The 144,179-nt window shown below is 31.4% G+C and overlaps 11 protein-coding genes, 1 long non-coding RNA gene and 3 other non-coding genes across 18 annotated transcripts; 7 read left to right on the top strand and 8 right to left on the bottom strand.

Moving 5' to 3' along the window:
* Positions 1 to 8,819: 8,819 nt before the first annotated feature.
* LOC114915141 (uncharacterized) lies at positions 8,820 to 9,945 on the bottom strand. The gene is made up of 2 exons (XR_003803047.2): positions 9,311 to 9,945; positions 8,820 to 9,169 (listed from the first exon to the last, which is right to left on the bottom strand). It is a non-coding gene; the product is annotated as an uncharacterized LOC114915141 (long non-coding RNA).
* A 16,577-nt stretch (positions 9,946 to 26,522) lies between these two features.
* LOC109789064 (uncharacterized) lies at positions 26,523 to 27,503 on the top strand. The gene has a single exon (XM_020347930.3). The coding sequence runs from the start codon at positions 26,593 to 26,595 to the stop codon at positions 27,316 to 27,318; it is 726 nt and encodes a 241-aa protein (XP_020203519.1). The 5' UTR covers positions 26,523 to 26,592; the 3' UTR covers positions 27,319 to 27,503.
* Positions 27,504 to 30,195: 2,692 nt separating this feature from the next.
* LOC109789067 (BTB/POZ domain protein, putative (DUF177)) lies at positions 30,196 to 34,328 on the bottom strand. Its single transcript, XM_020347934.3, has 2 exons — positions 33,693 to 34,328; positions 30,196 to 30,880 (listed from the first exon to the last, which is right to left on the bottom strand). Exons 1-2 carry the CDS (start codon positions 34,250 to 34,252, stop codon positions 30,469 to 30,471), a joined length of 972 nt encoding a protein of 323 aa, XP_020203523.1. The 5' UTR covers positions 34,253 to 34,328; the 3' UTR covers positions 30,196 to 30,468.
* An 18,682-nt stretch (positions 34,329 to 53,010) lies between these two features.
* LOC109789059 (WAT1-related protein At3g30340) lies at positions 53,011 to 56,117 on the top strand. The gene is made up of 6 exons (XM_020347924.3): positions 53,011 to 53,346; positions 53,730 to 53,792; positions 53,901 to 54,017; positions 54,382 to 54,808; positions 55,622 to 55,773; positions 55,883 to 56,117. The coding sequence occupies exons 1-6, from the start codon at positions 53,165 to 53,167 to the stop codon at positions 56,016 to 56,018; spliced, it is 1,077 nt and encodes a 358-aa protein (XP_020203513.1). The 5' UTR covers positions 53,011 to 53,164; the 3' UTR covers positions 56,019 to 56,117.
* Positions 56,118 to 61,016: 4,899 nt separating this feature from the next.
* Positions 61,017 to 70,013, top strand: LOC109789062 (Transducin/WD40 repeat-like superfamily protein). Of its 2 annotated transcripts, none has more exons than XM_083068755.1 (11): positions 61,017 to 61,304; positions 61,465 to 61,564; positions 63,858 to 63,919; positions 64,163 to 64,222; positions 66,492 to 66,551; positions 67,446 to 67,502; positions 67,689 to 67,731; positions 68,290 to 68,367; positions 68,754 to 69,078; positions 69,163 to 69,319; positions 69,426 to 70,013. In XM_083068755.1, exons 1-11 carry the CDS (start codon positions 61,194 to 61,196, stop codon positions 69,513 to 69,515), a joined length of 1,143 nt encoding a protein of 380 aa, XP_082924881.1. In that variant the 5' UTR covers positions 61,017 to 61,193; the 3' UTR covers positions 69,516 to 70,013. The 2 variants fall into 2 exon arrangements, with proteins under 2 accessions (XP_082924881.1, XP_082924882.1); XM_083068756.1 differs by lacking the exons at positions 61,017 to 61,304; positions 61,465 to 61,564 and adding exons at positions 64,825 to 65,615; positions 66,023 to 66,118.
* Positions 70,014 to 73,312: 3,299 nt separating this feature from the next.
* Positions 73,313 to 79,860, top strand: LOC145954476 (cellulose synthase A catalytic subunit 8 [UDP-forming]). Its single transcript, XM_083068754.1, has 13 exons — positions 73,313 to 73,814; positions 74,165 to 74,247; positions 74,391 to 74,442; positions 74,526 to 74,691; positions 74,839 to 75,111; positions 75,571 to 75,916; positions 76,031 to 76,168; positions 76,354 to 76,479; positions 76,568 to 76,780; positions 77,105 to 77,327; positions 77,416 to 77,615; positions 77,903 to 78,256; positions 79,084 to 79,860. The coding sequence occupies exons 1-13, from the start codon at positions 73,637 to 73,639 to the stop codon at positions 79,669 to 79,671; spliced, it is 2,940 nt and encodes a 979-aa protein (XP_082924880.1). The 5' UTR covers positions 73,313 to 73,636; the 3' UTR covers positions 79,672 to 79,860.
* A 1,711-nt stretch (positions 79,861 to 81,571) lies between these two features.
* TRNAI-AAU (transfer RNA isoleucine (anticodon AAU)) lies at positions 81,572 to 81,645 on the top strand. The gene has a single exon. It is a non-coding gene; the product is annotated as a tRNA-Ile (tRNA).
* A 1,379-nt stretch (positions 81,646 to 83,024) lies between these two features.
* LOC109789058 (receptor-like protein 51) lies at positions 83,025 to 85,868 on the top strand. The gene has a single exon (XM_020347922.3). It carries the CDS (start codon positions 83,084 to 83,086, stop codon positions 84,146 to 84,148), a length of 1,065 nt encoding a protein of 354 aa, XP_020203511.3. The 5' UTR covers positions 83,025 to 83,083; the 3' UTR covers positions 84,149 to 85,868.
* A 598-nt stretch (positions 85,869 to 86,466) lies between these two features.
* LOC109789061 (pentatricopeptide repeat-containing protein DOT4, chloroplastic) lies at positions 86,467 to 89,589 on the bottom strand. The gene has a single exon (XM_020347927.3). It carries the CDS (start codon positions 89,512 to 89,514, stop codon positions 86,884 to 86,886), a length of 2,631 nt encoding a protein of 876 aa, XP_020203516.1. The 5' UTR covers positions 89,515 to 89,589; the 3' UTR covers positions 86,467 to 86,883.
* A 2,028-nt stretch (positions 89,590 to 91,617) lies between these two features.
* Positions 91,618 to 91,690, bottom strand: TRNAE-CUC (transfer RNA glutamic acid (anticodon CUC)). Its single transcript has one exon. It is a non-coding gene; the product is annotated as a tRNA-Glu (tRNA).
* A 16,814-nt stretch (positions 91,691 to 108,504) lies between these two features.
* LOC145955145 (uncharacterized) lies at positions 108,505 to 110,313 on the top strand. Its single transcript, XM_083069853.1, has 4 exons — positions 108,505 to 108,561; positions 108,802 to 109,004; positions 109,092 to 109,605; positions 110,266 to 110,313. Exons 1-4 carry the CDS (start codon positions 108,505 to 108,507, stop codon positions 110,311 to 110,313), a joined length of 822 nt encoding a protein of 273 aa, XP_082925979.1.
* Positions 110,314 to 112,367: 2,054 nt separating this feature from the next.
* On the bottom strand, positions 112,368 to 112,440 carry TRNAE-CUC (transfer RNA glutamic acid (anticodon CUC)). Its single transcript has one exon. It is a non-coding gene; the product is annotated as a tRNA-Glu (tRNA).
* A 679-nt stretch (positions 112,441 to 113,119) lies between these two features.
* LOC109788248 (uncharacterized) lies at positions 113,120 to 117,233 on the bottom strand. Of its 3 annotated transcripts, none has more exons than XM_029269215.2 (4): positions 117,021 to 117,233; positions 116,000 to 116,746; positions 115,268 to 115,392; positions 113,120 to 113,805 (listed from the first exon to the last, which is right to left on the bottom strand). In XM_029269215.2, exons 2-4 carry the CDS (start codon positions 116,707 to 116,709, stop codon positions 113,645 to 113,647), a joined length of 996 nt encoding a protein of 331 aa, XP_029125048.1. In that variant the 5' UTR covers positions 116,710 to 116,746; positions 117,021 to 117,233; the 3' UTR covers positions 113,120 to 113,644. The 3 variants fall into 3 exon arrangements, with proteins under 3 accessions (XP_029125048.1, XP_082924883.1, XP_020202520.1); XM_083068757.1 differs by having other exon boundaries at positions 115,382 to 115,392; positions 117,021 to 117,231; XM_020346931.3 differs by lacking the exon at positions 115,268 to 115,392 and having other exon boundaries at positions 117,021 to 117,228.
* An 8,863-nt stretch (positions 117,234 to 126,096) lies between these two features.
* LOC109788240 (shaggy-related protein kinase eta) lies at positions 126,097 to 134,289 on the bottom strand. The gene is made up of 12 exons (XM_020346921.3): positions 134,137 to 134,289; positions 133,293 to 133,382; positions 133,039 to 133,098; positions 132,692 to 132,964; positions 132,535 to 132,609; positions 132,377 to 132,433; positions 128,048 to 128,188; positions 127,896 to 127,946; positions 127,732 to 127,803; positions 127,518 to 127,601; positions 127,252 to 127,353; positions 126,097 to 127,056 (listed from the first exon to the last, which is right to left on the bottom strand). The coding sequence occupies exons 1-12, from the start codon at positions 134,146 to 134,148 to the stop codon at positions 126,997 to 126,999; spliced, it is 1,077 nt and encodes a 358-aa protein (XP_020202510.1). The 5' UTR covers positions 134,149 to 134,289; the 3' UTR covers positions 126,097 to 126,996.
* A 1,676-nt stretch (positions 134,290 to 135,965) lies between these two features.
* On the bottom strand, positions 135,966 to 140,376 carry LOC109788241 (nucleobase-ascorbate transporter 2). Its single transcript, XM_020346922.3, has 13 exons — positions 140,017 to 140,376; positions 139,796 to 139,893; positions 139,341 to 139,517; positions 138,892 to 138,992; positions 138,669 to 138,744; positions 138,495 to 138,554; positions 138,131 to 138,315; positions 137,896 to 137,992; positions 137,288 to 137,433; positions 137,106 to 137,197; positions 136,943 to 137,020; positions 136,684 to 136,844; positions 135,966 to 136,378 (listed from the first exon to the last, which is right to left on the bottom strand). The coding sequence occupies exons 1-13, from the start codon at positions 140,105 to 140,107 to the stop codon at positions 136,166 to 136,168; spliced, it is 1,575 nt and encodes a 524-aa protein (XP_020202511.1). The 5' UTR covers positions 140,108 to 140,376; the 3' UTR covers positions 135,966 to 136,165.
* Between the last annotated feature and the right edge of the window lie 3,803 nt (positions 140,377 to 144,179).

Here is a 144,179-nt window from a genome sequence, read left to right on the forward strand (position 1 = left end):
GTATGAACGCAAAATGAAAGGCATTGTTCCATAGGATATGCCCATTCTAGGAAGCCATAAATAATTTGCCCAGTAGTGATCCTCTGGATGCATGTGTGTGTCTTTTCTAGTTGTGGGTGCATTACAGGGCAAGTTCTCTTTGGCAGATAGTAACAACTATGGTATGCATATGAGCCATGCAATACTTTTGAGTGAACAATCTGCCAAAGGAGATTTGCCCAGCAATTCTCCTGCAACTCAATGCAATGTATGGAATTCATCTGATTCTTCAGTAAACATACACTCTAGTGGTTGAAACCAGAAGGTGATGCATGCCACATTCATTTTTTGAGGAATTGAGGTCCTCTCCTTTTTTTTTTTTTTGCTTGTAGTAAGGTCATGAAGGTCATTAGTCGTTACTTTATTATTATTTTTTTATAGTAAAGATTAGTCGTTACTTTAAATGTAAAGTATGTGTGCTTTACATTATCCTGTTTTTAAATTTACTTTCCTTTTTTCTTTGGAATGAATACTTCATCACTATTTAAGTTTCCAAATATCTTAACGGTAGATGCATTTTTATTTTGTTGAGTGTCTCATAATGTTTACACTAATTCATGGCTTGTTTGCTTTTGTGTTTGAATCAATCGTATCCATGTCCATTGCAAGCAAGACATAATAGCTTTTACGTTAGACATTTCAATATGGAGAGAAAAGAAAAAATTACGTTGAAAAATGGATTCCAAATATGCACGTAATACAGCATGCAAATGGGTTAGTTGAACACAAATTTCTTGTATTTAAGGTTGATGGACAAATGTTTGTTTTTATATAATTTAAATTATAATAAATAAATATTTTAAAATATAGATTATATTATAATTAAAATTGTTAATATGAATATGGTATGAGGTAATTTTTAAACATTGTCTATTTTGAAAAAGTACAAAAGTTAATATAAATATAAGAATCAAAGTAGAGGTTTCAAAATAGGTGACCGAACCTGACTTTTGCATGAATCATGTTTATGTTAATTTGACCTAGCCTGACAAATTAAAGCTAATAAACTATATTGGATCACTTTATTTTTTTATTATTAATTTTATATGTATTTTAAAAGGAAAAAAATGTTGGGTCAAATAGGCATGATATTTTTGAATTTGATTTTTACTAGCTCGATTTGATTTATTTGACTCATTAAGTCAAATCAAATAATTAAATTAGTCTTTCAAACCTAAAGTATATAATGAGTTGATGAGTTGAGCTAGTTTTGACATCTTTAAATAAAAGATAGTAATTTGAATGTGATAAACGGTTACGAAAATTAAATATATAATAGAAATATAAGCAATGATTTGAATTGGTTGAAGAAATTCTTTATGCAATTGTGTATTTTGAAGATAACAAGATTACTGGATTTCATTTATAACTTGTACAATACAAGAAGGTATGTGATTATAGTCAATTAGGCCTACTTGAAATTCAGTCGCCTTAGCTAATCTATAAGCAACCAAATTTGCTTGCTTAAGAGAGAAACTAACCTTATAGTTATTAAGTTACTAAGAATCAATAAACAATTCTAAATAATTGAACCAAACTAAGTTAAATTAGTTTGGTGCCCGTTAATGTTGTGGAAAACCCGAACACAATTCGTTTCAAAAGTGATTGAGTTGAGGTTCTTTCTCTCAATCCACTTGGGCAAAAAGGAGACACTAGTACAAAAGAGGTGTACTACGTCAGATATTTTGAGTTTTTTACGTCAGAAAACATACTGACGTAAAAGTGGGAGACGTAAATTTTACGTCGGACCTGCAAAACCGACGTAAATTTACATCGGACATTATGAAATCCGACGTAAAAAAGTAGTAAAAAAACAAAAAAAAACATAAGAATGCAAGCAGAACGACCCGTTCTGCAAGAAGAACGGCCCGTTCTACTTGGAGAACGGGCCATTTTGCTTGGAGAACGGGCCGTTCTGCAAGCAGAACAAGCCATTCTACTTAGAGAACGGGTCGTTCTGCAAGCAGAACAAGCCATTCTGCTTCGTAGAACAACCCAAAAGAAAATGCCCACTACCTATACAAATAGAACAACCAAAAAATCGAATAAAATAGATAGTCACAGTAGCAATGCGAAGTAGAAAAGTGCTAACGAAACCTTGATTCATACCTGAGGAGCAGCAACAATGTGCGAATGAGTAACAAAGAGTTCATCCCTCTGCAAAAGACAAAAAAACGATTCAGTAACAAAGGAGAGGGAGAGGATTTACAGAGAAAAAAACGAAAAGTGATGAAGAGTGAATGCGCGCGGTGTGCCTCGCGCTCTCTTATTCAAATTTGCGTCTTTTTTTACGTCGGATCTGGTAGGGTCCGACGTAAAATGTCAAATCTACGTCGGACACAACATACCTCCGACGTAGATTTGACTTTTTACGTCAGACCCTACCAGGTCCGACGTAAAAAAGTTCACAAAAATTACAAAAAATGCTACCGCATTTTTTTTACGTCGAATTTTCGTATTTTCGACGTAAAAGAGGTGACATAATATGCTGATTTTCCACTAGTGAGATGAAGTTACAAATAAGAGGAGCTTTGAACTTGGGGAGTAGTGCTATCTAAGAAGCTAAGTTATTTTTTTCTTCTTAGCTTAACACTTTAGCTTTGCATTATTTGGTTTTTAGTTTTAGCACCATGCATTGTTCATTTGATTGTGATTGTTGGGTTGTATTTGGATGTTTTATACTGAATAATATTTTATGTGTTAATTAGTAATTAACACCTTATTTAGTAAAAACATATTCTTCTGTGGTAATTATTGAAGTATAAAAACACTATTTAATGTCGTGTTTATTTCTATGAAACTAGTAATTGTGGCATAATGTGTTATGATTTTTCAAAAGTCTAGTTGGATGAGTTGAGAGATCTACTAATAACATGTGGAGTATCCACATTTTCTTTTGTTAAATTGGTTTTGTTTCAATTTTGCAATTATTTTATTTCATCTGTGTGTTAGGACATGATCAAGGTGTTCTTAAATTTTTTGAGCCACAAGCCAAAAAACCTACCTAACCTACTTTTATTACACTTGTTACCTCTTTAAGTCAAATAGTGAATCCTACACCTCCAGAATGTGGAGAACAATTAGTCATGATGAGATAACAAGATTCTAAGTTTGGTATGGGTGTGTATTACACCCACAAGAACAAGTGAGGACTCTAAGATATGACATAAGGGCACAAAAAATAATCTTGGAGCACCGTGAAGGACTCGCTCATGCAAGTCATCTGAGCGTTCTAAGTGAGTAGACATCACAAGTCTAATTGGAAAAAAAGTCCATTTAAAATCTTATAAAATTAGAGTTTGAAGATAATAGAAAAAGACTCCACATATTGTATATTTATAGATTTGTTTAAGAGAATAAAGGACGTCATTGTTGGAAATTGGTGTTTATTCTACTTCATATAATTCTTCCTATTTTTATTTAATTGATATTTTTATTCAATTAATTATTTTTTTTCTTCTCCTAATGCATGTTTTGACTTGATCACCCTCTACACTTATAACACTTATTATTAGGAATAAGATAAGTCTTGTTAGTTAGTATTTTAGAACATCGATCTAAATGTGGATTACTTAACAAATTTCACCAAAGAATTGAGATTTTTCTTAAGGAATCTAGAGTTTTTCACCTAAGATATTAGCAATAAAATATTTTTGTTGGTCGTTGAATTAACTTGTTAATTACTGAAATTTAATAATAATTGAGAATGTTATGTGTGAGGGAGATTAGTGAAATTAATGTCTAAAATCTTTTATTTTAAAATTTTCAATTATATTTTCAATATTTTTATAATTCTAAATCCCTAAAATTATGATTTTTATCTTTATTGTGTTCTTCAAATAAATTTATCTTTTTTATTTTTCTTTATTAATATTAAATTATAGATTAATTAATTGTTACTCAAGTCTATATAGATTTAATACTTGAACTTTTATTTGTCAAAAATCCAATAAACATCTTGGTTAATTAAAAAAAAAGTATTTATAAATTATCTTTGAACTCAACTCTTAAGTGGAATGAGACAGTTTTTAAGCTTGTCGAAACAAAAATCCTAATTGAAAACACTTTTCATGTTCATGCAGTAGTTTTTAAGCCTAAAACCTAGTATTAATAGTAAAAGTGACCGTAATAATTAAAAGGAAACCTCAATCACAAGTTGTAACTTTCAACTTATAATTAAGTAGACCAATGTACGCACGTATCTTGCCGGGCGATTCTCTTTTGGGCGAAAAGCGGATCTCAAGCAAGAATGCAGTAGTGATATATCTTCCAATAAGGAGACTTGCACTGTTATTCATTCTTCTATTCCTTTGAAGCTAGCATACCTGTTAACCATTTTTCTTGCACTGGTATATGCTACGGATTATCCTTGGGGAACCTATTTGACTCTTCTGTTGCTCTCATGGTCCCCCTTTCTGTGATAAATCTCCTCTTTCAACCAACCTTACTGAATTCAAGTTCACCTCTAACAATAAGGGATCTCCTTGAATATCTATCATTATTTAGTTTGTTTTGTATTTTCTTTAAATCGAACTTTCACAACTAAAAGCTGGTGTCATTAGAAACTAATACATCTTCCTTATTGCACCATTTATTCCAAAAGGACACAGTCACACATACCTTCACTTGCATCCTGGATTATTCTAAATTGCTGTCTATAATCACAATTGTGACCACGACATCAAGGATTTTAAATTTACCATAACTGCATAGCGACTAAGGATAATCCTTACTGATCGAAGGACTAGAGTGTAGTTTGAACCGCTACAGTATTTTACTTGAAGGGAGACTTTCCCCTTATCCCATATCCTATCAACCCTCACTGGTATATAGACATAGTAGATAAACCAAAAGATTATATTAATTCTAAGGCTAGTTTAGATAAACTTTTTGATATACATTGTTAGGAGAAGAGAATAAAATAAATTAAAGAGTTTAAGTGAATTAATATTTTTTCAAAGTTAAAATCAACTTATATTATTATATAACCCAATGAAAACATTAAGGAGGGAACTTCTAAAAAAATTTGAGGTGTATCAATTCATTTATTTTTACCTAAATTTATTTTATTTTATTCTCTGAAATGTTTACTAATAAGTTTATTTTATCCAATTTCATATCATTTTAGATTCCTCTTTTTCGCAAATCTATTGTTTTTAAAGGTCTGCTTAATAAAGGATTCTTTTACCCTCTATTTTACCTTACGTATGAATCACAGGAAAGGAATTGGGAACCTTCGGTTAACAAATATTAGCGTGTGCCAGGGATTTCCTCTGGTGATAGTGGAAAATGTCATCCACTCGACCCCATTAGAGACCCCTTTAAAATGTTCTAGTCAACAATAATTGCGGAAAATAAAGTATGAAGTATTAAAAGGACCAATTCTGTACATGCAATATTGTAAAATTCCAAAGAACAAACAATTTTTATTTGGATATACTTAAATAGGAACAGCAAATGCCAAGTTAAATCTAGTAAACTGTAGTCTTTACAGCCAAAAGTTCTGGATATATATATATCACTAGTACACAATACACATTTTACGTCAGTTATTTTAGGGGTTTTTACGTCAGAAAAGCCTCCGACGTAGAAGCGGGAGACGTAAATTTACGTCGGCACAAAAACCGACGTAAATTAACGTCGGACATTCCAAGGTCCGACGTAAAAAGTCATACAAAATTTAAAAAAAAAAAAAGAAAACAAGTGCAGCAGAACGGGCTGTTCTGCTTGGAGAATGGCCCGTTCTGCTTGGAGAATGGCCCGTTCTGCTTGGAGAACGTCCCGTTCTTCATGGAGTACGGGTCGTTCTCCAAGCAGAACGGCCCGTTCTCCAAGCAGAACGGCCCGTTCTGCTTGATAGACCCAGGAGTGCGTTCTGCAAACCCGGGCTTGGTCACTTCCTTCTCCTTCTACAGCTTCAAAAACTCGAAATGCAACACGAACATTATTATGAAAAAAACATCCCAGAAAACACAAACTTGATGGAAGATGCTACCTCATAGAACCTCCCAGAAAAGTCCATGACCACGCGAAGAAGAAACAGAAGAAGGTGTAGATGAACGCCATGAAGGAGGAGGCGCGGGAGAAGGAAGAAAAACAGAAGGAGGAGGAGGAGGTGCGGGAGAAGGAAAAACAATGAACATTTTGAAATTTAGCTAGTGCGCTCACCTTTTAACATGTTTTGGGGGTTATTTACGTCGATCCTAATTGGGTCCGACGTAAATTTTAACATCTACATCGGACACAATGCTTAACCGACGTAGATGTTAAAATTTACGTCGGACCCAATTAGCCAACGTAAATAATTCAACAAAATTATGCTACATGCCACTGCATTTTTATAAGGTCGGGTTTACGTGTTTTCGACGTAAATTAGGTGACGTAAAAGCCTATTTTTGCACTAATGTATATATATATATATATATATATATATATATATATATATATAATGTTCATGGAAATCAAGAATAATTTGGCATTTTTATTAAAAATTTAAATTCACATTTTCCTCCGACAAAAGAAGGTATTGTCAACAAACTGACACGACAGAGCAGAGAAAGTAAGGGAGAGCACAAACCTCTGGATCTTCCTCCTCGGCTAGCTTATTCTCTTTTTCTTTCATGCACCTTTCACGATTGTTATTCTAAACCTTGAAGTACTAAAAAGTTAAATACCTATATAATATGATATATACCACCCTTTCTGCTCTTGGCCAGTTTTTAAAGTTTTATTCTGCTGCTGCTGCTAGTGGCCCTTTAAATTGTGAGGGGCTGCATAATGCAAGGGCAAGATTAAATGCGTTAGATCAATACAAGGTACGAAATTCCAGGCCTTAAAGTTATTTAAAAATGTTCATGATATATGCATGACATTTGCAGAAACAATGAGATATGAAGAAGACTTTAAAAGTTGGATTTAGTTCCTCAAGTAATTAAGAAATTATTATTTGAAGGATAAAGTACAGTTATGATCGTTATTAGAAAATCGCCTGTTGAGTGGTGCGATTACTATGAAACAAGACAAAGATATAAGTGCACCTGTAGTATGAATTTTAAGCAGTGGAAGTGTGCAACAATGATTTTATTTGGATAAATTTTTCTGAAACATCTTTTGGAGAAAAAAATTAATAGAAAAAAAAATGAAATAAGAGTTTTTATAAATTAAAATTAATTTATACATAAGTTAATTTTTAGAGGTTTTATCTTAGTAACTTCTTTAATATCTTATTTTTAACTTTTATATAAGTTAATTTTAATTTATGAAAAATTTCATTTCAATTTTTCTTCTTATTTTTTTTTTTTAAAGTGTTTTTGGAGAAACTTATTCAAACATGTATAATAACACTTTCTTTTACCATATACCTATATAGTACTAATTTGGATATGACATAAAGGCACAACATCAATAAAAATACGAAAATACAATAAAATCAAAAAACATATAACACATAAACATAATATATATATATATATATATATATATATATATAATATAATATGAATAATATAACAAATAAATTATATATCAATATAACAATAACTTAGTAAATATAAAAAATAATTTATTAAGAGGTTCATAGTTCACAACAAACAAATCTAACAAAAGTCATTATAATAAAGAGTCATAAAAAATAAAAGAAATACGGAAAATATTTATTGTTCGATCATCATCATTGAAAACATAATTTATTTATATTTTTATTAAAAAAATTTAAAATTTGGAATCCTCACTCGCTTGTTTCTGTTTCGATTGAGATGTTTTTTAAAAGAAAAATTTTGAATTTGGACGTTGAAGAGTTGGGTGGCGCATTAGAGAGTTGGGTCATGCGCGTTGGGGAGTTAGGTTGTGGCTGTCTGCATGTCCGTTTGGTAGGTATCCGCAACTGAATTCTGTCCAATTTGTACGGATACAGTCTGCAACCCTATCTGATTCTGTGGTGTATCCGCTCTGGAACAGTGCAGATTCTGCGATATGTATCCTGCATCATAGCCCTATACCACTGAGAATAATAGTCTCTTGCTAATTCGGTAGACTCTCTCCGTGTAATTCATAATTGAACAGAAACAAATGTAAAATATATGCAAAATTAGGCCTCGTCACAAGTTGCATAAGGTGTAAGAATGCTTGAACTTCTTATAGTGGTTATAATTTGGGACACTTTTCCTCGTTTTATTTGCTGAGAGTGAGCTCTGGGAATTGGCGATGGGAACTGCTTTTTAACAACTACTGATGAAAAACTAAATAAGGAAAAATCAATCATTGAAACACTTATCAGCCTCTTTCATGTTCTCAAGCTCAAACAATGGAAAATATGTAGCTCGTACTAGCTTGATTCATCCAACTTCTCCTTGAGACGGGAATATGAACTTAGCCGCCATTAATATGAAAAGTGTGCTTGTTTGGTTTACAAGCAAAATCAATTTTACACACCGGGATCCATGTTTGATTTAAACACACATTCAATGGTTAATATCAATTCTACCCAAATCTAAAGCAAATAGGTTATTAGATGTTGTCATGGCTTAGGGCTTGGGCATCATGTCTGGCGGATTTTCTGCATTATCGATCATTTCTATTACAATATATAATACCTTTAGATAGAATCTCTCATAAAGTTGTGTTCAACATCAGGTTGTTTATTCTTGCAAGATACATTTGATTTTTATTGTATGAACCTTTTAGTTTTTATTATCATAACGATTAACGAATAATTTAACGTTAAGCGATAAAAACCTCATTGGCCATGTAATTTGGGGTGTTATGCTAGTAAATGCAAAATATTTGAATGCGAAATAACGCATGGAATTTATTTAAACTGGAATGGTGACTGATAAATTTTGAGATTTAAAGATTTCTCGAGAGTTGAGTAATTAGAAGAGGTAAGATAGGCGCAACATTGCTCTCTAATAAAAGTACATTAGCAGTGCAGAAAACGATGTTGATGTCTGAAGCTTCTCTTTTTGCTAACTTCATCTCAGTATAATATGCATACGCATCTTATTATGGCTTCTCATGACACTAGACGATACTGGAAATGCTGGAAATTGTCTTGATGAATCTCTGATTGTTATATATCTTTATCTCATTTTGATCATCATGTCACATAAAATTGAAACTCCTCCTTATCCATCTGCAACAAATTGAAAGGAAAACCGTTAGTATGAAAGAAAGAAATTACTCAAAAGAGTCATATCATAGACACTACTACAAGAATCCACGCATGTATCCAGCAGAAGATAGAAATAGATAATACAATGTATTAGCCACAAACTGTCAAAAAATGGCAGGGCAAATCTCCTTTGGCAAACCAGAAGCATGCATGTTCAAGCCCTCTACTTCTCTCTGCCAATAGGAGATTTGCCCTATCATTCCTCAACAGCACATATATATATCACATGCATTTCCAGCACCAAATTTGTGTCTGAGTCTATCATCATAAAATGGAAGGCTATATATAGGTAGCTATAAGCATCTAACTTGGATATGCCACGGAAGAGGATTAGGAGCAGACAGCATATGCCGGTACAATTCCAGTGTAAGGTTCTTGTTATTCACTGGTTCCAATTCTTTTGTCATCAATCTCTTTCAAAAACAAGGATTTGTCTACATCGCAATTTCCTCTACTTTGTAAATCAGATTCTTTTTTTTATGGAGGAATTGGTCATAGACACTTTCTGATATATAACATGCTTCAAATGATATCAGTATTTATGCATACGTAGACTTTCTTTCAAACGGTTTAAAGGTGGTAAGTGTTAATCAATCCAAAATAAAATTTCAGGTTAATAGGATTAAAGGTGTAAAGTGTCTATCTGTCACCAACTTTGAATTACTAATTTTTGAATTGGATTAAGCTTAATGAGATTATTGTGTTTGTGGGGATTACAAAAGCATTACAAATTTTACTGATTTTTGACCGAGATGATGTCAAGGCCACAATTCATTGTTCAGATCATACACTAACTAATAATCCATTAAGTCTGAAAATGTTAATGCCACAAACATATTTGATGGTGATGATGGCTTGAAAGTTGAAAATATGTATTTTTAAAACTCCATCTTTAAAGGGAGATCCATTAATTGGAGAAAAGCCTTTTTTGGAGGCAATAGAACCAATCCAACATTAAGCAATAAGCATAAAAGGTGTTCAATATGAAGAATTCAATAGTGGTTGAACTTGTTCTTAAGTTTAACTACACAATGGAAGAGAATTTGTTTTAATATCACGATATTATTGTAAAAATTTAAATGAAGATTCGCTTACATAATTTCTATCAAATTCCAACGGTTCTTTGATATTCGTGCTAGCTTTCTTCTCCTATGAAATTTTCTGTCAGACTGTCACCATAGACAAAAGAAAAGAAATCAAAGATTCTCAATTTACAACAGTATGAGTATGTACATAAGAATAAACCGGTAGCGAACATGACAATTAAGTTGAAAATATCTCATTCTTTCCAAGACCACGGTGATTAAAAGAGGAAAGTGAGATAGACAAATAAAGAAAAAGAAAACAAATCCTCTAGATAACCTCGGTCTTCAATACACAAAGGATTGCCTCAGGCTGTTGAACTTCTCAGTGTTTGAATTAGGGTAATAATTCCCTTAGCCAGAGCATAATTTAACACAACATCTACTGATTTTCTCTAACAGACCAAATTTGCCGAAAAACTCATAGGACTACATACATGCACGCATATGTACATAAGTATATACGTAAATACAAATACATACATATTACGTATGTATTCATAATTTTATTGAGAAAGTATTTCTAACTGAAATTTCAAAGTTTCAACTGTACTGGTTACTCACTATACTGATTCTCTAGTCCCTCTTAAGTGAGAGGAAAAAAAACTTGTATCTATTTGGTAACAGAATTCCATCATAACTAATACATTTAATCACTTGATTGAAAAGATCACAATGATTTTTGAAAGCAGAACAATATCATTAGACTTATCATTTCAGAATTTGGTAATGCACACTACTTGTGAAAAAAGAAGGGGAGGGTTGATTTTTCAACCATTACATTGAGAATGGAAATTCACTACCAGCATATTCTTAAGTAAACAGAAGACACTAAAAAGGAATAGAGAAGATTATGCCTTTCATACGGGTGGCATTTACTTTGATACAGACTTCACTTCATTGCTTGTTCTATTTATTTAAGACATGATAATTAAAATTATTTGCATGGAATTTCAGAAGAAATATATGTGGTACCGATCTCACAGTAAAAGTGCAGTAGCTGTAAGATTAAAGCCACAGGATGGACCACTTTCTTTCTTGTAAGTTGTAATGAGGATGTGCTTGGAATATCCTTTGTCTTGTGCGATGCATGTCCAAGTTTTATATCATAGCCTACATTATATATACACATTGATACCTACAAAATGTTTATCAAGAAAGATCATGGGCAGGTGCATTACTGGGCAATGACTTCTTTGGCAGTTGACCATTCAGCTGCTTGTCATCATGAAGCAGAAAAGCTAAGTTACCGCCAAAGAAGATTTGCCCGGCAATTCACCCTGCTCAACTAATTGCTTTCATATATCAAGAAAGGTGTATATTTATGTGCGTTACTATTTCATGCTACAACGGTTATGTTATGTAATATGTTCGTAAGGTACGCACAATATATAATGTGAAGCATGCTTTTATTTGCAATCTAATGTTGTCAGAATCTATCGGGCAGATTCAGTTCCCACATAAGACTGACCCAAGGGAGACAAAAGTAGGAGTTTTTAAGGGTCAGTTTGGGTGGGTTTGGGTAAGTTAAACTCATATTCAATTCCATCAAAATTTTACATGAGTTTGTGTCATTTTTTTTTGTCAAAGACGAACTAATCTTTTCATGAAGGAATTGGATTTTGTTTGGTCAATCGATCTAATTATTTAGAAATATTTTCGATGTTTTGGAAATTGAACCTTTTTCCTTTCAAAAGTAAACTTATGGTATTATGGGTAACACTCTTAACAGTAAACTTATTTTATTTTATTTTTATACTTTTAGAAGTATTTTTGAAAAAAATTATCCAAACATACTCTTATTCTTATATATACAAACTTTATTTATATCTATATTAGAGATTTTCATTATACACATCAATCAATATAAAAAAAAATTTAAGACTAGGAACTTTAGTATTATTGTAATTTATATATATGTAATAAATTTAATAATATGTATCTATATACGTCTTGAGTTGAGTTTAAAAATCAAAACCTAATACACAACTCATACTTCAGCAGACTCGAATTGATTCAACTAGGTATGATCCAAATGCTCAAAAAAATTAAATCTAAAGTATTTGAGTTGCTTTAAGTTAAAGATATTACTTAGACTCATGAACACTTGGATAATTACATGGCTTTAAATTTAATTATAATTATAATATTTGCAAGTACTCTAAAATTTATTTATTTTTATTTTATATAGAACACATGTATTTTTCATTTAAACAATTTTATTCGAGATTCTAAGAGCATTAAGTACACCTTAACTTTCTATTTGATTATTTGACGTAGTAACATATTTAAAATTAGAACTTAATAGGTAAGTTAGAACAACTTTGTGCTAGTTGATTCAATTTATATTTTTTTAAAAAAATTATTGCATTCATATTTTCTTTCATTAACCTTTAATTCTCTTATCTATCAAAAGAAAGTTCGCAATATATATGTTCAAAGGATTTAATAGTATTACACTAATAATTTAAAATAATTTTATATAGTAATCTAGTTACATATCACTAACTTTTATAATAACCATCTTAAAAATCATATAAATCATGATTTTTAATTGATTAAATATGTAACAAAAAAAAAGTACATTAACAATGTATGATATGATCAACTCATATCTAAAATATAATATGTTAAAAAAAACATCAAAGAATACACTACAAGAAAAATGCTGATTTTCGACAGAAATTTCTGACGGAAATAGGCAAATTTCCGATGGATTTCAATCCGTCGAAAAAAGTGGCGTCGGAAAAAAAAATCGTCGGAATTAATTTTCTGACAGAATTTTCTGTCGAAAAATTCTGAAAATTTCCGACGGAAAAATCTGTCGGAAAATTCCGTTATCCGTCAGAAATTGCTGTCAAAATTTTTGACGAAAAAATCCGTCAGAAATTATAATTTTTTTTTTTAATTTTAATAAATTTATTAATGTAACAACTCTCATATTTAGCCTCTCAAGGGTTCTATTTCACAATATTTCACTGTTTAGCATGTTTTATCCTTACTTGTGCAATTTCTGGGAGACTTCCCAGAAGGTCACCCATCCCAGTACTACTCCAGGTCAAGCACGCTTAACTGTGAAGTTCTGATGAGTAGGCTACCGAAATGTCTATGTATGTTGTCAGTATAACTTGTACAAATTAATTCATTTAAGTCATCCTCAAATATACAATCTTATATTTGTACTATAATAATAATATATAATAATTTTATATTACGAATAATAATAATAATAATAATAATAATAATAATATATTTAATTATTCTTTATTTATATGTACTTACTTTTATAATTAACATCTACTTATTTTTATTTAAAATTATAATTTAAATTATTTAATTTTATAATTTATAATGATAATATAATTTATAAAATTATAAATATTTATTTATTACATACTTATAAATTAAATTTTAATATTTTAAATAAATTATTAATTAATTTAACATATTTATTTACCTTAAATCAAACATATAAAATTCAAAAAATGTATTTATCTTTTTTTTTTCTAATTATCAACCATTAATAAAATACTAACTTAAAATCTTATCTAATTATATATAATCTTTTCATATAAAATTTAAAACCAGATATTAGTTATAAAAAAACATTAAGATCATATAAATTGTCAATAAGATTTTAGTTAAATAATTTAAAATAATTAATGTTTCAATTATATTGTTAATTAGCAAATAATTTATTCTAAAACTAATTAATTTTTTTATATTAATTATTAGTAAAATTTAATAACTTTTAATTTAACAATTAATTGGATCGATGAAATTCAACACACACCATGAGTTATTGAGCGGAATAACTTTACCAAGAGTTATTTTGTAAGTTATCTTAAATCAAACATATAAAATTCAAAAAATGTATTTATCCATGTTTTATTTTTTAATTATCAACCATTAATAAAATACTAACTTAAAATCTTATCTAATTATATCATAATATTTTCATATCAAATTTAAAATCAGTTCTTACATTTTCGACAAATATAAATTTGTCTGAAATATTCTATCAATAATATAATTTTTCCTACAAAAATTTTCTCATCGAAAATATAAATTTTTCGACAGATTTAATTTTGTTTTATAAAAAATCATCTTCGATTAATATAACATTTTGTATATATGATTTAAGAGTAAAAGATTTTCAATTTAACAGTTGAATTTATAAAATTCACATTTAATATAAAGTTATTGAGCGGTATGATACTTAGTAAAATTTATACCATTGTAATTATATATATATATATATATATATATATATATATATATATATGTGTGTGTGTGTGTGTGTGTGTGTGTGTGTGCATGTTTTATGTATATATATATATATTAAATGTGACTTTTACAAAGTATTACACCGCTCAATAACTTTATATTAAATGTGAATTTGGTAAATCCAACTGTTAGATTGAAAGTTCATATCTCTTATAGATTATATATACAAAACTTTATATTAATTCAAGATGATTTTATACTTCATTCTTATAAAATAAAATTGATGTAATATATTCATTTCAAAATACACTAAAATATGAACTCTTGGATTATCTTCCAGTTGTTATTCAATTTTAACAAAATTTGATATACACGTATAAAGTGATATGAACTTTCAATTTAACGATTGGATTTATAAAATTTACATTTAATATAAAGTTATAGAGTGACATAATACTTAGTAAAAGTTACACCGGTATAATTATAACCCCCTATATTATATATATATATATATATATATATATATATATACATACATATATATACATGGACAGCTGCATGTTTGGAATAGTGAGGCACTTGCCCTCACTACTATTTGACATATACATAATTTTTTATGTAAAAAAATAATATATTTTAAAAAATAAAATTATATTCTAATAATAGATTCAGAAAAAATGTTTATTTATTTGATATCTGTCAAATTTTTGAAGGAAATTAATTCTCATGTGATAAAAAAAATTTCTTAATAATGAATTAATTTTTTTTAAAAATTTAATTATAATATATATATGTATATATATATATATATCTTAATATTCACATATATAATGTAATATATTAAAACAAATAATTTTTTGATAAAATAAAATTTGTAGCATGCATGTTTCTCTTTTGTGTTTTTTATTTATTATATACGTTGATTGAAAAAATCAAAATAGTAAAATTGTATACATTAATTAAAAAAATCAAAATAAGAAAAATCATAAGATTTATATTCCATTTAGAATTGTTATTATAAGATATATTTTAAAATAAATTATCATCTAAAAATATATATTAGATATTAAAAACATATTTATATCATAAATAAATTAAACTTTATTTTTATAAATTTAACATATTTATTTTTATATTTTAATAGTGTTAAATTATAATAAAATAAGTCTTTATGATTGTAGTTCTACCCAAACATTTAAAAATTGTTTATGATAGATAAATTAGTCATACTTAAAATATATATTTTTAACGAAATTAGGTTCAAACCAAGTAAATTATAATAAAATATAGTATGACCTAATTTATTTTCATCTTTAATACTAATCGTAGATATAAAAAACTTGTAATAAATAATTATAATATATATTTATACCTTTAAAAGATATATAAAATTTTTAATACTACAAATATATATAAGAAATTAAAAATAAGAAATTAAAAAAAGAAATTAAAAAAAGAAATTAAAAATTAAAATTAAAAATAAGATTTCCGACGGAAAATTCCGTCAGAAATTTCCGACGGAATAAATTCATCGGAAATTTTCGACAGAATATTCTGTCGGAAATTTTCCGTTAAAAATTTCCGACGGAATTACTTTTCCGTCAAAAATTTCTGACAGAATTTTCCGTCAAAAAATTTCTGTCAAAAATTTTCGACGGATTTACATTTTTCTTGTAATGATAATATAAAATATTGAAATAATAAATAAATATATAATAAAAATATAAATATTTAATATTAATTTGAACACAAGGACAAATGACTCATAAGTCGTCAATGTTCAAGAAAATAACAAAAATAATAAGAAATCTCAACGCAAACAAAAATATTATTTAAAATCATATTATAAAGATTACAACCCGCATATATTAATATTTTGTTAAATTGTGTGCCTAATTGATACCAATGCTATCAACTCCGTCTGTTAGACTTTTATTAAGCAAGTTGATCTGTTCAAAGTGTGTAATTCTAAGCATATACGATCTATATGTGAGTTATCATATCACTTTGCAACCACTTCAATTTCTTCAACCTTTATCAATTTGTGTTTTAAAGGGTGTATTATCATTTCTCTTCTAATGCGATTATGGAGCAAGAAACATGGGATAATTATCCTACAGCGGATTTTGATTGCATAAAAGGAATTGACTCTTGTGCATTATCCTTTTACAAACTACAAAATATTTCTATATTACTTATAGTTGAAGACTGATTTGTATTAAACAAAAAAAAAATGATGTCATAGGCAGTTTGTTTTCCTTGTTTTTCATTCATTAAGATGGTATATTTGCCCTATGTAGGTACAACAATTTTTTTTTCTCATTCATATAACAAAAATCCCACAAATAATCAAAACCTAAAAAATAAAGAACTTATCAATTGTAAAACTTATTTTTAAAGAAAATTATTTTAAAAAAAAATCAATACTAAGTAAGACAATATACTTTTTAGTGCATTTAATCTATTTTTACGAGATATACAACATCCATAACAATCTTAAAATCTAAGGAAGGTGTATTGGATTAGGATTTTAAATGACTTTTTTAGTTAAAAAAAATCCTGCGGATATTAAAAGACTTTGCAAGATTTTCATGATTTTTTAGATTTTGCAGGATTTTGCAGGATTTTGCAAGACTTAAAATTAGGATTTTAATGAATTCTGCAAGACTTTTAAATCAGGATTTTAATGGATTCTGTGAGATTTTGTATGATTTTAATGGATTCTACATTTAGTTTGCTAATTGACCCATTAGCATCATGCAGTCTACTTTTTATAGCATTCACTAGGCTTTTTGACCAAAGTGGGGTCGTTGACCAAGTTATTTACGTAAATGAGGTTGTTTTGAATTTATTTACGCCTTTGGGGCTGTTTATAACGGTGTCGCTATAGCCCATAGCGACACCGGTGACACGTGACATTTTTTTTCACTTCAGGGAAGCCATGAAAGCCATATAGATAAAGTCGCTATAACCCATAGCGCCACTAAACGGCTTAAATAAAGTCGCTATAGCCCATAGCGCCACCAAACGGCTTAAAAAAAATAAATTCAAATGTAAAAAATAAATTAAGTTAATAATTTAAAAAAAAAAATTAGTGGCGCTATGGCCTATAGCGACACAGTGTCGCTATAGGCCATAGCGCCACTTTTATAAATATTTAAATAGATAAAAAAGAAAAAAAAATATGTATAAAATAAAGAAATTATAGAAATAATAAATTTATAAATATATATTTATATGAAATTGATAATATAAACTAAAATTTGGAAAAAGAAATTAAGTTAATAATTTATTGGAATTAAGTAAATTTTTGTAAAATAATTTACTAGAATGTTGAGTATATAATAATTTTTAACAGATATATTTTATTTAAAAATTGTATATAGTGCATAATAAAAAATGAAAAAAAAAATTTCTAGGGACAGAATGTATTTATATAAATGGAGATAATAAAAAATACAAAAAAAAATGAGTTACAAAATAATTTTTAGAAAAAAAACTAGTACAATAAATCTGGAGAAAAAAAAAACCCAATAACCTAAAAAAATGAAAATTTTGAAAAAAAAAAAAAAAAGACTAGTGTCGCTGTGGGCCATAGCGACACAGTGTCGCTATGGCCCACAGCGACACTAGCCTTCTTTTTTTTATTTAAAAAATTCATTTTTTTCCTACTTAAAGTCGCTATGGCCCATAGCGACCAGCCTTTTTTTTTTTAGTTTTTTGTTTTTTTTACCTCAATTTTATTTTTAAATTTTTGTTTTTTTTTGTTATTAGGTCATTTTTTCTCCAGATTTATTCTACTAGTTTTTTTTTAAAATTTATTTTGTAATTCATTTTTTTTGTGTTTTTCTACATTTTTTCCCTTCACTTATTTTTTGCCCAGTTTTTTTAAAATTTACATATAAAAAAATTATTAATACACTTAAATAATAAATTTTCTTTAAACTACACAATTAATTATTTTTAATTAAATTTATTAACAAATTACTGAAACTATATTTTTAATTATATTAAACAAAATACTTAAAATATAAATTTAATTAAATTTGTTTATTTCTATACTAATTTAATTAAAAATATAAAAATTAAGTTTTTAAAATAAAATGTTAATATTTAAAAAATAAATAATTTTCCCCAGTTTTTTAAAAATTAACATATTTATAAAATAATTTTCGTTTTTATTTTTTTTACTTATTTTTTCCACAATTTTTTTAAAATTTAACATATTATAATATAATTTTATTTTAATTATTTCATTTATGTACTTTTAAATATAAATATAAAAACGTAAAATTAAAAATAACTCACTTTTATAAATAATTAAATACATATTTTTAAAATTACGTTTTTAAACAATTTATTTTTATTTTTATAAATATATAATAAATATAACTCAGTTTATTATTTTATAAATATATAATAATTTAAAATAAAAAAATACATATAAAGAAAATAAATTAGAGAAAAAATAGGTTTATAAATACAAAATAATATTTAACTGCTAATATAAAATAAAGAAATTTTTAAACAAAATAAGTTAATAATTTAAAAAAAGAAAAATTTAATTAGTGGCGCTGTGGGGCACAGCGACACTAAGAGTCGCTGTAGGCTACAGCGCTTATTTTAAATTATTTAAAGTACAAAAATATATATACAAAAACAATATAAATTACAGAAAAATAAACTTTATAATTACAAATTAATATTTAAGTGCTAAATATAAATTAAACAAATTTTCAAACAAAATAAGTTAATAACTAAAAAAAAAATTAATTAGTGGCGCTGTGGGCCACAGCGACTCTGTGTCGCTATAGGCCACAGCACCACTTACATAAATAATTAAATCTATTTTTTAAAATTACATTTTTAAATAAATATTTTTTATTTTTATAAATATATAATAAGTATACTCAGTTAATTATTTTAAGGTTACATTTAAATTATTTTAGTTTTTTTCTTTTTTTTTCCTTAAATGGTGTCGCTATGGGCTACACCATCTTTGTTGGCTCACAAACTGTGTTGGTCCAGCCCATAGCGACACTGTTGTGGCTCATTCCAGCCATCCCTACGCCAAAAAAAAAAAGCCACGTGGCATGGGTGTCGTTATGGGCCACAGCGACACCGTTGTAAACAGCCCCAAAGGCGTAAATAAATTCAAAACAGCCTCATTTACGTAAATAACTTGATCAACGACTCCACTTTGGTCAAAAAGTCCATTCACTATCAGTTGTAACAATTCATCGGAATCTTCCTTGGTCTAAGCTTCATAATTTTCTTTCTCTTTTCCTTTTCCTTTATTATTCCCTTGTGAATCTCTCATTTGAATTACTAAAACAATATATGTTGAAAACTAGTTATATAAATAATTATGGATAAGAGACAAAATCAATAAAATTATATTATTATTTTTAAAAGCACATCAATCATACAAGATTGAATATATTTTGGCTATCCAAATGAATCAAATACCTCAACCATTATAAAAAAAACATGTAAAAACAGAAATATAGAAACATAAGATAATTTTTTATATAAAAAAAAATTAGTATATTCGATACTGAGAAAATATTTATATATATAATTTTTTTTATATAAACGGAAGTATTTAGATATAGAGAATATATATATATATATATATTATTTTTGTTATATATTATATGATAATTTTTTAACGATATTTATAAATGTAAATTATTCTAACAAATATTTTAACAATATTTCCTTTTTTTAATAAGTTAATGTAGACAGAAACCCTAAACCCTAAAAAATTAGATACTATATGTCTTATGTTCTTTTTTTAAAATATAAAAAAAAATCATAATTTCACAAAATAAAAAAAAAATTAAAAAAAATTCATAGTAAATAAAATAAAATAATTGTTGAGTCATAAAAGGAGGAGGGATAAGAGTAAGAAGGAGAGAGATTGCAGTTTTTATGCTAAGAGGGTTATTCCACCAATTAAATTTTCATCTCATTCTACTCACAGAAACCCTAATTTAAATTCATCTTATATTATATTATATATATATATATATATTGTAGAGATCATGATATCAATTTTATCTATCACCTTTTCTTTTTCTTAACGTGTATTATAAAAAAAATTATCACTTAAAAGTTGAAATTTCAAGCATTTTTTTTGTGTTATATAAAGGAACAAATTCAACTAAATAGAATAAAATAAAGCAAGTCAATTAAAGAGAACGAACAGAAAAATAAGCAAGTCAATAACACTATCATTTACATATCGGAGTTTCACAAAATAAGAAAATGAAATGAGAACAAAATTACAATATTATATATGAACAATGAACAATAGTACAATATTATTAGCAGAGAAAAAATGAAAAATTCACTTGAAAATTCTTGAAGTACTTGAAAAGTCATTTCAAACAATCCTTCAACATTTGATGGGTTTGGATGGGATTGTTTTATGAATTTGGTATCTATAGATAACACTAGAAAGTCCTTCAAAATTCTTCTCACACAACAATCCTTTAAAATTCTTATATTTTTTAATATCAATAGATTGTTTTTAAGTTATAAAAAATATCAAATGAATACCAATGGATTTTAATGGACTCTTTAAAAAATTTTAAAAATTCAGATTGAATACCACTGAATTATTTTTAAGTGACATAAAATCCTGATTGAATATCAATAAACTTTTTTACTTAAAAAAAGTCTTTTAAAATCCTATGAAATCTAAACCAATTAACCCCCTTAAAATTAATCTCTCACATCTATCTATCAAGAAATTTGTTGTTATCTCACATTTCTTGATTTGATATTTAACTGTATAAAAGACATTTGACTTTATGCATATATGCCATATTTAGAACTCCTGAACACTTCTATTGTTTGTAAGAAAAATAGCACGTGTAGCATTGAATTTACTGATCAAATATAAACGAATATTTTTAAGAGTACTATCATTGAAAATATTTTTTTCATCAAAGATGTTTAGTGAATATTTATCATTCTTTGAAATATTTTAAATTTTAATTTAATTTAAAAATAAAATAATTCAAAAAATATAATTAAAAAATTAAGGTAGAATAAGAGAAAAGTGAAAAGTTATGAGAAATAATATTAAAAAAAAAATTATTTCCATGTGAATATAACATTCTCATCTCTTCCCATGAGATATAGAAAGAGAATAAAATATAAGCAATATAAAAAAATAATTTTCATATCTTTTATCAAACAAAGGAATATTACATTTCTAATTAAACTCACATATTTTTAAAACTCGAAACATACACATACTCAGATTGTTTATTGTTTATTTATATAAATAAATGTATATATAATATATCATAAATGCATTAAATAAAAATAATATAAAAAGTATTTGTGTTTATTTTTTCCTAAACCTTCTCTCATATTTTCCTTCGAATAGGTGGGTCTATACAAAAATCTGTCGTTAATGTAACAGAAACACTCCAACCAAAGGATAAGGCTAGAGCTGAATTAAAGCGAAGGGCAATTAGCACGTGATGGCCTTCTTTATTGATTCCCCTTTCAACAATTCCATGCAACTAATCACAGTTTATTAACAGAATATTCTTCATAATTGTACTCTGTCTGTTTAAGATATATGATATATCTAAACTATAATATTTTTTATATAACTAAAACATATAATAAATAAATATTTTAAATATATAAATTATATTATAATTAAAATTTATCATAAATATATATTTTTAAATATATAAATTATATTTTAAATTTATAATAAGTAATATATTTTGATGTAAAATTATTTTAACTGTTGATATTTTCTTTAAAAAATATTAAATTTTAATTTAAAAATTAAAATAAAAGGATAAATTCAAATAGATAAAAGATTTTTAAAAAATCTTAAAATATTCTAGATCGAGATAAGTATTTCAATTTACATACAAAGAAAATTTTAAAATATTAATGATATTATTTATAGAGGAAAAATATTATTTATCAACTGATAATAGTTGCCTGAATGAAAATTATAGATTTAAATTATATAATTATACATGGACGATTAAAATTAAAAATTAGATAATCATCGGATAATTATTAATATTTAAATTTAATTAATTCTATCTTTATTCACAGAGAATCAAAGGTCTAATCCACATGTTTGTTGTTAAATAATAGGTCCGATGAATTTTTATGCTTTGTCTTAATTTATTATGGATGGTTTAACTTCCTCATATTTGTTGTCTTTATATTTCCTTAGTAATTCTATTGTAATTAGTTTTTATATCTAATAGAATAAGTGTTTTAGTACTATTTCTCTATATTCTTCTTCCTCCTCTTATATATTAATTTGCATTTTTAATATGATATCAAAAACAAAAGTTTCTATTAAGAGTATTGCATCTAAGAAAGAATTATCCGAAAATAAGAGAGGAAGAATTATTTCCATTTAACTATTGTGATTACTAAATTCACTATAATAATTTGTATGTGTTGATATATATATATATAGTTTGTGTGTGAACTGTTGGTTCGTATGATAAAAGATCACACTCACTACAATGTTGTGTGAACTGAATGTATTCATTTTCAGATTGTTTCAATTTTTAAAGGAAATTATTCTGCTGCCTAATTTTTATATACCTAAGGACCCTTTTGAACATAGTATTGGAATATGAAAAATATTTTCAATTTGACTACTACCAATAATGCGTGTCCCAAATCCGAACGAATATTTAATTTGTAAAGTATAGATGCACACGTTGTTGCCTTGTTGGGCAACTAACGGTCAACACCCGATGAATATTTTTTTCATTTTCAGATTTACACTAATGTTAACAAGAGAACATATACAATACATAAAATGGTATCTTATACAGGTATATGACATCAGTGTTCCTATTACATTACGTGGAATTATTCTTATAAAGCAATGCAGGCGTGTAACGATTTTTAATAGAAAAAAAACCATATCTTTATATCAATTATTCCCTTCTCTATATGACACATGTCACACATTGTTTTTATATATATGTTATATTCATTGTCGCATTGATTTTGCTAATAGTCAACACATGTCTAAAATTATGAAAACACAAAATTAAGTGTGCTATTATTGTTCACACGTGATCTGAGTAAAAGCTACTATAATATAGTTTGGTTGATCCCTAGTTTATCATAATGTTAAGATTCTTTTTTTTATATTGATCTCGTGCAGGTTATGGGTCAAAAGGCAAACATCGCGTGTAGCTTAATTTAACATAAAAAATTAGCTACTTTGAGGCGACTGATTTTGTATCAGTTAATTACACATAATAAGTAACAGGTTTTTCCTAATCCATCCTCTTATAACACACGTTAAAGAATTTATATGTGAAAAGTGTTCATTAAAAACTATAATAACATTATACGAAAAAATATATGTAAATATAATTTTTAATAAAATTTTATCACTTATTATTTTAGATTTAAATATATTTTTAGTCCTCATAAAATAAGTAAGTTTTGATTTTTATCCTGTAAAATCTTTTCAATACTTTTCATTCTTTTACACTTTTTAAATATTATTTTTTCTTATAAAATATTTTTCATTCTTGTAAAACGAATATATTTTAATTTTGGTCTCAATATAATTTTTTTATCCTTCTAAAATATAAAATTATTATTTTTGGTTCTTAACATAATAATAATTTTAAGATATATAAATTATATTTATTTTAAGAATTTATGAAACTTTTTAAAGGTGTTATACATTAATATAATATCACTAATAGTACTTGAGATTATCATTTAACCTTTTAATAAGTAAATAATTAATTAAAAATAATTACATAATAATGAAAACTAAAAATAATAATTATAAAATTTAGAAGCTGAAAAAAAGAAAAGAAAATTAAAACTTACTCACTTTACACAACTAAAAACATATTTAAATAATTATTTTTTAATAGTGCCTTGAAAATTTATTAGCATTTTTCTAAATATTAATTACACTACAGAGGAATGCAAAAATGGGTAGAATTAAATGCACTATTCTTCTTCAAGTTTTAATTAAGTGAATTAAATATTTTAGTATTATATTTGTAGAATTTTAATCCTTATGTGAATATTGTAGAGGAGACTTGAATCCCTCGTCCTTACTTTCAACAAATTAAAACACTATTTCTTTAATATATAAATAGAAATTCATCCTATATTAAACTAAAAATAAATATTGTAAACCAAAATAATTTTAGATGACATTCTTCTAACTAGAACGTTTTAACTATTTTTATTTTCAATGAAAGTGTTTTTTTGGAAATTTTTATAACCTCTTATGAGTCTTATAATTTAACAATATATATTTTTTCTATATATATAATGATGAAAAAATAATATGTCATTTTCATTTCTATAAATTGAATTTAATATTATTTTAAAATAAATTATCAATAATAATTTTCTCTAAATCTTCTTTATATATAAATTAGAATAATTATCTTAAATAAAAATGTTTTTAGAGAGTATTGTTTTTAGTTTTTTTCTTTAAAAATTGTGCTTTTAGGTTATTAGCTTCTTATCTCTTTTAATTTATCATTCACATTTTTATTTTTAAATTAAATTTTCATATTTTTAACAGAAATTATCCATAGTTAAAATGATTTTTATATCATAATATAAAATATTTATTATATGGTAATAAAATATTTATTTTTTTTACAAATTTTAAATATAATATAATTTTTTATAAGTAAAAATATTTATTTATTATAATTTTCTGTTATAAAAAAAATCTATGTACATTGCACATGTGAAAATACTAATTATAATATATAAAGTCAATAAGAACAAAAATTATACATATATTTACTACTACTAAATAAAATAAAAAATTATATATATTATTAGTATTAATTGAAAATATATAATATAAGTATTGGACATCTAATTTACTTATTTTAGTTACTAAAATTTATATTTATATCCTAAATTTCTAATTAACCTTTTTCTAATAATTTATGTCATATCTAATATGTTTATATTCATATAAATATATATTAATATATGCTAATTTATGTTTATTAAATTATTAATTTATCTATAAATTTATTAATAATAAATATAATATATAATAATTTATTTAATAATGTATGTATAATGTTGATTCCTTTTGAAGATATATATATATATATATATATATATATATATATATATATATAACTTTTATTTTTGTGTTAATGAAAGTGGTTAAGTATATTTTTAGAAATAAGGGTAAGGAGTTCAAATCTCATCTTAAAATTTTAAGAATTTTCCCGTTATTTTAACATGTTACATTTTAAATTTATTACATATAAAAGAACTTATTTTCAATTATCACAGTCTATCACAAGAGGTAAGATGATTGGGGCAACAAAGGTTAAAAACTGAAAAATGAGAGAGAGAAAAAAAAAAAAAAAAAAAAGCCACTAAAACAAGCAATAGATCTTGAATTCGAGTTTTATATTTGAAAATCTTAAGAAGCAAATGCCAACCAGTCAACCACAGTGACATAGGCATTTCAAGTTTGTGTAATTTGGAAGCAACTAACAATAATTGCTGCAGTTAGAGCCATTAATTTTACATCAAAACTGTTTGGTGTAATCATCAAACAAACAAGAAGAGATGAAAACCAGCAAAATGTCAGAATCTAAGAGTGTTGATAAGTAACTTGATGTCAACAATCCTCCAACCTTATATCTAGCATTATCTAGTAGCATCCACAATTTACTGTTCCACCCCAATCAACTAACCCTTCCTTAGTTCCTTTTACCTCTCCATAAACCCGCCTCATTCCAAACATTATTTCCCTTTACACGGAAACATACTTTTCATCACTCGGCAAAATAGAAAATATAATATTCCAACAAAGTTATATTATATCACACATGCATTGAAAATGAAATGTCTGAAACTACTCTATTCAAAAACGTGTAAATAATTGGTTTTGAATTCTTGTAATTAGAGGGTAAGAGGAAGGGCAATATGGTCATAAAATATGGTATATATATTCTAGTTATCTACATGGCCTAGGTAACTCACTTCCTCTAACACGCAACTCACAAAGGTTTCCGTTGATTTTCCTCCGAAGCCGCCATGGAACCGGAGGCTGTCTTCAAACTCTTTGATGCTCTCTGGTTTGAGGTTAACAATTTGAAGAAAAATTCAAGCCCTCACACATCAATTACATGTCCTACAGAAAGTCTAGATTATGAGATAAAACAAGAAGAAGAAAAAGAAGAAGAACAACCAAAGCTACCCTTGATCCGAACGAGCCACACCAGATCCATGAGTGACCAATCCATCGCAACCACAAGCTTCAACCATGAATCTCTTTCACCAGACTCTGTGCTTCTTCTCCATCCAAAGCTCCAAACTATTCTCTCAGGAAAAGAAGTCACAGATTCAGAACCTGAGAACCATGATGAGGTGACGTGTCCAAAGAAGAACAAGAAAATCTCAAGCCATGGAGCTAGGAAGAGAAGGGAAAGCAAGAGTTTGTCAGACCTTGAATTTGAGGAGCTAAAAGGGTTCATGGATCTGGGGTTTGTTTTCTCAGAGGAGGATAAAGACTCAAGCTTGGCTTCAATTATTCCTGGGTTACAAAGGCTAGGGAAGAAGGAAGAGGATCAAGAAGATGATTGTGAAGAGATAAGTGTTCCAAGGCCTTACCTTTCTGAAGCATGGGAGGCTCAGGAATATGATAGGAGAAAAAAAGAGAACCCCTTAGTGAATTGGAAAATGCCTGCTTTCAACAATGAAACTGACATGAAAGATAGTCTCAGATGGTGGGCTCATACTGTTGCTTCCACTGTCAGATGATGCTGTTCAATGTTCATAGTCCATTTTCTTTTTTCCCTTCATATATACATTTTCCTTGTTCTTTTTCCATTTTTTTATGTACTTATTCCCATTTAGATTTTTTCTTCCTGGAGTTAGTCATTGCACAAATTTGTTACCTGTAATTCTAGACATAAAGAAAAGAAATTTCGTTCTGCATTTCAGAATTATTGGCTCAATCTGTACTTCGGTAGGTCCTGGGTAAATTTTGTTGTGGTGCTGATGGCGGGTGTGGATATTTCTGCTTCTTATGTTAGGTTAACGGTGGACAAACTTTGTTTTTGTCTTTTGCTTGTTTGGCTAAAGAATTTATGATGCAATTGATAGATATCAAACTTCAAAATAGAGTTTTGGAGAATAAGATGGTGAATTTAGTTCATAGGTAAAAGCTGATTGGCAGAACAGTAATGGGAGATTAAGAGATTGCCAGCCCTCAGAAGCTTTTGATTGTTTCTCCGTTAGTGAATTCTACTAAATATCACGCATGTTGTACAACTGATACACTGATATGATCCAATACTTTGTCAACCATCCAAATACACAGCAAAACCTGTTCTCCTGTCTTGAACAAATGCATCTACCAAAAAGGTCAGCAGAGTTCATGTTCAATGGTGACCATGTATACCAAAAAAGATTTTTGTTGGGGGAGACAAAATCCAATTTCATATTTTAAAATATATTCTTAGTCAAAATTTAAAAAAAAAATGTAAGAGAATCTAAAGAGTAACTAAAAAATTCTGGTATATATTTTAAAATATTAATAATATCAACTTAGGTATGATGAAACAAACTTTATTTTTATTTATTTTAAAAGTATATATATTACATTAATTTTAAGGTATATTAATAACAGTCAAATAATTTTAAATTGATATGAAATTTTATAAATATTATATAAACTACGAGAAAAGAGACATTTTATGTCTCAATTTATTTATTTTAAAAATATAAAATAGAGATAATATAAATTATATAAAGTGAGTGGTTTGTAACAAGAGTGTGTGAGTGGTTTGATATTGTTTTAAGATTAAAATAGTTTGAAGAAATATGTACAAAGAAAAAATGTATTCTATTGTATATAGTTGATGGAAGAATTAATATAACAATAATTATTTCGTATAAATTATCTAGTAAAAGAATTATTTTTGGTTACATAGTAAAAGAATTATTTAATAATACAGAATGAATGAATTAATATATGCGTGTGTAATTTCATTTTTGTCACGTGACCATTGGCAGTTGCAAGACATATATGTGGAAATACTCCCTAAGTAACGAGAGAAGCACATGGAAAATGATGAGTGATCAATAAAAATAAAGATCGCAAAATTTGCAACTATTCTTGTGCTTTATGTGATTTTTTCCTGTTTTCCCTCTGTGATAACCCGTCCTCTGTTCTACTGAATCATTATGATTTAAAATTATTCTGCCATGTCAGGTTCATTTTCTTATCACGTGCTCCTTTTTATCTTTAAATCATATAGAAGAGTGCCATGTATCTATCTGTCTACCATGTGAACATCCTTTGTCTTTTGATATATATTTTTTTCAAATAAAAAAAAACACACATATATATATATATAAAGAAGAATTCAAACGACACCGGTATAATTTTTACTAAATATTACACCATTCAACAATTTTATATTAAATATAAATTTTATAAATCCAATCATTGAGTTATAACTTCATATCACTTTATAAGTTTGTATCAAATTTTGCTAAAATTAGACAACAACTTGAAGATAGTCAAAGTATTTATATTTTATTATATTTTAAAATATATATATTATGTTAATTTTATTTTATAAAAATGAAATATCAAATTATTTATAATTAACATAAAATTTTGTATATATAATCTAAAAATAAAGAATTTTTAATCTAACGGTTAGATTTATAAAATTTATATTTAATATAAAATTATTGAATGATATAATACTTAATAAAAATTATACGGATATCATTTAAACCCTCCTCTTATATATATATATATATATAGTCAAATACAATATCTAAAATTATACAAATATGGTATCTAAAATAAAATAATATTTTATGCCTTTTACCGATTTCTTCTTCAAAATGGAACCTTTTATTGGCTCATAGACATCTGAGAGGCTGAGATCAGTCGTATAAATTTATTTTTGGATATAAGTAGTTCGTGATTCTTAAACTATACTAGTACATGTCGATTCACGAGTGAACAATTTTTCGGGTTTTAATATTGAAGCGAAGAATTTTACTATCTCGTACTTATGACATGACATTGTTTATCAACCAGAGTTTGCAAATATGCTTTTAGCATCACCAATGTTGTTAGTACTGTTTTATTTAATGAAATGCTATCAAAATGATAAGCATATAAATATAGTGCATAAAGTATAAAGATAAATGATAAGCATACATGAGCATTGAAGCACAAAGAATATTAAAATGAACCTGAATTGTTCCCTAATTCAAATACACTTTTTAAGTTGCTTATGAAGTTACAAACTATGGGTCGCAAGCTATGACAAAGCACTAAAATGGTACTATCTGTGTGTATAAGTGTTTTTTTCTTACTGAAACAAACTCATGATTTCCATTGCAAAGCAAGTTTCAATACAATTATGAACATGGTGAAAACCATGTGGACAAGCTAAAAATGCATAAGCCCAATAACGGAAAACTTGAGATAAATCTCCCCTCATACATTGGGATCGAACATAAGCATCTTTATTTAAGTTAAACTTCTTTTAAGACTTCCTTGCAGATATTACCAACACTGTTGTTGAAATTTAAAAATACAAAAAAAAAAAAAAAAATCATTTAAATTGCAAATCGCTACAATCCTTTTCTGATTTTGCAGATAGGGACTAGCAAGAAAGAACCAAGCAATAGATATTTAGAAAAGCTGCGCTAATACAAATGGAAAGAAGCATTCCAAAGGCACTTTGAGGCATCACTGCAACTAGAAAAATGCACCATGGTAAAGATCTATAACATCCATCATCCATGTCCATGTAAGATCATGGATCCGAGAGCTCTTGGTGGGCTCTGGATAATGTTGGTACATCAAATCCATTAAGGTCGGGACTTCTACACAATGATTCTGCACTGAGCAAATCCTACACATGAACTTCATAAATGCTACAACTGCATCTTCTCTTTTAAATTACCAAGCGGGCCATAGCTTTTTTCTTTTATTTCCTCCTTGCTACAATTGCAATTGCCAGTGTTGAAGTTTTGACCACATTTCAGGCACATGCCTTTGCACCCAGGATCACATACTGAATTCATGGTAATCTCAAGATGCACTCTATCTCTTATGTTCTTTGAAATGTCAATTTGTTTCTCTTCAGGAGGAAAATATAGTCGATCATCCAAGTCAATAAGTGCATCATTTTCATCGTCGTCCTCCTCACCACTGTTTCCAGGGGTTGTAAGTTTGTCTTCCCCAAAAATGACACCCATGTCAATAGTCTCGGGTTCATTAATGGGTTCATCAGTGAGTAAAAGAGTGAACTCGGAGAATATGCTCTCACCAGATGGCATGCCACACCTTCAATAGAAAATGACATTGAAACAAGTTATTCTATGTTGTGGAAATAATGCATTATAGAATATGGCAGGTGCCTACTATGTATCAAATTTATTTTTTTTAATTTTCAAATGGAGACAACAAATATTTTTTTATTCTCTTGGTCTGCCTTTTGGTTTCTTCAATAAGAAGTACTTGAATGAAACTACTATTGGCTACCTCATGAAATAATGAAACATTAAAATAATTATCCAGTAAAATATTGGATAACTCAGTCAGTTGAATGACATATAAGCGGTACTTGCGATGCACAGCATCCTGACACCTAAAGGGAATTAACTTGTCAGCAGCTATTGTAAACTTATGAGATATCGTTACTTCAATCACCCAGGAACTTCCATGTTATTACACCTAGGAGCCATTTGGTGCAAAAATTGTTTTTACTTTCTCAGAAATCTGAAGTTGTGAAAGCGTGTTTCTCACATTTGGTTTACTAGTTAAAATTTATCATTCCTAAGAAACATTATTTCTTGGGAATGTTTTTTACCAATGTTTCCCATGAAATCATTCCCATGGGGATTGGTAAAAATCTTACATTTCTGAGTTAAATGAAAATTTTTATTCCAATAAAAATGTGATGCTACCTTTATTTGTTTATTTAGTGCAGTAAGAATCATGGAAAAATGTCATATTAACTTTATTTGTCTATTTAATGCAGTAAAAATATTTGATTTTTAGGTAGCATCATAAATATTCCTCAAAACTTTTGTGACCAACCAAATAGATTTTAATCATTCTCAAGAGTGTGATTCTCGAGTATGAAAAAACTTTCTGTCTACCAAACACCCCCAATGAAGCATTGGTGTGAGATTTAATAAATTGAGATGAGTAATGTAATACAATCTCTGACAATAAAGTATTGTTCACAAAACAAACCAATCATAGCAGACCAGTTCACAACTTGGTGTTAGGTCAACCAAAAGTCCAAAGAATATCAGCAACCATTATACATTTACTACTTTAGGGGGGCAGGGAGAGCAGAGAGGGGGTGATAACATTGGGAAGAAAGCAATTGTATAGTTGTATTGCATTGGAAATAAAGAAGGCTCTGGACGAAGCATATAAATCTAGTTACACCACACATCATAAACAATTTTGAACAGACTTTTGTGAAAGGGTGAGTTGATGACTGATAACCATGTCAGAAAAATCTGTACTATCAATTTACATATCAAAGTAATTTAATTTTAAATCCATTAGTTCAATGAAACTTCTGTATTTGCCTCAGTAAGATCTATGCACCTTCACTCCACATCAGACCACACAATTATATAACTAACACACCATATACCCTTCCCAATTTTCCTTAACAAAGACCTACCCCAATTTCTTATGCAGTAATATAGATCAAGGGCGGTGAAAGTAATGTCAAAAAAGGAGGGGTATTTGGTGTAATTTCATTAAATCTCAAGAGGAGTGAGCATAATTTGCCCTAAAAATAAACCATAGAAACTCCACTAGTCACCTCCCCTTTGTTCTCTCTCATTATAGTTAGCTTAATATATGAAGAAATAGAGAGTGTACATGAAAGAAAAGAAGCATTTCTATCCTCTGTATGTATGAGTTCTGCAAAAGAGGGAATGCGAGACTGAGAGTTGCATCATGTTACACAGGTTTATTTGGTCAGACTTAACAGAGTATAATGGTTTCGTTTTATAAGTTTGGTGCAGTAGAGACTTTTAAATCTGAAGAATTTCTCACAAAATGACTTAACTTTAAATGTTAGAACTGTTTCTTTCCCTACTACTTCTTCAGAATATTTAGGGCCATCAAAAACCTAGTAAAATATATATATATATATATGATATTCCAAAGTAAAGAAGACATCAGCAACTGATTGCATTTCTAGTTTATTTCCTCCTTGATTTCATTGACATACAACAAACATAGTCAATCACTCCAAATTTCAAAAAAGTGGTATGAGTCTTATTATTTACATGTGCACAAGACAAGCATACAAAACTAAAAGTTTATCAAAACTAAGTCATCAGGTTCAAAAAATAAATACCAAATGCCATGGTAGCCAGTTAAATATGAAGGAGTAGGAGATTTTTTAGGTAACAGTGCTCTCACACCCACAGGATGCAAATATTACCAATTGATTCTATTTCTATCTCATTACTGACAACATACCTTTATTGTTTTCCAAAAGCAAATAATAAATTACATATCAGCATTAAAGCTAAGGGATTGATGTCAAACTGAGTAAAACTATATATCTTCTAGACAGTAGTAGATGTAGTAGATGAGTAAACTCACGTTGACAGAAGCAACAAAGGAATGCATATAGTCTATACAGCACATGCACATCATCCTGTGCCTTACATTTTAATTCTTAAACTGACAGGTAACAAGTGACACTTTCCCACTTCCCAGGAATACTTATTGAAATCCTGAAATACTAAGGACAGAAACCACCTATTGCCTCATCAAGATTGATGTGGCAAGTAGATAGAATTTTGTCACTACAATCTAAATTGGTAAAAGAATATTTTCTCATGTCATTAATAAAACCCTCGTGCCTTCAAAAGCTCAGCTTTCATGATAATTTTGTCTAATCAAGCTAGCAATTTCACACTTGCAATTCTTAGAGGTTAAAATTCAAATTGAATAAGAAACGAAATATGCTGATGCCACCATTGTAATAGCAAGTTCATTAATTTAGGATAAGCGATCAATGTGGAGAGAATAGTCTATGAACATGCCGATGCTTTTGCTTATTAACTCGAGAGTAGGCATAGGCAATGTATAGTCATGAAGGTAATAGTAATACCTATTGCAAAGAAGGGAGATGACAGTTTTTACGATCCCATCAAGCTTCAATTTCTTCTTCCTCTTGGTCACATCTATAGATATCTGAACAGGAGTGCCATTTGGAAAGTCCTTCACAGCTTTCGTAACACGCAATCCCATAACAGCAGCCTTAGTTTTTGAGACATCAGTTGAGAGCTTTGCTAGACCTAACCTCTCCAAGGTAGTGCAGTACTCCAGATGCAAAATTGAAGCGTTTCTCTTGTATATGACTGCACCTTCCCAAGGCGACCCCGTATCTTCAACTTCTTCGTCATCATCATCATCCCAATCCAGGGATGTACTTTCATCTTTATTCGACTCAAAATCATGCTCCTTACACCTAACTCTGTACTTATGAAGAAAATTTGGCTCATTTCTGGAATAGACCCTTATATGCCTCATTTTACAACTGAAACCCATTTTAAGTTGAAAAGGGGTGGAGGCGTTGGAGGCAAATTTTTGGTGGGAATTGAAATGGTTAATCTCCCATTGAGAAAAATGCAAAGGGGCTGCAGAGGATGAGGGGATTACAAGGGACATTGAAGATAAGAGTTAGGAAAGGAAATAAGTCGGCTCATAAGCAGAGGAATATGCTCACCTCGGTATTTCAAACGGCTCATCGGGTTAATGGATTTTTATCCTAGTTCAATGGAAAATATATGTAATTTATATATAAAAAAATTATATTATCATCTAATTATTAATTTTGGTACTGAATAAGTTTATCAACTTTTAATCCAAAAACACTTACATAAAAAAAATTAGATTCTCCAATGTTAAAAAAAGTTTTAGAAAAATTATTATAATTTAGCTTAGCATAATTAATTTTAATTTATCAGTTTTTTTTTATTTTTTATTTTATAAATATTTATGACAAATTTATTTAGATAAACTCGTCATGTTAGCGGGGTAGGGTTCGCTCAAAATAATCTATCACTAAGCTAATTTTTTTTCTTTAACTCTTACTTTGAAAGTTTGAGAAAACTTTAAATATAAGTATATTTAATATTTTATATAAATAAATAGATTAGTTTGTCAAGAAATGTTACTCACGCACATTATTTATAAAAAAAAAAAAAAAAAAACTCATTTGTACATATTATTTGCTACAATTTATTAAAAATTATCAAATTTATGGGTCTCGTCATTTCTTATTTAATAAACTTTATATGTAATTTTATAATTTTTAATAAATATGTTGTTATTGTTCCTCTTCATTTGTTTATTCATTTAACAAACACTTAACTAAAAATTACAAGTTGTTTATTTAATTTATTTTAGTTTTTAATTTAGATAATGTACTATCTGTACATCTCAGCACGGCGTGACTTCGGATACGCGCTAGGCCACGTCAGCTCGACATCCAAATAGGTCATGAACTGATCTCAAGCCCAAGGCCTAATAAAACTCTAAATTCACACAAAGGTACGTGTATTACTTATACGAGATTCATATACCTACAAACACTAACTTTAGCATCGAAATCTCTTTTGCAGGTATCACCCTCATCTTGGAGCAACAAGCGTACCCAGTAAAGGAGGCTCGCTGATCTTACCCAGCAGATCGTCCCCTACGACCGATCTCCGCTAAGAACAGATAAGTATAAATGTATTCAATTCAATACACAGGTAAATTGAAGTTTTCTTTTATACATTAAAAACTAAAAAAGTAAAAGAAAGCTAACGAAATCTAGGGAAAGCAAAGCCAGCATCACCAGCAGACAAAAAGTTGTTGAATTCCGACTAACAAGTATTAAAAATCAAATAAACATACTCTTGAGCACCTCCAAGTTTTATCAAAGAATCGGTAACATGATTCTCTTCCCTGAAGAAGGTATGCTGGAAAACTAAATTAAAGCTACTCCTTAGAAGTGAATGCCTTTATTATTTTCAAGATAGAAGCATACGAATGAGATGGTTCCTAATCTTGCCAATCTAGGTAACTCTAGCTTGTAATCTGAGTGAGAGCATTAAGGTGATGGATCAACCCTCGACAGTGTTCTTGGGCTAGTTAGTGCATTATGGTGGTAGCTTATGTGAAGGGTCACCATAGATTATGGGTGACTCTTGAGAAACTATAGAGGGCACAATGTGGAATTGAAATGACTTCATAGGCTCATGAAATTAAAGTTTAAATTAATAAAATTAGACACTTCAATTCCTCATATCGAAGCCTCTTTAGACAAATCGGTTATAATTCTTTAATAATCCTAGATCTAATGATGTCTTTAAGTACTAATTCATCTAAATATATGATGATGAAGTTATAATTCTAAACCATACAAACATGGCATGCATTAATTTAAATACTCAAAATTTTCAATCACGAATAGAATCAAAAACCAATTAATATATTATAATGACCAACTAAAGAAAACATGAAGCACATTAATATAGTGGGATTGTTAATTAACATAAAAGAAAGTTGATTTGAAATACAAGAATCCAATTATTAAGAGTCCATCTTCCCGGACCAATGGTAAATCGACAAAATATTAAAACTATAGATAAATAGGTAAAAATGTGATGTATATTACGTTAAAGTTGTAAGATCCTTTCCCAAGTCTTATACTAGATAGAAGATGGTATCATTGATATGAATTTTTTTATATTTATTTTAAACTACAAATCATTTGTTGCTCCTTTAGTTTCACATTTATACATATAAAAGTAGACCATTTTACTTTTAGTGCTTAAAGTTAGAGTTGTTTTAAATGATGTGGTCTAACAAATCATGGCAGATTAGACTTAAAAAAAATAGTTTAAATTAACGAAACTTGATAAATTAAATTGGTCCAATTTAATCGGTTAAATGGATTAATAGTTATTTGAAGATACAAAACCATCATACTTATTTGGTTTGGTACTTAAATTGTCTTTTTTATATAAAAAAAATCAATTAAAAAAATGACCCAGTTTAATTTAGTATGATCTCCCATACTAACTATTAGATTTAGACCATAAAATTAATAACCCATTAAGAATTCGGGCCGACCTAACTCTGCCCATTTCACATGTGTGTTGCCATCCAACCAGTTGATTTGACACCTCTACCCAAGTCAAGACTTTTGCTTTGTCCACACCATGCTTAGCATTGAAATCTAGAAATTGAGGGTCATGGATCTAGGCACTCTGGAGACTGGACCAAAATTGTGGACTGTCGCTTTAAACGTTACAACATAGGGTACTCTTTATTTGTTACCACTTGGGTCACACTTTTTTTTCTTCTAGTTCTAACACTTTAAGCGTCTGAAGTTTTAGACCTATCTTCTAAAATGCTTTTGCAGTCACTTTGGCTAGCACCCAAGTATATATAAGATTTCATATTTTTGTTTTCCTTTTTAACAAAAGTAAAAACACACGGTTAAATTTTGAATTTTATGCGGATCCTTTATTCATTAAGCTCAAAATATTTTATTGTTATTTTTACTCACACTATTTATTTATATTGTATCAATTGTAGTTGAAGATTTTTAGTTTTTAAAAGTTAAAAAATTTAAAACACTAGTGAACAATTACTGAGTTACATATTCTCTTGAAACTTTTAGCAAACTGACTATTAGCTTAAACTATATAGGAAAATAATTATAATGCATAGTGGTATGAGGCAAACCGAAGTAAAGATTTTAAAGAAAAGAAAAGAAAAGAAATATCTGTTTTGATATATGGAAAGTGCAGGTACTGTATGCAGTGGTCCATTGACGATGCTAAACTAAAAGTAACGCCTGGGCGCCCACTGTGTTGTTGTGTTGCACTAGCTATAGTTTTCTAATGAGACCAAACTATCCTCTTCATGGCTCACCCAATACAGCTCAGAAGCAAGGGCATTTTGGTCTGATGGAGGGAGAATGTTGCAGTTCTCATTGTTCACTGAAATAGGGTACGTCCAAAATTTGAAGTCTGCAAAAGAATATAAAGGTGTTGCATTTATTACTGGAGCATTTCCACAAGGTAGCTACATGGTCATAGAAAATCATGGATGGTTCACGGGTTTCGCAAAGCCTAGACTCTCTCTGGTTCTACAGCAACATCTTGAGCAGCACAGACAGTGTACCCTCTTTGACTCATCATCAAGAGGCAACGGAATGTGCAGAAGTGAGAGGCAGGGTGGCTGGGGACTCAGAAACGGTGAAAGAGAAGAGAAGAAGAAAGAGGAGGAAGTGGAACAAAGTGGGGAACGTGGTTCATGGATACAACAAATATAAGAATGAGATGCCTCCGTTTCATGATGACGTGGCAATGAAACAACATCTCAGGTCATGGGCTTCTGCGGTTGGCCTGCACTGTCAAATAAAGCACTTCACAAGGTGAACTCAAAACTCATTAGCTTCACCAGCTGCATCACATGGAATAGCGGTTTCAGTGTCTCGGAGATTAATTAATGCATGCTTATGCTTATGCTTATGCTCATGCTCATGCTTATGGTACCTCATCCTTATCTGTGGAGTGTGGAGCCCCATGTGTACTGTTTTCTAAATTAATTATGCTTGGATTCTGCGCTGTTTTATTTGTTTACTCTTAACGTATCTTTTAACTTTTTAACCAAACCTCGTTCCAACCGCTCCCCACCCAACACACTTCTCATTTTAAGGTAACAACTAACAACAGCAATACTGTAGCAAACTTCTCTTTCCACATTTTTCTTTTACTTTTTAACTAAACCTTATTAAACTCCCACCAAAGTCACTCTTCACATTCAGTTCTTTTTTCAACTAAAGCTTCTATTCCTGAATTCACGATTATAAATTATATTTTCAATTTAAAAGTTTTATTTACAGATAAAACTTTATTTTCTATGGAAATTAATTCGATGAGAAAAAATATGTTTTTTAATCGAATAAAATTATTATGGCTTAAATATGTTTTTAATCCTTCAAATTTAAGGTTTGGTCCCTCAAATTTAAAATTGTTATTTTTAGTTCCTGTAATTTCAAAAAATCTTATTTTAGTCTTTATATTTAAATTTTGTTAAGAAATTTATCAAACATTATTACATAAAATCTATCTATCTGTATTCCTATGAGTGAAAATATCACATTAAATCTGATTAATATCACATAACCTTAATTAGTCACTTACAAATATGTTATTGGTGATATAAGGGACTAAACAATATTTTTGAAAATTACAGAGACTAAAAATAACAGTTTTAAATTTGAGGGACTAAAAATAAATTTACCTTAAATTTGAGGGACTAAAAACATATTTAAGCCAATTATTATTATTATTATTATTTTACATTTTAACACCTTTTTTATTTGTTAACTTTAGGTCTAGTGTAAGTAAAAAAAACAAAAAAAAAACAAGTGAAATGAAGATAGCAAAAGTAAAGAGCGGAATTATTTCTTGGGACAAATATTTTAATGCATATCTCTTTGAGATGATCATGGTTGAGGGAAATTAAATTCGAATGCGTGATTTTAATTTTTTTTCTGTGAAATTCACATAAAAAGATTTATTAATTTGCAGGAGAAAGTGAGAAGAAACTAAACATTCAATAGTTTTCAAATAAATAATTAAAATAATAATAAATTAAAAATAATCTTTATGTGTTATTTTTAGAAAACTAAACTTCTCAAAATTTAACTTTTATTTTATTTCTATTTAACCAAACAATATTTATTTATAATTTTCTATCTATTTCTTATTTTTTTTTATCTTCACTTTTTTTATTGCTTTTTTATTAGGCTAAAAACCTAATTTGGTCCCTTATTATAATTGTTTGTTTTAATTTAGTCCCACTTTAATTTTTTATCTTAATTTAGTCCCTAATAAATTAAATTGTTGCAATGTCAGACTTCCGTCCAAATTATTTAAACGGAGTTAACTGTTGACCATGTGAATGTCACGTAGATGCACAGGTGGATGTTTATAAATATTTGTTAAAATATAAATTTTTAAATAAATAAAATTAAAGTAAAAATAAATAAATTTAAAATATATATTTATATTAAAAAGTAATTTTATAACATATATTTATATTAAAAATAAATAATTATAACTTATATTTATAATAAAAAATTAAATTAATTATTTTATGTATACTTAACATATTTTTAATATGTGGTATCAATTGATATGAGTACTATTAACAAGATTCTCATTTAATTATTCATATATATATATATATATATATTATTTATATTAAGTTTTATCCGTCTATACTTTCATAAGTTTTTTCTTTCACTCCTACACTTTTTTTTTAATAGACAAATGTTATTAATTAGTAAGTTATGTTAATTGGGTCCTAGGGGGTTCGAACCTCCGACCTTCCTTATTCCTCCAATTCGAGGACCACCTCCTTTGCCACCAAACCACCTTATCACTCCTCTTTCACTCCTACACTTGTTCTACAGACTACATACTCTCGTTAATCATAAGTAATTAAATATTTCATTAATGGTTAATCCTATACGAGAGACTACAACAAAATGACTAGAATTAATGAAGTGACTATTATATAGATGTATTTACTGAGAGTTTTTCTTTAGAGAAACATTATTTGTAAACCAATTTGTGCAATGCATTTTATATTTTATAAAAGAGAAAAAAAATTGAAGAGAAGAAGAAATATAAAAAGTAATTACTAGGACGATAGAGAAATAAAAAAAAACAATCTTATATAAACTATTGTATAAATAATATAACTCTTTTTTTAATGCAAAAGTATTATAAGAAATTAAATAAATAATTATTGGCTATTAAATCTTATTATATAGGACTAAAATAAAACATTTAAGTTAGTACTAAAAAAACATGCAAGTTACATTTGTTTTATAAAAAAAAGTCATACATAAATATTTTAATTAAACGTATGATTGTTTGAAAATAACCTTAACTTATAATTAATTACAATTATTTTAAAATATATGCAATGCATAACTTGATAATGTGTTTTTTTTAAATAAAAAAAGTGAGTGTTGATTAACAAATTCTTGTGAGATTTATCAATGTAAACTCACTTTTATATATATATATATATATATATATATATATATATATAAATCACATTAGTATCTTATAATTTCAATTTTCTTAAAATTCACCAAAGTATAACATCAATTAACATTTTAAAGCACTTATTAGCTTTAACATAAAGTTCTTAAAAAAGAATACAATTCATCATAAGAAGGTGCAAGATTGTAATCAAGATCACTAATCTCATTAATTGCTTTTAACTTACTTTTTCATTTAAAACCTTTGAAAAAAAATATTATTTTCAAATATTATTATTTTTTCTTCCTTTCTTCTTCATCTTCTCATCATTTCAACCTTCTATTCAAATATAAGACATTCAACTTTACGTTTTATTCGAAGAAGGAAGATGAATAGAAGAGAATGAGAGAGAATATATAAGAATTAGATTAATAGAAAATAAAATAAAATTTATAATTATTTGATAAAATAGAATTAGATAAAAAAAATAGAGTGAAATTATTATTTAATATAAATAATATTTGTATAAATCAAGAGAAAAGTAACCTAAAAATACTAGAAAATAAGGACTAACATTTTCACACACTTTCCCTCATTTTTGTGAAAAAAATATTTTGAAGTAGAGCCCACAAAAATTACTTATAATTTTCTATGATTATCTCGTTCCAACAACACACAAATTTTTGATTTATTCGCATTTGTCTACACTTTTTTTTTTCTCTTCTCTACTATTTCCCCTTACCAAATATATTAATAAAGTATCCAAATTTCCACATTCAAAGTAATGATGGTTTTTTTTTTATTTTATTATTTCTTTTCTGACTGAAGGATTCTTTCTTCATGATTTTGGAGAATTGTTTTACCATCACGAGTATATCTCCATCAATATCAAAATAATTATCATTGTTTTTTTTGTTAGAAAGTATATGAAAACAATGTTTATTATTATTATTATTATTATTATTATTATTATTATTATTATTATTATTATTATTATTCAACCAATCTATTCAATTAGATTTAAGGAAAATGCTGTATCCTCCAAAATGAAAGCCCAAATAATTATTTTATAATAAATTTATTATAAAATAATATTTTTTTAAAAATTTGGACGAAGTTTTGGCCTTCGTTTCGGATAACAATGTTCTAGATTTAATGCTCCTGGACCTGAAGTTTCCCAAATAGTGTGGCAAGATCCATAATCATCACTGCTCTAGATTTTTCAACGGCTATTTTTTTTTTGCTGTAATTGACCATCTCTTCATAGGCCAATTTTTTCTTTTATGGACTCTAATGAGGTGATTCACAGTGTGCGTAAAACGCTTTTAAATATTAGAATTGGATTCATCTTCTTTTTCTTTTCTTCATTGTAAACATGAGTTATAAGTGTTAATTATTGCCTTCTTAACATGACTTCTACCCTTTATGAGTAAGTTGAAACGCATCCCACACATATATCTTCAGCATTTTTGTAATTAGATACCTATAAAATTCATAATAAAACAAAGCAACATTAATAATATTTAGCCATAATTAAGATTATATTGATTTTTTTCCTGCATATCTTCGGTCCAAAGGCTTTTACATTTTGGTTTAATTTAATACATACATGTTGACACGTGCATACGAAATTGGTATAAAAATAAGATTTTTTAATTTACTTTTATGCTGAGTGTTATATAACACACGACATTAAAAAATGTCATAGTAACATATTTATAAATATGTCAAAATATATTATGAAAGATAAATGGTCACTTAACATATAATGTTTTCTTATTATTTAAATTGAGAGTGCGAATTAAGTTTGTGCTTCACTATTTCATCTTTTTCTTTGTTGACAAAGGTGATTCTAGCAACAAACATTTATACATTATTGAAAAAATAATATTGTGACGTAGAATACAAAGAGACACAACAACAAAAAAATACAATAGAAAAATATTCATTAATCTAAAAAATAAAAAATTTTATATAAAAAGTTAAGACCTTCTATATGTCAATTATTTTTATGACCGACATAATTAATCAATACTTTTATGTTGTCAAAATTTATAACAAATCTAAAATCAACATAAAAAAGTGTTTTTACCAATCTTAAAAAATGTTCCACACATTAATGTGAACTCAATTCATCAACACTAGATGTAAGTTTTAACATAATTTTATATAATTCAAAACTTATTTAATAGTCGGTTTGTTACTTTGTTTTTAAGGTATAATATATTGTTTAAATTATAAGTAAATTTTTTATGTTGAATTATATATTTGCAAATATGAAAATTATTTTAAATTTATTATTATTATTATTATTATTATTATTATTATATCATCATCAAAGTATAGATAATTTATCATTTGAATTGATAAAATTAATTATTTTTTTTTAAATATTAAAATTGTAAATTTGTTGACACTTGCATACAAAGATGTAAAAACCAAATCAAGATAAAATGGTGGATTGATAAATAAAATAAAATATAAAAAAAAATTGACCGGGAAAGTAGTTGAACTAGATTAAGTTGGATTAATTAAACTAATCAATTTTTGCGAAAAAAACAAAAAAAAAAAACCAATGACTCAATAAATCGGTCAAAGATTTTTTTTTTCTTTTCAAATGTGATTTTAATTTAAAATAATAAAAAGTTGAAAACAAACATTTTGTTACTAGGGAACCAAGAATACAATTACTACTAAGTTAGACAAGTGTTACATGTAAATGTTATGTCCTACAAATATTATATATATATATATATATATATATATATATATATATATATAAATTTAAATTATGTTAACTATTTTTTTTTCAATTTTATAATGCAGGCCACTTTTACTAGTTTAATAACTGACCCATTGATTCAATCACCAAACCTTCAAACCACAACGAGACCGGTTCAATCTCTACGACATTGCTTGGATGTACTTCGAGCGTTAATGTGTAAGTATTCATTGCACTTTTGTCGTGTTCTTCTGTTTCCAGTTCTTTAGAGCAGCAGATAAGTTGGCTTTGAACTAAATGAATGCTTACTTGAAGCTCAACTGTTAGTGGCAGAATTAATTGGAGATTGAAACATGTAAGGAGACAAAGATGGTTACAGTAAATGAGCAGAAAGAAGACATATATAGCATTGCCGCAGGAGTCGTCTCATGCACAACAAAATTGTCAACCCTCACCACCAATAACATAATATGATGATGTGTCTTGGCCTATGAAATGAAAGTAACTTGTTTGCCCCTGCAAGTGCATGCAGCCACTTCTTGTGCATGGGGTTACTCAGACCATTATTGATATGTCATATTCAGATCATGGACCATGGGCTAGCTAGTAGCTAGCATCAGAAGTGGTCCTGCCAATGTAGTGCATGCAGTTCACTCCAATTGGTGGAGATTGGAGAAACAACTTAAGGATTTTGGACACCCGATCAGCAGCAACAATGCATGCATGTTTTGTGAGTTTGCTTCTATATATTGGTTCTTGCGGTCCTTTACTCTCTGTCCTATTAGCTTGTTTGATCGGTGTCAAGGAGTCAGTAGTGACAGAAACCTTAATCACTCAAATTATTAATATTATTAGTCTCCCCATCATATTCTTTCAAATTTGACTTATATATACAAGACTTCTTAGTGTACTTAACCATTTCATCATGCAGGTTTTTTCTCTGCTGCATATTGTGATTAGAGGCTTTCAATGTCTTCTCTAACATTGTCCACTGATTTTTAATATATTACATTTAAGTACCTATTAGCAATTTTCAAGTTTATTTTTCCAAAGTTTCTCTCTCCCTCCTTGAAACAACCCTAAAACACATTTTTCTCCCTGCTCTACGAACCTTCTGTTACTACATGCTCTTTGGAAGTTAATGAAGATATTAATAAGTTGTTGATCTGAATGATATTAAATATAATTATTTTAAATAAAAAAATATGATAGAGATTAGTCATCAATGAAATTAGAAAATACTACATACTAATAATATAATTTATATTTTTTTTATTAATTTTAAAATTTTATATAACTTTTCATTTGAAGATGAATTTTTTAATTATATTTTTATTTTCAATTATTATGTATTTTTCATATTATTCATTCTGCTAATAATATTTTATTAAATATATCTTAAAATATGATCAACTGAGTTTAAAATAAATAAAAATAACACATCTAATTAAGTAAATACCACATTTTTCATTATGTCAATTACTATAATAAGATATCTATATCCCATAAAATATCTTCGTGTATTAGTATTATCATATTTAGAGTCATCAAATACTTGTGAACTAATTAACTTATCATGAGTTTGAGCCAAATTACTTTTATTCATTTCAATTATAAGAAGAAATAAAATGGTTCAATTTATTTAGAACTTGACTCACCCAAGTGAACGTATGAGTTAACTCATTTAATTTACTTTTTATTTTTTATTTTGTTGCTTTCGATTTTTTTTTTATAAAAAAATAAGTTATAATATATTTTACATTATAAGGTATTTCTTAATTATAATAAGAATTAGGGGCATATATTTTTGTTTTAAATGCTAGCTTATTTTTCTTTTTTAATTATCTAAATTACGATGATAATATCAAATTTTGAATTTAAAATCTGTGACTATCTCATCTATTATTTAAATGTTAGTTTACCTGATTATATATTTATTGTTTGATTGAATTTATACATGCCATTTGTTACTACTTTTTTTTTAACATTTGTCATAAGTTGATTAAAATGGTTGATAAGTACATAATTTTTTTTCTTCATTTTTTATAATATTGTTAGCATAGTTCAAATAATAAAAAAAAAGTGTTTCTAAAAAAATATTTAAGAAATACATACAATTTATTTCCTAAGAAAAAACAAAAAAATTGCAAATTAACTTTTTAGTATAAATATAAATATATTTTCAAAATTAATTTTTATACTGCAATTTAATGATAAAATATTATATATACAATTATAATCATAAGCCATTTTGAGCCTACATATAACTAAAATTAATATATATATATATATATATATATATATATTAATATAGTCTTATTAATATATATATAATAATAATAATAATAATAATAATAATAATAATAATAATAAAGTTATATACCTATAACTTATAGCTAAAATCTTTTTTGAGCCTATATATATGCCCGTGTCTAAAGTAAATCTATGTCTATAGTTTAAAGTAATGCTTTTTAAATACCAAGAACTAAGCATCGCCTTTTAGCTTTTTTATTAATAGAAAATGTGTGAGAAAAATCACTAAGAAACAAAGGGAGCAACAAAAAAACAAACATCCAAGAAAAAGATCATTCCGAAATAATTAATTTGTAGACGTTAATTTGACATATATTGTATTATTACTAATATAAATGAAAATATTTTTTTTGAAACAATACTATAACTTAATAACACAGTACATCTATAATTATAATCACAATCTAGTTTCAGACTTTATATAGCTATAATTAAAGATAAAACAATACAAAATATCTATAGACAAATATAATTAATATGACCCTATTTAATATTTTCTATAACACAAGTGATAGTTTATCAACGAAAAAAACATGGAAAAGATCCATGGTGACAAAGAGAAAGTAAATAGTAAAATGCAAACATTCTGAAATAGTAAGATAGATATAGATCATGATATGTCCTGCATTTGATATGGTCTAAATTGAAGAAATTTTGGGTACAAAAAAGATGCCTAGATTCCCTGCTTTACTAGATATTCCAAAGCGGAAATTCCTAGTTTTACACAAATTTCTCATCAGAGCCTCCTTGTAAAAGATCACGTGAAATTTAAATCCTCAAAATTGTTTAAGATCAAGTTTCATTCTTTCATGGAGATACGATAAGATCTTGTAGGAAATCGGAAATAGTTGAAGGATAGGCATTTTGTAGGACAGTGTCCATATAATCTCTTGCTAATGGACGACAGTTTTTACATGTTGGATTCTATATTTGTGATGAGAATCCAAGATGCATCCCATCATTTACCTTTAAAGGAAAGCAAGTGCTATACTTAAATGATCTTCAAATTCAATGGTTCGATTATTATAAGATTCACAAAAAATAATTAAATGGTTTATTAATTAGTTTATAAGTTTATTTGGTTAAATATTTTTTTTTATAAATTCAAAATAAGTTTGTTTTAACAAATTTTAATTTATTTTCATCGTAAGTTACTTTCGATTTACTTCAAACATTACTTATATATATATATATATATATATATATATATATATATATATATATTTATTTATTTATTTATTTATCTTTATCTTTTTATTTTAAAAACTTTTTGTTTTGGTCCACCTTATTATCACTTTGATGTCTTCCGCTCTCATAGACACAAAGTATATCGTTCATCTTTGAAGACAATATAACTAGGAGAGGAAAGATCTATTGACATGAAAGATCTAGAGATCCACAACAATAATTTTGTGAATTTATTGTGGGAAGTTAGACATTAGATGATATTCTTGTTTTCCTTGTCATTATAGAATTTGGAAAACTACTTTTTTTTTTGGATTATTTGTTTGATTTCAAACAATTTATTTTAATTAATTATTGCATTGTTTAATTTTAATTAAAATATTTGGCCACTAATTTTTTTTCATAAAATGTAAAATTATAAATAATAATAATAATAATAATAATATTTTTTTTAAAAATAATATTACTAAAAAATTATTCAAATGTTAAGAAATTCATTTTAAATAATATAAATTTACTTAATTAAATTATTATTTTTTTGTGAAAGGAAGCAAAATACAAAAAATAAAATAAGGACGATCGTCCATTGCTTTCAAAATTAATAGGTCAGATGAGAGAAATACTTTTAAACACATATGCACTTTTTCTTATTAAATTAAATTTATGAAAAATCATAAGAAATTTTTGGATCTCACATTTTATTTAATGGTCTTCTTTCATGATTTTGTAATTTTAAATAAAATAACATGTAAATAAGAATGTGTTAAGAAGAATATATTAAAAAATGTGTCATTTTCTCTCATAAAAAAGAAGAAAAAAACATTACTTGAATTTCCCAAGAAAATGAATTAAAAAAATTTTTAAAAAAATAACGAATTCTTCACTATTCCTTTATTTCATTATAATATAAATTTTAAAAGTTATTATCCTATATTTTTTTTAAGATAATATCATAAAAACAAATGTAAATATTGAAGTTATATATATATATATATATATATTTGGGTCCTATTTTTCTTTAGTCATTTTTAATTGGCTTATAATTGAGATATTTTAGTTAATTTTATCAAATACATTCATGATTACATAAAGGCGTGAAAAAGTGAGTTGAAAAAATTAGCTATGAGCGAAAAATTTTTAAGCTCTTTTGACCGGTAACTAGTTTATAAGAGTTTGACTAAAATAAGTTTGTCTAATATGTCAATTTATTTAAAAAATTTATAACTTATTTTCATAAATTAATTGAAGTAAATTAATTATAGTTTATAAATTGTTAATTTTTTTATTCTTATTAATTTACTTAAAATATTTTTTTATGCTTTTAATTTAAAAACTATTTTTCTTACATGTTATTCTCTCTCACTCTCATTATTAAATAAATAAAATGTTTAATTTTATCAAATATGTTCAATTTAATTAGTTAGTTTATACACACTCATAAATTAATTTTATCAAACACAACCAATGTATTTGATACAGATTGTTTATTTATATTTATCTTGAACAATCATTTTTGTGATTTAGAGGAAAAAAAAAGGAAACTTTGGATGAATTTTTTATTATTATTATAAACTAGCATTTTAGTATGTGCAATTTGTATGATAATTATTTATTTTATATAACTAAATTTATAATAAATAAATATTTTTTATTATGTATTATATTGTAATTAAAAGTTGTAATAAATATATAATTTAATCATATAAATTATATTTATATTTATGATAAATAATTTATATTAAAATACAAAATTATTTTTAACTATTAATTATTTTTATAAAATATTAAATAAATATAAAAATGATATATTCAAAGAGATAAAGTGTTAAAAATTTATTGAAGTAAATATAAAATAATGTAGAGGGATATATAATATTTGAATGTTGAAGATACAATATGTTTTTTTATTTTAATATTCCGTTACTATTTGCTCGATAATAGGTTATTTATTTGATATGAAAAGTAAAAGATATTAAAAGTTAAGTATAAAATTCAAAATTTAAAAAAAAAAGTGAGAAATTGAGGAAAATCTCCGTAAATATTTTCGTTAAAGAAAATCAATTTAAAATATTATTGTTAAAGAATAGTTCCTAAAAGTAATTTTGAACTTAGAAAAGGATTTTTACCATTAATTTTTTTTTATTCACTGATTTTTTATGAAAGTGTGTGTGTGTTTATTTTTAAGTTTGTATGAAAATGCTTAAGGGCTCGCCTGATTTCCTTTTTCTTTTTGACAGCTATTTTATTTCTAAAAATAAAAAAAATGTTTGGAAAATAATATTTTTCAATTCTTAAAATTAAACATAATAAAAATTTTAAGTTGTTTTAGTTGGTTTAAATATGTTTCTAGTCTCTTAAATTTAAGACAAATTTATTTTTGATCCCTCAAATTTAAAATTATTATTTTTAGTTCTTGTAATTTTCAAAAATCTTGTTTAATTTCCTAAAATTACCAATAATATATTTGAAAGTGACAAATTAAGACGGTTATACAATATCAACTAGATTAAATATGATATTTTCACTAACGGAGACATCAATAGATAGATTTTATGCAATAATATTTGATAAATTTTTTAATAAAATTTGAATATAAGGACTAAAATAAGATTTTTTGAAATTACATAACTAAAAATAATAATTTTAAATTTAAGAGATCAAAAATAAATTTATCCTAAATTTGTGGTACTAAAAATATATTTAAATCTTTTTAATTTTATTTTCAATTTCTGTCACTCATATTCTCTTCCTCTTAAATTCTAAAAATTAACTAGATTTTAACTAATAATATCAACATGATTTGACACATAAGTGTAAATTAAGCATAAATAAGTTATTTAAAAAGATATTGAATTATTTCATTAATATGATTTTGGAAAAAATCACACACAAAAAAAATATAAAAATGAGATCATAATACAAAACATATCATAGATAAGATTGATGGATTATTTTTGTATTTATGGTGATATTTTTTTAAAGATGAATACGATATCTTATTATACATTGAAAATTTATATATCTTTGATATTATTGTTAAGTCTTAATTATACATCTTTTTGAATGAGAATTATTGTACAACTCTACTCATTCTTAGCACCATTGCAAGATAATTGTCCCCTTTTTGACTTATCTTTTGTGCAGATATAGCTAACCCATTTTAGCTAACAATACCTTAATACACCTCATTTTTTTGTGCAGGTATTGAGCTAGAGATTAGAGGATTGAAGATCTTTTGGATTGGAAACATAAGGAGCCAAGGAGCAGAGCAGAGTGGCTGCGCCGAGCGCAAGATGACTCCGCGCCGGGCTTGAGAAGAACAGAGCAGTGGGCTTCTAAAAGTCATACACGCGCCGGGCGCGAGACTCCACCACGCCGGGCGTGATCGAGGCAGAGAGTACCTCAATACTCTCTGGAACGAATTGCGCCGGGCCTAATAGAGAATTGCGCCGGGCTTGATCTAAGGCAGAGAATGCTTGAAAGGCTCTGGAAGACACTACGCCGGGCGTAAAAGTAATTGCGCCGGGCTTATAACGAGGCAGAAAGTGCTCAGAAGACTCTGAGCCGGGCGCGAAGACTTAGGCGCCGGGCGCGAAACCCTAATCTGACCTCCCAGGCTCGTATTTGAAGCCATTTTCGAGGGTTTCTCCCTCATCTACACATTGGGCGCGTTTTGGGAGCTGTGGAAGGGATTCCCGGAGCTTGGAGCCGTTCGTGTGTGGGTCTTTCCTTCGGTTCTTCATTTCTCCCTTCATCTCTATTTTATATTTACCCTCTTTGTTGAGTGGTTTCACCCATTTTTGTGGGGTTAGATGTAACCAACGAATTCTATTGTAATCCTTACGGTTTTTATGATATATATACATGTTGTTTCATTCATTGTTGTTTATGTTTCTATTCTTAATGCTTGCTTTGGATTTAATCTCATTGCATGATATAGGTTCCATTGGGTATTGGAAAATAACCCTTGAAACTAGCTCTGAAACAAATGCCTAGTGGGAAATGTATCTAGGAATGGAGCTTAGCCCATTAGTAGTCTTAAACCCTAGCCCGTAATGCGGATGTAGATATTGGGTACTCAAGGGATTGATATTCAGTATCCACATCTAGGCTCTTGCTCTAAGGGATTAGGTTTGACTAAACTATTGGGTTGACTAAGCAATGAATTTAACAAGAGATTAAAGATTCATTAGTTTGATATTTGGTGAAATCTGACCCCACAATCTCACAAAACCATAAAATCATTTCTACCCTTTCCACTCACAAACCAATATTTATTTACAGCTTTCATTCCAATAGTCTTAACCTTGAATTCACATGACAAATTATGAAATTGGAATTATTTTTTAGTCACGAATAGTCAATAAATGCTTATTTTACCTTCTAATCCCTGTGGATACGATATTTTTACTACTTGAACGGCCGGTATACTTGCCGTGTTTGAGACCGTTGATAGAATTAAACGAAATTTCAATTATAACAAAAGTACTTCAACGGAAACCTCAACAATTATACATTGTTGATTTTAGATTTAAATTGTAAAAAAATCTCAACTAATAAAAATTATATATATATATTTATAAACTTATGTTAATCTTTTTATCTAATAAGTGATACTTTATTTATATATTTCAACGATATCAATAGTGAAAATACATATTTAACATTACATTCTTTTCCTATTTTTATGGAAATGGTCTTAAAAAAAGTGTTGATTATATATAATATAAAAGTAACACTTTTATATATGGATAAACATGAAAATCTTTCTTCAATTGGTATCATATATCAAGGAACAATAACATTCTTCTTTTGTGAGAGTCTCTCTCACAAATTTTGAACTCATATTTTCTTATTAAATACATGACTCCTTAATTTAAGTTGAGATAATCCTTCTTCTCTTCACAAAATCCATTACAGTGGTAGATGTAGTTTCTACCAACAACAATAAATAAGTGCCATTTAATTAGCTTACACGTTTCTGAAAAACTCTATCTGTCTCTTCCGATGAATATAGTCAAAGATTTTGTTCCCACAATTTGCAATACATTGAAAATTTAAATTGATTTTCTCGTTAACTATAACATAAAAAGTTTGAAGGTATCAAAATTGAATCCTATTATTTTTTGTTAAAAAAAATTGAAATTGTAAATTGGAGTTAAGGTTATCTAATATCTTTTCACATTAAAATGAAGTACTTAAAGTCGCCCATGATATTAACAACACCAACATGACATTTGAATTAGGGATGACAAATATACCCGTACCCGCGAGTAATATCCGAACCCGTCTCAACTTTGACGAGAAATACTCGGTTTGACCGGGTACGGGTACGAGTAAAACTCGATATATTAAATCGGGTACGGGTACGGGTACGGGTACGAGTATGTACTTACCCGTCCCGTACCCGTACCCATACTCGTCCCCATTTCTATTTTTAATTTAATACTTATTTTTAATTTAATTATATTAAAAAAACAGGGATAGGGATGAGAATCACATACCCGCCAGGTACGGGGACGGGAATGAGTTTGACTCGCGAGAACGGAACGGGTATCATAAAACTCTTACCCGACCCGCCCGTTGCCATCCCTAATTTGAATCCAATGTAGATTGTGAACTCCCAGTTCTGGGGCATATGTTGGCCACGTCTCACAAATTAAAGCTTCCCGTGGTTTGCGTCACGGTATTCTCTTCGTTGCGTGCTTCTTTTTCCTTCAAAGATTTTGAAGTGACTAAATAGCTACGAGATGTGACATTTTCTTCAAGCTTTCAATGTTTTTGATGCGGAAGAAGATAAAAGTATTAGATGCCATGTTTCTGCCACAGTTCCACCCAAAAGATGCCTGTCACTCAAAAAAAAGTTTCAATGCGGAGAAGGGTACACAAAACATGAAGAACATTACCTGTTTCGGGTCTAGATGAATTGTAAATATGAAACCAGTGGCCTAAATTAACCAATAATGTTTATATCAGGGTCATCATTCACGAACCAACCTAAAATCTCTTTAAACGATTCCCTAATAGTTTTCTTCTGTGGAACAATCAGATATCAGTCGAAAAGATAACATGTGGGAAAGCATATTCCACGCTAACGTTAAACTACCATCAAAGGTAGTTGCTTGTAAAGTGTGTCATTTGAAACAGTAATCTTGCTCTTGCTTTTTAATTATCACTTTTTTCTGGTATATATATAAATCCACAGGTAGCCCTTTGTTGCATTGCAACCATTTGAACATTTTCTGATATATAGAGAGAGGCCCCACTCTGTCCCAGAGACAGAATTGCATTGCTGAAATGAAGAATTGTGATGAATGGAAACCTTTCCTAGTTATGATAGCAATTGATATTTCTTTAACCATGGTGAACATTCTCCTCAAGAAAGTCCTCCAAGAGGGAATGAACCATTTGGTTTTTATCACATATCGTTTGTCAGTTTCTACTATATTTTTGGCCCCCATCGGCTACTTTAAGGAAAGGTAGGCACCCTCAATTCCTTTCCTTTCATATTTTATGTAAACCAAAAGCATCCCCTATGCAATACGAGACTAATTAATGTCTTTAACAAAGTTGGAAATTTAAGACATATATAGTTGGATGGCGTCACATGACCTATTTCAATAATTGGAGTGTGATTTCATATGATAATTTTACTCAAATAGTCAATATCAATAGAATTTAAGATGAAATTTAACGTGATGCTAAAGCCTATACCTATTTCTTTCCTTCGAGTACTGTGTGGCACTCTTACCTTTTGGATTTTTTTTTTTATTTTTTTTTTATAATGTTAGCTTGCAACCAATTTGCAATAATGAAGGAAACTTAGAGAGATCTTAATATATATAACTGTATTTTCTTGCAGAAATGGAAGACCACGACTCACATTTCAAATTTTATGCTACCTTTTCTTCAGTGCAATTATTGGGTAATTAGTTACAAAAATACGATCTCTATTTGTGATTTCAATTCTAAATATGCATTATGGTTAACATGATAGTAGAAAAGCTCGTAATTAATGAATACTATCTTGTAGGGCATCCATCACACAATACTTCTTCCTTCTGGGGATCCAATACACCTCGGCTACCTTTGCTTGTGCCTTTGTTAACATGGTGCCGGTGATCACATTCATTATGGCGTTACCATTTGGGTATGAAACTATATATCAATACGTACACAACTTATTTTAGGGCTTGTTTAGACATAGTTCTTCGTAAGCATATTTAAAAGAAGAAATTGAAATAATTAATCTTTATAAGTTAAAATTAATTTATGTATAAATTAAAAATAAGATTTGGAAAAAATTAATAAAATGAAACTTCTACAAATTAATCAATGTATAAATTTATTTTAATTTATTGAAAAAATTATTTCATTTTTCTTTTTTAGTAGTGTTATAGAGAAGCTTATCATATCTTTATTTTTATTCTTTAACTCAGTAACTATCACCCCTCAAATTAATGGAGGATAAATTAATGCATCATCCTTTCCCTTTTATTTTGATTCTGCTGCAGATTAGAAACTGTGAACATCAAATGCAAAGGTGGGAAAGCGAAGATTCTTGGAACATTTGTGTGCATAGGAGGGGCATTGTTGTTGACACTTTACAAAGGGAAGCCCTTGTTTGATGACTCTCACTATCAATCTGCAGTTCCTCCAGTGGCCATGAGATCATCTGCGATGGACCAAGCCTCTAGTAATAGAATAACACAAAAATGGACCATTGGTGTAATAGCTTTGATTATGGGAACCCTCTTTTGGTCTTTTTGGTTTATTTTACAGTCAAAGATAGGGAAGAGGTACCCATGCCAGTATTCTAGCACTACCATCATGACCTTCTTTGGAGCCATGCAAGCAGCTATTCTTGCTTTCTCCACTGGCAGCAACTTGTCATCGTGGATTGTCAAGGATAAGATGCAAATAATCACAGTTCTTTATTCTGTAAGTACGCTATTTTAAGTAGTAGAGAATCAAATTTTGGCTTTCAATAAATAAATAAATAAATAAATAAATATATATATATATATATATATATATATATATATATAAATAAAGTAAGTCTGGATAAATTTTCGTGTAAATTCTTGTAGAAAGCTAAGATAAAATAGAATCAGTTTTTTTTTTATAAATAAAATTAACTTATTCATAAATTAAAAATTAATTTAAAAAAATTAATACGAGAGATGAAAGAGTTTTCATAAATAAATTTATAAATAAATTAATTATATCTTTTGGTGAAATTTATTTCATTTTTTATTTTTATTTTTCTTTTATGAATATTTATAAAAAAAATTATCTAATTTTTTTTAATTAATCTTTCTTTTTCAAGAAAAAAAATCAAAAAAGCCATAATATTTTTCACTGTGAACCAGTTTTTAGCCACTTTTTTAATTACTTTTTTGATGGATTTTTCAAAGTCAAATATACTTAGTTAGATGCTTTTGGTCAAACCACGGGACTGGCCGATCGAGTTTTCAGTACTATGATATGATATTCCAAAAAAATTATATATTCTTTCTGATTTTTTTTTTTTTTACAAGAATCAAATGATAGTGTAAATATATTTAATTTTTCACTTTATTTTCTTCATTTGGCATGCAATTATACTTAATATATTTGTAAATTTCTCTCTCGTCTTTTTTATCTATCTTATTCATCCACTTATACACTCTAACTTTGACATGCACGAATATAAGAACTGTATACTTTAGGAGACTATATATGTTAACAAAGTGAAATATATTATGTTTGCAGGGGATAGTTGGATCAAGTGTGTGCTACGTGGGGATGTCATGGTGCGTGAAGAAGAGGGGTCCCGTCTTCACTGCAGCATTCAGCCCTCTAGTTCAGATAATGTCAGGCATGATTGACATCCCAATCTTGCATGAGCAGCTTCATCTTGGAAGGTAAATTCTAAAACCTATGTGATAAATAACAACACGTCATTGTAGAAATTAAAACCAACATTTAAATGTTATCTAACTTGAATGCTTGTGCTTGTTGTTTACTGTTTAGTGTGGTGGGATCCATGTTGGTGATGATCGGGTTGTACATTCTTCTGTGGGGTAAGAGCAAGCAGATGGTACAGAATGGCGCCACTAAGTTCGCCCAAGAAGTTGAGGAAACGAAGGAACAAGAACCGCAAGTATAGCGTATATGTATATCGCTGTCTCTTGTGACTCAATGAAATCAAGTGCCACTAATTTAGTTATGTTTATCACTTCTAATAATTTCACGCACCTTTCTCTTGCGTCTCTGTGTTTATATCTATTTTTTACGCAGGAAACAAAAAAGTTGACGCTAAATACCTAATATTGATGTATATATTTCATTGAGTGAGAAAGAAATAGGAAGGAGATGTGATAAATGATTGTTTGTGATTGTTTGTGATAGAGAAGAAAGAAAATGATTAAAAGAATAATAAAAATAACAAAGAAATACAAAACAAATTAAAGGAATAAAAGATCTAATGTTTCCTCTCTTTAATTATGCAAACGCCAAACTTTGTTGTCGTGAAAATTTGTATTTCATGAATTAATACTTTGGGAAAATCTATTTATAATTTAATAATAATTTATAGTTAGAGAAAATAAATAAAATAGACGAAACTTATATGTAATATATATATATATAGTATCACAAAGTATTATTAATGTTGTTGTTTTTTAATGAAAATTAGAGTTATATCACTAACACATGTAATAAAATATTTTATTAAATATCAACACATATTATTAAGGTAAAATTTTAATTTTAATTAAAAAATAGTATCAACAATAAATATAAGACTACATATATGTTTTATCCAAATAAAATTTTCTTTACATATACGACTACACATAGGTTTTATCTGAATAAAATTTTGTTTTAAGAGTTCAGGTTATCTATTAAAAATAGAGGTATTTATAATTTATAAGTAACATTGCATTAACCTTTTTTAAGATTTTTTTAAACGACACATATTTATCTTTTAATTTTTAAGTGAACACTAATATTATTTATTTATGTGACGCATATAATCCTTTATATAAGATAATATCATTTATGTATTATTAAAAAAAAATTATTAATACAAGTGTCAATATATAATTGAACAAGACTTAATTTTTTACCCAATTTTAACTTCCAAATTATATTTTAAATATCAAATGTATTGTGATTTAAAAAATATATCAACTTCAGAAAATGATTTCAAAAAATAGATTGAAAAATTATTATTTCAAAATTGAATAACAATAAAAAATTTCATAAAGAAGATAAAGTAATATACATAATTCAAAAATAAATGATAGACATGCATATAAATTGATGTTTATTTGTTCTCTTTTTCTCATTTTAACTAATTACATTATTCTAAAGAAGTTGAGTGATTTTGAAAAACTAGAGAGAAGATATGTGTGTCATTTAAAAGATTTCAAAAAAGGTGACTGGGATATTCTCTGATTTATAATGACGCATTTGACAAATATACTAATATTATAAGTAGTAAATTGTATAGAAATCTAAGTTATTGAATCTACAAGGACTTGTATTATAATTGTTTAATGAAAATTAGGTACTAAGCAGATGATTTAATAAAAATCTAAAATTATTCAACAAGAAATATTAAATTTATTGAAAATAAAATAAAACAATAAATTGTGAAAATTTTAAATTTATAATAAATAGTCAGGAATTAATTCACTAACTTTTCCTCATGTAAATCCTCTCAATTTTTCATTTAATATTGAAATTATATAATTAATTCGACAATCCACGGTTATATTTAAAACTTAATTCCTTAAATAAGAAATTATAGGTTGATTAAAAAAAATATCAATTATTTAGTAATTTTTGTTAAACAACTTATATTAAAGTCAAGGACAAAAAATAGACTAATAAGATTATCATTCTTAGTAATAAATGTTATCAGTTTTTTATCTAGGTCGTAATTTTAAAAAAGATTTTTCATCTCAATTAAAAAGTATAGAATCATGCTTAGGTTGATTATACCATTACAAGCATTAAGCATAAGATAAAAATGATTAACTAAATAAAGACTTTATTAAAAGAAACCATAGATAAATTACATAAGTAGCTACCTCAATCTCCAATAACAGAGAATTCAATAGCTCATAACTAAGAATTACATTATAAATGAGAGATCTTTGATTGACTTATGATTACAAGAATACTCTCTAAAATATAAAATTATACTCATAAAAGTATTGATACATATACCTCTTGAAGACCATATTTTATAACATTTTAATGTAGGTCATTTATGCTCGTTTAGAGTGCTTATGTAACCTACTCTAAGCGAACTTGTGCGATTATATGCTCTTTGTTTTGACTCGCTTAGAATGCTTATGTGTAGTTATGAGCGAATTTTGCTCTCTTAGAGCACCTATGTAATTCACTCTAAGTGAGATTATTTGATTCTCCAGGGTTGCTCTCTAACATCATTCCCTCAAAGCTTTCTTATGATGGCTCTAAGTGAATTCCACTCACTTAGGGCGAGTAATCTTACTTGCTTTAAGCGAGTTGATGCTATCTTTATGGGTTACTTTCTAATTAGAGGACGTTTTAAACAAATTTATTTTGCTTAGATCATGTCCAATTGATCTTTAGAGTAATGATTTTCCTTGGGACTTATAATTTTCAATTTTTTTTTTTTGTGTTATATCTCAATAAAGAAAAAATATTAAAAATATTTAGTATTTAAACAATTAAATTCTAAAGTAAAATTTATCCTAAATTAAAAGATTTTATGACTAAAAACAATATTTAGAAGCATAAAACAAATTAATAATTATCTAAATTGAATAAAAATTGTATATGCTTATCTATCAATTATCATATAATTATATATACTATGTTAGATATATAATTAAATTTTTTAAACATATAATTGATAAGATAACTATATACTCTACGATATAAAAAGTCGTGAAATTTCTTAGTCATATTTATATATACGTTGAATAATTTTAATTTATTAATTTTGATCGGAGAACATCGATAATAAATTAAAACATATGTTCTTAATATACAAAGTGATAGCAAGATATTAGATTTTAAAAACAAATAATTAGTCATTAAAAGAATTTTTTCACTTTTCATGAATATAAAATTTGAGATAAAATCTTAAAATAAATTAGAACCCAAACTAACCATCTCAATTAAATATAACAAGTTAAAATATGATTTTATCCCAAACCAACCTATCCCATTAACACGTCATCGTTCAAGATCAAAATTAGTATAGTGGTTTTTTTTTTTAAAATTTTATTTTATGGAAAATAGTATTTAAGATGTGTTTATGATATTTGTACTAAAAATAACTTTCTAACTTATGAAAATGTGTTTAAATATAATGTTAAGAACATAAGTTACATAACAAAGGATAATAATTAATGAGACAAGTGTAGGGATGACAAATATACCCGTACCCGCGGGTAATACCCAAATTTGTCCCGACTTTGACGGGAAATACTCGGTTTGACCGGGTACGGGTACGAGTACGGGTAAAACCCGATATATTAAATTGGGTACGGGTACGAGTACGGATATGTACTTACCTGTCCCGTACCCGTACCCGTACCCGTACCCGTACCCGTTTCTATTTTTAATTTAATACTCACTTTCAATTTAATTATATTAAAAACTTTTAATATTTTTTTATATGTGATTATTTATTATAATATGAGATAGAGAAATAACCTAATTATAATTATAATATAATTAAAAAATAATTTAAAAATATTATATTTTTAAAAAAATTAAAAAATAAAAATTTTGACGGATACGGGTATACCCGATACCCGACGGGGACAGGAATGAGGATGAAAATTACATACCCGACGGGTACGGTAAGGGGACGGGGATGGATTTGGTCTAGCTTAAATTTTTTTATGGCCATTTATCTTATAACTCGTTAAGTTGGGTAAAACTGATTTATTTTATTTTATATTTTTATTTAACTTTTTAAAAGAAAAATAAAATAAAATAAAAAATCCCCGGTTCTTCTCCACCCAATACTTCTATCTTCTAAAAATCATCTAAACCAAATAATGTGTAAGTGCTTCACATTAATTAGTCAAATATCATTTTATATACAACGATTTAAACGAAAATACTTATTAATATACAAATGTAAAAATGATTAATAATAATTCTTAAGTATTACAAAAGATTGTACATTTTTATGAATAGTATTTAAATAATTATAATTTATGTTGATTACAAATATAAAGTGATCATATTTTCTTTCTTCAGTTTTTTTTTTGAAGCATATTTTCTTTCTTCAGTTATAGACTTACATATGAGATTCGTGAGCATGATAATAAAAATTGTTATTTTAAGTTTTTTGACAATCTAGTTTTGATTTTAAATTATAGTGAGACGCTTTCCTTTCAATTGAAACCTACATCATAAAAGTTGATTTTTTTTTAAAATATAAAATTTTAGACATATATTGTACAATTTATATATCATTTATTACATGCAATTAGCATTTTTTATCCAACATTATGACATTCTACTTCAATTGTGATTTTAAACTATTATTTGAAAAATTAGTAACCATCAACCATTCTTTAATATATTAACAACTTATAAATCACTAAAAGAAACTTTATAACTCTTATTGCTATTTCTTTTAACTTTTAATTTTTAAAATAATATAAATATTATTTTTTTATATATAATTTATCTCGTACATTGTACGAACACATGCACCAGTTATTTAGTAACAGTAAATATATATATAAAAAACTTTCATTTATAAGTCAGAAAATCTTATTAATTTAAGGTTAACTATTTGTTGTTAAAGGCAAATATATAGGGTGTTTAAACAATTTGGAAGAAGAAAAAAAAGTCTCTTTTTTACGCGAACCAGATCATCATGTTAATGCCATGGCATTAAAGGAGGACTTAAAGTAACAAATTAAAAAATACATTTAAGTGTTTTTTTTATATTATTTATTACATGTTTTATTTAGAAAAAATAAAAAATAAAAATAAGAGTGAAGATCAAGTGAAGGAAATTATTTTATTATTAATATAGAAAGTTATTTTAAAAACTATTTATTATTTAAGCAATGATTTATTGTTTTGAAAAATAAAGAGTGTGACGAAAGCTGATGAGTGATGAGAAAGATATAAATTATAAAGAGTGTAGGGAAGAGAAATGAGGATTGATTCCTGGCGCGGTTTCATTTCAGCGCAGGAAGTTGGTGACTCCGTTCAAATACGTCACCGCTTACGTTTCTGGCTTTGCTCCATTCCCTTCCATACACCTGAACCGATTTAGGTTTACAGTGTTCACTTTCCAGAAGCATCATCCATGGCAGAGAAGCCGAAGCTGAAGCCTCGACGACTGAAAGGTCACGACGACAGCACAACCTGCTGCATTGCCTCACGTCAACGCTCTCATGTCATCGTCACTTCCGGCGATGTAAGCTCCTGCTCCTTCTCCATTTCCCAAATTCATTGCCAATCACTAGGGTTCAGGATTCGCCAATGTTTCCTTTATTTTCACCTCATTTATTACTATTACAAATTCATCGTTTTAATTGGTTCTAGTTGTGCTTGTTTTCATAAAAAAAAAAAAACAGGATGGTCGTGTTTGCTGGTTTGACTTGCGATGCCCTGATGTGCCGCAACTGGTTATGGATGTTAGCGTGGAGCCAGTTTCGTCCTTGTGTTTCAAGTCAGGTCAGTGTCGGTTTCATTTATCGGTTATGATTTCACTGTTTGATAGTTTTTATTATTTGTAATGCGGAAGGGTTGGTTATAGTGATTTTCTTTTTGTGGGCTACGATGGAGATTTCGGGACCTAATGTGAAGGTGGGATAAAGTGGTGGCAAAGTATCATTGTGATATTTGATGTAGTCCCCAAAGAGATTTGGTGTCTCCTGTCCTGTGCTAAGGCTTATGGGTCTCTATTGTGAATCTCTGTTTTTGTTATGTATTGGCAACTGGCTTGGATGTAGTGACCTGTCAGTGTCACAGATTGATAAAATACCTGGTGAAGATTCATGGTACAGGAACTGTTGAGTCACCTTGAAAGATTAATCCTCAGTTTCATGTGTGTTCTTTGGCTAAAGAGCATGTGATGAGCTTTTGAAGATGAGGAGGAGGCATCTTTGAGGGCTTTTAAGAGAATTTCATTGGTGGGGATGTGATGGACTTTTGCGATTCTAGAACTTGACTATCTTGGCATTTTTGATTAGGTGGCGTGTTTTGTTATTTAGGTCCCATCTACGAGCTTTAAGTCATATTTATGAGGAAGGGTCTGATAAACTTGGTACAAGTAAAAAATACTCTTAAAGCGTTCAATAACTTCCCTTTCCTTTCAAAACCCATTGTTAGGTGGAAAGTCCCTATAATGTAGATGATATGTATAACATTTCACTTTAGTCCATAAGCATTTTATGCTAATATTGATGTATGTCAAGATTAACATAATATACTCTAAAAGTACGTGGAAATATGAATCACATTGTTATTGATGTTCTTTAAAAAAAATTGACACTACTGATCATCAAAATGAATGTTATAATTAAATGATTGGATTGTTAAGTTATATTTTTACAGAAGAATATTGGGCAGTGTAACTCACGTTATAGGGTGCATTTGATGTATGTTTAGGGACAGGGCAAGCAGAACAACACAGTGCAAGTTGTTGAGTCACAATACAATTTTTTGTTACAGCTTCTACTTGATGGTCGATAGACAGCACAAGGAGTTTTGTTCTGTCATCAGTGTACTATTTGATATGTATCAGTACTAACATAACAATGATAACTTTACTATAATACCCTTGTGCTGTATAATGCTTGTTTATGCTAAAAACTGCATGAATTCTTAATTGGTTTCACACACACACACATACTAACAAGAGTAGATATCAAACTAATGTAATATGATGTGGCTTTATCACACTTATTACTATGCCAGTCTGGTTTATTTTCCATGTGAATGTGGAAATTAGATTTTTCAATAAGTTATGGGTTTAAAGTAAGAGTAAGAGCCATACAGTAAATTCCAGTCCTGATTGTCTCCCATGCCAACATCTATATGCAGCAGTGCTTGGACATGTGTGGAATTTGCATTCACTGACTGAGATATCATGATCTTTTTGTTGTTGCTCCAATTCAAGCAAAAATGTGGTAGGCTTAGAACTGTTTATTAATATCAACCAGCATTTTGCTACATTAATTGACATTCATTGAAGGAGCTGCTTAATGATTGCAGATCTGCAGTTGTGCTCTGCATTCTTCATGCACAGTGGTTTTGGGAGGGAGGAGGTTATAGTGAGGAAGAGAGTGGGAAAGTTTCGGCCTTTAAGTAATATTGTGTGTGCATAAATATATAACTATACATGTATGAAAAAGAATTTTATGGAACTACATATGGTCCTTTAAGGGTTTTAAAATTGTGTGCTATAGAACCACTAAAGCGGTGTAGTGGTGCCGGTGTGGAGTGGTCCTTACCCACTTCAAGGGCTGCCATATTGGTGTGGTTTAGTGTAGTAACTGTAGCAGACCAAATAGCAGGCTCAATAACAGCCATTGCAGTGCTGTGTTGATTCCAAAAAAGCCCTCTGAACAAAGAAGTCAGGGCTTTTGTGGGGGGAATATTTTTGGGATTTCAATTTCCAAAAATGAAATCTACAGCTGTAATAATAGTAGCGAAAATTTGAAAGATGACTTGGATTTATGGATGATGATTGATGATTCCCATCTTGTAAGTGTTGACTTTCGTTGGTACTTATATGTTTTGTTTAAGACACCCATGACTTTTTATTGTTAATTAGAATGTCATTAATTTTGAGTAATTTTTATCATTTTTTAGAATATATATGTATATAGTATACATTATGAAAATTATAAAAAGATTTAAAAATAGCGGTTATCCTGTTGTAGCAATTTTGGGCACTGTAGCAATTGCATCCTGTAAATGAGTTTACTTACATCTTTTTACAAACAATTGTCATTTGAATCAGGGATGGAAGATATGATTTATGTCTCCTCAGGAAAGGAAATCAAGTGTTTTGATGTGCGTTTGGTAAGCATTTTATGGTCTTCAAGATGTTTGATTTCAAGATACCCTTCTTTCCATTTACTACTGCTGTACATATATGTGAGTTTGCATTTATTGCATTATTTATCTTCTTCTCAAGGATGTCTGGATATATATACATATTTTGTTAATCTTGATTTATTCTTGTTCCACCTTAATTATTTAGGTTGTTTAAAAAGATTACTAATCATTATACTGATCCTTTGTGTATTATGTTCTGTGCTGAAGGCCACTGCCCAATGGAAGCCATTGGAGAATTACAATTATAACAAAGAGGAGATAAACAAGGTAGATACTTGTTGGTAGGATTGGTATTCAAATATAATGTTATGCACTTACCAGATCTTGTTGAATGTCCCTACTGTTTCTTGGTAAATAAATATGAAACAAAGTTCTATCACTTGTACCGAAGTTGTTTCATTTACTGTTTATTTAATGTCAGTAAATGCTAGCACAGCTCAAGTTAATGGAAAATGTTGCAAATAAGGATGCTTTTTCTTTTTGGAGACTTTTCCTTGCTTATTGTATTTCTCTACTATTCTTAATTTTTCCATTAGTCACTTGTATTCTATTTAAGATCAAGCATTAAATAGGGGCTTGTATTTCTATATAGATTTAAATGATTGGGAGATTAGTAAATTATAATGCAAGAGAGCATGGATGAGAGAAGTTGTGTGCCAGCTGCACACTTGATCCATTTTTACAGCTTGATTACAGTCAATCAATGGAGTGACCAAGTTGATAATTAGGAGAAAATTTACAGCCTAATAATCAGTATCTAACTTATAACCTAATCACTATTAATTGACATAATTCATAATTGTGAATTTGTGATTGACCAAGTGATGATATTGTAACATGTTGCTAATATTTTAACCCTCCCCTTCAAGGCACTCTTAGGTTTTGGGAAGTACAGCAGGTGTGGTTGTAGGTGTTTGCAGTAGTCAACATGCTTGCTGGAAGGAATGGGAGTTTTCAAAGACCAGGAAACAGAGCTGCTTATGGAAAGCAGACTGGGAGAGGCTAAAGATTCAATGGCTGGTGAAGGAAGGCAAAGCTAGTTGATGTGGGTCCAAATATAAAATCTAGAAATTGAGAGTGGAATGATGTCTAAGCAATGATGGAGTTGTTGCTGGAAGAGCTGGTGGCCGGATGCGATGGTACACACCCTCACATGCTGCAGGTGAGGAAGTTGTGCAGATGATGGTAGTACTGTGTGGGTGGCAGGGAAGATGGCTGTGGGTATCAGTGGTTGGTCAATCAGATGTTTCTGCCTCTAGATTGAGGTCACCAGTGCTGAGAACAGCCTCCAGTTGCAGCTAGTACGAAGCACAATTATTGAGGATAAACAGGGGACTTGAATGTAGTCTAAAGAGAACCACTAGATAAAACACAATGAGCTGATGTCGGCCAGAGAGTAGAGAGTACCCTCGTGCCCTGGGAAGGTAACCTGTGGCCAGTCTGAACTGGGGGGAGAACTGCAGATGGAAGCTGTGGTGGAGAGCTGGAGCATGCCTGAAAAGATGAGACAGCCACTAGAATTTAAAGCAGAGTGAAAGCAAACACCAAATAAAGGAGTTCCATCTTTTGAACCAGCAACAGAATATTAACATACTTAGATCACTGAGAATGATACCATCTTGATATCATGTTGAAACAGCTTGTTCAAGAGAAATTGAGTGTATGAGCTGTGCACTTGATTACAATCAATCTAAGGCCCTGTCCAATAATTTTCTCTATAAGCACTTAGAGGAGGGAAAAAAAATTAAGAAGATAAAGTTAATTGAGCTTCTTCAATGACTTACAATCAACTTATGCACCTCAACTTTTGGAGTGGTTAGATGAGAGAGTTTCTATATAAGTTAAGTGCATTAGTTGATCTTAACTTATGAAAGAAGCTCAGTTTATTTTATTTTCTTATCCTACAAGTGTTTATGGGGATGTTTATCCGAATTAAGTCAAACAAATTATGATCTATTCTGGTTTTACTTAAACCTACTTCTCCTTCATCCAAATCAGATAGAAGATTTTGGACCATAGATCCTTCCAGTGTTTTCTCATGCAAATATTCTTCTGTTTCTTGCCTAGACTCGTAACTTTCAAAGGCTCCTCATTGACAAACCCATGTGGAAATCCAATGCTCTCTATAAGGCCAAATCATTTGTTTGGAGAGTGGTTAACAAGGTTAATACAAATGCATTGCTGCAAATTTGCAGAATGTACTTAGCATTATCTCCCATGATGTGTGTTACGGGCAGATCTAGCTCAAATGTTAAATAATAAATATGATGTTTGTTGTCATCTTAACTTTTTTGTATATGAGATTTTTATATGGAATCTATTTGGTGTTTGGTGGTCTTAATCAGAAATATTAAGTATACCCGCACAGGATATTGAAATTATTAAACTAGATTACAGCATTATACCTGAACTTATTGTTGCCTGTACATTCCTTCATTCTGTTGTATTATCAAGTTATCAACTGATGCTATCCTTGTATGAAGGTGTCTTTTGTTAAAAAAATGCTGTCATAATAGAATTGTGTCTGGTTTTGTAGGTTGTGTGCAACTCGAAGTCCACATTTCTTGCTGCAGCAGATGATAATGGTGAGGTGAAGGTATGCCGTGTATTTATTCATCTTGTGCTTTCTGATTTCACCCAGTATGACTGAGCAATTTCAAATTTTCTATATCAATTGAGTTTCTGATGATGTGTGAGACAGAATAAAAACAAAAACACACTGAATCAATGAAAGAAAAAAAAAATGCAAATTCCTGAGGCAGTTTGACTGTGCCTGGTCTCTCCCTCCTATGCCTTACTCATTTTCTTCCTGTTCCTCCTTCTGCCTTCTTATTCTTGTAGGCTCGTTGCCCCTAACAGATTCTCTTTCTTTCTCCAACTACCCTGCCATGTAGGTGGTTGTTTGGAGTCACATTGTTTCCTCTGCTCATATGGGATGTTAGTCTGATGTTTCTCCTCCATTAGCTTTATGCTTTTGGGGTAATTGGTCCTTGACATTATTCTTGCTGAAAATATATTTACTGGATCATTAATTCATTACTTTTATTGCTGGGATTGTGACTCTCCTTTGGATGCTGTGAATTTCTTGGATGCATTTTCTTGTTTCATTTGAAGACATTAACTAAATTTTCTAACTTCCAAGTATTATTGATTTATTCTCGTTAGAAATCATAAGCTGGATTGTATTCTAAAAATTTTCTAACTACCGGTGCCTAGTAATTTTGCTTTATTATCTCAGATGTCAGAAGAAACCATAAGCCTGCATTTTATTCTAAAAGCTTTGGTACATGCCAGAAAACACATGGAAATATACAGTTGGTTTTGTAATTTTTTTTTAAAAACTGATGTGTCTTTTCTTGTGTTATGGGATTACTCATCGTTTTGTATACACTTCCGGTTCTCCCATTTCTTTAATTTTAGAAAGCCAAGTTAACGTTTAATTATCCTACATTTTCATTTTCTTCGTTGTTGATTGAATTTTTTTTTACAGATAATTGACATTCGCCAGCAATGCTTGTATAAAACTCTACGAGCTGGTCATACAAGTGTATCCTTGCCTCTTAGCAATGCTTCACTACATGGCTGCTAATTATGCATATCAGGAGTTTTATTTCAATCCACATCAATATTTCATCCTTCCACTCCCCACTGCCCAATTTTTCTCATATTTTGATCTTCTATAATTAAAAAGTAATTTGATGATATTGTTGTTTACCTTGACCTTGTATTGTAGATATGTAGCACTGTGGAATTCCTTCCTTGGAGATCTTGGGAAGGTATTTAAAATATAATCTTGCTTTCTTTTTCCCATATGAATCTGTGTGTCCCCTCCCCCTTCTTGTACAACTAAAGGTTTTCAATGACAATATACAATTTATGTCTAGAGTAGATTTGTGAGTTGTCCTTGTAGTTGTAGGTTTCCATTGTGTTACTATACTTATTGTCATATTGGAAAATGACAGAAATTTGTATGAAACTTTACATATTAATTATTAACCAACCATGAAGAAGGCAATTATTGGGAGGGCCTCTTAATCATGCATCATTACAGTGCAGGAGGTGTAGTCTCATAATAATGCTTGTGTGGGTATTTTGGTCAAAGACCAAAGAACTCTTCATGCTATACTGCTATCTCTTTCACTCTAATATGTTCATGAGGTACTAAAGTGCTTGACAATAGTGCTTGAGCATGCTCTAGTCCTATGATTACTAGGCTGTAAATCGGAATTAAATGTATGTCAGGCCCATGTGAATGTGAAAGTTTCATGCTAGTATTCTAGAAACATGCATCCATATCTATAGAAAGTTGACTACATTTTGTGTTTTCTTCCCAGTCATTAGTGGAGGTCTTGATTCAATGCTCATGTTGTGGGACTTCTCCAAAGGGCGCCCCTACAAAGCAGTGGATTTTGGTACATTTTTTCATAAATATCTTACTTTGTCTTTACTACGTTTTACATGAGATAAAGTGTCATATCTATAGAAACAGGCAGGTTTTCAAAGAAACAAAAAGGTTCTCACGGAAGTCAGGCAGGTTTGGATATATGTATGCATGAGCTTAAATAATGACTGAACTCACTGCTGGTACTTAATGCAATGTTAATTAATGATCCTTTTTCTAATTTTGTTTTTATTGTTGAAACTTTATTATTCATGGTGGCTTTTACTTATCAAACATACATACCCTTAAAATGATACGAGTGATAAAGGTTGAGATGAAATGAGGGGAAAACATAACTTAATTAACAGGTGAAAGAAGAACTTCTAATTTGCTATTCCTGTCCTTTCTTCACTGCAGCTACATTTGATGTGAGTAGTGGCATTGCTGGCCGGTGTGTCAATCCTGCTTTTGTTCATGCAATAGCAGTTCCGGAAGTTGACATGCTAGATAAATTAGACAAAATATGTGCTGTTGCAAGGGGCGATGGAGCTATTAATGTGATTAACATTGAAACAGAAATGGCTGCTACAAGGTCAAAAAGCTCTTCAAATTCACGAAAAGGATCACACTCAAAATCAAAAGATGGCAGTTCATCTAGCAATACAGATACAGATCAAAATGGAAAAAAGAGGTTGCATTTGGATTACACTTTGGGTGGCCATACTGCAGCTATTTCCTGCCTGTAAGTCAATTCCTCATCTGCGATATAGCAATTGTAAGTGTCACACTAAATTCACTTGTCCCCTTACTCATGTGGGTGGCACAGGGCATTTTCATTGTTTGGTGAGAGAGGTAAATTCCTGATATCTGGAGGAAATGATAAGATGGTGAAGGTATGGAATTGGTCTCGTTATTCAGATGTTGGGTTAAGTGACGGCAACATCAATGATGTCCTACATTTGAACATTGAAGTACCTCGAAAAGTGAGTTGTGATAAAATTTCATTGGAACTTTTGGATGTTGGTTACTTGTTCTGCTTCTGCCAAATATGTCTATGATGCATTCTCATTTCTACTCTTCATTTGGCAGGTCAATTGGCTGTGTACCACCTCAGCTGATACAGACAACCTTGTTGTATGCGACACATCTAAAGTAGTAAAGGTCTACTCTATAACATAGTGTAAAGCTAGATGACAGTGATTCTTGGAATGAGTATTTATGGAGACCAATCAAAACCTAAAATGACTGTTTGAAATTGTAATGTTGCAATTATTCCGAAGATCGTGCTCTTGACGGGAAACGTCCTAAAAGCACAAGGCTTTCTGCCTGGATATACTTGCCTGGGTGCCTGCTTTGCGATTCTCTCCCTGATTCAATGCCTACAGGAACTGTTCAATGATGACCTATACTTGCTCATTTGCATGGTGTTATTCATGCCGTGTATACTTGCACTTTCCCATTCTCCTGTTATTTTGCTTGCACATACTCGATTATCAAAGCTATTAAGTATGAAGTTAAATGTCTGTTAGAAGTGAAGCTAGTCTTGTTATGTATCCTATTTGTAATACATTTAGGTTGATCTTGTTCGAGTAATTGTTGGTGAATACTGAATAAAATAACTTATTCTGCTGTACATTAACAAGCATAACGAAAATCAACCTTGATATTTGCATATTATTTTGCGATGCAAATTTTACTCCATTGTAATTTGTGTGCAGGGATTGGTCCAATATCTGTACAAGAAACCCATTTTGTATTTCGATTCTATGATGGCCAAATTCATGCTTAGAGAAGTAGGTTAAAGTATATATTTATGGGAAGTGATATTTGTGCGACAATTTTGTATCTGATTTCATATTATTAAAATACTTTTTTAATCCCTATAATTCATTTATTTTATCTTTTAATTCTTATAATTTAAAATAAATATTTTTATTTTCTATATTTATCTTTTTTAATTTTTTTAAATCTTTATAGTTTAATATATATATTTTTAGTCTTTATATTTGTCATTTTTAAACCTTTTAATTCATTTGTTATTTTTTTGTAATGTTTATTTTGTAAGATGTGATAGAGATCTTCAATTTTGTGAGTAAAAAAAAGGATGTTTTGATGATGAGCTTTGTAGGTAAAGATATAAAAGAAATGCAAAAAGTCAAGAGATCTAATTTATAATAATTTTATTAAAATAAATTTAACATTAGGTGTATAAGTTAAATTATTACTTTTGTTATGTTAATATGAAAGATACAACGTAATAAAAAATAAATTGATGATAGAGATTAAAATAATTAAAAAATTGAAGGTATAAAAGTTATAAAGATCTATCTTAAACTATAAAGATTGAGAAGGATCAAGATAAGAATTAAACAAGTTTATTTTAAATTATAAGGAATAAAAGGTAAAGTGAAACTCTAAGGATTAAAAAAAATATTTTAATCTTTATTAATGGTATAAAAAAGACAGATATAAGTAAGGTTAAAATACTTTTTAGTATCTATAATTTCACTTACTTATCTTTTAATCTTTATAGTTTAAAATAAACTTTTAGTCTTTATATTTATTTTTTTTCAATCTTTTTTAGTTCAGATAATTTAAGATAAATTTTTTAGTTTATATACTTACAATTTTTTAATTTTTTAATTTTTATCGTTAATTTTTTATGTAATATTGTCCATTTTGTGTCGACTTGATAAAATCTTAATTTTGTGAGTTAGAAAAAGAGTGTCTTAATAATGAACATTATAGGGGAGAGTACTAAAGAGACATTAAGTATTGAGAGATATTTAATATTAAATACACAAAGTTAAATTAATATTTTTGTCATGTTAGTACAAAAGAAACAACGTTAAAAATAAATAACGACAAAAATTAAAAAAATTAAAAAACTGTAAATATAGAGTCTAAAAATATTTATTTTAAAATATAAGGACTAAAAAAATATAAGTATAGGAACTAAAAAATACCTATTTTTAATTATAAAAATTAAAAGATAAATAAAAATATTTTAACATGTTAAAAAATGATGATGTATAAATTGTTAAATGCGGATATTATTCTATTAATGATGATAAATGCGGGTTATACCCATAGGATGGTAGGAATTGACTTTTTTATATAAGAATCAACTTAAGTATCAAATGTTGTGCTTAAGAATTAAAAATATATTTTAACCGGTATATATTTAATATTTTTAAGGATGTATTATATCCTTCTAGTTTCCATAATATGCAATATAAATGACATATTTGATGTATATAACATGATTACGGGTGAGTAGATGAATTCAAGTTCATGAGTGAGTTGGTTTAGTTCGAAACATTCGTGTTTAATGAATTTAATTTGCGTGGACTAGTTCGTGAACTTTATTAATTAATTTTTTAGATATTAAAATTTTAATATTTAGTTATTATAACATTAAAATTATGTTTAATTGATGTGTATTTCTCTTTTATATTATTTTAAAGATATTTTGATGTTTTTATTATTAAAGTTTTGATTTTATTGTATAAGTATTGTAATATTTTTAGTCTTAATATTTTAATATTTAATGTTTAAGAATATTCTAAATGTTAGTAAATTTTGTGAGATAGATTTTGGCTTAAAAATAAAAAATATTCTTCTTTTTCTCCTTGTTTTTTTCATCTCCTTCTTCTTCCAATGTAGACTTATTTAAAACTACAAACTTAAAGTTAGAGTATATTTTAGTTTATTTATAGACTTATTTAAAACTACAAACTTAAAGTTAGAATATATTTTAATTTATTTATAACTTTTACTCTCTTTATCATAACTCTTCGACCATATTTTAAGTTTTTAATGTAATATTTAGCAAACATTTTTCTGTTATAAGGTAAAGTAAAATAAGACAAGAAAATGAAAATAAATTAATATATAAAAATTAGGCAACTATAATTCTTTTGAAATAAGATTATTATTATTATTATTATTATTATTATTATACACACCTAAGTTATTTATATTTTTTTAAAATTTAATGGTGATACATTATCAATGTAAAATGTTATCACACAATCAACTAATTAAAAATTATGATTTTTTTTTTACTTTTAAGATAATTATTATAAAAACTAACAAATCATTTATGGTGAATTGTGATTTGATAAATGTATAAAATTATTTTATACTATCGATGCATCATCATTAAATTATTTTTTTTTATATCAAACTTATAAAATTGGGACCTGATTTATTTATGTAATCAAACTTGAGTTGATTTTATGTAAATTGAAGCTAAAGATTTAATTTCATTTGCCTACTAAGATAAACTAGCTTAATTGAATATTTAACAAGTAAAATTTAAAAATTTACAGATAGTTAAAATCATTTGCATCCCTATTAATATTGAAACATCGTTGTTAGTTGACATTAGTTTGGATATTTAATGATGAATGGTGTTCCTTAAGTCAACTTAATTGGCTTAGATGTGAAAATAAATTTTATGTACTTGGGTTCAATTTTCCGTAAAGCAAGGAGAAAATTAATCAAAGCCAACACTAGTTCGCAATGAATTACTTAATTGCTTATTTAAGTGTCCTAATATTAAGTCTTCAAAAAATGTTTCCTAAAATTAATTTTATTTTTTGGAAATTTATATGCAATCGCCATAACCTATTCTTTCAACAATATGATCATTTCCAGAAACGAAGACATTGAGCTTTTATTAATATCATCAACCTGGAGGGATCGTTTCCAATTAGCTATTTTTTATTCTTCAAAAGAAACTTGTCTTTTTTTGGGGTAAAAGAGCACATGATATTAATTCTCTTTCAAATATAACTCAACAAATAGATCGCTATTTTTGTGTTGGTAAAACTGGTAAATTTCCAGCGTATGATAAACGGTTCTTTTGGTTTCAAAGACAAAATAAGTAACATAATGCTTCACTTCCTTGTACTTCCAAAATTGACATATTGTTCCGCTTCATCCGTTGATATACCCCACACAACTGTTAACTGAAGCCTCCCTTACACTTCCTGCAATAAATTGATATATTGCTCACTTCACCAATAAAATAGACATTGCTTCTCTTCTCTCAGTCCATGTTGTGTAGCACAGAAATTATGACACCAACTATCCAACCTCACAAAAAGAACCTACCACCACCACCTCCACCATGCACGCCCTTTGCATTGACACACAATGGCTTTCTCCATCCCCCCAATGGGTTTATGCTCCTTCATATAAAACCCATACGACCACAGATTAAGGAGCAAAGGGTCAGTGAGAGATATACTGCCACTTTGGCCCTTTGATAGAAGGTGGTGCTAAACCAAAACATGGTGCAGTCTGGTGTTCCCCTCTGTAGCACTTGTGGGGAACAAGTGGGACTTAATGATAATGGGGAGGTCTTTGTGGCTTGTCATGAATGCAATTTCCCTATTTGCAAGGCTTGTTTTGAGCATGAGATCAATGAGGACCATAGGGTCTGTTTGAGGTGTGGCACTCCCTATGAAGGTAATGCTTTATTGTCTATATTCCATGGAAAAATTTATGATTCGGTTCTGTTTGCCATGTGGATTTGTAACTCTTGTTATGTTCCTTATTCAATCCCCATGCAATGGTTATTTGAGACTGATGATCATGGGAGGCTAATTAAAACTATTGCATTAAAGAATCATTCAACAGAGTAATAGAGTATTAGTTTTAGATAATGAGAAAGAGGCAATGAAAAGTATGTAAAATTGTTTAATTTATCTATAGATATTTTAAAAAACTGTTTATTTATTTCAAAAAAGTGGTTGTTTTTCTCGTTCAATACATACTGAAACATCCTAAGTTATTTTTTCCTTTTGTATACTTTACAGAGAGAACAAAGGTTGATGATTTCCATGAGATAGAGGTTCACGAAAATCAATCCACAATGGCTTCCGAAATCAATAACTCTCAGGTGATGGTTTACTAGCCATTATTAGTTACACAAGTACTAAACAGCCTTTTTAAAAATAAAAATAAAAAAACAAAAAAGTCAAATATTAGGAATATTTTAAGTTGCCAACATTTTCACTTACAACCGCACCTTGAATTTTGTAGGATGTTGGACACCATGCTAGACATGTCAGCACAGCGTCCACGGTTGATAGTGGTAAATGAGAGAGACTTCAGACCATATTCAATAGTACAATTTCTTTATAAGCATTGATTATTATAATAACGTTCTTCTTGTAGAGGTACATGAAGTGCATGAAGTACATGAAGAATCTGGGAAATCAACCTGGAAAACTAGAGTGGAAAGCTGGAAGGGAAAGGGTAAAAAGAACAAGAAGAAAAAGGCTGAACCTAATGCAGAACATGAGGCCACAATTCCACCAGAGCAGCAAATGGAAGAAACCAGGTTTGTTTAATGAAAAATGACACAGAATTTCCTGCTATGGACAATAAAATGTAATACAGTATATTTATGTACTTACTCATTGATTGTAAATCTATCATAAAAGTTCGTATACTTATTCAATTATTCACACAATGATATGTTTTGCAGGCCCAAAGAGGCTGCTGCTGCTGCGCCACTTTCAGTAATTATTCCAATGCCAAAATCCAAAATTGCACCATACAGAACAGTGATCATCATGCGATTGATAATCTTGGGACTTTTCTTCCATTATCGAGTTACAAACCCTGTTCATAGTGCTTTTCCTCTGTGGTTGACATCTATCATTTGTGAGATCTGGTTTGCATTTTCCTGGGTGTTAGATCAGTTCCCTAAATGGTATCCCATCAATAGGCAAACTTTTATTGACAATCTGTCTGCAAGGTAAATGCACAAAGTTATGAAATATTTGGATGTGTTGTGCTTGTGCCTTGTGCTTTAAGGATGATTTGCACTAACAAGTCATATTGTAGAATGGGATTTTTTTTTCTTTCTGTTTCTTTCCCTATTAGGAATTGTGAAAGGCAATCTATAAAAATAAAATAAATGAAAATATTTAATACAAGTTAATTTTTATCTACTTCCTTTGTAAAAAAGTTCTACACGATGATATGATCATGTGTTGTCACATCATTCAATGATTTTGAGATTTTGACTATGATTAGTTGATGACCGTTACTTAACAAGGCATATACTTTTAATGATATGGCAACAAATTATTAGAGAAGAGTGGAAATTTTTCTCTTAATCAAAATTAAATCCATACAGACAGTGCCATTTAGAAGAATTGATACTGAGCCTGTACTTTGAATGCTGATGCACACTTCTATAATGTTATGCCAGGTTTGAAAGAGAGGGTGAACCCAATGAACTTGCTGCTGTTGATTTCTTTGTCAGTACAGTGGATCCTTTGAAAGAGCCACCATTGATCACAGCTAATACAGTGCTTTCTATCCTTGCGGTTGACTATCCGGTAGATAAAGTATCCTGTTATGTGTCTGATGATGGTGCTGCAATGCTCACATTTGAATCTCTTGTGGAGACTGCTGACTTTGCAAGGAAGTGGGTGCCATTTTGCAAGAAGTTTTCAATTGAACCAAGAGCCCCTGAATTTTATTTCTCTCAGAAGATTGACTATCTTAAGGACAAGGTGCAACCTTCTTTTGTGAAGGAGCGTAGAGCAATGAAGGTAAGCTTTGATATTAGATATATCTGATTTTATTTATTCATCAATCAACATCATGTTTTTCCAAATTGAGTTTCTTAGAGAAACTTCTTCATGATTACTTTTCAATTCTGTCAGAGAGACTATGAAGAGTATAAAGTACGGGTTAATGCTTTGGTAGCTAAGGCTCAGAAAACACCAGAAGAAGGATGGACTATGCAAGATGGAACACCTTGGCCGGGAAATAACTCACGTGATCACCCTGGCATGATTCAGGTATATTCACTGTTTGTGTGTGCAATTGACTCTTTTGTTGACAATGATAAGCATAAAGAAAAGAACACTTCTTTTTATGATGAAAAACTTTTATGATCATAAGATTGATTAATTTAGTTCTAGCAATCAATTATTAGTACAAGTGCATGTATACATATAGCAAAATCTATGTGTACCATTTCCAGGTTTTTCTTGGACACACTGGTGCACGTGACACAGAAGGAAATGAACTTCCCAGGCTCGTTTATGTTTCCAGAGAGAAAAGACCAGGTTACCAACACCACAAGAAAGCTGGAGCTGAAAATGCACTGGTATGTATAGATAATAGATAGTTCACTAACATTTCATATAAGGTCATTAAAATTTTATAATGCTTAATGATTATACGGATTTATGCAGGTGAGAGTGTCTGCAGTTCTCACAAATGCTCCCTTCATTCTCAATCTTGACTGTGATCACTATGTTAACAACAGTAAGGCCGTTCGGGAAGCAATGTGTTTTCTCATGGATCCAGAAGTTGGTAGAGATGTGTGTTATGTGCAGTTCCCCCAAAGATTTGATGGTATTGATCACAGTGATCGGTATGCCAATCGCAATACAGTTTTCTTTGATGTAAGTTATATCAATGCAACAATTTCATCTCGAATCAACAGAAAAATGCGATCTTACGCGGTAGAAAGTTTAACTCATCAAACAATGCACAAATACTATGCCTAGTCATGAGATGAGTCCAATTCCTTTGCATTTGTTCTGTTCCTATGTCGTGATTGTCTCATTCTTAACAACATTAATGTAATGATTTCGCGTTCTCCAAATACACATACAGTGCATGCATGCAATGCCGTAACTTCTAACAAACCTGCAGAAGAATTCCTGGACAACAATATAATTTCCGACTCTCATCCCTATTTGATGGTCTTTAATTGTTCACTTCAGGTTAACATGAAAGGACTTGATGGCATTCAAGGACCAGTGTATGTGGGGACTGGATGTGTTTTCAATAGACAAGCACTTTATGGCTACAGTCCACCTTCTATGCCCAACTTACCAAGATCTTCATGCTGTTGCTTCCCCTCAAAGAAGTCCACCACAGACGTTTACAGAAATGCAAAGAGGGAAGAACTAGAGGCTGCCACTTTAAATCTCAAGGAGATGGACAGTAAGCTCAGTTAACTTCATCAATCATATTTATATAAGCATGTAGCAGAATCTTCTGTGAAGTACTCTTCTGGCTTCTTTTCTTGCAGATTACGATGAGCATGAGAGGTCAATGCTGATTTCAAATATGAGCTTTGAAAAAACTTTTGGCTTATCTACTGTTTTCATTGAATCTACACTAATGGAGAATGGAGGAGTGCCTGAATCTGCAGATCCCTCCATGCTGATCAAGGAGGCCATTCACGTAATTAGCTGTGGATATGAAGAAAAGACCGAATGGGGAAAAGAGGTTTGGCTTAAATATTTAGTGTTTCTGTACGATGTCCTTCAAAATCCCAGGACATGTTTGGATAAAATCTTTCAAAAACACTTATAGGAAAAAAAATATGAAGAAAAAAAGAAATAAATTTCATAAGTTAAAATTAAATTATGCATAATGTATGAGTTAATTTGTAGAAAATCTCTTATATTAGTTTCTTCAAAAACTTTTTTTTAAAGTCATATAGAAAAGTTAATTTTATTCTTTAACTTACAGTTTCTGCATTGATCAATTAAAACTATTTCTTGTCTTTTCAGATTGGTTGGATTTATGGTTCAGTCACTGAGGATATCTTATCGGGGTTCAAGATGCAATGTCGAGGATGGAGATCAATTTACTGCATGCCTTTGAGGCCTGCATTCAAAGGGTCAGCACCTATCAACCTGTCTGATAGATTGCACCAAGTCCTTCGATGGGCACTTGGATCAGTTGAAATTTTCCTAAGTAGACACTGCCCCCTCTGGTATGGATTTGCTGGTGGCCGTCTCAAATGGCTGCAGAGAATGGCTTACATAAACACCATTGTCTACCCTTTCACATCCCTTCCTCTTATTGCTTACTGTACTCTGCCAGCAATTTGCCTCCTCACAGGAAAATTTATCATACCAACGGTAATTTCCTCTTCTTTATTTTTGCTTTAACATAAGTAGTTAAAGAGAAAGTTGCTATCAGTTCATTTAATCCCCATGGATAATCTCCCAATTGTCCTATGAAATATAAATGATTTGTAATTATTACACAATCAAAGAAAATTATTTAGTTAACCTATTCATTTGATGCCTATAGTTGTCCTTATATTAAGTTTTAGTCTCTAAACAATTTTTTTAAAACCGTTAGGAAGTGGTGTTAATAATGAGGACCAAAACTTAATTTTTACACGTGTAGGAACTAAAACTAAAATAAGGACAACTATAGTAATCAAGTAAAAATAGTTAAACCAAATTATATATAAAAGGTTTAATTATATTTTTTATCATTTTTTTTTATATTTTTACAAATTTTCTCATCTAACTTTCAAAATTGTATGTTTCATAACTTAATTTTCAAAATTTAGCACATTTTATCACTACATTAGTTGACTGTTAATGTGATACATTAACGGTTGATGTGATATATTAAGTATATCGATTATTATTATGTCATATTATATTATATTAATATATATACGTGATATCAATAATTCATGTTAATAGTTAAAATATCACATTAACAATCAAGTGTCACGTAATAATTAATTAATGAGATAATAAAATATACAAATTTTGAAAGCTTTGTGACAAAATATACAATTTTAAAAATTAGTTGACAAAATTCACAAAATATGAAATATATGAAGCAAAAAGTAGAATTAAACCTGCGTAAAAAGATATCGATATGGAATTGTTTATACTAATCACCAATATGTTACATGATGTTGTTGTATACAAATTTGACACAGCTTTCGAACGTTGCAAGTGTTCTTTTTCTTGGACTTTTCCTCTCAATTATAATAACGAGTGTGCTTGAGCTGCGTTGGAGTGGCGTTAGCATCGAAGACTTGTGGCGTAATGAGCAGTTCTGGGTGATTGGAGGTGTTTCAGCTCATCTATTTGCTGTGTTCCAAGGATTTCTCAAGATGTTGGCTGGTGTTGACACCAACTTCACTGTGACTGCCAAGGCTGCAGAGGACACAGAATTTGGTGAACTTTACTTAGTGAAGTGGACTACACTCTTGATTCCTCCAACAACCCTTATCATTGTTAACATGGTTGGTGTTGTTGCTGGATTCTCTGATGCACTGAATGGGGGGTATGAGTCTTGGGGACCCCTCTTTGGGAAAGTGTTCTTTGCTTTCTGGGTGATTTTTCATCTCTACCCCTTCCTCAAGGGTCTCATGGGTCGCCAAAACCGCACGCCAACCATTGTTGTTCTGTGGTCAGTGTTGCTGGCCTCTGTCTTCTCTCTCATTTGGGTTAAGATTAATCCATTTGTCAACAAAGTTGACAGTGAAACCATCGCCGACACATGCATTGCCATAGATTGTTAAGCTATTGCATACAATACAAATACAAGAATGCTTTCCTTTAGTTTTTCAAAATATGTATAAAAGGGTGTGCATAAGGATAATTATTAATTCTTTGTTGAACTGAATGGAAAATCTCTAAGCATTGGCCTAAGTATATTATAATATTATTTATCAACGTGAAAAATAGAGATTTTTCTAATTGACCTATAATATAGGTTTGGTAATTGTCATTTACCACAAACGAAAACATATTACTAACAAAGGTAATCAATTAAATAAATACATATTAGTTTACTAACAATGGTTAATTTAGTGGATAAAAATTGAATTCATATCTCATAACATAACATAGATTTGAATTTCACTACCGATATGAAATTTTATTAGTAGATAAACTATATATATATATATATATATATTTTTTTTTTTTTTTTAATTATAAACAATTTTTGAATATTAAGATCTGTCGTAACTTACACAAGTTACAAAAAATTTCATTAATTTCAAAAATTCAATTCACCTCAACTTAGAAAGAAAAAAAATGTTATATTCCTTCTACAAATATTGTTATGCTTCTTACGAAATTATCCAAAAGCCCAAAAATAAGTTACAAGTGCAGTTAATCGTAACATTTTTAATATTGAAACAAATGATTCGGGAGAAATTCACACGTCTCTTATGAGTATGGATTTAAATCCACATTACACTACTTTTCTTATTTGGTAGAGAGCTCTTCTTATAAAGAATTTTTAATGTTCAAAGACCAGTTAAGTTTAACTTAAGAATTATCTAGAATTAAGAGTAAAAATAAATTAAACGTAAGCTTGTAAGAAATTTGAAATAGAAAAGACTAGTATGTTAAAAATACATAACTTAAGTTTAACTTATGTAATTGTCATATGTTTAACTTATTTATAAGATATAAACATATTTTTAAGATATAATATAAAATTTATAATGAATTGATGGTAATTTTTAAAAACATATTTTTTTAATAAGAAATTTGAATAAGATATAAATTTATCTTCAAATAAACTAGTTAATTTGAGTCTTTAAGTAAGTCAACATTCTTAACATTTTAAAAGATAAAGAAAATTTACCATCTCAATAAATTATAACAAAATAACAAGTATTTATTTATTTTGATTTCAATAGGTTGGTTTGTTATGCTTAAAAGACCTTTTAAATGACTTAAAACATACTCTTTTTTTTTTTTTAATTAAATAGACTTTAATGAAAATCTTGTTTTTATTTATTTGCTCCTTAATTATATTTTGGTGTGCAATAGATAATTAATAGAGATTGAAATGTCAACATAGTTCATATTTCTTTCTCTATTGTGATGTTTTTTCATGTCCTTCTAAAAAACAAAAATCTTCTAAAAAAATATTTTTACTTTCCTCGTATAGCATTAAGTATTTCTTTTGTAATAGATAGACTTATAAAGTAGTAATCATGGTTGGATTAGAGCATGTTTGCATTCACGTCCAAAACGTGAAAAACTACGTTTAACGTGAAGCTACACGTTGTAGCTTCCACGTTAAACGTGATTTTTCACGTTTTGGACGTGAATACAAACACGTACTTAGTAATTTTGCTCTGGACATCTATCAATACATTTTGTTCAATCCTTAGTTTGAATCAGTGTCATAACTCATAAGGGAGAGAGCACGCCATATACTTCTTACTTGTCTATCACGCATGGATTGGGGGCTAAAATCCTTCCATTTGTATACAATGTGCAACATACAATATAGCATTAGCATATATAATTAATATAATCCATTCATTAGTTAATTCAATAATATATACAATTTCTTTTTCTTCAGGGATCAAAGAGCGCAAACATATAATACAAGTCAATAATTTTTACAAAGTATAAAAGTATAGTACACGCTTTGCTTCAAAAGCAATAATAACTGGCCTATTAGCTCAGTTGGTTAGAGCGTGGTGCTAATAACGCCAAGGTCGCAGGTTCGAGACCTGCATGGGCCACTAAGATATATTTTCATTTTTATTTCTGAATTGTGAAGCGAACTTATCTGGGTCCCATGCTTGTTGGGAGACCTGCATGGGTCATTATTTTACACTCTTTTTTTTTTTTTTTTTTTTTTTTTTTTTTTTTAATTTTAATTTCTGAATTGTGAAGGGAACTTATCTGTGTTCTTGCTTTTTTTGTATTTTCCTATATCAAACTTATTGGTTATGGTATCGCCAAATGTTAATTTGTAATATCTTTATTGGCCTCTAATGAATTATATTTTAATAATTCTACATATACATTATTATATCAATTACTAATAAATAAAAAATTAGCTATATCTATTATTATATAAACAAAGATTTTTATATTTTTAAAATATGAGGATATGTTTTTTCTTTGAATCCCTTTTTATTGAGTAATAAAAGGACTATTATAATAATATTTTAATAAAATATTATAGTATTTCCTCCCAAAAAAACACTATGGTAAAAAACTTATGTGTTTTATTGATGCTTTTAATTTAAGTATAAATTACAAAGTTTAAACTTTTAAAAAGATAAAGATTTATAGACTACTCTATGTCTCTATCCATTTTGGTTATTTTTTATGATAATAAATATAAGAACTATTACCATCCCTTACTCCAATAAAGTTTGTTGTTAACAACATTGTTTCATTCGAGTGCAGTGTTATGTACGTTTTGGTTGATAAATTATGTATTTTCTTTCTGAAGACAAATGATTTTTTTTTGTACTTTTAACTATTTGGTTTGAAGGTGTAAAAAAAAAAACTATTTGGCTTGAATCACGCATGTAATTTTAATTGTTAAATGCGGATCATAAACAGGTATGGACTACTCTATTACTTTTTTTAGATACTCAATGAAAAAACAAACCTGTTGCCATTAATTCCGAATAACTCTTATCAAAGTTTGTTGTTAACTTGTTATCGACATATAGTTTTTCTTCCAAATGCAGTGTAATATGCTTTGGTTGAAAAATTATGTATTTTATTGTAAAGTCTTATATTACTTTGTTTAGATTATTTATACTTTTAAGTTTTTTTGTTTGAACTACGTGTAATTTAAATTTTTAAATGGGGTAAATGAATATGAACTATTTTATCGTGACTTCAAAAATAAAATATTACAAAGTCAAAGTAGAAAGTTGTGAGAAATTATTATAAAAAACAACTTCTATTTAAGTGAGTATATATACATTCCCTTATTTTTGCTTATTTTTTTTAATTTTAATCCTATGTACAGAATAAAAAAAGAGAAGAAGAAAAAATCAAAATCTAATATATATAATAAGATAATAAAAGCATGTAAAGTAAAGACGGTACAAAATATGTGTAGTATTATTTATCCTAGAAACGGAGGATTTAAATCCCCCAAGTGAACTATATATATGTATCTCCTCGTAACAAGAAGAAGTAAGTTGAAGAGTGATGAGTGATTTCCCCATGAAAGCAGCAGCAGTGAGCATTCTCCTCTTCCTCCTCCCAACCCTAACCATCTCAACACTTTCACCCCCTCTGGACCCGAAGCAACTGAGGGCCCTCCAATCCCTCCACATCCCCACCGCAAAGGACCCATGCCTCCTCCCCAACAACACCACACTCTGCGACACCTCCACACCCTTCCGCCACCTCACATCCCTAAACCTCGCCAACTGCTCCCTCCATCTCTCCTCCGCCGCCCTCAAGTCCCTCTCCACCCTCCACACCCTCACCCTCCTCAACTGCCACACCCCCATCTCCTCCACCTCCCTCTCCCGCCTCAAGAACCTCACCCACCTCACCCTCTCCAACCTCACCATCAAACCCCACCTCCCCAACCTCCAAACCCTAAGCCTTACCCACGCCAACCTCCTAGGAAACATACCCCCTTCCATCACCATGTTGGACACACTTCAGCTTCTCAATCTTTCTTATAACGGACTCAAGGGCCAGATACCCTCCTCCATTGGAGACTTGATTTCGCTTAAAGCTCTCTCCTTGGCCTCCAACTCCTTTTCCGGCTCTCTCCCAGATTCCTTATCTGCCATACCAGGTTTGGTCCACTTGGATCTCAGTTTCAACCACCTCAACGGGACCATCCCAACCTTCATTTCCGAAATCACGACCCTCCAGTACTTGAACCTCGCCAACAACAACCTTCGCGGGGTGCTTCCCTTCAACTCTTCTTTTATCCACAACTTGCAACTCTTTAAGGTCACTGGGAACGGGGACTTGTGTTATAACCGTTCCGTTTTGTCTTCCAAGCTCAACCTCGACATTGCTCCTTGTGATAACTTCGGCAAGCCGATGGCTCCTCCACCGTCCAAGCCTTCTTCTGCGGTTGATAGCGGTGATGGAGATTATGATGACACCGATTATGATGATGATGATGATATCCACAACAAGGAGCATCATCATGGGCCCAACAAGGTCGTTCTTGGCGTGGCGATAGCGCTTTCTTCCATTGTCTTTCTCCTTGTTTTTCTCATCCTGTGCTCCAAGTGCTGTCGCTGAGTAGGAATTTTGGTTATTATTTCCAGATATGCTTCTTTAATCTCTGTTTAATTCGTTTATTTATCATTATACAGTGGTTATAGGGTAGGTGCAAAATGAGAGATGGCCAAAAATGGTTGGAAACGAGAGTGGAAAATTCATCATTAAAGTATTCTTTTGAGCTATTTTAATCGATTTCTTGTGCAATGCAATGATTTATATAGGAGGAATGATGATGGTGCTTATGAGTACAAGACGTGGTGGGGATGATGCTTTCATGTGATATCCAGAGAGAAAATGTAATAGTAACTTGTGCAATAAGCATATTTATTTCTCACACTTTTCACTCCTTCCGCCGTTCAGTTCTGCTCATCCAACCCAACCAGCCTTAATTTCCAAGTACGAGGCCAGTTGAATAAGTAAAATAAAGGTATCTGGCATGCTTTTGAGTTACGGACATAAAGTTCGGCTCGACTCGCAAATTTTGTCTTCACCTGTATTAAAACTTGAAAGTAAAAGTGTCTACTGTTTCATAAGTAAATTTTGAAGCAATTAATAAAATAAACATAAGAATTTAACTTAATTTTACAAAAATATCGGTAAGTTGTATTTGCATTTATATCTGGTTGTGATGTATGTACGACGGTATGGGTAATATAATGATGCCATTTTTTGTTGGCACAACTTGAGTATAAGATTTTGTTCAACAGGTCGAGCTGTTGATAGTTGATGACATGATTTATTATTAAGTAGAGAATAATAATGAACGGTTTCCTCAGTGATGTCTAGCTATGATAATTATGATGTCCATGCCGATTTTACTGTGTATAGTTTGATACGAGCTGTCCATCATACCTTATAACCTACGGTTCACGGCATGCAACTACAACCGCTACTACTTGCTGCATTATTTTTCAAAATTTTAAACGGGGGTTTATTTGTTATTTTACAAATTTTTAATAAAAAAATCAATCAACCTGTTAAAAAAGTATTTACCTATTGTATCCGATTTTGTTATTGTATTACCAGTGAAACATTTGCATCATTTCTTCGCCGTAGATATTACCCAATTTAATTTATGATGCATGCTAATGGCATCATTTTACCGCCATAAACTCTTCACGTCTAGTTTACGCCAATGTATTTTCAGCTCAGATGAAATTAATGAAGTTATTTGGGACCTCGATAAACAGTGGTAAGCCGTAAGCGTGAAGAGAATCTACCAGCACGTTTTCATTTTTATATATTTTTTTTAATGAAGTTAAGGAGATGTAAGATAGCTTCTTTCTAAGATGAAGACGTGACACAAAAAGCAGACTGAGGATTTGATCATATATACCTGTTAAGTCAATTCTCATTGGCTTGCCCCAGACGAAGTACTACAAAGGAAATTGTTGCAGTGAAGCCTAAATGGGCAATGTTAGCATTCCAAGAATATTCGAGGGAAAGGGAAGAAGATAAATGGCTATCTTGGAAACCTCAGAGTAACAATATCCCATGTTTAAAGACCAGGTTTGGTAAATATCTTGGAGTTACCAAGTTAGATCTAAACTTACACAGTAAGAAAGTATTATAATTTATTTAAATAATTATTATTGAATTTTATATTGAATTATTATCAAATCACCTATTAAATATCGGATATATAAATTCTTTTACTTAAAATATTGAATATTTGACATAAAGAATATATTGAATATCTTATATAAATTAATATTATGATCAAAACAATATTTACAATGTATAAATAGGAGATAACTCTCACACTTCATAAATTATATTCTTTAATAACATGATCTTATAAAATAATAAGTCGTCATGTAAATTAAAAGCTAAATTTTATTAGTGGTATAACTTTTTATATGTATATATACTATATTATATCACAGTTTTATGGCATGGTTTTTTACTTGTGACTATAAAATCTTCACTTTTACTTTTAAAATGAGTATGAGTGGACTTCAATTTTTTTACGCATGATATAATCAATTGTTATTTTAACGCATGCAAATGACTCTGAAGGACTACATTTATGACTTTTGAGGAGTTAAGAAATTTGATTCATATTCCATTAAGGGGGGACAAAAACAAACAGCTGAATGTTAATATGTGATGACAGAGATGTTTCAGCCGAATCAGGTGCCTAATGGAGAGCAACGTGAATCTAAAATACCACAAAAACATGTCACCATTCGGTATGTGGCGTGGCATCCACATGCAATATACTCGTACTCGTAGTCCAAAAGTTGGGGTAAACAGCACTGAATTCCTCATTTTCCAAGCATTTTTATGGTCATTCTCGTTATGAGTCTCTTCTCAAGTGTCAAGATTGGTCAACATCATCAGAAATGAAAGTTGGAATCTAAAGCAAACTGAGACCATTAACACAAATCACAACATCCTGCCACTAATTTATTTCCGAAAAATATGATACATCTAAACCCCAATTACAGATCTCTGCTGCTATGCTTTTTCAATCCAGATATAGATGTTTAGATAAGTCATCCATGAATAACAACACTTATCAGACTAAGTTAGGACGTAATATTGCCTCTGGCGTAACTGTGACACTGCAGCCTCAACCACTGATTCTGCACACGTGTGACTACCCTTTCTACATACACTTTGGCCTTGACCTTGTATCCGAGTGAATCTTTCATCAGTTATCACAAAGGGAACTTGCATTGCAAAATATTCGGTTACCAATACTCATGAGGAATTGGAGAACTTCCCCTCTGTTAAACATTTCCAATGATTTACCAGAAACCTCTGCAAGAACATAAACCATCCTTGAAATGATGAAACCGGTTTGAATCTCTCAAGACAATTTCCCTCCCGGTGTTCTTGGACATGAGCTTCCCCATCTCATGACAGTCCCCACATACTCTTAGATTCTTGGTTACCCTAACAGTCCTCCCTGGCGGCACATTTAATATACCAAAAGCCATGGCTAACTTCTCACTATGTCCACATAGAAGCACTTCCTTCTTCATATCATCTGCATTAATCAATGCATACCTCATCTTATTTGAGTAACCACCCTTATTCATTTTCATTCTCAATTTTCTCAGCAACGAGTCGATCCTTTTGGCTTGAGCGTGTGAAGTATCCCCAGCAACAAAGATATTAAACTTTCCTTCGACCTCTATCCAACTACAGCCTTGATCCTTTTTCAATCCCCGCTTACCTATCTTTCTTTGTAACTTTTTCACTTCTTCCCACTTTTCTGCCTCAGCATAGACATTTGCTAGAAGAACATAATACCTTGTATTCTCTGGTTCAAGATCAAAAATATGCTCCGCCACTTTTTCTGCTAGCTCTACATCATGATTGATCCTGCACCCGGAAAGCAAGGCACCCCATATTGTGGCATCCGGTTTAATTGGCATAGTTTCAATTAACTTGTATGCCTTGGAAAGATTTCCAGAACGGACAAGGAGATCCACCATACATGCATAGTGTTCTAACTTGGGCTCGATGTTGTATTCACTTCTCATGGAATTGAAGAATTTCCATCCCTCTTTCAGTAATCCAGAATGACTGCAAGCATAAAGTATGGAAGTAAAGGAGGACTCTTCAGGCTCAATACCTTCAATCCTCATCTTTTCAAATGTGGAAATTGCCTCTTTTCCAAAACCATGCATGCCATATCCAGCTATCATAACAGTCCACGTGATCAGATCCTTTTTAGGAATCATATCAAACAGTTGCTGCGCAAGAACTAGTAACCCACACTTCACGTACATATCAACAAGTGCACAGGCTACAAGTAAATCTGAAAAGTACCCTTTTCTCCATATGTGCCCGTGTATCTCTCTGCCTTTCTCTAGAGCTGCTAAGCCTGCACAAGCCGGAAGAACACAAGCCATCGTAATGTCATCAGGCTTGAAATGTTTTTGCATGTCCTGAAACAATTCTAGAGCTTCACTGGGAAGTGAGTTTTGCGAATAACCTCCAATCATTGTGTTCCATGAGACAATGTCCTTGATAGGAATTTGTGAGAAAATTAAATGAGCTTCTTCCATGCTTCCACATTTTGCATACATATTCATGAGAGCATTAGAAACAGGCAAACTTGACCCCATGTTGTTGTTTTTAATATAATTGTGTACATCCCTTCCTTTATCCAACGAGTTGCTACAAGCACAAGCATGAACAATGCTTGTGACGGTATAAATATCTGGCCTAAGACCTTTGCTTTGCATTTCATCAAATAATCCAATAGCATCATCATATAGACCTTCTCGTACATAAGCAGCTATGATTGAAGTCCAAGAAACTATAGTTGTTTCACCCATCTTCACAAAAATATCAGTTGCACCATTTAAATTACCACATTTAGAATACATGTCTAGTAATGTATTGTTAAATATGACATCCCCGCTAAAGTTAGCTTTCACTCCGTAAGCATGAAGAGCTCTACCCAATGAAAGGTTGCCAACATTTGCACAAGCCACAAGAACGTTAACCAAGGTGGTCGAATCCACATCAACCCCCAAATTCAGCATCTGAATGAAAAACTCGAGTCCATTTCTTGAAAACCCATTCATAACACACCCACTAATCATGGAATTCCAAGAAACAACATCTCGGTCACTCAATTTATCAAACAAATTACGTGCACTATCAACTTCACCACACTTAAAATAAGCTGCAATTAGAGAGTTAACAACAGCATTATAAGAACCAAAACCCAGTTTAAGAATATACCCATGAACCCTTTTACACTCCCTCAACTTTGCCAATGCGGCAAAACACTTTAAGATACAACTAAATGTATAAGAATCCCCTCTAATTCCCAACTTCTGCATTTTCACAAAAAGACCCACACTTTCCTTGTAATTACCAAGCTTTGCATATTCAGACATCAAAAGATTCCAGAGAAAAACCTTATCATTGAGGATGCCATCAAATATTCCTCTCCCTTTAACCAAATCACCACAATTCACATACATGAAGACTAGTTTTGCCCCCAAAACCGCATCAATTGCCAGGCCATTGGAAGTGATAATAGAATGAACCCTCTTTCCATCTTCCAAAGACTTAAGCTCGGCACAGAGCTGCAACACAGAACAGTAAGTTTTCAACTCAAGTTCAGACCTTTGTGACATTTTGAGCAATTCCATGGCACTTCTGAGATCACCCATTTCGCAGAACTTGCAAATTTTTGCATTTTTGTCCACGGTTACGTTGTGGGTGGTCTCGGATAAAGTCGCAGAGACAACAACACTGCTACCGCAAGAAAGGTCGAAATTCGAAGGTGACAGACATGTTGTCCAAGATTGTCTGAAGAAGATGAACGAATTCGGAGATTTTGCATAGTTTGAGTTCTTTCTGGGGCTATGATGAGTTGGACAAGGGCTCAACGTTGGTATGGTTTTAGACATGGTTACCCTCTGTCTCCGCCATCAAACAACATCATGCGCTATATGTACCTAGGCCAAAAAATTATGCCTCTTTTCGTTCCAAACTTCTCACGTGTAATCTTTTTTTACTTATAAAAAATTGTTAGAATAAATTTTTTTATCTATACAGTACTCCTTCCGTTTTTTTTCATAATCGTTTAAAAATCATTGATATTTTAGTTTTCAAAAATATTTATTACTTACTTTCCTATTTTATCCTCTTTTTTTTTCATTTTTTTAGACTGTTGAACTATTCCATTAAATAGTTGTCCCTTTTTTTTTTTGTTTTTGTACCGGAGAGACCGTATCGGTCACGTGGGCCAACACGTGCCATTTCGTCAGACACTCATGCATAGTAAGCCACGTACAAGCATCACCATCAACGTCGGCTCGGCATGAGGTCGAGAACCGACATCAGTCTGGTTAACGCCAATATGGACCATCATCACTCATCGAGTCGGCTCGGTCAAGTACCGTTCCGACATAGATCGTACCGGAAAGTATACAAGCTGCCGTATACGGACTAGACGGCTCGGTCATTTTCCGTTCCGACTAGTATTGAATAGTCGGCTCGGCCTCTTGCCGAAGAGTTAAACAAGTCATAACGGTAATCACAATTAAGAAAGGTAAGTACATGATTAAAGCCTAACAACCAATTAATACCGTATTACCTAATTTGGTAAATATCTGAGAGGGCCCATCACGCTCAGGCCCATGTCAGATGCTATAAATAGGTCACGCACAACAAGGTATGTCACTGTTCATTCATTACCCTAGAAAATCGTGCCCACACTGACTTAAGCATCGGAGTATCTTTTGCAGGTACCTCCCCCTCCGAAGAATCCACCTAAAGCTCTCGTTCGGTCCTCATATTCCCCTGAAGATTACGAGTGTACCCTCAGGCAGGTACAGTTTTTTTAATAGTATTTTGTTGGGAACATATTGCTCTTATAAATGAACATTAACTTTATATGAGTAGTTAGAGAAAAATTAGGTAGATATTAAAAATAAATACACACATTGTTCAGGAAGCATGTATTAATTATCAAGGATAAAAATAGAAGAAAAAAATTAATAACTCATTGATTTTAGTAATATGACAATGAAGAAAAAACAACAAACTCTGACAAAACGACTATGAAAAAAAACGGAGGGAGTATATAACATGATAGGAGTTTTTAACTATATACTCAAAAAAATAAAAATGAAACAATTAATCGTATTTTATTTTTATCATTAGTTATAATTTTTTGTCCCATACTTCTTGTACCATCCTAGATACAGGACCGAGGTGACCATAATATTACTTTTACGGTAAAGGCTAATGAGAGCCATCTCGGTAACTCGGCACAAGGTACTATGTCCACCTCGGCATATGGATACCATTAGACACGATGGCATATAGACAACTTAACCGCAATTAACCGACCACAAACGAGACAGCAGTTACAAGAAGTAACCGTAGAGGATAGGCAATAAGATAGGCGTTAGGAGACATAGAACGACAGACTAACTTGATCGTCAGAGTCCTTTTTGTATGTACATTCGAGAAACGTGAAGAAGGAAGATCGGACATCACAAAGAACAACAACTTATATGAAGGAACGGGATCAACGTGAAGAGACGAGTTGACCTCGGTAAGAACACTTCTATTTCATGTAAGTTAATTTTTGTTTTGTTATTACTCACTAACCCTCTCTTGCCCAAAGTATACAATGTGGGTTGTCTTAAATCTCAAGTGGAAATTACACTAATGCAAAAAAAGTGGCCCCATTTAAATATACGAAGGTGTGAAAAGAAATACTTTAAATGAATTTGTCTGTAAAAGTAGTTTATTTACCTTTAATTTTAGAGGCGATAATTCACTTTAAATTAATTTAATAATAAAAAATGCCGCAAATGAATCTTAACAAGGAAATAAGGTCATTATAATCACATGGATAGCGTGTTAATACGATAATTGGCTTTTAAATGTTTGTGTTGCTGACTTGCAGCTCTTGAGCAAAATGAGTTGTTAAAATGAAGTGATTTTTTAGTATTAGTGGGAAATTATACAAAACGAAATAATTTACCTAAAAAAGTGCATTCCGTTGCCGGGACTTGAACCCGGGTCTCACGGGTGAGAGCCGAGTATCCTAACCAACTAGACTACAACGGATTGCTTGTCAGTTAGCCCGTCATACAAATTTTATTTCTTTATTTTGTTAAACTTGACTCTCATCAATGACCCACTCATTAGTCTCTGTTATTATAAAAGGATTACAATGGAACTCAACGATTGCTCAATAGCTTGTAGTAGACTCCATGTTTTTTGTTCTACGTATGCAAATATCGTCTTTGTACACACATTGCTGATTAATTATTATATGTTGTTCTTTTGTTTGAAGTCACACTAATTTCTGTTTTATCAAGATAAATAATTTTGAGAAATTATATTTTCCCTTTCGTAATTTTAAAAAGTAACGGATGCTCCATTATTTAATTCCCTCTTAACACTAGTGACAGAGTAGGTGAGGGTAATTTATTTATAAAATAAAGATATATATTATATATTAAAGACATAAATATCACATAAAAAAAACTTATTAAAAATGAAAAGTGGGTTAAAAAGAAACAAAAATATAAGAAAGAAGTTAATAAATAAAAAACAGAAATTAACAATAATTGAGAAATTAATGATAGTTAGTTCAAATTATAAATTTAGAAGAGACAAAAAAAATTCATAACTCAAAAACACGTACATGAATTATCTTTAAAGTCACAAATACACCCCTTAATTATATGTTACTTCATCACTTATCTACATATAACCTTCTAAAGATGATAGGCTATGCATGATCCTTTTTTATATATATATTGTACCGGAGAGACCGTATCGGTCACGTGGGCCAACACGTGCCATTTCGTCAGACACTCATGCATAGTAAGCCACGTACAAGCATCACCATCAACGTCGGCTCGGCATGAGGTCGAGAACCGACATCAGTCTGGTTAACGCCAATATGGACCATCATCACTCATCGAGTCGGCTCGGTCAAGTACCGTTCCGACATAGATCGTACCGGAAAGTATACAAGCTGCCGTATACGGACTAGACGGCTCGGTCATTTGCCGTTCCGACTAGTATTGAATAGTCGGCTCGGCCTCTTGCCGAAGAGTTAAACAAGTCATAACGGTAATCACAATTAAGAAAGGTAAGTACATGATTAAAGCCTAACAACCAATTAGTACCGTATTACCTAATTTGGTAAATATTTGAGAGGGCCCATCACGCTCAGGCCCATGTCAGATGCTATAAATAGGTCACGCACAACAAGGTATGTCACTGTTCATTCATTACCCTAGAAAATCGTGCCCACACTGACTTAAGCATCGGAGTATCTTTTGCAGGTACCTCCCCCTCCGAAGAATCCACCTAAAGCTCTCGTTCGGTCCTCATATTCCCCTGAAGATTACGAGTGTACCCTCAGGCAGGTACATTTTGGCGCCCACCGTGGGGCCGAACTGATAGCTCTCGAGAAAGACGTATCCAACACTGTTTCGACGTCATGGTGAAGACAAGGAAGACTAACGCTGAACACCAGTCCGAGGAGGAGCATCAGTCCGGGGCCGAAACGGTAGAGGAGACAAACTTGACCGATGTGGTACGACAAATGAAAGAGGAAATGATTGCCATGAAACAGCAGCGAGAGAGAGATGCCGCCGAAATGGCTGCATTGAGAGAAGAGAATGCTGCCCTGAAAAACCAATACCGAGATCCCACATGGAAACCATCCGAGACGACCCATACTCAGGGGTCGTTTCATTCACACGGACACCACACCCCTGCCAACCACACCTCTATTGCCACCCCAGCCGCTCATGCTTCAGCTAGTAGGCCGATACTGCCGATGCCGGCCGGAGCACATCGGCATCCCTTTACATCAAATATCATGCAGACCGCGCTTCTTGATCATTGGAAGTCGTTGCCTCTCGACAAGTACGATGGGACCACTGATCCCGATGAACACGTAGATGTGTTCTTGACTCAAGTCACTTTAAGCACAACCGATGATGCCGCCCTATGTCGAATTTTCCCAACATCGCTAAAAGGACGAGCTCTGAGTTGGTTCACTCGGCTTCCGGCCAACTCAATTGATTCGTTTAGTACATTGGCCTCCCAATTCACAATTCAGTTTGCTACCAGTAGGCCTCACCAACTGACCTCGTTGGCTCTGGTAAGCATTCGTCAGGAGAAAAAGGAATCCCTTCGGACATTCATGAGCCGATTCAACAAGGCGGCATTGGAAATCCGAGACCTAAACCCGGCCGTCGCCCTGCATCATCTGACTACCGCCTTGAAGCCAGGTCCCTTCGCCAACAGTATTTGCAAGAAGCCACCATCCGACATGGATGACCTTCGGCGACGAGCCGATAAGTATATGCAAATGGAGGAGCTAGCTGAGTTCCGCAACCAAGCTAGAGCAGAAGTCGTGGCAAAGCCTGAAAGGCCAGTCGAGAATAATTTCCGAGGTCGCCCGAAAGAATTGGTACCTCGGGAGAGACCCCCTCGTGGCCCAAGGTATTCCCAGTACACACCACTTAACACTAACAGAGCAGCCATACTCGAGCAAGCGCTGGCCTCGGATGTGTTGGCCGTTCCAAAACGAGCTTCTACCCCCCCAGGGCCGACACAACAAAATCTTGCCGCTACCACCGCAATCGGGGGCATTCGACAGAAGAATGCGCGGCTTTAAAAGACAAGATCGAAGACCTAATCAAACAAGGCCAGCTACAGGGTTTCATCGACCGACCGCACACAACTCGGCACGCCGACCGGTCAAGACGACATGACCCTGAGCAAAGGAGAATGGAACCACGTCAGTATAGAGAACGGAGCCGGTCCAGAGAAAGACGAGATGTCGAACCCTCGTCACAGCCTCGGCGAGTCATCAATACCATAGCAGGTGGATTTGCTGGTGGTGGCTCATCTTCCTCATCGCAACGGAGGCATCTACGGGCCGTTCGGCATGTTCACGCCGTTGAAACAGTCCGTCGGCAATTACCTACTATCACCTTTACCGAAGCCGATTTCAAAGGCATTGATCCGGAGCAAGACGACCCAATGGTAATCAGTGTAGAAATCCATAACTGCATTGTGCGTAAAACATTGGTAGATCAGGGAAGCTCGGCAGATATCTTGTACTGGAACACGTTCAAACAGTTGGGTATTCCAGAATCCGAATTGGTCCCCTACAACGAGCCACTGGTGGGGTTCTCTGGTGAGCGAGTGAAGACAAAGGGGTATATCAAGCTGTCCACACGGTTCGGATTTGATGAAGCTGATCACCGCGATATCCCAGTCAAGTACGTAGTGGTGCACGCCAACACATCTTATAATATTCTGCTAGGACGACCGTCCTTGAATCGGCTCGGAGCCATTGTCTCCACTCCTCATCTGGCCATGAAGTTCCCGGCTGAGTCCGGACGAATCGTCACCATACACGCTGACCAGAAAACGGCGCGCGAATGTTATTTTAGTAGCTTAAGGTTGCCGAGAATGGAGGAGCCAACCGAACCGAGAAGGGTGCACTCGGTTTCGCAGCAGTCGGCCATCGACCTCGATCCACGAATCGATCAGGAGGAGAGGGTAGAGCCCATTGAAGACAAACAACCCTTCCAAGTAGGAACGACAAAATCCCAAGTTACTTACTTGGGAACCTATTTAACCGAAGGGGAGCGCCTAGCCATTCAGCGTGTGGTCCTCGAGAATAGAGACTTGTTCGCTTGGCACCCATCTGATATGCCTGGCATTGACCCCAATTTCATGTGCCACAAGCTCTCCGTTAGCAAAGAGGCTAGGCCGATTGCTCAACGGCGCCGGAAAACGGGGGAAGAAAGAAAAACCGCCATCGAAGCAGAGGTGACCAAGTTGCTAGACGCTCAGTTTATCCGAGAGGTGCACTACACGACTTGGCTGGCTAACGTGGTCATGGTTAGAAAGTCAAATGGGAAATGGCGTATGTGCACCGATTATACCAATTTAAATAAAGCTTGCCCAAAAGACGTCTACCCACTCCCGAACATCGATCGGCTCGTCGATGGGGCATCCGGCCACAAATTCTTGTCTTTTCTGGATGCTTACTCGGGATACAACCAGATCCGGATGCACCCCCAAGACGAAGAAAAAACTGCATTCATCACCGAAACAGCCAATTACTGTTACCGGGTGATGCCGTTCGGATTAAAAAATGCCGGGGCCACATATCAACGTTTGATGAATAAAATCTTCCACAACCAGATCGGCCGAAGCATGGAAGTATATGTTGATGATATGGTGGTAAAATCAAGTGATGTATCGGCACATACGCATGACTTGGCCGAAGTGTTTCACGCGCTTCGGCAACATCAGATGAGACTCAACCCCGACAAGTGCGTATTCGGGGTCTCAGGCGGCAAGTTCTTAGGGTTTATGTTGTCCAGTCGCGGCATTGAAGCAAATCCTGACAAGTGCCAAGCCATTCTAAGCATGAAAAGCCCAAGTACCCTGAAAGAAGTTCAGAAGTTGGCAGGCCGGCTCACTTCGCTCTCCCGCTTTCTTCCTTGCCTAGCTGAGATAGCTAGACCCATCCTCCTCTTGCTCAAGAAGACCGAGCGATTCCAGTGGACCCAGGAGTGTGAAACATCATTCCAACATTTCAAGGAGCGCCTTAGTACACCCCCAGTCCTTTCCAAACCAGTTGCCAACATTGACATGATTATATACTTAGCGGTTTCCGACAGCTCAATTAGCGCTGCGCTAATACAAGAAAACCGAGAAGAGCAACAACTAGTGTATTTCATCAGTCGGACTTTGCAGGAGGCCGAACGACGATACCAGTTAATTGAAAAGGTAGCCTTAGGACTCATCTACACTGCTCGTCGACTGAGACAATACTTTCATAGCCACAAGATAATTGTTCGGACCGATTGTCCAGTGGCAAAAGTATTAAGAAAACCAGAGATTGCCGGCCGAATGATGGCATGGTCGGTCGAGTTGTCAGAGTTCGATTTGTCCTTTGAGCCGAGAGGTCCAATCAAGTCGCAGCACTTGGCTGATTTTGTTAACGAGCTTACCCCTTCGGGGCGTTTTGAAGACGAATCATGGACCTTGCATGTCGATGGGTCTTCTAACGCCCAAGGCAGCGGAGCAGGAGTGATACTGGCTAGTCCCTCAGGCGTCACAATTGAGCAGTCCCTTCGGTTCGGTTTTCGTGCCTCCAATAACCAAGCGGAATACGAGGCCCTACTAGCTGGGATGCGGTTGGCAACCGAGATGGATGTGAAGCGAGTCATATGCTGGACCGACTCAAAGATAGTGGCCGAGCAGGTCAATGATAATTTCCAAGTTAAAGATGCAAACTTATTACAATACTATCATCTATTCCAAAAATTGAAGGATGAATTCAGCGAGGTTCAGGTTCGCCATGTTTTGCGTAGCAATAATGAACGAGCTGATCAGTTAGCTCGGCTCGCCAGCAGCCGGAAGCCGGGACAGCTGCGCACCACCATTCATCTTGAAGTTCCCTCCCCAAGCGTAACAACCGAGTGCATGGCAATAGATGAATCACCCTCATGGACCACACCCATTCGGAACTATATCACTAACGGCGCAGTACCGGCCGACCCGTTGGAAGCTAAGAAGTTGCGAACACAGGCGGCTCGGTACTCCATGATAGCCGAGGACCTCTACAGACGGGGGTTCTCCACCCCGCTGCTCAAATGCATAGATAGTCACCAAGCAGATTACGTGATGAGGGAAGTCCATGAGGGTATTTGTGGCTCCCATTCCGGAGGACGAACCTTAGCAGCTAAAGTTTTGCGGGCCGGTTATTATTGGCCAACTCTGAAGGGGGACTGCGCCGACTTTGTCAAAAAATGTGTTCAGTGCCAAAAATACGGGAACCTCATCCATGCTTCAGCTGCTGAACTGCATAGCATTAGCTCTCCATGGCCGTTTACTTTATGGGGCATTGATGTACTCGGCCCATTTCCGGTGGCGAAGGGACAAGTTAAGTTTCTCCTCGTAGCTGTCGATTACTTCACAAAGTGGATTGAGGCCGAGCCGCTTGCCTGCATCTCCGCCGCTAATGTCCAGAAATTTGTCTGGAAGAACATAGTTACCCGTTTCGGCATCCCATATGCCATCATCTCGGATAACGGCCTACAATTCACGGACAAAAAGTTCAACTCTTTCCTGGAAAACCTTGGCATCCGGCATAGGTTTACATCAGTTGAACACCCCCAGTCGAACGGCCAGGCCGAAGCGGCCAATAAGGTTATCCTCACCGAATTAAAGAAACGGCTCGGTTCGGCAAAAGGGGCATGGGCCGAAGAGTTGCCAGAGGTCCTTTGGGCGTATCGATGTACACCACAATCAACAACAAAAGAGACACCCTTTCGCCTGACTTACGGCGCAGACGCCATGATCCCGGTTGAAGTCGGAGAGCCATCATTCCGAAGACAGCACTTCCATGAGGAGTCTAACAATGCTTCGCTCCGAGCCGAGCTTGATGTCCTCGATGAAGCACGGGAAAAAGCACAGATTGTGGCCGAGGCATGTAAACAACGCATGACACGCCGTTTCAATTCAAGTGTTAAGCCGAGAACATTTCACGAAGGTAATCTTGTATGGAGAGCAACCGGGTCAGCCAGACGCAACTCTGCAGAAGGGAAGCTATCAGCCAACTGGGACGGCCCTTTCCGGATACGGCATGTCCTCAACAATGGAGCATACAAGTTAGAAGAGCTGTCCGGCAAGGTCGTTCCTCGGACATGGAATTCTACTCATTTGAAGACATATTACAGTTGAATCAACATCATGTATTTACATTTCAACTATGTATAATGATGCACTCTTTTCCTTGAACCGGTCTTTTCTCCTCTTAAAAAATCGTGAAAAGAGGTTTTGGCCGGCAAGGTTTTTAATGAGGCATCCAATCAATAAAAACACAGTTCAATTATCTTTGACTTACTATACATTTTTAACATTAGTTTTTACAAGTCTTCCCTCCCGAGATGTCTCTCGGCTAAGGATGTGACTTTCAATCCTACAAGTCTTCCCTCCCGAGATGTCTCTCGGCTAAGGATGTGACTTTTAATCCTACAAGTCTTCCCTCCCGAGATGTCTCTCGGCCAAGGATGTGACTTTCAATCCTACAAGTCTTCCCTCCCGAGATGTCTCTCGGCCAAGGATGTGACTTTCAATCCTACAAGTCTTCCCTCCCGAGATGTCTCTCGGCCAAGGATGTGACTCAATCCTACAAGTCTTCCCTCCCGAGATGTCTCTCGGCCAAGGATGTGACTTTTAATCCTACGTCTTCCCTCCCGAGATGTCTCTCGGCTAAGGATGTGACTTTCAATCCTACAAGTCTTCCCTCCCGAGATGTCTCTCGGCCAAGGATGTGACTTTTAATCCTACGTCTTCCCTCCCGAGATGCCTCTCGGCCAAGGATGCAGCTTTAGTTTTAGATCTTCTAACCCGAGATGACTCTCGGCCAATGAGAAAAACATTGCGAGAAGAATTCAAAGCAGTATACGAAAAGAAAAATCGAATTTATTAAAAGGCACTATCGGCCTAGCAACACAAAAAAAACGAGCACTATTGGCCCGGAATTACAACGCAAAAACCTAAGAAACTACCTCCGCCTCGCCGGGAATCGGACCAGCCTCAGGCGCTTCTTCCTCCTGAATTGTAACATCCTCATTTGGCTCGTTCGCCCGAGCCGGAGCTTCCTCGTCGGCTTGTTGATCAGGAGGAATAGAAGTGAGGTCCACCAGCTTCCCTTGAAAGAAATCTTTCGTCATGTCAAGATGGAAGTCTGGCGGAAAGTCGCCGAAATGACAGGCTTGCCGAGCCGCTTGGGCAAAGCCGGCCTGATGCTGGCTAAGGACCTTGGCACGCGCTTTCTCCTTATAGGCCTCGAAAGCGGTCTTCTCAGCATCCAACCCCTTCCCTAGTGCAGTAACCTTGTCGGTCTCGGTCTTCAAAGCAAGTTCGAGACGCTGAACCTTCAAGGCCAAGTCGTCGGCAACCCGCCCTCTGCGATCCATTTCAGCCTGGTACTTGCTGTTGGATGTTTGAGCGTCTGTTAAAGCCGCCAGCGTCTCTTGAAGAGACTTCTCCTGCTCAGCGAGCTGCCGGCGCAGCCCATCAGCCTCGCCGTTCGGCTGCATAACTATGCTTTGGGCCATTGCCACGGCCCGCACTTGGAACTCGCAGAAGAAGCTCCATTTTTGAGCCGAGCTCATGCGACTCAACATCCCTTGGCCGGCTTCAGAAGTTAAGTCTTGACTCAGGAAATCCTGAGCGTTGACGTTCCCGGCCAAAAAACTTGGCGAAGATAGACCTTCTGGAACAGGGGGCTAGCCACTCGGTGTTGTTTGGCCCGGCGACTTTCTTCCTCGGCCCTTGCATCCGGCCTTCTTTTTTCAGGTTGGGGCCGAGTGGGTTTCTTTTTCCGAGCCGAAGACCCTACCCCACCAGCTTGAACGGTAGCTTGATTCCCACCCATCGGGGCTGAAGTCTTGTTTCCAGTAGTCGCCGCCAATTGATTCCGGATCAGGTTACGGATGTCTAGATCGTCATCTCCATGGGCAGCCATTATACCTGCACATTATTAGTCAAAATCAATGATAACACACAAATTTAATTAAATAAGAAAAGTACTATACCAATTAGTTCCTCAACTACATCGGCCGATTCAAACAACCGGATCAGAGGACGACATGGTAGAGGCCGAGGTAGTTTGTCTAAAAAACTTAGACTCATTCTCTCCTCCGGGGACATGCGTGATTTGGAAACCGTGTCGTACTTGCGCGGCTTCCGGGTCCAATACAAGGGAAATAGGGGATTCCCTTCGGCATCAAAGAAATACTTTTTTCCTGGTTCTGGCCGAATCATCACCTTCATAAATCCCACTTTAAATTTTTTGTACGAGGTGGTAAAAGGTTGCAGCAAGCAATCATTGTGACGAATCAACGACAGCCACTTAGCCTTTTTCGTCGGCCGAGACGTATAGAAGTGCAGGAATAGATGTGGAGTGGGTTGGAGACCGAGGGCTAGACACAAATGCCTAAACCCTTGCATAGCGGCCCAGGTGTTCGGGTGAAGTTGGCTCGGCGCCACATTAAGAAGTCGAAGTATACTCATGAAGTAATCGTCAAAAGGGAGGGATATCTTCAGATCCCGGAACATATAATCATACACGTAAAAGAATGGGTATTTGGACGATCCTTGATTCAAATAAACGAAGTCTGGATTCGAAGCCCCGTCACCTCGGCACGGTTGGAAAAAGACAGCAGAAGGTTCTTCATCTTCGGGAAAGTTTAAAAACTTTATGGCCGATACGAAGTCCACAAGAGACTTCTTGCTCGTATACCGAGAGTATACACTACCAACTTCACCATGTACCCACGAATACCCGGGAGTCGATATGGGAGGAAAAATTCTTGACGATTCCCCACCCCGACTCGGCTGATCTTCAGAACCCGCAATCGATGCCGAATCATTCCCGCTTTGCGACCGATCGGACCCCGAAGCCGACTCTGCGGAATCGCCCCCATTCGAAGCTGAAGCCGACGCTACCTCCTGGTTCGGCGTCGTCCTTAACCTAGATTCCTCTTCGTCCCCAGAGGAGTCAACATGAACAATGTCCAGGTTAGCCATTACGTACCTGATGATTGAACTTGACCAATTGCTGTTGAGTACTCAAAACGCTCTCAAGTATCTTCGGCTCGGAGCAGCTAGTAAGTTTGCATGTGGAAACCCTTCCTCCTACACATCTATTTATAGGCGTTCTTAATAGGCAACTGAAGAGACACCCCCTCGTGCCTACCGTTGGATCATTTAGATCCAACGGTCTAGGGCGCGCAACTCTTCGCATGCGGTTATATCCCTTCGCTTCCCACCATAACTTCTCGCGTACGCCATCAACTGCCCAACGGTTACAACCCTTCATATCCCACCATAACTTCTCGCGTACGCCATCAAATGCCCAACGGTTACAACCCTTCATATCCCACCATCAGTTGTAACCCTTAGCTTCTTCTTCAACACACCAACTGAGAAATCCTGTTTTTATTCCATTAACCTTTCGCGTCGCTTCGCTCCTCAAAGGCTGGGGGGCTTGTGTACCGGAGAGACCGTATCGGTCACGTGGGCCAACACGTGCCATTTCGTCAGACACTCATGCATAGTAAGCCACGTACAAGCATCACCATCAACGTCGGCTCGGCATGAGGTCGAGAACCGACATCAGTCTGGTTAACGCCAATATGGACCATCATCACTCATCGAGTCGGCTCGGTCAAGTACCGTTCCGACATAGATCGTACCGGAAAGTATACAAGCTGCCGTATACAGACTAGACGGCTCGGTCATTTGCCGTTCCGACTAGTATTGAATAGTCGGCTCGGCCTCTTGCCGAAGAGTTAAACAAGTCATAACGGTAATCACAATTAAGAAAGGTAAGTACATGATTAAAGCCTAACAACCAATTAGTACCGTATTACCTAATTTGGTAAATATCTGAGAGGGCCCATCACGCTCAGGCCCATGTCAGATGCTATAAATAGGTCACGCACAACAAGGTATGTCACTGTTCATTCATTACCCTAGAAAATCGTGCCCACACTGACTTAAGCATCGGAGTATCTTTTGCAGGTACCTCCCCCTCCGAAGAATCCACCTAAAGCTCTCGTTCGGTCCTCATATTCCCCTGAAGATTACGAGTGTACCCTCAGGCAGGTACATATATGATGAACCACTTTAGTAGGTTAACAATTATTAAGTTAACATTGTTCATATTATTGAGCTGCACTCCCTGCACTAAAATATTGTAAATTTTTTTGTTTTTGGCTTAACAACAATAGTGATCACCACCATTAACTGTCGTCGACCACCAACAAAACGTCATTATCCTCCTCTAATTCTACTTCTCCATTTCTATTCCCAAAGAACGAAGAATGTCTCCATTGAGATTCCATTCTACAACATCCGATTAGGCAACAAGCAAACCAAAAAGGTGTCTTTGTTGCAGCAAATTCGCACTCTCCACTTGCACATTTCCATTTAGCATATGTTGATCTGTGTGACTCTAAAACAGAATAAAGTAAAAACAGTTTCTCAACTAACTCTTTATTATTGTTAGTTGGTTATTGGATTCTCTTGTATTCTATATATGTTTTTCCTTTCTTATTTTTCTCTCTTGTATGTAATATAAATACAAGTGAGTGGAAAGGGGTTAAGAGAGAAAAAAAGGTGAAAGTTACAAGGAGTGGTAGAACAAGAAAAGGGTTCTTGTGAGACTTGTGACTTGTATTGCTTGAGAATCATAGAAAATTGTTGCTGCTCTTCCCGTGGATGTAGGCCTCAAGGCTGAACCACGTAAAGCTTGGTGTTATTCTTTCTTTGTCCCTCATCTTTAATTTCTGCATTTTATAAACATTCTTGCATCTGTGTGCATATGTGTGCATTAGTATTTTGTGGTTCTTGTATGTTTTAATCTTCTTGTTAGGTGTTATAAGCTGAAGGACCAACAAGTGGCGCCGTCTGTGGGAATAAACACCATCAAGAATGGGAAATACAAAGTATGACATAGAGAAGTTTTCTGGCGAGAATGATTTCGGGCTTTGGAGGATCAAGATGGAAGCAATCTTGATTCAACAAGGGTGTGCAGAAGCTATAAAAGGAGAAGAAAAAATGTCAAGTTCTTTAACTCAGAAGGAGAAAACAAACATGATTGAGAAGGCTAGGAGTGCTATAATTCTATGTCTAGGTGACAAGGCTCTCAGGGAGGTTGCTAGAGAGAAAACTGCTGCAGCTATGTGGCTCAAGCTGGAGTCTTTGTACATGACAAAGTCATTAGCACACATATTATGTTTGAAACAAAGATTGTACTCATTCAAGATGACAGAAACAAAATCAATTGTGGATCAATTAGCTGAGTTCAACAAGATCTTGGATGATTTGGAAAATATAGAAGTACAACTGGAAGATGAAGACAAGGCTCTGCTCCTTTTGAACTCACTACCAAGGAATTATGAACACTTCAAGGATGCCATTCTTTATGGCAAAGAACAGGACATTACTCTGGATGAAGTGCAAACTTCAATTAGGACAAAAGAGTTGCAAAGACAACAAGATAACAAGACAGATGATAATGGGGAGAGTTTGAATGTGTCAAGAGGCAGAAGTGAGAAAAAGGGACAAAGTCAGAAAGGAAAGAAAGCTAGATCAAAATCTAAAATTGGTGACAGGTCAAAATTCAAGTGCTTTTACTGTCACAAGGTTGGTCATTTCAAGAAGAACTGTCCTGAGAGGAATAGGGACCAAAAATCATCAGCTGATTCTGCTGACATAGCTGCAATATCTGATGGCTATGAGAGTGCTGATGTTCTTGTAGTCACAACTTCACAGACACAAAAAGACTGGGTTATGGACTCAGGGTGTTCTTATCACATGTGTCCCAAGAAAGACTATTTTGAAACCTTGAAGCTTAAGGAAGGAGGGACAGTGTTGCTTGGAGATGATCATCCATGTCAGGTGCAAGGAATTGGCACAGTCAGGCTTAAAATGTTTGACAACAGAGAATACATCCTTAAAGATGTGAGGTATGTGCCTGATCTCAAGAGAAATCTTATATCTATAAGCATGTTTGATAGTTTAGGTTATGCTACTAAAACTCAACATGGTGTACTTAAAATTTTGAATGGATCTCTTGTGATTGCTAAAGGTAACAAAGATAAGAATAATGGCTTGTTTGTCTTAGATGGATCTACTGTTATGGCTCATGCATCTATAGCTAGAAATGATATTGATAAAACAAAACTATGGCATTTAAGGCTAGGACATGTAAGTGAGAGAGGCCTAATTGAACTAGAAAAACAGAATTTGCTCAAGGGTGATAAGCTTGATAAGTTAGAATTCTGTGAACATTGTGTGTTAGGTAAGTCTCACAGGGTAAAGTTTGGAACTGGTATACATGTTTCTAGCAGGCCTTTTGAGTATGTTCATGCTGATTTGTGGGGACCTTCTAGAGTTAAAACTCTAGGTGGAGGTTCTTATTTTATCACTATCATTGATGACTTTACTAGAAGAGTGTGGTTGTATGTACTAAAAGATAAAACTGAAACATATAAAAAATTCAGGGATTGGTATACTCTGATCCAAAACCAACTTGAAACCAAGTTAAAAGTATTAAGGACTGACAATGGCATGGAGTTTCTTTCAGAGCAGTTTGCTGAGTTTTGCAGGAACCAGGGGATTAAAAGACATAGAACAGTCCCTCATACACCTCAACAAAATGGGCTTGCTGAGAGGATGAATAGAACTATCTTGGAAAGGGTTAGATGCATGCTTCTTGGTTCAGGATTGTCAAAGAAATTCTGGGGTGAAGCTGCTACCACTGCTGCATATCTCATAAATAGGTGTCCTTCCTCTGCATTGAACAATAAAACTCCTATGGAAGCTTGGCATGGAAAACCTGTAGATTACTCTAATCTGAGAGTGTTTGGATCTCTAGCTTATGCTCATGTGAAAGAGGGTAAGTTAGAACCAAGAGCTGTGAAGTGTGTTTTCATAGGATATCCAGATGGAGTGAAAGGCTACAAGCTATGGAAGTTGGAAAAAGGTGGAGGAAAATGCATAATCAGTAGGGATGTTACCTTTGATGAGACCAAATTGGGAATACTTGAAGAACAACAAATGGAAGAGAGCTCTAGTAAAGATCATGTTCAGTTTGAGGTGGAGTCTTCCACACACTCTTCAGAAATAAATCAAACTGAAAATTCTGAAGAAATCACTGATGGAGCTTCAAGTTCAGGTGAAGTTGCTAGAAATCAGGATATATCAAGTTATCAATTGGTAAGAGATAGAGCAAGGAGAGTTCCTAAACCTTCTAGCAGATATGGTTATGCTGACCTTATTTGCTATGCTCTTAATACTGCAAATGAAGTGCAAGGATTTGAACCAAAGACTTATAAGGAGGCTATGGAAAGCAGTGAAGCACAAGATTGGATGAAGGCTGTACATGAAGAGATGAAATCTCTACAAAAGAATTTGACTTGGAAGCTTGTTAGTTTGCCAACAGGGAAAAAGGTCATAAGCTGCAAATGGATCTTCAAGAGGAAAGATGGCATTCCAGGAGTTGAAGCACCAAGGTTCAAGGCAAGACTTGTTGCTCGGGGATTTACTCAGGTTGAAGGTGTAGACTACAATGAGATTTTCTCACCTGTAGTGAAGCATTGTTCTATAAGGATTCTGCTTAGCATTGTAAACCAGTTTGACTTGGAGTTGGAACAAATGGATGTCAAAACTGCTTTTCTGCATGGAGACCTTGAAGAAACCATTTATATGCAACAACCAGAAGGTTTCTCTGAAGAAGAAAACAAAGTCCGCTTGCTTAAAAAAACCTTATATGGTCTGAAACAAAGTCCTGGGATGTGGTATAAGAGGTTCGATGATTTTTTGATGAAGTTGGGTTTCTATAGATGCAGGTATGACAGCTGTGTATATGTTCTTAAAAGAAAGAAGGAATATGTGTTATATCTACTCCTATATGTAGATGATATTCTTCTTGCAAGTCCTAGTAAGGAAGAGATAGAAAATTTCAAATCTAAGCTCAATTCTGAGTTTGAAATGAAGGATCTTGGCCCTGCCAAGAGGATTTTGGGAATGGACATCATTAGAAACAGAAATGAAGGAGAATTGTTCCTATCACAAGAAAATTATTTGAAGAAAGTAGTTGAGAGGTTTAGAATGCATCAATCTAAACCTGTCAATACACCTCTTGGATCTCTATCAAAACTGTCTATTTCTCAGGTTCCTAAAACTGAGGAAGAAAGGATCAAGATGGAGTTTGTTCCCTATGCTAGTGGGGTTGGTAGTGTCATGTATGGCATGGTGTGCTGCAGACCAGATTTGGCTTATGCAATTAGTTTGGTTAGCAGGTTTATGGCAAATCCTGGTCAACTTCATTGGAATGCATTGAAATGGTTGTTTAGATATCTCAATGGGACTTTGGGATGTGGTTTGAGATTTAAAAGAAGTCATACAGAAGGAGATGCTGTGATTGGATATGTTGATGCTGATTTTGCAGGATGTCTTGATACAAGAAAGTCATTAACAGGTTATGTGTTCACTATGTTTGGTTCTGCAGTAACTTGGAAAGCTAACCTACAATCAGTGGTTTCTTTGTCAACAACTGAAGCTGAGTATATTGCCCTTACTGAAGGAGCCAAGGAAGGTTCATGGTTAAAAGGATTGATTGGTGATCTAGGTATAAATCAGTCTAGAGTTACCATAAATTGTGATAGCCAAAGTGCTATTCACTTAGCCAATCACCATACTTATCATGAAAGGACCAAACATATAGACATTAGATATCATTTCATCATAGATATGATTGAAACAAGAAAGATTCAAGTTCTAAAGATTGCCATTGAAGACAACCCAGCTGATATGCTAACAAAGTCACTTCCTAGAGCTAAGTTCAAGCATTGCTTGGACTTGATCAATTTTTCAAGTTGATTGAAGCATGAATGTGAAGAGCAGAGCAGTTCTAGAGGTTCAAGGGTTCTTCTTCTTATTTGTTTTAAGAGTCAAGGTGGAGATTTGTTGATCTGTGTGACTCTAAAACAGAATTAAGTAAAAACAGTTTCTCAACTAACTCTTTATTATTGTTAGTTGGTTATTGGATTCTCTTGTATTCTATATATGTTTTTCCTTTCTTATTTTTCTCTCTTGTATGTAATATAAATACAAGTGAGTGGAAAAGGGTTAAGAGAGAAAAAAGGGTGAAAGTTACAAGGAGTGGTAGAACAAGAAAAGGGTTCTTGTGAGACTTGTGACTTGTATTGCTTGAGAATCATAGAAAATTGTTGCTGCTCTTCCCGTGGATGTAGGCCTCAAGGCTGAACCACGTAAAGCTTGGTGTTATTCTTTCTTTGTCCCTCATCTTTAATTTCTGCATTTTATAAACATTCTTGCATCTATGTGCATATGTGTGCATTAGTATTTTGTGGTTCTTGTATGTTTTAATCTTCTTGTTAGGTGTTATAAGCTGAAGGACCAACAACATATATGTACTCTGTTGTGACAAATTTGAGCTCGTGATAGATTTGCACACTTGAATACACTCACAAGTCTCCCTTGTAGCAGAGTTACACTTTATTGTGGTAGATTTGCATATTGTGGAAGATTCGCACTCACGTGACAAATTGTACTCTAGCAACGAATCCACATTCATGAAAGAAGAACAAAAGAGAAAAAAAAAGTTGAAAAGAGCAGGAAAAAAATGGTGCCACCATCGGAAATTGCCTCTGAAGGCAGTGAGTAGTAATGGTTAGCAACGCTCTAGTTGTAGCCTGCTCTCCTACACCTCAACACTACATTGTGTCGTGCTTCTCATTTCAATGCCTTCATTGCGTGCATCTGCGATGCGATCCACACTTGTCTACCTTTGTTGCCACGTGAGATTTGCATTTGGTTGTCTTTTGCATCAAACCTGTAAAATAAAAACTAGACCCAAAGAACAAGTGAAGAATAAGAGGAGGGAGAGGGGAAAAAGTAGCGATGATGTTGGCATATGAATCAGCATCTATTATTTGAGTTTATTTCAGATTAATGGAGCATTATTAGAATTCCTACGGTTATAAATTTTAATTATAGAAATTATAGGTGTTGTTACACTTTTATGAGTATTTATATTTATCATTTAGTTTTATGTTTATGAGCAAAATTTGTATCAGTGTATTTTGTGTATTTAAAAGGTTGCAAGTATGAATAAAATACATGAGTTTCAACCTTCTAATTTTTTCTGAATTCCAACAATTGGTATCAGAGCTTATTTTGTTCTTGAGGGACCTGGTAAGGTTGAGAGTTCCACATCTGATTATTCAGTCCAAACACTACCAGCATTTGATGGTGAGAATTATCACCTATGAGCAGTCAGAATGGAGGCTTTTCTTGATGCAAATGATCTTTGGGAAGCTGTTGAGGAGGATTATGAGGTTGGTCAATTACCAAAAAATCCAACACTTAATCAAATCAAGTATCATAAGGAAAGAAAGTAGCGAAAATCAAAGGCAAAGTCTTGTATATTTTCTGCTGTTTCTCAATCAATCTTCACCAGAATTGTGACTCTAAAGTCAGCAAAGGCTATCTGAGATTTTCTCAAACAAGAATATGAAGGAAATGAGAGAGTCAAAGGGATGCAAGTGCTGAATTTGATCAGGGAGTTTGAGATGTAGTGGGTGAAGGAGTCAGAAAGGGTGAAAGAATATTCTGACAAACTTCTAAGCATTGTAAACAAGGTGAGGTTGGTTGGGACAGAATTTTTTGATACAAGGGTAGTGCAGAAAATCCTTGTGACTCTTCTTGAGAGGTTTGAATCCACCATTTCCTCTTTGGAAAATTTCAAGGATCTGTCAAATATCACTTTGGCAGAATTGATGTATGTTTTGCAAGCCCAAGAATATAGGAGACTCATGAGGGAGGAAGGCGTGATTGAAGGTGCTTTATAGGCGAAACTGAAACTCAGTCATGGTTACAAAGGAAAGAAAAAGGAAGCTCAAGGGAACAACTTTGAGCAAGGAGAAAGTTCCAACAAAGGTGGTAAAGGTAATGATGAGAAACCAAATCATCCTCCTTGTCAGCACTGTGGAAAGAGAAACCATCCCCACTTCAGATGTTGGAGAAGACTCGATGTACGCTGTAACAAATGCAACCAGCTTGGTCACATTGCAAAATTTTGCAATAACAAAAGGCAATCTCAAACAGATGCTCAAGTGGTTGACCAACAAGAGGAGGAGGAGCAGTTATTTGCAGCAACTTGTTTTGCCACCAATAACAATTGTGAGAGCTGGCTGATTGACAGTGGATGCACACATCACATGACGATTTTGGATTCAGATTTCGGTTATGGGGAGAGGAGTAAAAGAGTTTCAGATGGTGATTATTCTGGTTTGCAACCAGTTAGGGTGTCTTCAGTTATTGTGGATTTGAATAGGTCGCCTTTTAAGGGGAATGATAGTTCTATTTCAGGGAAGAAAGAGGTGAGTGTGTAAAAGACTGTTGATGGTAGTTCTTCCCGACCTTCTGTCAGGGAGGTTGATGATTCTCGCGGGAAAAATAAGTTGCTGAATTCAGTTAAAGCTGGCAATGTTTCTTCAAGAAAATCGGTTCCGAGGGTTGTCAAGAAGAAGAAAATTGTTAAGAGAATTGTGAAGAAAGGAATTGCAATTTCTAAAAATTCAATTTTTCATGGGAAGACTAAACACTTCAATGTTAAGTTGTATTCTGTTAGAGATTTAAAAAAAAAAAAGGCAATGTTGTGTTAGTATATTGCAAGATAGAAAGAAGATCAATTGGAAGACATATTCACAAAGGCACTTCCAAGAGAAAAGTTTAAGAACTTGAGAGGGAAACTTGGAGTCAATAACTACTAATTCAAGGAGGAGTGTTGAGAATATGAATCAGCATCTATTATTTGAGTTTATTTCAGATTAATGGAGCATTATTAGAATTCCTACGATTATGAATTTTAATTATAGGAATTATAGGTGCTGCTACACTTTTATAAGTATTTACATTTGTCATTTAATTTTATGTTTATGAGCAGAATTTGTATCAGTGTGTTTTGTGTATTTAAAAGGTTACAAGTATGAATAAAATACACGAGTTTCAGCCTTCTAATTTTTTATGAATTCCAACAGACGACGTCACTGGAAATCGCCCTCAACAACAATGCACCATATACATAAGCATTTAAGTAGCCATGTATGGTAGTTGGTGTTACGAAGAAGATGAATTTTTACTTTGTTAGGATACAATGTGGAAGATACACCTTAGTAATGTGTATCTCATATTAATCTAAGGGACAAAAATAATGGTGCATGGTGGACCACATATGAAGGTGATCTACCCTAACCTCAATATTTTTATATATGTGTGTGTGAGAGAGAGAGAGAGAGAAAGAAAAGGAATTTACTCACTTTAAAATAAATCTACCTAAACTTATTTAACTCAATAATTCATGTTATATATCAAATTTCAATGATTCAATTGATGAATTAAAAGTTTTTAATATATAAATCAAGTCTACAATTTTTTATAAAAAAATGAAGACTATTTGATATTCTATTTCATTAATTCAATTCAACATATAATTTCTTTTATTATTTGTTAATTTGAGTTAATGAAACAGAATGAAATAATTTTTAAATTTTAAAAAAATTTGCAAACTTGATATATATTAAAAAAATTTAACTTAACATTTACATTATTAAAAATTAATGTAGAACACAAGTTATTAAACAAGGTAAGTCTATCAAAACATACTTTTAGAATAAGTGAATTTCTCTTATATATGTGTGTGTATAATTTAGGGTTTTCTAAATTGATAGCTCATTTGAATGTTGATCACGAATACATATCGGTAAATGGTAATTTTATATATTTCTCTCAATATTCACGCAATTTACGTACACTTTGTAAATGAATGAATCCATGGAAGAAATTTTTTAAAATTTATTTTTAATAGTCTCTCAATTTTTATAAATTTATAATTTTGATTTAATCGTTATTTTTTTATAGCTATTTAATGATTAAACCAAAATGTTTATATGTTGATTGTTAAAATTATAATATTGATTATAATTTAACATTTAGGCTATATTTGGTTATGAGGAAATAAAATAAAAGAAAAATAGAGTGAAAAAAGAATAGAGAGGAGAGAAATAAGTGAATAAAAATATGATAAAAATAAAGTAGAAAATTGTATGCTTGGTTTAAGGGAAATAAGGAGAAAAAAAATAAAAGAGAAATAATATTATGTATGTTTTGTAAGATAGAAAGAAATAAGTGAGAAACGATATATACAAAAAAGAGGATAAAATAAATTTAAATAAATAAAAGAGTAAAAATAAATAAAAAGGAAAGAAATGGAAAAATATATATTTTTAAAATGATTTTTGATTAATTATTTTGTATTTTATTTGATTAAATAAAAATTTATCTAAGTAAATAAATAATATTTTAAAATAAAATGAATAATTGATTAAAAGTAAGTAAATATTATAAAATAATTTTTTTAGCTTCAAAATTAAAAAATTTAAATTAAGTAAATAAATTTAAAGTATGTAACGAATTAAAAAATCATATAAAAGTTGAAATCTTTAATCGATTAAGAAAACATATATTCTATTGAAAGTTTCAACTTTTTATATTAATTTTATTTAAAAGTAAAAGTAATGGATTAAAACTTTTGTTTAATCGATTGAGAATACTATTTTAATCTGTACAGACAGAATTCAAACATCACTTCTTATTTATACGTTGATTTGCAAATTTGAAAAACAAGAAGTGAGGTTCAAAACTTTTTATTTCTTCACAGACTATTTTTTTTACCACATGAATGATATTTTTATTTCTCATCCATTTTATTATCCTCTCTCCTATTTCGTTAATATTTTAATGATGTTAAACAAAAGATAAGTAAATGATATGATAATTAATATTTAGTAATATTAAAGTTAAATTATATTTTTAATTTTTATTTTCACTCATAAAAATAGCATATAAAAAGGTGAAAATATAATTATAATATAATTTATTTAATATTAAAAAATGATTAATAATATAATTATAACGATTGAATATTTAACTTTTAAAATAAATTATAAAATTTAAAGACTAAAATCGCTAAAAAACTTCAAATTTTAGCCAAAATATAAAGATGTGATGCTAAACCGTATTAACCACAAATGAATAGAACTCATTATAGGCAGCGTTTGTCGCATTAGTAAAGGAAAAAAAGTTCCGTTGCCGGGACTTGAACCCGGGTCTCTCGGGTGAGAGCCGAGTATCCTAACCAACTAGACTACAACGGAATGCTGCTAGGTTACTTGTTACAATTTTAAATGTTTTTTCCATTCATAAACACTAAAAATGGACTAATCTAAATTACTCAAAAGGATTACAGTAGAACCAATTATTATTTAATAGCTCGAGGTAGAGTTGATATTTCTCTTTATTTTTGCTATTATCGTCTTTCTACACATATTGCTATTTAATTACAATATGTTGTTATTTAGTTTTAAGTCTTTTTTTTTTTTTATCAACATTATTAACTTTTAGAAATTACAATATATGCCCCCATTATTTAGTTCCCTTAGCACGTGATTCAAATCAGTGACAAACCTAGACATCACCTTCTGAGGACAGTTGGCCCAAGTATTTTTCTTCTTAATATTATATGTATTATGTGTATTATATATGTGTGCCTTACTCTTAACCCCCTCCCAAAAAAAAAATACTTTACATGTGTATTTAATCCATAGGTTAAAATTTATAGATCTATCGCATTCAAATTTTGATTACAAATACATCTGGACATGAACTTATGAAACCTATATAGCTTCAAAATTAAGGCAAGTGTTCGAGTATTACTTTTGAACAACTTTAGCCCAAAGAAAAAGCTAAATGCTGGCAAAACCAATTTTACTAACGTAGAGTAGGTTAGAAGTTAGAACATTTGTAAACAAAACGAAGGAAATATAAACACGTTAATGACAATAAATGACATTGGATTCTTTGAACTTTATACTAGCAAACAAGTCAACAGAGATTAAAGAAAGAAAAAAGAGAGAAGGAAAATGAAGGAGGCTCTTTTCTGTTTGCTTGTTTTACAGCCAATAATGTACTGTTTCTAACATATAAGTAAAATATCTTCTTTGCTTCTCACATATTAAATTGATCCCGCTATTATATATATATCTCAGAACACCACACGCACTCCAATCAAAAGAATGCAATAAGGAAACATTTTGACCATAACTTGCCAAGTTGGTAACTTTCTTTACAACCAAATTTCAAGGCTTCAGGGTACTACACCCTGAGAAATGTGAGCTTGAACATGGTTAAGCATTACCACCCCTTCAGAGAAAGAATATGCCAGGAACCATTGATGATTGATGCAATCATCATATAGGCAGGGATGAAGATTTGAAGGGAAGAATTGTGTTTGACTCCTCCACTAGAACATATTTACACGAAAGAACCACGGCAGGACAAAAGCTATTACCAGGCATGCCATTAAGAAGTTACAAAATGGTTGTCCGCGCCAGCATCCACCAAACCTGCTGGATGAGGTATTCTCAGTTTCCATGAATCTTGTTTCATTCCACTCTTCAACAAATCCATTATCCGTGACATCTGAAACATTTTTTGCAGTCTCACCACATATTTCACACAACCTGTGATTATGAAAGGTAGTAACATAAGTAACATAGAACAAAGGAACTGCAGGATTATTCAACCAAAAAACTAGGTAACATATGAAACAAGATTGACCGACCACGCTCATTCTTATAACTATGGAAATGTTTCCAAAAAGCATATTATATTGCACAAGTAAATTCCTGGACTCCTCTCTCAGCTCAATAAACAAGAAAGATTTTCAAATTACAAAGAATATACTGCTAGTGCATACATTGGATGTTAATGTGAAAAATAAGTACTGATAGAGCTTTGCCTCCCCAAATTGGCTGACCTGACTTGACCCAGATGAGTTAACTCCTAATGGCTTTCAAATACTGAAGGGTCTTGAGACAAAAAAATCACATGTATGAGAGTAATTTCAAACACACTAGAATTATAATTACCAAAAAAATGGTATTTTCAGGCCATCCTTCACCAAGAACAGTAGAATTTTGAACAAGTTTGAATTGGACAAAACTTAAATATAGTACATTTAGTGTTGTTTTCCAATAAGAATGGGAGTTTTTATCTTGACAATATATATTAACATTCAATAAAATCATTTATTATACATATTAATGAGGTGAAACTCGGTTTCTGATTTAAGGAATAGTACCAACAACATGTATAATATTGCACCTAACTTTTATCCTTTTGAATCGAGCATGGATTTGAACCATCATTTCATTATTTAAATATTGTTAAAAATGTAATCGATATTGAAAACAGTGACTAGGACTCTAACAAAGCTCAACGAGTGGAAAGGGCTTCATGGCAGAACCTCCCCTGGCCCAAGAAAAACCAAAAAATATTATGGGTTCTACCCAGTTATTATGGTCCCATGGGTTCATCATTACACTAGCAACTGCACCAAAAGAATTGTCTCATGTTCCACCACTAATTAGGCAAGGAGAGCTTGGAGACATAAAATGACATAGATTACAGATAGATGTTGGTATTAATTGAAAGTGAATGGTTAAAGAAAATGCAAGGGAATGATAACTAGATTAGTGCCATTAGGAAGTTGCATTAGTACCATATATCCAGAGTTTCTTCTTTAACAACCACGAACAAATATTCTAAAAGATGTGAAATATGCCCATGCCCATATTCAGAATTATCATGGATATTATTGCAGTTGGCAAGAAAATCTTGCTGGCTAGCAATCTTCAATGTATCAATTTTTTTGCTTTTCCTTTCTTTAGGAAGGGTGGATCCAGGAAGGAAAAGGGAAAGGAGTAGGAGATATGTTTATGTTGTAATATATTATTATTTCAGAGATGATAAAAGTATAAACTTACTTTTCCTAGTTTATTCCCCATACATAGGCAGAAAAGAGAACAGAAGATTCAAAGAAACTTCATGGAGACTAGCATTTTTTGACCGAACATGGAAAAAAAATCAACATGGAAAATATATGCAATCATATGATATATATTATATACACCAAACTAAGACCTGATGCCATCATTTGGATGTCAATTGGCCTCAGCTCACACACACTCAAAGCCAAGCCTTTTGCTAATATCTCTAAGAAAACTGACTGTGTCTGGATGCATTTGCTCAACTCACCCCAGAGAAGTCTATTACCAATAAAAACTCCATGTGTCAGGGTGCATATCGATGATATTGGTTCTCCACTCAGAGATGTAGCAGTAAAGAGTGAAACAGCTATGAGCTACATATATTAACCAACTGACAAATGATAAGCAATGGAGCCAATTTCGACTCAAATTTAAGAATTTTTTAATGTTCAAGTATAACAATGAAAATAATAGTAATAGAATTGCAATTTAGAAATTCCTACTGATGATAATAAAATTTAATAATGATAACAGTAACCCTAATTCTATATGCATAAGTATGCTGCAGAATTTCAAAGATTTGACGATACAATATATAAAAGAAAAAGTCAGCCAAGTATTATAAAAAAAAATACTACAACTTATTAAAATAATGAACATCCCAAGAGGATTTCTTGTCAGAAATTGAACCAAATAGGATAACAATGTAATGAGAAACATAGAAATTGTTTTGAATCCTTACGGGAAATGGCATTTTGAATTCAAAATAAGTAGACAGCACACAAGAGCATGTTCAATGTTACAGGTATTAACGCAAAACTTCAAGAAAAGCTAAACAAAATGTTGATCTACAAAATAAACAGGTGTTACCAAAAATAACAGTTACCTGTTTCCTTTAAGCTTGAACCATGCCTCAGCACAATGACTGTGCGCAATGCCTAGCTCATCTTTACATGCACAACCAAGCTGAATCAAATCTGTATTGGTAGTAGCACCATCTGCAGTGCCAACAGCTACTGCTTCTAATGGTTGCCCAGAGGCCAGATGGCAAATCCTACAAACCATTTCACCTTCCAAATTCTCACTAAAACCATCGCAGCTGTCACGGTTTATATCAATCACACATGAATTTTTATCTGTCTCAGACACCCCTTTGGGTGCTTTTATGGACACCTTGCTCAACCCTGATTCATTGTGATTTGCTTCCAATTTCCTATTATCTCCATTGACACACTCAATCTGAGCAAAAGGATCTATTAAAACACAAGTTTCAAGTACTTCGCCATTAACCAAATTTCTTGAACTATAACTAGTTCCTTGATCAACCCCATGCATTGTATCAATTTCTTGTGGGTCACCCATGTCCTGATCATCAACTTCTTGAGGACCCTTCTTTAGCTCCCTATTCAATCCAAGATCATTGCACATCTCTTCTGAAGTGACATCTTCCCCGATTACACTCACTCTGTCACCCAAGCTATGTCCATCTCCTGCATCGATTGCATTTCCTTCAACCATTTGGTTCAAATTCTCATCCACCCTTTCATCAACATGATCCAATATCTCACCACTGCCTTTGCTTTTTGCCTGATCCATCACCCCAATATCAAATTCTTCCACTCTATTTCCAAACCTGAAAATACATAACACATGCTTCCCACAGTGATAAACCCAACAAAAATAAATACATAAAAACTTCCTGTTATTTACATAGTATGAACAATGTGATCCAGTAAAAGGCGGAAAACACATATCTCTCAACGACCCATTTCATGTCTTGAGACATAACCTTCAGATATTGCAACAAAATCATAAACACACACGCAAACAAACAGGAAAAAAAATGAAACTTTTAATATCACCAATAGCATTTTCACCCCCAATCAGACACAAAGAGAAGGGTTTACCTCAAACATTGGATTTTAGAATAAAAAATGAAACTGGGTACGTTTAAATCGAAGCACAGCGCGTTAAAGCTCAGGACTTTGCCTTTGGTTGCGGGTGTAGTTGGAAGAATGGACAAAATTATGATTATTTATATGTATGAAAAGGAGTAGCAGGGTTAGGTAAGGAAAGTAACTGGGAAAATTGTTAGAAAATTGGAAAAGAGATTGAGTGCATTTGAATCATTTGATGGAATGGATTAGTGTGTAAAGCAAAGGATAAGAAATTGAGGTTTTGTCTTTATTCCATGCTTTTACTGTTTTACATTAAACCCTTTTACTTTTAGCCAGGACATGTATTAGCACACTCATAAATTTATAAAATAATCATTTTATTATTTTCTAAAGATTAACTCAAGGCTTGATTTTAATAATTACAAATAGAAAACTATTAAAAATGTTATATTTTATATGTTCAATGTAATAAACAATTTTTTATAATAAAACTAATGTTGCCAAAATTTAAATAAAGGATAATTAGTTAATTATTTAAAAGAAAAATAATTTATTTATTAATTTATATCACTGAACTTACTATATTACCGGTTTAAATCGAAGAAATACAAGGAGTCTCAAAAATACCTTTTATTAAGTGCGTTTAAAGATTTCTCATTTTTCATTTCAATCATCAACTTCTACTAAAAATGTGATAATACGTGAAACAATTAACATATAAACGGTTGTAACTAATTATGTAAAATAATTTAAATTAGTCGGTTCGAATAAAAGTAGAATTAAATACATTTTGAATTGTTTTATCCTGGTCTAAATTTTTTATTATCCAAAAATAAAATTAATTTGGGTTTGTAAAATGAAAAATATAGTAATAAAAAAATTAAATTATACTTTTTTTTTCTTATTCATTATATTTATTTTGATTTTTATCTTATTTATTAAATTTATTTGGTCATTTACTTTTAAAATGTTCATTTTTGTCTCTCATAAATTTAAGTCCATATGATCATTTTGAAATAATGATTATTTTCTATTTTGTAATAATAATTATTTCCTATTTTATAATATGATTTTAAATCATTTTTTATTGATTTAAGATTTGAATTTTGTGTTATTAAATTTACTTATATGAAAGTTATTACGTTTGTTCTTATTTATACACCCAACTTTAAATAACTAATTTTCTTTTTCTTTTTATAAGATTCAATTCATATTGTTATATATATTCATTATTTTTAGACCAAAATACATCAAATTAAAGAGTGTTATCTTAATTTGACAAAATGCATTAATTATAATTTTTTTTAAAATTCTAATTGACTATGAGAAAGATGAACATTAATTAGGGAAAAAAAGTGTAGGTCATGCACTCTAATTAGTTATAGAGTATATGAGTATTGATTAGGAAAAGAAAATGTATAAAAGTAGTTTTAGAAAAAAATACATATAAAAATATGACAAATTCATTATCATTAACTAAATTAACTATTGTTCTTAACCTTGATAAATTAAGTAATTGAGTCTTATATACAAGAATGAAGATAGTATTAAAAGCAACTAAAGTTCAAATAAAAAAATGTAATAAATATAGTGGACATTGTATAAAAATAAATCAATTTTTAAAAAAATATTATTTCATATTATTTTTCTAGTTATTTGTAGCATATATTTTTACACGAATTTATTTTTTTTATAATATAATAACAACCATAAAAATCACATTAAAAAATTAAACTCAAATATGAAACTTTAGGAATGTGGGAAAACAAAATAATAATGGAATGAGCCAATTTCTTGGTCTATATAGGATAAAATGAAGAAAAGAGTAACGTTCTCTTTATTTTAAAGTTAAAAATATTTATTTATTTATTTATTTTCCTATGAGAATCAAACTCGAATACTAAAGAATTTATTACAACATGTATAACTCTATACGATTAACTGAATTATATCTCTTAATATTTTTGGTATTTACTTACTATAACCTTGTTAATTAGTGCTTTTATTAGTTATATGGGTAAAATTAAAACAAAATGCTGATTAAGAATTTTTTTATTATAAAATACAGTAAAAAGTATTAAAATATTTTTTAAAACATTTTTGTTTTTATTTTTTTAACTATTGTACTAAATTTTTATTTAAAAAAAAAAATATAATCTCGATGTAAATATATGATTCCGATTTAGACATATTTAAATCACATCCAATAATTTAAATTCAATTGCATCGAGAGTAATTAATTATATGGAACTCTAACTTAACCATGTATTAAATCTATTAAGACGAAGAAAATGGAATTCCATGAAGAGATAAGTAAAGTCTACCAATTGATTTGCTCAATTCTCGAGAATATTTTACCATAATAGTTGGAACAATAAAAAAGATACGATGTATTCTTTTACATTAACAAACTTGAAGTGTGCTTCGTATTAAAAAGTTCTAGAGCACCGCAAACCATGTGATAACTGACAACATCATGTATAAGTATTATCAAAGCTAGTTCATAGTACAGTTTGTTGATGAAATATTATTTTTGTAAGATGGAAACTCTTGCAACCATAGTTTTTCTTATAGCACGTGCAAAATTGCTAGTTTCGATTAACTAAAGTTTTTGACTAACCATAATATAAGGACGAGTTAACTATATTTTGAGTGTTCAAAAGGAACACAAACATTTGAAAAAGGAAAAACAAACACAAACACAAACACACACCATGTATTAAGAGTGGAAAATAAACAAGCACATATTCCTCTTCAACTTGCTATTTCTTGCTCACACGGTTTTGATAAACTGATATTTTGCATTAACAAATGTATGTTAATAGAAGCCAAGAATGAAGTTAATTTCAAGAATTCCGTTCCCAAGCAAAAGGAGAAAATTAAGTATCTCTATCTTAACAAAAATACCTAAACCACGTACCAAAAATTGAGAACTTGAATAAATTTTTTGCAGTATTTTATACTTGTACACTGTACACGAGAGGAGCTACTTTTACTTGCGAATTTTAAATATGTATTAAATTATGAGTTTTTATTATACAGTACAAGGCCACTTAGAAGTTAGAAGTTAAAATGCAAAAACAAAAAGGTACATGAAAAATCTAGTGGTCATATACGCAATTAAGCATTTCTGACAATTATTTATTACACAGATAGATCGGGTAATTAGTTATGATCATCCATTTGGATTTTGATTTCTTCAATTAGATTTTATAGTAATTGTGAATCCCTTCCGATATTTGGATTTATTTTTCGATGAAATAAAGATTTGTCATACAAGAACGTCATCATGCTTATTGACGGCATGTTTGAACCATGAGAACTCTAGCAATTTTGGAGGGAAATTATCCATTTTTGGATTATAGATCTAAGGATGATAAGTAAATAAAATAAAATAAAATAAAAGTGGAAGAGATATATGTTGCATATTTCAAAGGAAGTTTTATATTATTTGAATTTTTATAAGTTTTGAGTTTTTATATATTAAAATATTTTATATACTTTTAAAGATAAGTACTGAATATTAGACTCGCACACATAAAAATAAATCTTGTAAGTTTGTTATAATGCAAATCCATCGATTTCTTTTCTTCATGCATATAATTTTTAAGGTGAATGTTATCTCATGAGTTAATGTAATATTTTTTTTTAAAAAAATCTATTATAATCCCTATCCTGTGCATGTATTATATATTATGAAAGTCAACTATGTAACATTTAATGAGACTATAAAGTATGTTATTTATATATTGTTTATTATATCTTGTTGAGGTAATAACAATATTTTGAGTTTATAAAAAAAACAATTATAATTTTAATCCCTTTATTATAAAAAAAAAGGAATAATTTTGATCCTTTAACAAAATTTTATTGGTCTTTTTATTTAAATTTTGTTCATTAATTTTTTTAATTATAAGAATCACATTTTTCAGTCATTTTTATTTTTATAAAACTTCAAGTCCTTTTTTCTACTCAAATAATAAGAAATATATGGTGAATTTGAGATGAACAAAAATATTTTGTAAACATTAAAATCAACGAAATTTAAAAAGATGTAATGTTTGATTTTGAGGAAAAAAGGATTTTTTTAATCATAATATGAAGTATCTAATAATTTTGTCGATAAGTAATCTTCATTGCATCAAAAAAATATGATTGACTATTTTTAATAAAATATTCCTTTCCAATCATATTTTTTCCATATAAAAGATTCAAATTCAAAACATTACTTAAGGAGATCAAGAATACTACTTGAACCAATATCTTGATATAATTAAAAAGAAAATAGAAAAAGAGTTTAAAATAATTTAATATATTTAATTTATGAATAATTTAAGAAAAATATGAGAATGAAAGAATTAAAAAAATTAAAAGACTTGATTGTTGTAATAAAAAAATATATTATTTGTAACCAAGGTAAATCAAACTTTTATTCCGTGTGATTTGATTGAAAAATAAAAAGAAAAACAGTGTTCCGTTATGCTACTAAAATTTTCATCTTATATCCAATACTTCGTTCCATTATCACATTACTTAACATCTTAGAATATATTTTTAATAATAGATGCGCATTTAAAATAACAAGACTACCATTTACCTCCTCATGACATTGTTCGTAGTCATTGTTTAATAATATTTTAATTTTTATTATGGTCATGACTACTAACATCTGAAATATTTCTAATTCATTACATTGAAAAGTAAAGTATTAGTACACATTAATTTTAAACTAAACGATGATATATTGAATAAATTATATTTTTACTAATTTAAAATTGTATTTACTTTTAAAACTAAATGAAGATAATAATTTGATAATAAAATAAAGAACAAACACGTAGAATGTCAAACTGTAAAGTACAGTGGAACGAAATGATTTTGAAGTAAATTACAAGAAATTAAAAGCATAATTTATCCTTAAAAAAACTGAAAATTATAAATTAAAAATACTAGAGAATAAAAACTGATGTAAGGCTTAATCTAACTTGAAATATTTACTTTCATGAGTACAATCATCAAGTATGTGAGTCTGATAATGCAAGTCTAATCTTAAGTTCTAATTTTAAATGTGCAGTTACATTGTACTGTAATGTAGAGGAGAACTTTGTTGTGAGGGTTAAAAAAATGAATCAAATCATTTCAGAACCGAATAAAAACATAAAAATCAAACCATTTTATATAAAGTTGAATTAAACCATTTTTTAAGAAAAAAAATGGATTCAGTTTGGTTTGAGCAAACTATTTTTCAATTTGATTCAGAGAACCTTTTTTTTTTCCCCCTTAAATACTTATCGGTTCATTTCAAGTGAATTGTTTTATAATTTAGTTCTTTTTATAGAACCAAACCATGAACACACTCTATTTGTCATTTAAAGAAATTTTATCTAACTCAAATAAAATTATTTTTCACAATGCATGTGATTTTAAACACAAAAAGTGCAATTAAAAAAAAACACAAAATTAGTTATAGAGAGAGAAGAGTTTAAATGAGAGTAATTTTTATCAATTATTATATCATTTAATAAATTTTAATTAAGTGTAAATTTTTCAAAACTTATCATTATATTGAAAAAAAATTTACTCCTAAATCATATATACAAAATTTTATATTATTTTAAGATGATTTAATACATTATTCTTATAAAACAAAATTGATATAATATATACATTTTAAAATATACTAAAATATGAACACCTTGATTACCTTCAAATTATTGTTCAATTTTAACAAAATTTGATATACACATACAAGATGATATGAAGTTATAATTTAGTGGTTTGATCGATAAAATTCACATTTAATTAAAAATTATTGAACGGTATAATAATTGGTAAAATTATTTTATATGAGGAAGAATTTGTTTACTCTAAGAGTAAGTCTACCTAGACTTACGTCGTTTAATAATTCATGTTCTACATCAAATTTTAATGATCCAATCATTGAATTTAAAGTTCTTAATGCATATATCAAGTCTACAAAATTTTTAAAAAATTTAAAAATCATTTGATACTTCATTTCATTAATTCAAATTGACGGATAATCATAAATCATTTTATACATTGATTTGAATTAATGAAACAAAGTATCAAATGATTTTCAATTTTTTTTAAAATTTGCAGATTTGATCTATGTATTAAAAACTTTAATTTCAACAATTGGATCATTGAAATTTGATGTAGATTATGAGTTATTGAACGGAGTAAGTCCAGGTATACTTATTCCTGAAGTAAACAGATTCATCCTCCTATAAAGTTAATATCTCAATTATTTAATTAAAATTTATGTTTTAAAACAACATATTTTATACTTATTTTGGTAAATAAAAATTAAATAATTGTTTGAAATATACAAATTTTGATTTACTAAATAATTTCGTATTAATTTTGGTGCTAATATGAAATAGTTAATTATCTTGTACAAATCAAAGAAAAATGAGCAACAAAATAGATAGATCGATAAATATTTATTTGGACAGGCTTTCAAATATATTGTAACAAATGTAAAAATGTAAATACTGAATGGGGAGAGATTGGAAAAAGAAATAAATAATTATAGTAAAAATACAATAAATGTGTTGTTATCAAAACTGGTAAAAATAGAAAAAATTAATTATTATAGTTGACACCATATACAAACATGAAATCTCTTTATTCCTTGATTTCAAGGGGTCACAATACAAATTAATGACAAATAATGAAATTAATAAGATTACAAAATGAAATTTATCTTTTCTAATCACAAAAATGATTTTAATGTGGTGAAGAGGTCATGGGTGACAACAAAGAAGATGTTGGTGTAAGAGACTGTTGGGGCAAGTGAGCCCGAGAGGAAGAGGTTGGTGTAAGTGGAGATAAAAGCGATGGAGGAGAGTAGGATAAAGGCATTGCAACCCTTGAGAAAGAAGTAGTCGTTAAAGAAGGGATAAAGAGAAGTAATGACAATGATGAGATTGACATCTTTGTGAAGAATGAGAAACTCATAATCAAAAAAAGAGGGAGGGGGAGAGGAGGAGGAGGAGGAGTGAGTGAGTGATATTATAAAGAGTGAAACTTTTAGATTTTGTGACTTTTAATTTTTATGGATAGAGATATATTAAAATAAGTAAAAGACTACAAAATAACATATAAATTTTCTCGTTAACATCATAGTGCGTAAATGCATTTTAAAGTGACATATTAGAGTATAACTCAACTTTTATATTATAAATAGATGACTTCTTTCTAATTTTGTCTTATTTTCATATCATTTTATTACATCAAACACACTATAAAAAAAGAGTTGAGATAGATAATCTATATTCTCATTAAAAATCTATAAAAAAAAATTGATGAATTAATTTTAATTTTACATGGAATTGTATCTTATTCCAATATAAACTTTTCGATTAAAACAAAAACACTTTGTAAAAGCCACGTTAAAAAACATTACTTCCCCATTTTCCGCCACAACAAAGCGTTGCTTCCCATTCACATGAAATTAAAATGATTTCCCCTCAGCTCACTGCCATCCCAAACACGTTAATAGTCTCATATAAAAAAATTGTTTTAAGTTGAAGTAATGTTCGATAACATTTACTTTGAATAAAAAAATGTTATGTTTAGGTAAATAGTTTAAATAAATATTTAATTGATAACATTTTATTATATAAAAAGTTATGCCATAATTTAATTATAATAAATAAATAAAAATAATAAACTACAGTTTAATCTTATTAAAAAAATTATATATGGGACCTTGAAACAGAAGTCAAAAAAGAAAAATATGGGAGCCGCAGAAGATTTGTCCTTGGCAAGACGCAAACCGAGAAAAAAGCGAGCAGGAGAGAAAAGAGGACGCTTTTTCCATTTGCGGTCAAACCATCAGCCTCTCACACGTCACACCTAAATCCCGTGGGCCGTGGAGGTGGAGACTGGAGCCTCACCAGTCACCCCACAATTGGACACACCAAAACACCACAAAAATTGAAATTCAAATATTACAAAATAACACACCCAACAAAAGTAAACAAAATGCTTAATGCTTATCAGGAACTACAGAAAACAGATCCAGAAAACAAAAAGAGCAAGGGGGTAATACTTTCATATGAGACAACAGTAGTTCGATTAAGCAAATGTAGTTTCACAAAATATAAATTTTATTCATTTTTTTCCTAACCAATTTCTTGTGAGCCACCAGTGTTATCTTCGTGTTCCAAAGAAGTAATACCAACTAATATCCTTTCTGCCATGTGCCATATACATCCAGCGCTAACATAATTTTCATTTTTACTCTGTACTATCATGTCATGTGCAAAGCATCTAAATCTATATTACTGAAATCGGAAACTAGCCAGTTGTGTGACCTTATTTTTCAAATATAACCACTTGCACAACTGCAAACATAAACGTGATTAGCAGGATCAACATGTGTGAGAGAAAATTCCTCACGGCCAAACTAGAATTTATTTGCCACACTTTTTTTTTATAAAAAAAAAATAAGTATAGAATAATCGATTCATAATCTAATAAATCTTCATAACTACGATGATATTCAATGTAGCACAAGTCAGCTGTAATATTTCATTCAACCAGAGCAATTATTTGATGGCATGTGTACCTAAGATGATAATTAATCATCTTCAGTGCCACCGACAACAGACTGGTTAATCATGTCCACAAGCTCAACAGTTCGGAAGAAATAATGCACTGATACGCTCAAAACGAGAAATCTATGCATAAAGTCCTAATATAACATGAAGATTAAAAAAAAAATGGAAGGCTCAGCAATTGAACAAGAATCAGGACATGTGTTTGAAGTGAGAAACAGGCAAACCCAACATTACATTTCACAAGGAGCATGTTGGCCTATGTTGGATGGATATGGGTACAGGATAAAAAATACGTAATTTTAAAAAAATCTTGGGTACAACCACGCAAGTTTGTTAGTGTAAACTTAAAAAGATACAGATGAGAAATTTTCTTATATAAACATGATCAAGACGAAAAAAAAATAAAATACAGAGCTCTTGTCCTGATAAATTAACCCAAATTTTAGAAGCAAGAAGCAAACTCGACTAGGACAGAACCCCTCCTAAACCAACACAAGTTTTTCTGGAAGTTATTTCTCATTGATAATATTTCAATAAAGTCTGCCTTTAAAAAAGGCTACAAAGATATCCCTAACAAAAATCCTAATTGATCCTTATTGCTAAAATAAAAATAGAGATTCCCAATTAATAGGATCAAAATGAACAATTATCCTAAACAATAAAATAAGGATCTGAAATCAAGATTCTCAAATTCAAATATCAAGATAGGTTAAGATAAAGAAAAAAAGAAAAAAGATGAAAAAATCAAGACTAAATAAATAGATATGATAATCCTAATTAATGGTCCACATCAGCTTCATCAGGACAGAGTAAGAACTTGAACTTCAAGCCCTTCAAATAAATCCTATTTATTTCCACCAATATTTAACATTTTGCTTTCATCCTCACTATAATCTCTTATTTTGGGAGCGGATGACGATTTGAATGTATAAAAACTAAATCCTTCAAGGATGTTTGGGGATTGTAGCACCATAAACGATCCACCACAAGTTTGGGACAGTACATACCCAAATAGTGCCCAAGTGTATTCATACCGAGTTAATTTACTTTTTTTGAAAAATAATCATGTTATATACCTGGTACCTACAGTACTCAGTGTGTACCCGGTACGTGTCCACATTAATTTTAGAGTTCTCATGCTTCATATATGTTGGCTGGAGTGGTGGATCAACTGCTGCTACCCAGAACCCAATTCTTGGTCCCAGTCAGGCACAGAATTACACTGCCACCATATAATAACTTGTAATTTAGACTATAAGATGCTACCCCTCTTTTAACTTGTATCCTATACACTTTGCCAAGCTTAAACATCCTGTTCCAGATAAACAAATGGTCATATTGTGGCTTTGCCGAGCTTAACATCATGTTCCAGCCAAATGGACATATCATAGCCCTATCTACCGCTTCACGTGGTCAGGTATCAATTTATCAATAAGCTCTGGAGATGCTCCAGATAACTGTAAACAGAGAACATAAACACGTAAGAGACTTAACTGAATATCAGGTCATGGGTATATTCATGATGAAGTTATCTATCAAATTTTGGTATATAGGATGTTGATCTTGAATCTTGATCATAAAATTGTATTGTCGGGCATTTGGATTTTTGTAACCTTCGTTCAAAGCAAAAAAGATGAGGCAGCCACACTCACCTCTTGTTTAAAGTTGAATAAAGGGGGAAATGGACTACCATCCGGCAACTGAGCATTGGGTTCACGGAGTTCATCAAAGAATGGGTGTGCACATGCTTCTAGCTGCGTAACAAAAGAAAATCTCCTCAAACTGCTATGCTAGATAATATATATACCAGTCACTAATGTAAATGATAAGATTCAGAAGAAAAATAGACTGGCACATTGAAGAAAGACAAATTATTTGCACACAGACAAATAAATCACAATTAGAGCATGACACTCACCGCAGTACATCGAAGACTTGGGGAATACTGCAGAAGCCGGGAAGCAAGATCAATTGCTTCTGGAGGCATTTTTTCATGGAATATCTACACTCAAAATTTATATGGTTTAGAATTTCCAGGATTCTTTTCTTTTCACTTTACTTTGATAATCTGAAAAACCAACTGGCAGAAGAGAGCTAAAAATGTAGCCCTTGTGCCATGAATGTGCTCTAACCTGCGGAAACTTGAAGTTTTTTTTGTTTGGATTCATACAAGGAACTTCCTCCTGAGTGGGTGTGCCAAGAACCTGAAAATGAAATACATATTTTATTGAGCTGACTTCTTATGACAAGAGTGATATGATCTTAGAAATCTAACATGTTGCAACACCAATTGCACCTTGATAATCTCTACAAGCTGATCCACTGCATTTTCGCCAGGAAATAATGGCTTCAAAAGTTCCATGTGTCAGATGGTATGTAGGTAGTAAATAGTATTGAGTATGCGACTATTTGCATCATTTTATCAGTAGAATAAAAGCAATGACAAACCTTGCCCAAAAGCAGTTCAGCAAGGACACAGCCAGCTGACCAAATATCAATTGAAGTAGTATACTCAGTGGCACCAAACATAAGTTCCGGAGCCCGATAGAAAAGTGAACATATATGTGATATATTAGCTTCACCTTTGACCTGATCACACAAAATCCCAAATAAACAAGAAATGCCGGTCGGAAAAAAAATGATTGTGGACATTGTAATAGGAGTCATAATTCAAAAGCTTATGAACGCATAAATTTAATGCATATATAACATACAAAAACCTCCAGAAAACACAAAAAAAGTGTTGAAGAACATATGCACAAAGTTTTGATGATGTCAAAGCATTGTAGAAAATAAAAGGTCAAGCTAAAACAAGTTGATCAAGAAGAAAGATCTCAAGAATTAACTAGATAAGTCTTGTCAATTTAGCTTAATATGTAAAAGGAACTTTTTGAAATTGCAAATTTTACTTGGACATTAAAATAAGGATTTCAAGAAATACTTAAACTTAGTCTTTTTGAATATAAGAATAAGATTTTGAAAAAGAAAGTAAAAAGTAAAGTGTTCAAAAAACTATACAAAAATAATTTTGACTAGTAAGTAAAAGCTTCTAAATTCATAAGTTTTCAAAAAGCAAAACTAGTAATATCAAATGCTAAAAACGTGTTTTGGTAATCGATTACTAGACCTTGTAATCGATTACTAGAAGAGGGAACTTCAAAATTTGAATTTAAAAAATACAACGTTTCAAATTATTTTTGAACTTAAAACTGTTGTAATCAACTACCAATTCCTTGTAATCGATTACCAGAGTATCTTTTTTGAAAAATTGTAAAGAGTTACAACTCTTCATAAAAAGACACAACCTAAGAAATAATTGTCTATAAATACCTATAATTTTTCAGAAGAAGGTTACGAACTCTATTGTGAAAAAGATATTTACAAAACTTCTTGGCCAAAGTCATTTGCATTATTCTCTAAAGAATTCATTAAGATCTTCAAAGTGTAATATCTACTATTCAAAGAGAGTTATTTTGTTATACCCACTTGATCATTTGATCTGTAAAGGAGAAAGAGTTTTTATCCTCGTTAGTTTTTGAATCTCAACACAAGGAAAGGGAGTTCCAAGGTGTTAGAGGATTCAAGTCTTGTAAGAATTACAAGAATAGTGAAAATCTCAAGTTGGAGACTTGAGGACTGGACGTAGGCAAGATTGGCCGAACCAGTATAAAACAAATTTGCAATTCTTCTTTCCCTACACTTTTAATTGTTATTTAATTGTCTTTAAGTAGTTTTGCATCATTAATCTTTATATACAATTTGTCTAAGAAATAGAATTTATAAGAAAGCATTTCTAAAAACTCATAAAGGAAGAAAAATTGGATAACTTAATTCACCCTCCCCCCTCTCTTAAGTTATACAAGGCTACTTGACTAACAAAAAGAATGGATTACCCAAAAGGCCCAAAACACAGCAATATCAAAAACCAAAACTGCTTGGTCTACCCAAAAGGCCAAAACAATATCATATAAAAGGTTTATGTGACAAAGATAAAATGTTGAAATATATATGTGGGGATTGCTAATATACATACAATTTTTTAGTTGGAATGCATTAGCAATCTACACACAAAATTTATGACAAAAAACTCATTCATCTCTTTAGTTAACACGTTTTAGGGATATTATAGTAATTTGATATCTATTTGAAGGAAAAAAAACTTGTTTCTATCTCCTCTCTCATCTTTCAGTTCCCTCAATCACATCCTTGCAGCTACCAGCCACTTACTCTAATTTGCTGACCACTTCATTCCTCTCCCTAGTTCTAATAATCACTCTCTGTACAGCTCTGCACACCATACACACACCTTCACTGTTGCGCAGAAGTTACATATGCTAATTTAGAGAAGCTATCTCATATTAACTTCTCCAAAATATTTTTTTAACTTGCGTATAATCTAATTTTAGCTTATAAGGAAGTTAATTCGATCTTTTCTTTTTCTAGAAGTGTTTATAGAAAAGTTTATTCAAATAGGTCCTAAAAGTAGAAATAGTAAGGTTTGAACCCAGTGATCAGGGTATGAAGAGTAAACCAGTTACAAATATAGTTATTGGCTTATTGCAGTAGGAATCACTCGATGAGGAGACAAGTATTATAGTGTGGAAGATGTCTTAGAATAGTGGATTTGAGCCTAACTCAACCCTACAAAAGATATGAAGAGTAAACCAGTTACAATATAGTTATTGGCTTATTGCAGTAGGAATCACTCGATGAGGAGACAGGTATTATAGTGTGGAAGATGTCTTAGAATAGTAGATTTGAGCCTAACTCAGCCCTACAAAACCTGCTTGTGAGGTGAAAGTTGTTTTCCACTTATATATTATTTAATTTCCTAATCTCTAGTCGATGTGGGACTTAAATTTTTCCCAATACACCCCCTCACGTCCAGTACTATTGGACTTGGTACGTGGATAAATGGTAAGTAGCCCTTTTGAATAATCTAGGATAGGCGGCCCACTTTAAGAATCTAGGAAAGCTTTGATACCATCTTAGAATAGTGAATTTGAACCTAACTCAACCCTACAAAACTGGCTTGTAAGGTGGGAGTTGTTTTCCACTTATATATTATTTAATTTCTTAATCTCTAGTCGATATGAAACTTGAATTTTTCCCAATATCTTAGAATAGTAGATTTGGGCCTAACTCAACCCTACAAAACCGGCTTGTAAGATGAGGGTTGTTTTCCACTTGTATACTATTCAATTACCTAATCTCTAGTCGATGTGAGACTTGGATTTTTCCCAATACACCCCCTCACGTCCAGCACTATTAGACTTGGTATGTGGATAAATGATAGGTGACCCTTTTTAATGATCTAGGAATGGGTGCATGTATCAATGGTAGGTGACCCATTTAAAGTGGATTTAGATAGCTCTGATACCATCTTAAAATAGTGGATTTGAGTCTAACTCAACCCTACAAAGCCGACTTGTAAGGTGAGGGTTGCTTTTCACTTATATACTATTTAATTGTCTAATCTCTAGTCCATGTGAAACTTGGATTTTTTCCAATAAGATGAGAGAGAGTAAATCGAAGGAAACAAAGAAGGGCAAGCAGAAGAGAAGTTCCTGAAAATAATGAAACAAAGCAAGTATGACATGATGGACATAGCTTTCAGTTCTCTGTTGCATCGTGGGACGCTTCAGAGTAAGGAAACTATCTACTGAACTAAAATAATCTAAAAAAAATAATTTCCCCTTTTTTTTATTCAATTTCTTATTTTATCTTGGGGTTAAAACAAATATTTTAAAAATTATTAATAGTTGCACAATTAATTACAAGGTAACCAACCACTTTTAAAGTATTAGGGTGCAAACTATATTTTTTAATAAAAAAGGGTTTTCCAATTTATAACAATTTAATAAACTTTGATAGTTATTTGAAAACATCAATCAATAAAAAATTAATTCTTTGTTTTCTTTTCACCATCTCCTGGCCACAATTTCCGGAATTCCAATTGTGACATCCTTGTCATATACACCATCAAAGGTGACTGTTACTGTTAGGATCCAATTGCAAGGTATGAGTATGGAACTTATTCCCTATGAAGCCCGAATACTCCAAAAATGGAAAAGTATCGGTGTTGAACCCATATTAGACACCGATACGGCTAGGATACGTATCCAAGGAGTATCCGATTATTATTATTTTTTTTTTAAATAATTATTGGATAAGGCTTTGATATGGCTTTGATACAGCTCACAATGGCTGGATACGGCTTTATAACATGTGATACAGCTTGGATACGTTTTTTTTACCCAAATGTTCGTTTTATTAATATTTTAATTTTTTATTTAGTTTTAAAATTTTTAAATGGAAAAAACCTTTTAAAAGTTAATATACATATTCTACAAAGATACATTTCTCTCTTCTTCTTTTTTACCAATATTTTATATTTATATAAAATTTTCTATTTTTTCTAACATATCGTATCCTTAATTTCAAAAAGAAATTCATATCCCCGTATCTGTGTCGTATCGCACCCATGTCGTACTAAGTATCTAGGCTTCATAGCTTATGCCCTAAGTTGGAAATATGGGATTCTAGTATGGGGTTTATGAGTATGAGGCCTTGAACTTTCCCACTACAACGGTTAGCTTTTTTGGTTGGTTCCCTCAAGGTTCTAATCAATGATGTTAATTGATAATACTTGGTTGAGATCTAATATAATTAAAGGAGAATCTAGTCTTATTTATTAGATATAATAATAATAATAATGATGATGATGATAAACAAAATACAAATGTGTTTGAGTTGCTGAGAATGAAGTCAACATACCAACACTTTTGCACTTCCAAAATCACATATCTTAACCTGGTGTGTAAGTGGGTCAACCTAGAGAATACGGAAAATGACATCAGATTAGGAAATAGTTCCTTTATTTGGAAAGAAAGTCTTAATAATAATGTCCATTCAGCAAGAATATATGAGCAAACCAGTATATTTTGAGGCGTCAAATCTCTGTGGCAAACCCCAGGGACAGTGTGGATATAAGCCAGCCCCCGGAAAATCTATATTTGTACCAAAGACCTATATCAGGATGTGAAAAGATAAAACAAAACGTTATCAATCCCCAGAAAATCTGAAGCATACCTGATGCATGTAAAGTTTTACATAGATAAGTGGCATTCTTTGATTAGTATTACTATAGAACTTTGAGACTCGATACATAGACTCTGGAATATATTCCATCACCAAATTAAGGAAAAGTTCATCTGCACTTGTAGTGGAAAAGAAACGATGCTTCAAAGAGATTACATTTGGATGGTCCATCTTGCGCATTAACTGTAGCTCATGATTCTTATATCTTCTGTCCTGTAATACTTTCTTAATGGCCACAGGCTCCCCCGTTTCCAAGCATTTAGCCTAAGAGGAAAAATTATCAGCATGTGCCAAAATATATGGAGATGGTATCAGCTATGAATATAGTATTGGCCTACCAAGAAGACAATTCCAAATGACCCAGCTCCCACGATGCGTTCCGCAATGTACCTTATTGTCTACAAGAAACATCAACAGAGACATTAAATTTTCAACCAAATATTTAGCATGGGTCAGAGGTGAAATCACCTAAATCCCATAGCATTTAAAGATCCAAGACTCCAAGTTACATTTTTAACAAACTCAGAATCAGAAAATAAGATGGTTAATAGTTGTCAAATTAAAGGAAAAGTGGGTTTCACAAAGAAAATACCTGTTTGGGCTTCCCATTTTTACCTCCAACTGTAGTGGATATGATGTGACCATTCAGAGAATCATTTCCATTCTCAACAGAGGTAGACATCTGTCAAATTGCCACAATTATTAACAACATATAAGAATTGAATACTACAATTTCAAATGTTTTGCACATATTTCAAAACGATTCGTTGTCTCAAAGAAGGTAAAGTTGGAAGAAAAGAAAATAGTCATCGAAAACATAGTAACACACTCGCTAGCCAGAAGAGACTGACCAGAAGGATACAGAGTGCTAACCAGATCATATTGCAATTCATTTATTCAAAATCTAAGCTCCATAACAAAAGATAGGTACTAGGTAGACAGCACAAGGATGATGTTAGATTAGAGAAATTAAGGAAACAAGCTGGTTAAAAAAAGGTTGAAGACAAGCAAACATAACAGCAAAAACAAACAAGCAAGCGTGACGAATATAGTAAATAACAAGCAAAAATGAAGACAAAATCCTGAATCATTAGACACCCAGTTCAGAACCTCTCCCCAGACCCCAAATAAATAAATAAAATCTCATAAATAAAAAAAAACACCGATCAAGATGAAACTGAGCTAAAGGGGTATTCTCTTTTAAGCTCAATAACCAAAATCTTCAGCGAAGGAAAGATTTTTCTTCACCAGAAAAGAAAAATAGAAAAAGAAAAAACCCTAACAGTCCTTAGCATAATCAGATGAGGAAGGGGAAGAATAAAAGAAGAAGAATTGGAGGGCTATAGAAGTGTTAGCAGGTTGATCCTCGGAAATAAGGAAAATTAGAAGGTGGTTTTGCAATTTAACGAGATTCGAAAAAAAGGGGGTGAACGCACCTGGTCAGACATGAGTGTTGTGGGATGAGGGAAGAGAGACTTGTTCTTTATAGCTTACTGGTCTATTTAATCCTTCCGTCACCGTCACCGTCACCAACTTGTTGCATAACTGTTTTTTAGTTTTTAGTCTCTACAACAACAAATATCTGCAACACCATATTTACATTACAATTTACAATACGCCCTTGTCTTTTATTCTTCTTTCTACACACCTACTAGCCTGCCAAGTAAAGAATTGTATTACTATATAAAATTATATTTTTTATTTATGCTAATAAATAGTTTCAGTTGTAATATAGAAATATTTTTAAAATCCTTGGGGAGAGATATTTCTTACTACCTTCACAGTTTTATATTTTATATAAAAATAAATGATTAATTTATTGAGGCTAATAAAAATAATTAATTAAATATATTCATTTTTATTAATTATGTTATAAATTTAAATTTTATTAAAATATACTCGTTAAATTGAATGGTTGAAACAATACTTACATTTAATGACAACCTAATTCATGATATTTTTTTTTCATGAATGACTATAAGTTGGATTGTTAATAGATGAATAAATATATTTAATTATATAAGAATTAATAGATTTGACAAATAAAGATTAGATATTATCCATCAATACATTAAAGTATGTCTATATTCTTATAATGAAGACTAAAAGAGAATAATGATTTATTTCATACTAAAAGATGAGAGAGTAATTAATTGTAAAGAATGCCTATGAAATACATCTTCAAATAAAAGTACAGAAATATTGAGGATCTCTAATTAATAGAGTGAGGATTTTACTTTATAAATTAGATATTTTATTTTTTATTAGAAAATAAATATTCTGTTTATTCTTTTCTAAATACAATATCTTTTATTGGAATCAATTATGTTTAAGTGTGATTATTATGAGTGGGAAGTTTTTCCTTAACTAAATATGATTATTATAAACGATAAAACTCATCATTTGATTAATTTAAAACTATTTCATTTTTATTGATTCATGTGTTCAATGATAAATATTCTAATTTATAATATGAAAATAAATGATTTTATAACAAAAATATTTTTTTAAAAAAATAGACTCCCTACTTTCATAAGACTTTTTAAAATTTAGATTAAATTTTAAAAAAATCATATCAAGGATACATAAATTAGATCCAGAAAACAAATTAAATTTATTCAAGACGAAGTTTAGCTTGACTATTCCTTCTCTACCCGTACCTGGAAAAAAAATTATATCTGTTTGTCCTTTATTCTCATATTCCTTATTTGATAAATCCTCAAATATTAACGTTGTAAGTATTGATTACTAGAATTTAGTTTATAAAACTTTACCAAGTAAGTGACTTTTCAAAATGTCATTACTTCACCTTGTTACAACACTACTATCAATAAATAAATAACACCGTGTAATCTCTCAATTTATAAGGACTGTTGTTAATTACTTAAGTGCCACTTTGTTATTTATGTAATAAATTTGGAAAAAATCTATAATCTACAAAAATATATATTTCGGTGAAAATTTTACTAAAGTTATTTATTTATTTATTGTCATTGCATATTAAATTAATTTATTATTAAAGCTATATTCTTTTTTATTACATACATTATTTCTAAAATATTATTGTTAATACTTTAGAAATAATGCATGTAATTAAAAATTAAAAAAAAAAAAAAACTACGCTAATAGTTTATTTAGTATACGATGTGATGATAATATTGAAAAATTCCACTACTTCATAATATTACAAACAAGTTCACAAATGAATAATAAAATTTGCCTATTTAAGCAAGCAAGGGAAAGAAAGAATGAAAAGAACAATAAATATTGAGAATAAGCAAACGAATTAAAAAATTGAGAACTAAGTTAAAAATTTAATTCACAAGCAAGTTTTTGTTGTATTATAATGAAAAACTGTAATTAAACCAAATTCCTCTGCTTCCTGAAAATACATACATGAACATTTTGTCTAGCTCTTCACTCCCAAACCCTTATTTGGAAATGATGTTTTTCCACTTCAGTCTTTTAGGATGGAGGGAAGAAGCGGTTGAGGTTGAAAGGTAGGGTGTAAAATTCTTCATTTCTGCCATCTCCTTTAAATGTTCTAAACTTAGCCCACCATGGCATTCCTCTATCTTTCGCACTATCCTTGTAGTCAAGAGTGTTGTCCAAGAACACACCAACAATCAATGCAACGGTTGGGGAAGAAAAGAATATAGTATTGAGGAAATCATTGAACTGCAAAACCAAAGGACAAAAACTCAATTTCATTATTATATTTTCCATGAAAAGAATGTATGTCAAGGTCCTAAAATTGGTTTTAGTTAAATGTATAACAAAACTTAGATGCAATGATTCTCTTTATAGGTTATTGATTCTCCTATCAAAGTCCGAGTCAAATATTTATTATGTATATTATTTGTAGTAAAACTCTAATAATATTAAAAAAAAAGGTACCATAAAAAGTTGAAAACTTAAACTCCATCTAAGTTTTGTCATTGAACATGGTGTTCACTATGAGAGAGATAAAACAATGAACTCACCCATCCAGCCTTTGTATGAGCAGGGCCATGAAAGGCCCTGATAGTGTATTCTCTGAAATACTCAGGAATGGACAAACCTAAGAAGAGGGCAACACCACAAATAAAGAGGTTCCTCATGGAGTTCATGTTGGTGAATTGCAAAAATGATAGCCCCACAGAAGCTGGAAAAACAAATTAGCAATATAATTGTCATAACAAGGTAGAGGAAGGAATCAAATAGAAACAAAAAGGCATAGTTAGTTTAGTTGGTGGTACTCACCCACAATTCCAAACAAAACACAGTACACAGCAGCAAAAATGGGGAATGGTATTGATGCAAATAAGGCTCCAAATTTTCCTGAAGAGAGAAGCACACTATGAACTTCAAGTAACACTATGAAATTAGTTGGAATTAATTTACACATTGATGTTATTCCACACACCTAACATGGAGAAGAATATCATAAAGCCAGCTGAAACTTGAATGACCCTTCGACTGCCAATACGGTTGCTTCCTAGAAGCCCCACGTTCTCTCTGTCATAGTCCTAAAAGAATCAATTTGTGTCCCCAATAAAAAGTGAAGAAAAGAATGAATATTACTTCATGAAGAACAATAGCACTTACACAGAAACTGTTGAACCAGTGAGTGTTCCAAAAAGGCCATTCAGCAAGATTCCGATTCCCTGCCAACCAATACCACGGCTCAGGACGTGAGCAGGAGGTGGTGTGGCACTTGCTAGACGTGATGCTGCTTTGTATGCCCCAGTTGACTGAAAAGAGGAAAAAGAAGAAAAAGATTTTAACAAGGTTTTAAGACAAAGGCTTAATTCCACTTTTTACCATCAGTAACTGCACTTTTTACAATCAATATGTTGTCACTCAATTTTAAAATTTTACATATTTTATGATTATGTTTGTTTCTCATATTTATTATGTTGACATGTCACATTACCACATTATCATTTATATATTACATTAATAATATATGTTTATAATTAACATGACATATCAATATATCAGTATGTCACATATTAATATATTACGTTGTTAATAATCAACTAACAACGACAATCAATTAATAGGGTGTGAAAATGTAAAATTTATATAAAAAAAAATGCAATTAAGCATAAGTAAAATATTAACAAATTTACGATATGTTATGGGTAAAACTTTTACTTTATTTGTGCATATACTATTTTGTAGAGCAATTAATTTTTAGCACGTGGCAATACCTCAACTAATGAGACTAACACAGCAGCCATCATTCCAAAAGCATGGCCAGCATCAAATGTAGGAGCACCCCACTCAAGAGGGTATGGAATCTTTATCCTGCCACAACATTTTCAAGAGTCAATAAGTGGCTCAATCGTATTATTTGGCTATATTCATGTACATAATAATTTTTTAACAGTAAAAGTATGTGTGTGTATACAAATATTCAACAACAAAGATCCTTTTGGTACCAACCATGGAGCAGAAGAAATGAGATTTGCCCTGTCTGTCCTGCAACTACGCTGGGTTAAGTCCGGGCGGTGTTTGTATGCTCCACTTGCTGTTAACAAATGTGCATATGCCCATATCACTGTTGTTGCTATCAGTAGAGCAAATCGCTCTAGTATAGGTACTTGTCTTATCTGAAAATTCTTCAAGTACTGCACATAACACATAATTAGGAGTGGTTAGTGACAAGGGTTTTGGGTACTTAAGCTTATTAGTTCAAGCCTATGCTGGTGAAATTTCAAAAACTTTATTTTCTATTTGTTATCTAGAAGCTTGTTACAACCTTTTTTTTCACTGTGTATGAGATAACTACAGTAAATATAATTTGTACCTGAGAGAAGGCTATAAACAGGATTAGCATGGGAACTCCAATTTCAACGCAAGTCCCCACCTGAGAAAGGACAGTGTAATTTGTTAAACATGAGCCAAGAAAAAAATACTATTAAATTTTATAATTAAGATATCCTGACATATAGTACAAGCAACATGTGGTTTAGTGTTATACCACAAGGAAGCCTCTGTCAAATAATCCAAAGCCAACTAATGCAATTACTGGAACCATTCCCAGTGGGCTGAAAAATCTGAATAGAAAGGATGAGGACATCAATTATTAGATATATATAGGCTATGGAATGTGGTATTCAAGTTTCATGCTAATAGCGGATATATGACTTTAAATGTATGCATACTTCCACATAAAAAAAAAATAAAAAAAATAAAAAACTTACCTAGAACAAATAGCCCATATTTGGCTAAATCCCAGAATTATTTGTATGCTTGAAGCTACTATTAGAGCTCCTTGGACTGCTCTCATTGTGCTAAGAAATCTCTGGAGTTGAATAGAAAGGCGTTAATTTAAGCAACGGAGATGACAAATTCAACATGATTTTAACGTTTTCTCATGCACATTATTATTCTAAACTTTGTCCCAAGTTATTTTCCCTGTGTAATGAATGGCTAGTAAAAGAAGACAAATTTCACCACCTTATGTAGGGCCAACGTACTGCCAACAAGCTTAACAATAAATATGACACTAATGTGTATAGCTCGCTACTCTGTAAAGGTCTTTTTTCTAGTTAAAACTATAAATTTTCACATTGAATAAGCTTTAACCATATCAACATAACAATTGAATTGAGGACAAAACATGAAAGAGAGATTACAGAAACGCACTAACCAGATGTGGGTCCTCTATCATTGCAAAGGAAGGATCACGAATTATAGATATAACGGGGACCATGAATGCATATGATCCTCCTACCACGGTTGGTAATCGCGTTCCAAAGAGTGTCTGCAAGAGTGTATTAATCCCTTCAACAAAAAGCAGGGTCTGTACCACCCTCACTTTATCATCCTGAACCAACAAGAAGTCAATACATAAATGTCAATTCTCTCTCTATATATTGGCAATTTCATTTCAGAGCCACCAAACTTCATTTCGGTGGGATCCACCCAGCATGTGACAAAATCAAATACATAAAACAAAAACAATCAACCAAAACTTCAAAACTTTTCCTTAGTATAAAGATTTTCCAATGCTACATCAAAAACAAATCATCAGTATCAATCATAACAACAAAACAAACTGGAGTAGCTAAAAGGACTTGAACATGGAAAATAGAAACATCTTACATCACTTCCACCCATCACAGGCACCAGAAATGAAGGGATCATCACTGCAGTTCCTAAGGCCAAAATGTAATGCTGGAAACCCAGAGCTATAGTCTCAGCTGTTAAAATTTCAACAGATATATCATATACCATATACCACTCAGTGAAAACTAAACTAGGAAACAAAAACACAAACAATGCAGTTTGAGAAAAGATTGAACTTTGAAGGTGGTGATGCATACCCCATGATGGGTTTGAATCTATACAGTACTCTAAGCCTTGAAGTTGGTCCATTGGTGGGTGGCTTATCTCCTCGGGCTTTATAGCTGCCATGATCACTGCTTATGAAGCACAGAAGAAGAAGCAGCGAGAGGACAAAACACACACTTTGATCCTCCCAGATAGAAAGTGAAAGTGAAGAACCTAGACTGATTCAGTGACAGTGGAGGCTGAATGAAACTGGTTGAATCAATGTATGATGTTGAAATTATGAAAGTAAGAGATGAGAAAAGAAAAAAGGAAAAAGTTATCTAGCACTGAGCACTAAGGCCTTTTTTTCTTCAACTTTGTTAGCGGTTGCTATCTTTCTCTGTGTGCTAGTGATTTACTTACGTTATATATATCAAATGGTTCCGTTAACTTTTCAATTTTCCCAAAGTGCCCCTTAAGGAACTTCCAAAAAACTGAACTCAAATGTTACCGTTGCTTCACTGTTCCCATTAAACTTTACATCTAATATTTTTTTGATGTAGCTTGGTGTTAAACTGGCACAGATAAGAAGGATATTAATGATAAGTTGTAAGGTGAGTTGGCTAAATGGTTTGAATAAAGGTGAAAGTTTTAATTGACGTAAATATATTTAATACATTCAAATTAATATTTATTTATATTTAATATAATAATTATAAAATTAAAGTTTTTTTTATTATTATCATGGGGTATTTATCGTCAAACAAATAATTTCTTTTCAAAAATTTGATAGATATTAAATAGTTAGACATCTTTTGTCAATTTTAATTTTAAGAGTAAAGTTAAGATTGAAGTGGAGGGAAGATTGGGATAAAAAGAGGAAAAAAAATGAGATGAAAGTGAGTTATAAGAATGTGAATATATCTATATTATTACTCCACTTTATTATATTTAATATTAAATATATTTTTAATAAATGAACACATATTTAATATCTTATTTTGGATGTTAATCCCACAATAGCAACTCTAGTAAAACTATATCGAAAAAAATCACCTCATTTTTACCTTTATTTTTTATTTGATAAATTAAAATATTTCTTAGCCAAAAGTTAAAGACTAATCCTCGAAGTATTAAGATTTATTTAAAAAAAATAACTTTTATGAATTAATTTGGTACGATGATAACAATTAAAATTAAAATTAAAACAAAAATTATGAATCAATTTTGTTTTGAGTAAAAACTTATCCATAAAATAATGTCAAAGTGTATTAGGTGTCTCACATTAACTAGCTAGTGGTATAGTTAGATTGTATATACATGTACGAGTTTATTTATCATTCCTAACAGAAACATTTCAAGATATTGGATTTTCAAATTATTTTGTGAATCTCATTTGAGGGTATATTTCTTTGTCGAAAATGTGTATGATGTGAAATGAGGAAGCTTTAGAAGAATTTCTACCTACAAGAGATATCAAACAAGGTGATCCCATTTCATCATATTTATTTGTCCTATGCATGGAAAGATTGTTTCATATTATTGAATTAGCAATGATCCATTAGTTTTGGAAGCCTATTTGTATATCAAGATAAAGGGCCTAATATTTCTCATTTGGTCTTCACTGATGACTTGTTGCTTTTTGTTGAGGCCTCATTGGAGCATGTTGAATTATTCAAACGTGTTTGGACCTCTCCTGCTCTAGCTAAGGTCAAAAGGTCAATCAAGAAAAAATAAGAATTAATCAAAAAATGTCTCATGGGAAGTAAGAGAAGAGATCAACCAACAATTCGGTTTTTAGCGTACGAATAACTTAGAGAGACATTTAAGAGTTCCTGTCCAGCATTGTAGAAGCTTTTTGTTGGATGGTCAAGATAATCAGAAAAGGGTTCATGCAGTAACTTGGGAAGAGATTTGTAAGCCTAAATTGGGAGGCGGTCTAAGCATTAGAAGCACGAGGCATATGAATTTCCTTTTCATGATGAAGAACTGTTGGGAGATTTTTACTTCTTCCAACAAGTTGTGGGTTCAGGTACTGAAAGCTAAATATAATTGTGGTATGAAACTGTTACCAAGGATAACGGCTAAATAGAATGTCTATGATGTGTGGAGAGGAATGTGTACTATCTGGCCATTAATGGTAAAAAGCTTAATTTGGAGAATTGGGGGTGGAACTCACGTGCAGTTCTGGCTAGACCATTGGATACCCAATGTTCCAATTTTAGTTGATGTAGCAGATTGTAATGTTCTAGTAGAGGAAATATTTAAGGTTGTGCCTAATTATATAAATGAGTAGGGTGATTGGGAGTTACAAGGGATCAAGTATTTGTTCCTTGCAGATGTTTGGTGTCTTGTTGTTGGTTTGGTTCCACCGTCTCTAAAGGAAGACCCAAATGCAGTTGCTTGGCATGAATCTTCATATGAGAAATTTTCTATGAAAAATGCGTATAAAATTATTCGTCATAATCATAACGCAGGAGTGCATCGAGTGTTTAGTGATATTTGCAATTAGAAAGCATCAAAACTACTTTAGATTTTCCTTTAGCACATTGCACGCTCCAGTTTAGTTACAAATAGCTTTCAGTTTAGCAGAAGGCTATCAAGGTGTGCTACTTGCCCCTTATGTCTTAAAGAGGATGAAACCACCTTACATATTCTACGTTATTGCATAGTAGTGTTAGGAATGTGGAATGCATTGTTGCATGGATGCTCCCCATCATTTTTTTTTACTTCACGTGATGCAAATGAGTGGATTACTTTAAATGTGCAAAATAGTAATCAAATAAGACCAACTTGGGGGTGTTATTTGCTGTCATCGTGGATGCTATATGGTTTTGGAGGAATAAAATGGTTTTCTAAAATGATTAGGGGAAAAATATATCCCAGTTGGTTTACCAAATTCAAGGCCACACTACTCGAATTTGTAATGTTAGATTTGGTCGTTGCACAAGTCAGAATAATATTTGTTCTACAACTCAGTACTATTTGGTGGGGTCTTTCTCTTATGGGAGTATACAAGCTTAATTGTGATGGTGTTGTTAGTAATAGAGTTGCTTCCTATGATAGTATTGTTTATGATTATTGAGGGAACTTTATTGTGATTTTTTATGAAATTTAGGCCCTTGTTTGATAGTTCAAGCTGAATTTTAGGTTATCAATCATGACCTAAAAATTATCCCATACAAGAATTTGATTGGCGTTATTTTAATAAAGATCGACTTGGCTTTGATAGTTAAGTTTTTAAATGATAGTTGCCTTAAATACCATTCATGTTATTCCTTGGTGAATAAAGTAATAAACATTGTTGGTAATGATCATGAGATGATATGCACACACATTTTTCAAGAAGTCAACCAAGTTGCGGGATAGTTTGGCTAAGCATGGACGTTTGTTAGTTGAAAGTATTTACATTTTTCAAGATCCTCCTTCATAGATCCAATTAGCTTTACTTGTTGACTTGTTATTAGTTTCTTTCTTTAGAAAAATTTAATTTGAGCTTTTATCCTCTTTTACATAAAATAAAAAATAAAAGAAAGTAAAAGTCTCGCTCACTAAATTGAGTATTTTATTTATAGTATAAGAATAGAAAAATATTAAATGAAAGTCGCACTATGTACAACTTCAATTTAAAAAATACATTTTTTATTATAAAAAAACTAACAATTTAAATATTAGAAAACTGAAGTCGTATAACATTTTCTTATTGAAATTTTTAAAGAAACCCAACTTCTTAAAAAAAATTTAAAAAAAAAACTCCAAGTCACAATTTCTCCCGTTTCAGAAACACGACTTGTTCAAATTAATTTTTTCTTTAATTTACCCATCTTGATAATTAAAAATTCAAATTCTAATATATGATTGAAGGCTAGTTGGAACGATATTTATATTATTCGTATATTTCAATTAAATTTCTCCAAATGTTGGATTTGGGGAGAGGCCATCCACAACGAGGTGCTTTACCCAAAAAAATGCTTATCAGTATCTATTCTCCTAAGATCTACCATTGCATGGGGAATTATCTAAAAATTAGGAGCTTCTGGAAGCATTGCAACTCTTGGTTTTTTTTTTAATTAAAAATTAATATTATAATATATATATTTTTTAAAACTTATTTCAATGTTATTATAAACTGAAATTTTTTTCTTTCCATATTTTAGTTGAACGTTCTACCATTGCATAATTCAGTTGGCTTCATTATTTTAAATGGAATTTTATT

This window comes from Cajanus cajan, chromosome 2, assembly GCF_000230855.2.
Source record: "Cajanus cajan strain Asha chromosome 2, NIPB_CcT2T_4, whole genome shotgun sequence".
Lineage (NCBI taxonomy): Eukaryota > Viridiplantae > Streptophyta > Magnoliopsida > Fabales > Fabaceae > Cajanus > Cajanus cajan.

Coding starts and splice junctions, on each gene's coding strand:
- LOC109789064 (XM_020347930.3), top strand. CDS start 26,593: ATGGAACCGGAGGCTGTCTTCAAACTCTTTGATGCTCTCTGGTTTGAG.
- LOC109789067 (XM_020347934.3), bottom strand. CDS start 34,252: ATGTCCCTTGTAATCCCCTCATCCTCTGCAGCCCCTTTGCATTTTTCT. Junction 30,881..33,692: donor ATCTCCCTTCTTTGCAATAG/GTATTACTATTA, acceptor TTTCTATTGAAG/GTGTGGCATGCCATCTGGTG.
- LOC109789059 (XM_020347924.3), top strand. CDS start 53,165: ATGAAGAATTGTGATGAATGGAAACCTTTCCTAGTTATGATAGCAATT. Junction 54,018..54,381: donor ATTATGGCGTTACCATTTGG/GTATGAAACTAT, acceptor ATTCTGCTGCAG/ATTAGAAACTGTGAACATCA. Junction 55,774..55,882: donor GAGCAGCTTCATCTTGGAAG/GTAAATTCTAAA, acceptor TTTACTGTTTAG/TGTGGTGGGATCCATGTTGG.
- LOC109789062 (XM_083068755.1), top strand. CDS start 61,194: ATGGCAGAGAAGCCGAAGCTGAAGCCTCGACGACTGAAAGGTCACGAC. Junction 61,565..63,857: donor GTCCTTGTGTTTCAAGTCAG/GTCAGTGTCGGT, acceptor CATTTGAATCAG/GGATGGAAGATATGATTTAT. Junction 66,552..67,445: donor ATGATAATGGTGAGGTGAAG/GTATGCCGTGTA, acceptor TTTTTTTTACAG/ATAATTGACATTCGCCAGCA.
- LOC145954476 (XM_083068754.1), top strand. CDS start 73,637: ATGGTGCAGTCTGGTGTTCCCCTCTGTAGCACTTGTGGGGAACAAGTG. Junction 75,112..75,570: donor ATTGACAATCTGTCTGCAAG/GTAAATGCACAA, acceptor ATGTTATGCCAG/GTTTGAAAGAGAGGGTGAAC. Junction 77,328..77,415: donor AAATCTCAAGGAGATGGACA/GTAAGCTCAGTT, acceptor CTTTTCTTGCAG/ATTACGATGAGCATGAGAGG.
- LOC109789058 (XM_020347922.3), top strand. CDS start 83,084: ATGAGTGATTTCCCCATGAAAGCAGCAGCAGTGAGCATTCTCCTCTTC.
- LOC109789061 (XM_020347927.3), bottom strand. CDS start 89,514: ATGTCTAAAACCATACCAACGTTGAGCCCTTGTCCAACTCATCATAGC.
- LOC145955145 (XM_083069853.1), top strand. CDS start 108,505: ATGGAGGCTTTTCTTGATGCAAATGATCTTTGGGAAGCTGTTGAGGAG. Junction 108,562..108,801: donor CTGTTGAGGAGGATTATGAG/GTTGGTCAATTA, acceptor TTTGAGATGTAG/TGGGTGAAGGAGTCAGAAAG. Junction 109,005..109,091: donor ATCACTTTGGCAGAATTGAT/GTATGTTTTGCA, acceptor ACTGAAACTCAG/TCATGGTTACAAAGGAAAGA.
- LOC109788248 (XM_029269215.2), bottom strand. CDS start 116,709: ATGGATCAGGCAAAAAGCAAAGGCAGTGGTGAGATATTGGATCATGTT. Junction 115,393..115,999: donor TTCAAGCTTAAAGGAAACAG/GTAACTGTTATT, acceptor TATTGGTAATAG/ACTTCTCTGGGGTGAGTTGA. Junction 113,806..115,267: donor CATCCAAATGATGGCATCAG/GTCTTAGTTTGG, acceptor TCATAATCACAG/GTTGTGTGAAATATGTGGTG.
- LOC109788240 (XM_020346921.3), bottom strand. Junction 132,610..132,691: donor TAAAACTTTACATGCATCAG/GTATGCTTCAGA, acceptor GTACAAATATAG/ATTTTCCGGGGGCTGGCTTA. Junction 127,804..127,895: donor AGCTTGTAGAGATTATCAAG/GTGCAATTGGTG, acceptor TTTCATTTTCAG/GTTCTTGGCACACCCACTCA.
- LOC109788241 (XM_020346922.3), bottom strand. CDS start 140,107: ATGGCAGCTATAAAGCCCGAGGAGATAAGCCACCCACCAATGGACCAA. Junction 139,518..139,795: donor CTGTGATGGGTGGAAGTGAT/GTAAGATGTTTC, acceptor TTGTTGGTTCAG/GATGATAAAGTGAGGGTGGT. Junction 138,993..139,340: donor TGATAGAGGACCCACATCTG/GTTAGTGCGTTT, acceptor ATTCAACTCCAG/AGATTTCTTAGCACAATGAG.